General features: G+C 36.5%; 31 protein-coding genes across 31 annotated transcripts; 17 read left to right on the top strand and 14 right to left on the bottom strand.

Moving 5' to 3' along the window:
* Positions 1 to 29,567: 29,567 nt before the first annotated feature.
* On the bottom strand, positions 29,568 to 32,508 carry EAE98_012363 (uncharacterized protein; the record flags this gene model as incomplete). Its single annotated transcript, XM_038959988.1, has 6 exons — positions 29,568 to 29,587; positions 30,016 to 30,352; positions 30,536 to 30,636; positions 30,746 to 31,518; positions 31,567 to 31,873; positions 31,932 to 32,508. 6 exons carry the CDS (start codon positions 32,506 to 32,508, stop codon positions 29,568 to 29,570), a joined length of 2,115 nt encoding a protein of 704 aa, XP_038803683.1.
* Positions 32,509 to 33,630: 1,122 nt separating this feature from the next.
* EAE98_012362 (uncharacterized protein) lies at positions 33,631 to 35,370 on the top strand (the record flags this gene model as incomplete). Its single annotated transcript, XM_038959987.1, has 1 exon — positions 33,631 to 35,370. The coding sequence occupies one exon, from the start codon at positions 33,631 to 33,633 to the stop codon at positions 35,368 to 35,370; it is 1,740 nt and encodes a 579-aa protein (XP_038803682.1).
* A 2,179-nt stretch (positions 35,371 to 37,549) lies between these two features.
* EAE98_012361 (uncharacterized protein) lies at positions 37,550 to 38,146 on the top strand (the record flags this gene model as incomplete). Its single annotated transcript, XM_038959986.1, has 2 exons — positions 37,550 to 37,787; positions 37,839 to 38,146. The coding sequence occupies 2 exons, from the start codon at positions 37,550 to 37,552 to the stop codon at positions 38,144 to 38,146; spliced, it is 546 nt and encodes a 181-aa protein (XP_038803681.1).
* A 1,663-nt stretch (positions 38,147 to 39,809) lies between these two features.
* On the top strand, positions 39,810 to 41,455 carry EAE98_012360 (uncharacterized protein). The gene is made up of 3 exons (XM_038959985.1): positions 39,810 to 40,413; positions 40,537 to 40,627; positions 40,692 to 41,455. Exons 2-3 carry the CDS (start codon positions 40,580 to 40,582, stop codon positions 41,181 to 41,183), a joined length of 540 nt encoding a protein of 179 aa, XP_038803680.1. The 5' UTR covers positions 39,810 to 40,413; positions 40,537 to 40,579; the 3' UTR covers positions 41,184 to 41,455.
* A 1,055-nt stretch (positions 41,456 to 42,510) lies between these two features.
* EAE98_012359 (uncharacterized protein) lies at positions 42,511 to 43,407 on the top strand (the record flags this gene model as incomplete). The annotated part of the gene is made up of 3 exons (XM_038959984.1): positions 42,511 to 42,603; positions 42,697 to 42,931; positions 43,013 to 43,407. 3 exons carry the CDS (start codon positions 42,511 to 42,513, stop codon positions 43,405 to 43,407), a joined length of 723 nt encoding a protein of 240 aa, XP_038803679.1.
* Positions 43,408 to 48,816: 5,409 nt separating this feature from the next.
* On the bottom strand, positions 48,817 to 52,452 carry EAE98_012358 (uncharacterized protein). The gene is made up of 4 exons (XM_038959983.1): positions 52,024 to 52,452; positions 50,551 to 51,912; positions 50,034 to 50,478; positions 48,817 to 49,982 (listed from the first exon to the last, which is right to left on the bottom strand). Exons 2-4 carry the CDS (start codon positions 50,631 to 50,633, stop codon positions 49,485 to 49,487), a joined length of 1,026 nt encoding a protein of 341 aa, XP_038803678.1. The 5' UTR covers positions 50,634 to 51,912; positions 52,024 to 52,452; the 3' UTR covers positions 48,817 to 49,484.
* Positions 52,453 to 55,289: 2,837 nt separating this feature from the next.
* Positions 55,290 to 56,926, top strand: EAE98_012357 (uncharacterized protein; the record flags this gene model as incomplete). Its single annotated transcript, XM_038959982.1, has 3 exons — positions 55,290 to 55,351; positions 55,426 to 55,474; positions 55,544 to 56,926. The coding sequence occupies 3 exons, from the start codon at positions 55,290 to 55,292 to the stop codon at positions 56,924 to 56,926; spliced, it is 1,494 nt and encodes a 497-aa protein (XP_038803677.1).
* A 1,053-nt stretch (positions 56,927 to 57,979) lies between these two features.
* Positions 57,980 to 59,402, bottom strand: EAE98_012356 (uncharacterized protein; the record flags this gene model as incomplete). The annotated part of the gene is made up of 3 exons (XM_038959981.1): positions 57,980 to 58,948; positions 59,009 to 59,136; positions 59,282 to 59,402. The coding sequence occupies 3 exons, from the start codon at positions 59,400 to 59,402 to the stop codon at positions 57,980 to 57,982; spliced, it is 1,218 nt and encodes a 405-aa protein (XP_038803676.1).
* An 854-nt stretch (positions 59,403 to 60,256) lies between these two features.
* EAE98_012355 (uncharacterized protein) lies at positions 60,257 to 63,048 on the top strand (the record flags this gene model as incomplete). The annotated part of the gene is made up of 2 exons (XM_038959980.1): positions 60,257 to 60,463; positions 60,547 to 63,048. The coding sequence occupies 2 exons, from the start codon at positions 60,257 to 60,259 to the stop codon at positions 63,046 to 63,048; spliced, it is 2,709 nt and encodes a 902-aa protein (XP_038803675.1).
* A 358-nt stretch (positions 63,049 to 63,406) lies between these two features.
* On the bottom strand, positions 63,407 to 63,932 carry EAE98_012354 (uncharacterized protein; the record flags this gene model as incomplete). Its single annotated transcript, XM_038959979.1, has 2 exons — positions 63,407 to 63,608; positions 63,835 to 63,932. 2 exons carry the CDS (start codon positions 63,930 to 63,932, stop codon positions 63,407 to 63,409), a joined length of 300 nt encoding a protein of 99 aa, XP_038803674.1.
* A 524-nt stretch (positions 63,933 to 64,456) lies between these two features.
* Positions 64,457 to 66,317, top strand: EAE98_012353 (uncharacterized protein; the record flags this gene model as incomplete). Its single annotated transcript, XM_038959978.1, has 3 exons — positions 64,457 to 64,811; positions 64,863 to 65,045; positions 65,095 to 66,317. 3 exons carry the CDS (start codon positions 64,457 to 64,459, stop codon positions 66,315 to 66,317), a joined length of 1,761 nt encoding a protein of 586 aa, XP_038803673.1.
* Positions 66,318 to 66,488: 171 nt separating this feature from the next.
* Positions 66,489 to 67,873, bottom strand: EAE98_012352 (uncharacterized protein; the record flags this gene model as incomplete). The annotated part of the gene is made up of 4 exons (XM_038959977.1): positions 66,489 to 66,636; positions 66,792 to 67,296; positions 67,419 to 67,564; positions 67,686 to 67,873. 4 exons carry the CDS (start codon positions 67,871 to 67,873, stop codon positions 66,489 to 66,491), a joined length of 987 nt encoding a protein of 328 aa, XP_038803672.1.
* A 1,878-nt stretch (positions 67,874 to 69,751) lies between these two features.
* EAE98_012351 (uncharacterized protein) lies at positions 69,752 to 70,683 on the top strand (the record flags this gene model as incomplete). Its single annotated transcript, XM_038959976.1, has 3 exons — positions 69,752 to 69,825; positions 69,880 to 69,946; positions 69,991 to 70,683. The coding sequence occupies 3 exons, from the start codon at positions 69,752 to 69,754 to the stop codon at positions 70,681 to 70,683; spliced, it is 834 nt and encodes a 277-aa protein (XP_038803671.1).
* Positions 70,684 to 71,182: 499 nt separating this feature from the next.
* On the top strand, positions 71,183 to 73,647 carry EAE98_012350 (uncharacterized protein; the record flags this gene model as incomplete). The annotated part of the gene is made up of 4 exons (XM_038959975.1): positions 71,183 to 71,413; positions 71,474 to 71,735; positions 71,785 to 72,249; positions 72,305 to 73,647. The coding sequence occupies 4 exons, from the start codon at positions 71,183 to 71,185 to the stop codon at positions 73,645 to 73,647; spliced, it is 2,301 nt and encodes a 766-aa protein (XP_038803670.1).
* A 1,254-nt stretch (positions 73,648 to 74,901) lies between these two features.
* Positions 74,902 to 75,333, top strand: EAE98_012349 (uncharacterized protein; the record flags this gene model as incomplete). Its single annotated transcript, XM_038959974.1, has 1 exon — positions 74,902 to 75,333. One exon carries the CDS (start codon positions 74,902 to 74,904, stop codon positions 75,331 to 75,333), a length of 432 nt encoding a protein of 143 aa, XP_038803669.1.
* A 1,296-nt stretch (positions 75,334 to 76,629) lies between these two features.
* EAE98_012348 (uncharacterized protein) lies at positions 76,630 to 78,769 on the top strand. Its single transcript, XM_038959973.1, has 3 exons — positions 76,630 to 77,108; positions 77,165 to 77,715; positions 78,350 to 78,769. The coding sequence occupies exons 1-3, from the start codon at positions 76,732 to 76,734 to the stop codon at positions 78,517 to 78,519; spliced, it is 1,098 nt and encodes a 365-aa protein (XP_038803668.1). The 5' UTR covers positions 76,630 to 76,731; the 3' UTR covers positions 78,520 to 78,769.
* A 449-nt stretch (positions 78,770 to 79,218) lies between these two features.
* EAE98_012347 (uncharacterized protein) lies at positions 79,219 to 81,296 on the bottom strand (the record flags this gene model as incomplete). Its single annotated transcript, XM_038959972.1, has 5 exons — positions 79,219 to 80,120; positions 80,169 to 80,303; positions 80,364 to 80,959; positions 81,009 to 81,114; positions 81,173 to 81,296. The coding sequence occupies 5 exons, from the start codon at positions 81,294 to 81,296 to the stop codon at positions 79,219 to 79,221; spliced, it is 1,863 nt and encodes a 620-aa protein (XP_038803667.1).
* Positions 81,297 to 82,222: 926 nt separating this feature from the next.
* Positions 82,223 to 89,688, bottom strand: EAE98_012346 (uncharacterized protein; the record flags this gene model as incomplete). Its single annotated transcript, XM_038959971.1, has 10 exons — positions 82,223 to 82,661; positions 82,781 to 83,900; positions 84,016 to 86,711; positions 86,804 to 88,004; positions 88,062 to 88,589; positions 88,654 to 88,700; positions 88,751 to 88,775; positions 88,845 to 88,917; positions 88,976 to 89,076; positions 89,136 to 89,688. 10 exons carry the CDS (start codon positions 89,686 to 89,688, stop codon positions 82,223 to 82,225), a joined length of 6,783 nt encoding a protein of 2,260 aa, XP_038803666.1.
* A 515-nt stretch (positions 89,689 to 90,203) lies between these two features.
* Positions 90,204 to 90,533, top strand: EAE98_012345 (uncharacterized protein; the record flags this gene model as incomplete). The annotated part of the gene is made up of 1 exon (XM_038959970.1): positions 90,204 to 90,533. The coding sequence occupies one exon, from the start codon at positions 90,204 to 90,206 to the stop codon at positions 90,531 to 90,533; it is 330 nt and encodes a 109-aa protein (XP_038803665.1).
* A 1,003-nt stretch (positions 90,534 to 91,536) lies between these two features.
* Positions 91,537 to 93,477, bottom strand: EAE98_012344 (uncharacterized protein; the record flags this gene model as incomplete). The annotated part of the gene is made up of 3 exons (XM_038959969.1): positions 91,537 to 93,129; positions 93,186 to 93,288; positions 93,341 to 93,477. 3 exons carry the CDS (start codon positions 93,475 to 93,477, stop codon positions 91,537 to 91,539), a joined length of 1,833 nt encoding a protein of 610 aa, XP_038803664.1.
* A 346-nt stretch (positions 93,478 to 93,823) lies between these two features.
* Positions 93,824 to 95,802, bottom strand: EAE98_012343 (uncharacterized protein; the record flags this gene model as incomplete). Its single annotated transcript, XM_038959968.1, has 4 exons — positions 93,824 to 93,916; positions 93,973 to 94,148; positions 94,200 to 95,474; positions 95,538 to 95,802. 4 exons carry the CDS (start codon positions 95,800 to 95,802, stop codon positions 93,824 to 93,826), a joined length of 1,809 nt encoding a protein of 602 aa, XP_038803663.1.
* A 655-nt stretch (positions 95,803 to 96,457) lies between these two features.
* Positions 96,458 to 98,756, bottom strand: EAE98_012342 (uncharacterized protein; the record flags this gene model as incomplete). The annotated part of the gene is made up of 2 exons (XM_038959967.1): positions 96,458 to 98,453; positions 98,641 to 98,756. 2 exons carry the CDS (start codon positions 98,754 to 98,756, stop codon positions 96,458 to 96,460), a joined length of 2,112 nt encoding a protein of 703 aa, XP_038803662.1.
* Positions 98,757 to 99,113: 357 nt separating this feature from the next.
* Positions 99,114 to 101,507, top strand: EAE98_012341 (uncharacterized protein). The gene is made up of 2 exons (XM_038959966.1): positions 99,114 to 100,136; positions 100,187 to 101,507. The coding sequence occupies exons 1-2, from the start codon at positions 99,733 to 99,735 to the stop codon at positions 100,872 to 100,874; spliced, it is 1,092 nt and encodes a 363-aa protein (XP_038803661.1). The 5' UTR covers positions 99,114 to 99,732; the 3' UTR covers positions 100,875 to 101,507.
* A 126-nt stretch (positions 101,508 to 101,633) lies between these two features.
* EAE98_012340 (uncharacterized protein) lies at positions 101,634 to 103,873 on the bottom strand (the record flags this gene model as incomplete). The annotated part of the gene is made up of 4 exons (XM_038959965.1): positions 101,634 to 102,650; positions 102,708 to 102,833; positions 102,893 to 103,469; positions 103,527 to 103,873. The coding sequence occupies 4 exons, from the start codon at positions 103,871 to 103,873 to the stop codon at positions 101,634 to 101,636; spliced, it is 2,067 nt and encodes a 688-aa protein (XP_038803660.1).
* A 167-nt stretch (positions 103,874 to 104,040) lies between these two features.
* Positions 104,041 to 109,035, bottom strand: EAE98_012338 (uncharacterized protein). The gene is made up of 6 exons (XM_038959963.1): positions 108,685 to 109,035; positions 108,504 to 108,613; positions 107,349 to 108,444; positions 106,956 to 107,301; positions 105,451 to 106,907; positions 104,041 to 105,398 (listed from the first exon to the last, which is right to left on the bottom strand). The coding sequence occupies exons 1-5, from the start codon at positions 108,742 to 108,744 to the stop codon at positions 106,633 to 106,635; spliced, it is 1,887 nt and encodes a 628-aa protein (XP_038803658.1). The 5' UTR covers positions 108,745 to 109,035; the 3' UTR covers positions 104,041 to 105,398; positions 105,451 to 106,632.
* EAE98_012339 (uncharacterized protein) lies at positions 104,680 to 106,562 on the top strand (the record flags this gene model as incomplete). Its single annotated transcript, XM_038959964.1, has 6 exons — positions 104,680 to 104,924; positions 104,977 to 105,053; positions 105,116 to 105,394; positions 105,447 to 105,615; positions 105,667 to 105,815; positions 105,928 to 106,562. 6 exons carry the CDS (start codon positions 104,680 to 104,682, stop codon positions 106,560 to 106,562), a joined length of 1,554 nt encoding a protein of 517 aa, XP_038803659.1.
* A 2,239-nt stretch (positions 109,036 to 111,274) lies between the features above and the next one.
* EAE98_012337 (uncharacterized protein) lies at positions 111,275 to 113,938 on the top strand (the record flags this gene model as incomplete). Its single annotated transcript, XM_038959962.1, has 6 exons — positions 111,275 to 111,729; positions 111,782 to 112,209; positions 112,257 to 112,773; positions 112,830 to 113,154; positions 113,205 to 113,492; positions 113,783 to 113,938. 6 exons carry the CDS (start codon positions 111,275 to 111,277, stop codon positions 113,867 to 113,869), a joined length of 2,100 nt encoding a protein of 699 aa, XP_038803657.1. The 3' UTR covers positions 113,870 to 113,938.
* Positions 113,939 to 116,859: 2,921 nt separating this feature from the next.
* On the bottom strand, positions 116,860 to 118,425 carry EAE98_012336 (uncharacterized protein; the record flags this gene model as incomplete). The annotated part of the gene is made up of 4 exons (XM_038959961.1): positions 116,860 to 117,453; positions 117,511 to 117,563; positions 117,625 to 117,720; positions 117,837 to 118,425. 4 exons carry the CDS (start codon positions 118,423 to 118,425, stop codon positions 116,860 to 116,862), a joined length of 1,332 nt encoding a protein of 443 aa, XP_038803656.1.
* A 2,067-nt stretch (positions 118,426 to 120,492) lies between these two features.
* On the bottom strand, positions 120,493 to 122,372 carry EAE98_012335 (uncharacterized protein; the record flags this gene model as incomplete). Its single annotated transcript, XM_038959960.1, has 4 exons — positions 120,493 to 121,317; positions 121,456 to 121,695; positions 121,816 to 122,274; positions 122,331 to 122,372. The coding sequence occupies 4 exons, from the start codon at positions 122,370 to 122,372 to the stop codon at positions 120,493 to 120,495; spliced, it is 1,566 nt and encodes a 521-aa protein (XP_038803655.1).
* A 608-nt stretch (positions 122,373 to 122,980) lies between these two features.
* Positions 122,981 to 124,099, top strand: EAE98_012334 (uncharacterized protein; the record flags this gene model as incomplete). Its single annotated transcript, XM_038959959.1, has 1 exon — positions 122,981 to 124,099. One exon carries the CDS (start codon positions 122,981 to 122,983, stop codon positions 124,097 to 124,099), a length of 1,119 nt encoding a protein of 372 aa, XP_038803654.1.
* A 1,928-nt stretch (positions 124,100 to 126,027) lies between these two features.
* On the top strand, positions 126,028 to 126,996 carry EAE98_012333 (uncharacterized protein; the record flags this gene model as incomplete). Its single annotated transcript, XM_038959958.1, has 1 exon — positions 126,028 to 126,996. The coding sequence occupies one exon, from the start codon at positions 126,028 to 126,030 to the stop codon at positions 126,994 to 126,996; it is 969 nt and encodes a 322-aa protein (XP_038803653.1).
* Between the last annotated feature and the right edge of the window lie 4,627 nt (positions 126,997 to 131,623).

The following is a 131,623-nucleotide window of genomic DNA, read 5'->3' as shown; positions in this document are numbered from 1 at the left end:
TTTTATACATTAATAATAAAAAAACTAAATTTAATATTATAAGACTTTAAATAAAGAACATGTTTATTATTAAAAATAATATATTTATATAAATTGAAAATAAATAACTCAAATAGACTAATTTTATAATTAAAAATTGTAAGGAATTCATTTATAATTATTTATTGAAACTTAATAATATCATTTTATATTTAAAAATAATAATATTTATTTTGATTAAAAGAAATAATATAATAAATTATAACTTATATTTATAAAATCCATAAATATATATAATATATATAATAAAGTTTAGAAATGTATTTTTATATATAAATAACATATTATATAACAAATCTATAAAATATATATTACAATTATATATCAATTCAAAGTATCTTTTAATCTGTTTATAATACTATATGTAATTTAATTTGATAAAAATAATATTATAATATTAAATTAATATATTAAATAACAAAAAAAACTTTACCAAAAAATTCAAATATGTATTACTTGATTTAGATTTATTTAAGATTATTATCTTCACTAATACCTCTTTTACGAATATTAAGAATTATTTATTCTAAATAGATTCTATAATTATAATAATAAATAAATACAACAATACTAATATTATTTATTAATTATTCATTAAATATAAAAAAGGTATATACAATATTTTGATATTTCAATTATATAAATTAATTTAGAAATTCGATATCAATATAACAATTACTTCTACAATTAGCACTATCCTCAATAAAAAGATTTTATTAATTCTATATACTAATTTCAAATCATTTTATAATCTATTCACAAAATTAAAAATAATTAATAAAAAAGATTAATAATCAATATTATAGCATTATATCAATTTTATAAACAAAAAGAGATTATTGAAATAATTTAGATTAATAATCCAACTAATCTAACTAATATAATAATAAAAGAAAAACCATATCAAGCTCTTATTAATCTAATTAATATAAATAAATTAATATCAAAACAATAAAAAAAATAAAACAAAATTGAAAAAAATTAGTTCTATTAATAAAAGATTAAAAACTTTAATCAATAAATAAAGAATTTTTATAATTTTATAAATTTCTTTTCAACTATTATATTTAAAATTATAAAAAAGAGTTCTGAATATATAAATAAAAGAATTTTTTTAAAGAAATTTATTTCAAAAAAAATGATTTCAATATAATAATAATTATATCAAAAATATTTAAACAAAGATAAAAGAGATTAGTTCTTTTAATAGTGCCTATATAAGACCTACTATTTCCCTTATTAGCTAGCTTCTTAGATTAAATACAAATAGATATTTAGGGGCCTACTTATAATGAGAACCACATCTTCTATATCTCCCTCAAACCAACAATATTAGAATTACAATACTTCTATTGTTAAGTAATACTTATATTGTACTTCTACAATGGAAGTACTGTTTATATTCCTCGTTTGGACTATTAAGGTAATATAAAAATCATAAATATAAAATAAAATTTTAACATGTTATTTATAATTTGAATTGTTTTATAAATTTTATAAAGTTAAAGGATTTTTCAAGCAAATATATAATAGTAGCGAAATTATTTAGATATAATGTTCAATAAACAATAAATTAAGAAAGTTATTTGATTTTTTATAAAAAAAAAATTTTAGGTAATAAAAGGAAAATGAAATATAATCTAAAGAATTATGACATTATTATAGATAACATTATCATTGATTTGAAAAAATATCAAAAACTTAATATTTATATATTTTATAATTTTAAAATATCTATGTTATATTCTTTTCGTAAAATTAATTATATATAAGAAAAAAAAGACTTTATATAGATATTATAGAAAAACCTAATTTATTTAATATCATTTAAAACTCAATATAATGATTATTGAGTTAAGGTTTTTATATTTAGAATTTTGTTAGAATTCTTAATACATATTATAAAGAAAAAGAAATCTCAAATCCTTTGTTTATAACTTGAAATCCTTAATCCTTTATTAATAAAACCAATTTTCTTTCAATTCCTTCTCATTCAGTTTATATTTTTGATATCAACTTTCTTTATATTAGTTAAATTAGTAAATATTTGATAAAGTTTTATCATTATTATATTAATTAAATTCATCAATCTATCAATTCAAATAACTTTATTAGTCTTTTTTTTTGACAAAATTGATATAGAATTTTAATACTAATTATTGAAACTTTTTTATTAATCTTATTGAATTTGATAAATAAATCATATAATGGTTTTAAAAGAATATATTAAATTAATAAAATTTATTTGATAAACATAATAATACTTGTGAAAATAATTATCATATTAATATTAAATCATAAAACTGAATTACAAAACTTCAAAACTAATATTTAATAGAAAATTCTTACTCAATTTTGATTGAATAAAATAAATGAAAAAAAAATCTATTTTCTTTTAAATTTATTAAATAAAATCTTTGAATGATTTTTTTAATAATTCTTTTCAGTCTTTTGAGTTGTTTATAGAATTAAGTTATTCTATTCGAAAACATTTTGTTTATAAATTCCTTGATATATTTATAGAAATTTTGTACTTTTGATTCTTTATAATAATTCTTTTCTTTACTATTTTTTTTTAAATATCATAAAAATTATAATAAGTTGTGATATCATATTCCTTATAAAGGGTTATTTTCATTTTTTGATTTTCGAGTTTTCTGAAGCGTTATTATTTAATTATAATTTTTAATTTATTATTTATAAATCTCATGTTCATTTTTTTAAAAAAATATTAATAATGAATCATCTCTTCTTAATATTAATTATCTTTTAGTATCTTTTATTTTATCAATATTATTTTATTGATAAAAAAAATATAGTTTTATATTATACAGTAAAATGATTATATATTTCATTTCAATTTGTATTTGATTCAATATATCTGCATCTGAATGGAATTGAAATAACAAATGTAATAACATTAGAGTATTATTATTTTTAGTAATATATGTTTTGTATTAAAGGATTTTTTTGATTATAGTTGTTAATAGTATATTGTATATTATATCGGGTAATAATTATTAAGATTGATTTTTATAGTAATATTGTATATTCATATTGAAATATTATATATTTGAGTTGTATAAATTATAAATATTTCAAAAGATTTGGTTTTTCTTTTTATTTATATAAAATTATTATTAGTATATTAATATATTTCTTTTAAGATATTTTTTGAAAAGGTAGGGCCTTTCGAAGAGTTTTTATTTTTCATTTTTTGATATTTAGAAATCTTCTTTTTATAATTGAGATTTTTTATAAGATTTTTGAATATCAAAAGGTCTAAATTACTATGAAACTTTATTATTTAATTTTTTTTGTTTATTATATTTAATATATTAGATTTGTTATTGATAATATTGATAATATTGATATGAATAAATTTAATATAAATATACTTAATCCTTTTCTCTAATATTAATAAGATTATCTTTTCAGTCTAAATGAATAAGGATTTGGTAATCCCAAAAGGAAATTTAAAAAAAATTTCTGATTCAAATATAATAAAGATTAATCGGTTTTTTTAGGAAAAATTTCCTTTGTTTTTTGTTGTTTTTCTATATTATATAGTTCCTTTAACTTTCAATGATTAATTAATAATTGATTAACAAACATTGAATAAATAATGAATGAATGATAAATAAATCATAAATACATAACTGACAAATAAACAATCAAGGAATGATTAATGAATAAATAACATCATTGTATTTGATAATTATAGCAACTATAAAGTAGTAACTTTGAGTAGATCTAAATAAAATATTATATAGTTAAATTCGTTAATAGAATTTTCGTTTTATCATCTAATACATTCATTCAATATTATAACATTATCCTTAATAGATTTTATTATTTAGGTATATTATTATCAATGATTCAGAAATTATTTGAAATCAGTATATAATCATAATATACCTATATATTATGAGCTTGTTATATAGATAATATAGGTATTGATTATATATAGAAATATTCTTTTGAAATCTTGTTATATCTATTGTAAATATTTATAGATTTTGTTGAAATAAATAATGGATTATTATTATATTTTAACAGAATTAGAAGAAATATAATATAATGAAAATGCATTATTAATACTAATAATACAGTATTTTTATAATTCCCAAATTCTTAAACAATAGCAATACAATATTCAAACCTTTGAACAGCACTTAAACATTTTAATAATATCAATACTAATATAATAATACTTCTACAGTTCTTAAGACCCTGAATAATACTGATAACATACCTTAACGGAACAAGTCAGGAGATAATACAGTGGAAATACGGTACTAGTACAGTTCTAGTAGTATTTCTACGATTCCGAATCCCTAAACGATACTCGAACCACTGAATAGTACTCGAACCCCTGAACAGTACTCGAATAATGCTAATACCATATTCAAACCCCTATATAGTATTCGAACCCCTGAACAGTACTCGAATAGTATTAGTACTGTACTTGAACCCCTATATCGTATCCAATTAAAGACTTAGAGAAAAAAAGCTTTCAATCAAATTATATTAAAATTAATATTAAACTGATTATATAATATAATAATAATATTAAAACTATAATATAATAATAATATAATAAATTTTATAATATTAATAAAAAAATTAAAAAAAATCGTATTTTATTTAATACTAGTTTCATACCCCTGAAATCCGATTTATATTACTATTTCAGGGATTAATATATATAATTTAAATTATTAGAATTGAATAAATTATATGTTCATAAGACTATGTTTATATAATGATTCCGAATTCATAAAATTTATTATATTTAAAATAAAGCTCTAATATAAGAAATAATAATATAGTCTAAGAGCTGATTAGTAATGAATTAATATTATATTTTTTAAATATATTTTGTATACTTTTTCGAAAAATAGCTTTTTTTTGTCTAGACCTACTTTAGAAGATTACTAAGCATTTAATATTAAAAGCCTAATAAGAGTTTTTTTTTAGTGCTGTATTATAAGCCCTATAAGCGCTAGCTTTGAGGCCTACAGGGGTTAGCTACAAGGGCTAGCTACAAGGGTTTAAGCCTATAGTTTCAGGTTCTACAGAGGCTAGCTACAGGGGTTAGCGAGTAGTACTTTGACAGTACACGAACTATACAAACAGTACTTCCACCGTATCAGGGTAAAGTACAATACCCAATCAGAGTACAGCTCAGACACCGTATCCCGTGGGGGTACAGTGGGGGTACCGTTCCGTATTCCCACTTGGGCTATTAAGGTATTCAATCAGAGACTTAGAAAACGAAAAGCTTTCAATTTAACTCGTTTTTATATAATTATAGAATAAAATGATAATATTGGAACTCTGATATAATAATAGTATGCTAAATATCAAAATATCAAAAAAAACTAAATTTTATTTAATTGTAGGTAGTTTTATACCTCTGAAATTGAATTTATAATACAATTTCATGCATCGATGTATATAATTCAAAATATTCGGATTCTAGAAAGCATATATTCATAAGACTATATTTATATAACCATTTCGTTAATCGCTAGTTAGTTAGGTATATAATATAATATAAGATGTATAGGAGCTGATATTCAAACTTTCAATCCTTATTATAATGTATTCTAAATTTGTATACCTTAATGGAACAAGCTGAGAGATAATACAGTGGAAGTACGGTGCTAGTATTAATGGAGTAGTATTTCTATAGTTCCTGAATCTTTGAACTGTATTCGAAAAGCTGAATGGTGTTAATATTAATGGAGTAATACTCGAACTTCTAAATAGTATTCGAACAGTGCTAGTATTGTATCTGAATCTTTATATAATACTAGTACTGTATTCAATTAAAAATTTAGAGAAAAAAAGCTTTTAATGAAATTATATTAAAATTAATATTAAATTAATTATATAATATAATAATATTATTAAAACTCTTATAAAATAATAATATTATAATTCTTATAGTATTGAAAAAAAATTCATAAAATTATATTCAATTTTTTAATCACATTTTTTGTATTTTTTTGAATAACAGCTTTTTTTATCTAGATCCACATTAGATTACTAAGTATTCAATACTAAAAACCTAATAGGATTTTTTTTTGGATTTATATTATAAGCTCCATAAGAACTAGCTATAAAGGTTTGAGCCTATAGTTTCAGAGCCTACAGGGTCTAACTATAAGAGCTTGAGCTTATAGTTTCAGGGCCTATGGTGATTAGCTACAGAAATATACAAGTAATACTTTGACGCTGTACAAATCGTACTTCCATTATACCAGGATCACATACGATATACAATCAAAAGTACAGCTCAGACACCGTATCCCAATTGAGTACTGTATAGCGTGGGGGTACGGAGGGGGTACCGTTCCACATTCCCACTTGGGCCATTAAGGTATCAAAGTCTTACAATCTTGATTATCTTATTAAATTTATCAGATTTATTAAATTTATTAGATTCATTAGATTCATTAGATTTATTAGATTTATTAGAATTATTAGATTTGTGAGATTTATTGGAATCATTGAATTTATTGGAATTATTAGATCTATTAGATTTATTAGATTTATTAGATTTATTAGATTTATTAGATTTATTAGATTTATTAGATTTATTGGATTCATTTTCGAGTTTCAATTTTGAAATTTTATCAATTAACTTTTTCATTAGATTTTTTAGATTTATTAAATTTATTAGATTTATCAAATTCATTAGGTTTATTAGATTTATTAAATTTATTAGATTTATCAAATTCATTAGGTTTATTAGATTTATTGATAGGATTTGCTTAATAAAATAACGACTTTTTTATTATCTTTTTTAATATTCGAATCCAAACTTTTAATTCGTTTTTCATTAAGCTTTTCAAATACATCTTATCTTATATTTCAATTTGTACCTATTACAATTTTCGATCCTTTTAAATTATTCTATTTTTTTTATTTTATATAAATATCAATGAATCAATCAGAATATAAAAAGCTGAATAATTATATATTTTAATTGAAAAAGTATTATATATATATATAATAAATTCTAAAATTTTTATATACAAAAAAGTTTCTTTGTTTGATTTGAAATTTGATTTCAATAATATAATTAATCAAAATTTTCATACCTTAATGGCCCAAGTGGGAATACGGAACGATACCCCCACCGTACCCCCACGGATACAGTATCTGAGCTGTACTCCTAATTAGATACTATACTCTATTCTAATATAATAAAAGTATTATTTATATAATTCGTGTATTGTTAAAGTATTATTTATATATTCTTATAATTAGTTTTTATAAACCTTAAAGTCACCTAGTTTTATGAAGTTTATAATATAAGTTTAAAAAAAAGATCTTTAATATTCAATATTCAGTAATCTAAAATAGATTTAAAATAAAAAAAGCTATTATTTGAAAAAATATAAAAAATGTAATTCAAAAATCTAATATAGTTTGATTACTAATCAATTTTTATATAATATTATTATTTATTATATCAAAGCTTTATTATAAATATAATAAATTTTATAAATTCAAAATTATTTTAAAAATATAATTTTATAAATACAGAATTTATTGAATTCGAATAATTTAAATTACAAATATTAATTTCTGAAATAGTAGTCTAAATTGAATTTTAGGAATATAAAATTAGTATTAATTGAATATGATTTTTCTTACTTTTTTTATTAATATTATAAAATTTATTATATTATTATTATATCAAAGTTTTAATATTATTATTATATTATATAATTAATTTAATATTAATTGTAATATAATTTGATTGAAAGCTTTTTTTCTCTAAGTCCCTGATTGGGTACGGTACTAGTACCGTTCGAGTATTGTTCCGGGATTCGGGAACCGTAGAAGTACCACTCCATTAGTACTAGCACCACCAGAACCATAGAAATACCACTCTATTAGTACTAGTACCGTACTTTCACCGTATTATTTCCTGACTTGTTCCGTTAAGGTATTATATCATTATTATATCATTATTATATCATATGATTAAATAAGAATAAAATTTCATATAATTTGATCAAACGATTTTTAATCAAAGTTTCTGATTGAGAAAAGTATTAGTACTGTCTAGAGGTTTGAGTATTATATAAATATTAGTTTATCAAAATCAGAATTATTAAAGTCGGTATTATTAGAATTGTGAAAGTATTATAATTCTATTGTATTATGTTCTAATCAATTTTATTAAAAGATCTAACAAATCCAATTACTCTAATAAATCTAATAAATTTAATAAATCAATCAATTGTAACAATTCCAATAGATCTAATATAATCTAAAATTTCTATCAATCTAAAAAAAATCTTATAAATTCAAAAAATCTAAAAATTCGATTAAATTCGAAGAATCTCAAGAATCTCAAGAATTTTCAGAATTGAAGAAATCTGAAAATTTTAATTCTCTTAATAATTCTGATAGAATCCAAAAGATTTAAAGAAATCTAATTCAATTTAATATGTCTAATAAACTTTAATTAATTCAAAGAATTTAAAAAAAAAAAATAAATCTAATACATTTGAAAAACTATTTAATTCATGATATCTAATAGACTTAATTAATATAATAAAAAATTTAATAAAAGAGTTCAACTTCAAATATCAAAAATAGAAAGTTTAGAATATCCTCAATTATTGAAGTTATGCTCTTAGTATATAATATTTAATATTCGTATATTATTCTTATTATCAAGATTTTAATTAGAAATCTAATTTATATAATACATTAGTATTAATTCTCGAAAAAAAGAGAAATTAAAGCTTGAGAATCTAGAGGATTTCAACATTTTCATAATAATTAAAAAAAATCGAAAAAAATCGACGAATTCATAGTCCGAGAATTCTTCTTCTTTAACGACTAGTTTCTTAACTGTATATGATCTATTGATATTGATCAAGAATTATAAATTCAATAAATTTATAAATTCAAAGTTTCATAAATCAATATAATAATTTGAATTCTTTGACTTGTTTTTCAATAACATGTTTATAAAACCAGTTATTGAATTTAAATAAAAAGGGTTAAAGAGAAGCAGAGGGTTATTCTAATGAAAACAAAATAAAAAATATAAAGATATCCTGATTTTTGAAATACTATTTTACCTTAACGATACAAGCTGGGAGATAACACGATGGAAGTACGATATTAGTACTAATGGAGTAGTATTTCCATCATATTAGTAATATTTCTATGATTCCTGAGCCCTAAATGGTATTCAAATCTTTGAATAATATTCAAATAATACTAGTATCAATAAAGTAGTACTCGAATCCCTGAATAGTACTCGGACAATATTAGTACCGTACTCGAAACCCTGTACTATACCTGAGCCCCTGAATGGTTCCAGTACCCCCAGTACAGTACTAATACCATACTCAATCAAAGACTTCAAGAAAAAAAGCTTTCAATTAAATTATATTTAATTTATTATTAAAGTAATTATATGATACAAAAATAATATTTAAATTCTAATAAAATAACATTATAATATATTTAATAATATTAATTTTAAAAAAAAATCTTATTTTATTTAATACTAGTTCCATACCCTTGAAATTCAATTAATGATATCATTTCAGAAATTCATATATATAATTAAAATCATTCGAATTTAATAAATTATATATTTATAAAACTATATTTATATAATTATTTCGAATTTATAAAATTTGTTATATTAATAATAAAGCTTTAATATAACAAATAATAAGATTATATAAAAACTAATCAATAACCAAACTATATTAGTTTTTTTAATTATATTTTTCGTTTTTTTTGAAATAATAGTTTTTTTTGAAACAATAGTTTTTTTTTACCTAAACCCACTTTAAAAGATTACTAAGCATTTAATACTAAAAACCTAAAAGAAAATATTCTTTTAAACCTATATTATAGACCCTATAAAAACTAACTTTTGGGCTTACAAAAATTAACTATAAGAGTTTGAGCCTACAGTTTTAGGACTTATAAAAACTGATTACAAAAATATATAAATAATACTTTAATAATATATAAACTATACAAACAATATTTTTATTATAACAAAATTGCACACAGTACTCAATCAGAGTATAGTTCAGATACCGTATCCTGTGGGGGTATTATAGGGATACCGTTCCGTATTCCCACTTGGGCCATTAAGGTAATCTATATCTGTTTATAGATGTATTATTGAATTTATCTTCATTTATATATACTTCAATCTAACTAATTGATTCTATTGATTTTAGAGAGCTTATTCTATAATCAATTATATAATTTCAAAGGTAAGGTTAGATTGATTTATCTTAACCACTTTTCTCTAATAATCTTTTCGATTCTTTTAAGATTATACTTTAAATTAAAATAGTTTTATACCTAGGCTTCTATAGATTTTTCCATTTTCTATTGAAACAAAGTAATTTGTTTTAGTATTAATAATAACTTACTCTTATATTATAAAGATGATATAATTATAGATTATTATTATTAATAAAATGTAATATAAATCGATTTTCGTTGATCCTCTAAATCTATTAACAGATCAATATAACATCCCAAAATCAAGGTATCTTTATATTTTCAACTTTATTATATACAATTAACTTTTATATTCCCTATAAACCCTTTTATTTAATATAATAATTACTTTCATGATAATATTATTAAATAATAGATTTATAACTATGTGAACAAGGGAATTTCTTTTATTAACTAATTCTTTAAATTGAATATAAATAGATATTTAGAAATCTATTATTTTTTTATTTAAATTAATACTAATTAATGATATTATGAATTATTTATTTATTCAAAATATTCTTTTATTTTTATTTCTTTTATTTTCCATTATTAATATTATGATATTTTGGATAAATATTAGTATTAGCTTTAAACAAATTGATAAGAAATCTGATATTAATAAGAAATTGATTTTATTTAATTAATTTATTGATATAATAATTGATGATATTAATTCTTTATAAGTGGATTTTCAGGTTTTTTTAATAAAGATATAATTAGTATTTCTGTTCATTTTTTTATTACTTTTAATCTTTATACTTTTAATAAAGTAATAATTGAAAAAAAATTCAGAAAATTATTAAGGATTTGAAATTTAAAAGAAAATTTAAGGATTATTTCTTTTATAAGATCTTAATAAAAACTAAATAGTTTTATAAAAAATATATATTAAAATAGAAATTAAATATTAGATTAATAAATATTTTTTTTTAAAGGTTATATATTTAAGAATGGAAATTATTAATATAATTCTTTAAAAACAATTATATTTAATTTCGAATTTTATTAAAGAGTTTTATTCAAAAATATTAATAAATTAATATTATACAATTTTTATAAGATTTTGTAATATTATAGAGTTTATATCAATATAAATAAAAATTTCTTAATATATTTTAATAGAAATATTCCTCTATTTCATTATTATAATTAGATTATAAATCAGTTTTTGAAATATCAATTTAATAAAATACTATAATTATTTGTATTTACAAAATAAATCTATTCTTTGCGTAAACTCAATTGAGATTATATATCAAATCTTTTAAATCATTAATTATTCTTTTGACATAAAAAAAGGATTAGTTTTATTTCAATTTGAAATATATGAATCTTTTATATGTTAATTTTATTTCAATTTGGGGATATATGAAATATATCTTTATTAGATTTTAGGATTCTATTAGTTAATGTTTTTGTAGAATTGTTTAAAAATAATAATAATTTAAATAATAATAATAATTTAAATAATAATAGTAATTTAAATAATAATAATAATTTAAATAATAATAATAATTTAAATAATAATAATAATTAGGGTGATGATTGAAATAATAATAGTAATAAAGATAATAAAAATAATAATAAAGGTAACGGCACGAATGATAGGAATAGAAATCATTTCGATTATTTTGATTGTTGAAATAATAATTAATATAATTAGGATTATTGTTTTATTAATTTTTTAAAGATTTATAAAAATAATAATAAATATAAGAATATTAATAATTCTTTTCAATTAAAGATTTTTATATTTAGGGAATATTGTTATAGGGTATTTATATTAATTAAAATGATTATAATAATTTTTTTTGATTATATTTTTAAATACAATTAAAGACTTTTATTAGATATATTTTAAAGATCTTTTTGATATGTATAAAGGTTTGTATAATATAATAATCAATAATTTCGAAGGATTTGAATATTAATAAAATATGTTTTTTAAATAAAATGAAATCATTTGAGGCATGATATTAAAAAAAATCTAATTATAAAATTTCAGGAAATGTTTAACATAATAATTATAAATTTGTGTTTTCTTTAGTATATCATTTTTTAGAATATATATAATTATTAATTATATTATATTTGGATTTTGTTTATACCTTAATGGCCTAAGTGGGAATACAGAACGGTACCCCCACTGTACCCCTATAGGATACGGTGTCTGAACTATACTTTGATTAGATATTGTACGCTATCTTGATACAATGGAAATACTGTTTGTATAATTCGTGCACTATTAAAGCACTATTCGCTAGGTCCTGTAGCACCCCTGTAGCTAATCCCTATAAGCCCTGAAACTATAGGCTGAAACCCCTGTAGCTAGCCCCTATAGGCCCCAAAGCCAGCTCTATAGGGCTTATAATATAAGCCTAAAAAAATTCCTATTAGGCTTCTAGTATTAAATGCTTAGTAATCTTTTAAAGTGAGTCTAGACTAAAAGAGCTATCATTCGAAAAAATACGAAAATTAGAATTAAAAAATCTAATATAACTTGATTACTAATCAAGTTTTATCTAATCTTATTATTTATTATATTAGGGCTTTATTATAAATATAATAAATTTCATTAATTCGAAATTATTATATGAATACAGTCTTATAAATATATAATTTATTAAATTTAAATAATTTAAATTATATATATCAATCCCTAAAATAATAATATAAATCGGATTTCAGGAGTATGAAACTAATATTAAATAAAATACGATTTTTCTTACTTTTTTTATTAATATTATAAAATTGATTATATCATTATTATATTAGAGTGTCAATAATATTATTATATTATATAATTAATTTAATATCAATTTTAATATTATTAATACAATTTAATTGAAAGCTTTTTTTCTTTAAATTCCTGATTGAATATGATACTAGCACTGTTCAAGTACTGTTTAGGGATTCGAATATGGTGAAAGTATTACTTCATTAGTACTAGCACTGTTCAGGGGTTCAGGAACTATAGAAGTACCACTTCATTAATACTAGTATTGCAAGTACTGTTCAAGAGTTCGGGAACTGTAGAAGTATTACTAATACAGTAGAAATACCACTCCATTAGTACTAGAACTGTACTTCCACCGTATTATCTCCTGGCTTGTTCCGTTAAGGTATATAATAATATTTTGAAATATTATTTTGTAATATATAATCCTTGTTTGATTGTTTTAAAGTTTATTAATTAGATTAAATAAATTATTTATTTTTATTAAAAAACATTTTTAGAATAAAATATATTAATTAAAATATTTTTTATAAATCAATATTTTTATAATAATGGATTTTTAGGCTCTTTTTTTGTAAATTTTATAATGAACATATTGATTAATAATCTTTTTTAATATTAATTAATAAGAATAAGAATAATTTTTTTTTGGTTATAAAAAGAAGGGTTATAAATATTACAAATATATATAAAAAAAGAAAAATTGATTTAAAATAGATTATTGTATTAAATATAGTAATCTTAATAATAAAAGCTTTATAAAATAACATAATTAGTTTGTTATTAATATTAAATAAAAAGATAATTAAAATAATAATAATAATAATAATAATAATAATAATAATTATTATTATTTTATGAATTGATATTTTATTAATATAAGTGATTCTAAAGGAGTTTTTAAAATATTTTTCATTTTTATAGATATTTGTAACAATTTTTTAATAATAATTGATTTTAAGAATATTATGAGTGTCTATAAATTAATAATTGAAATATTTATTATAAATAATAAGTGATATAATATTAATATATTTTTTGATATAATAATCAATATAAATATAATTAAAAAATTATTTATTAAATATGAGTAATATTTGATGTAAAAAAACTTAAGAATGTCAAATATAATAAAGTTATTACTAAAAAAATAATAATCTAATATAATATTAAAATAATAATTTTCATTAGTTTATTTTATATTAAATTTTTATTTAAAAAAAATGAAATATAATAAAAACCAATTTTCTATTTTTATTTTCTTGAATTAATATCAATAGATTTAGATTTAAGTATAATAATCTTAATAATATTATTATTATATTTAAAAATATTTATTTTATATATTAATAATTTGGCTATACATTTTTGTTATAGAATATTAATATTAAAGAATTGATTAATTATTTTATTAAAACCGAATTATCATGACTTCATTATTAATTTGATTATTTATTTATATATAAGTTTTATAAAATACTTAAACATTTTTGGTATAACAAAAACTTTGAGGTAATTAAATAGTTTATTAAGTTTTATGATTATTATTAAATCTATGGTAAATTGTTTGATAGATTGAAATTCTTTTTATTCAATAAGAATTTTGAGTTTAATTATATTATATTTGTTAATATATTTTATATTAATAATAATTTTATTTTGTATATTATTAATGAAATTATATACTTTTAAGTTATTTAATAATTTGATAATATATTTATTAAATATATATAGAATAAACTTTGTGAATATTAGATTAATATATATATTGATTTATTAAAATATATTATTTATAATATTAATATTAATTTTATTAAAAAAGAATTTCAATAATATATTATATTAATATTCATTTAAATAAAAATAATTTTTGTGAAAATATTTTATTCAATTGGTATTATTGAAAGATTTTATATATTGTTATGTAAATCTTATAAAATTATTTATAAAAAAGTTTATAAGTTTAGTATTTGTAAAGTAGTTATATTTCAGATGGTTGTAAAAGTAATTAATAATATTATGAGATTTAATAATTCAATGTTTATTTTATTTATTTTTAATATATTTCTTTGTATAATTAATATTAATTTTTCAATATCTATTATTTAATAATGTATTATTATAATCTTTAAAGTTATAATAAAGATTTATAGATTATATAATTTTGTATAAATATAAGAAGCTTTGAATATACATAAAAAATCTTTTATAATTGTATTTTATAATTTATTATTAAATAATAAGGTTTTGATTTAAAGAAAGGATAATAGAATAATTATTAATAAGTAGAAAGAATTTTTTTTTATTAATATAAAAGAGGAAATATGTATTTTTAATTTATTTTATAAATCTATAAGATTTAGATTTATATAAATAAAGTTATATTATAAATAATCAAAAATTAAATATATTAAAAAGATCAAAGAAATTGATTATAAAATTAATATAGCAATCATTTCTATAATTAATATTATTTTTGACAAGATTCTATTAGTTTTATATATTGATTTCAAGGTATTATATAATTTATTTATCAAGCTAAAAATGATTAATGAAAAGAGATTAATAATCGATATTATAATATTATATTAATTCTACAAGTAGAAAAAAATTGTTGAGATAATTTGAATTAATAATTCGATTAATTTGGTTGATATAATAACGAAAGGAAAGCTATATCAAGCTTTTGTTAATTTAATTAGTACAAATAAGATTGATATCAAAATAATAAAGTGAATAAAATAAAATTAAAGGAAGGAATTGGTTTTGTTAATAAAAGATTAGGGATTTTAATCAGTAAATAAAGGATTTAATGATTTTATGAATTTCTTTTCAGTTATTATATTTGAAGCTATAAAAGAGAATTCTAAGTATATAAATAAGAGACTTCATTTCAAAGGAATGATTTCAATATAATAACTATTGTATTAAAAGTATTTAAACAAATATAAAAGAGATTAGCTTTTTCAGTAATGCTTATAAAAGGTCTATTATTTCTTTTATTAGCTAGCTTTTTAGATTGAATATAAATAGACATTTAGGGGTCTATTTATAGTAAAAACCACGTCTTCCGTATCTCTCTCAAACCAACAATAACTTCGGATTATTTCTTATTACCATTAAACTCTAGATTTATATATTTATTAAATTTATAATCTTTGATTAATTTAATCAATTTCATACAATTAAGAAAAGAAAGCAAAATAAATGTTTAGATGTTTTCCTTTTTTAATATTTATCATTATAATTAAAATCTTATTTCGAATATATTAAATATTATTAAAAAATAATTTAATAAGAGCGGTTTTAATATTCAATATTATATGTTTAAATTAAGCATATAATTTAAATATAAAAACTCGGATTTAATATATTAATTTAATTATAGTAATATAAACTTTATAAATATTCCCAGTGAATCTATATATAGAGCTAATTATATTATTAATCTTATTTTCTTGAAAAAAAATTTAATTGATATTATTATTAGAGAAAATATATATAATAATTCGAATTATAAAATCTAAATCATTATTATTTCAGAATAAAATATAATCTTATTAAAATAATATTCTTATAAAATTCCAAAAAAATCAAACAAACTCTTTAACTTAATATATATTGATATAGCCTGTTCTTTTAATCTCCTTCTTTTTATAAATAAGACAATATTTGAAATATATATAATCGATTTTATTATAATAATGAATATTATTATTTGTACAATTAATAAGCCTAAGAGAAAAAATAATAAAGTTATATTATAATGAATTCCTAAATATAAAGAGATATATTAAAATTATTTTTATAAATATCATATTTCGGATAAAAACATTTTTTAAATAATTTGAATCTTTTATAATATAATTTAATAAACAAAATATAAATATTAAAAGACGATTATAAATAGAATTAAAAATAATAAGAAGCTTTATAAGATTATTAATTAATATAAATTAAAGTTTAATTTGAAGTTATTTCTATTATATATTAATAACAATCTTATTGAAAATATTATAAAGAAGATTAAGATTTTGTATAAAAAGATCCTTGATTATTTTAATATTTTTGATAATCTTAAATATAATTCTTTTGAAAACTAAAATAAATCAGATAATTTATAATAATTCTAATTTATTTTGATAAAAAAGATTGTATATAATATTATAAGGATTTTGAATATCTTATTAGATATAGATTATATTATAATATAAATAGTCAAGATCTATTAATTATTCATTAATTATATTTTTTATAAACTCTATAATCAATATCTAATATTTGATTTCTTTTTATCGATTCAAAAGTTTATTGTAATAGTTATATTATCTAAAATTAATAAAAAGAATAGATTCTCTATTTGCTTCTAATAATCAATTATATTTATCTTTTATATTTCAACAGATTTGAAAAGAATTATAACTCATTATATAATATATATTAGATTAATTAATAACATTCTCAATCTATAATACAAAAAAGCTCTTTTTAAAAGAATTATTATAAATTCAATAACCTATTTTATTTATAATATAAAAACTATTTTTTTCCAAAAACTGAAAGTTGTTATCCCCTAGACTGCGGGTTACGGCCGGCATATGTGGCTCGTGCGCAAGCAAAAACATCAATAACTTTACAAATTATATCAAATATAAAAACCTTTTAATTGAAATTTAAGATTAGAATTTATTGAATTAATAATAATCAAAAGATTGATTATAGATTTATATATTATATTTTTTAAAAAAAATTATATAAAGTTTTTTAATCCTATTATATTTCATTCTCAAGATAATGTAATTTACGATTTCAAAAGCTCTTAGATTATAATACTTTGATTGGCCAATAAGGCATTATAAGTGGAACCCGGCCGTAACCCGTAGTCTAGGGGATAATTATTATAAATATTTAAAGTGTTTTCAATACATCCCTAAAATAAAAATTATCAAAAAGAATAATTAAATAAAACCGGTTTCTAGTTTTTTTTTAAATTAATTGAATCCTTTTTTATTAATCAATTTATTTGAATGCATCTAAAAAACTCAATTATATTTAATTATAAAATTGAATATAGAATACTCTAAAACACCCTTTTTTTCTAATTTTATTTATATCATATTTGATTAAATTTATATTATTAGAAAATATAAAATTACATTTTGAATACATTAATAACCTTTATTTATATTAAATCTTTCAATCCCTAAACTTCAATATTTTTATTTTAACATATAATATAAAAAAGATTCTTGAATAAAATAATAATAATAAAATTGTTTTTATTTTCAAAAAACTTGGAATAATTTGTTTCATTTAAAAGAATGGGTTATATTATTCTTTATATTATTAATAAGAAGTTTATTATTATATTAATTACAAGCTTTTTCTCAGCCCTTTATAATCAAAAATAACAACAGCTTTGTTAGCACTCTTTGTAATTATTTTTAATATTACTTAGAACCTACATCTACACTTATACTATACAGCTTTTAGAATCCTAAAATTAATTAAGATTTATATTCCTATATTTCATTAAAATATGAATTTTGAAGCTTTAAAGCTATTCAAAGATTATAAGCTGTTTGGAATAATAGTCCATGTACAGGCTTAAGTGGGGTATATCCAACGATGAATAATAATAATAATAATAATAATAAATAAATTGCGCTAGCCTCTCGCTCCTAGCTCGCATAAGGGCGCCGAGGCGTCTTTAAGCCAAAATCTAATAAATCTAGTAAATCTAATAAATCTAGTAAATCTAATGAATCTAGTAAATCTAATAAATCTAGTAAATCTAGTAAATCTAATAAATCTAGTAAATCTAATAAATCCAATAAATCTAATAAATCTAATAAATCTAAAAACTCTAATAAATCTAGTAAATCTAATGAATCTAGTAAATCTAATAAATCTAGTAAATCTAATAAATCTAATAAATCTAGTAAATCTAATAAATCTAATAAATCTAAAAACTCTAATAAATCTAGTAAATCTAATAAATCCAATAAATCTAATAAATCTAATAAATCTAAAAACTCTAATAAATCTAGTAAATCTAATGAATCTAGTAAATCTAATAAATCTAGTAAATCTAATAAATCTAATAAATCTAGTAAATCTAATAAATCTAATAAATCTAAAAACTCTAATAAATCTAGTAAATCTAATAAATCCAATAAATCTAATAAATCTAATAAATCTAAAAACTCTAATAAATCTAGTAAATCTAATGAATCTAGTAAATCTAATAAATCTAGTAAATCTAATAAATCTAATAAATCTAGTAAATCTAATAAATCCAATAAATCTAATAAATCTAATAAATCTAAAAACTCTAATAAATCTAGTAAATCTAATAACTCTAATAAATCTAGTAGATTTAATAAATCTAATCCCTCTACCTCTTGTTACAGTCAATCCGCATACGGACTAGTAAGGGCACGTGAATAGTCCCTGCAGGACTACTTCGGGCCAACGCCAACCTATACACAATTATAAATTGTAGAATTTTCATAATTTAGGAGAATTAATGAAAAGTCTTTGTGTTACCTTACATCTAGTTGATTCATTGCTATTATCTACTCTAATACCTTTTCTTTTCCTTCTCCCTCTCCTCTTCTCTTTCCCTCTCCTCTTCCCTCTTCTTTTTTCTAATTCCCTTCCCCTCCCTCTTTCTAATCCCCTCCCCTTTTCAATCCCCACAACTTCCAAATTTCCAAACTAATCAGAAATATTTATTCAATTCTTTAATTCCTTAATCTTTTCAATTTACTTTACTCTCTAATCAATTATTTCTTTTATTAATCATAATTTATTAATATAAAAATTATATTATTAGAAAATTTTCGATTTATAAAATCCTAAAATACCTTTTAATTTCATTTTATAAATCTTTTACTTTTAATTTGTTAATTCTTAAATTCAAATATTTTGATATTCGTATATAAAACATCTATACTTTTTTTCAATTAATCAGCTTCCAATTATGAATTGTATTTTAAATCCTGATTATAATCAAAAATAAAATATAATCTATTTGTAAATAATTCGGAATTTAATTTAACAAAAAATTCTTTTTCAAAAGATATAGTATTATGAAAATTATTAAAACTCAAATAATAATATATTATATCTATAGTTTTGTAAAAATGATTAATAATCTTTTAATTTTAGTTTTATATAAAATCATTATTACCTATATTGTTCCTTTTTTATATATAAAATTGATATATAATTGAATAATAAAACAAAATCATTTTATATTCAATATATTATCCACAATTTTACTATTTTTTTCTAGATAAATTGATATATTAACTTATTTCAATAATTATTCATTTTAATATTTAAAAATACATTTTCTATTTGAAAAACTTTCCTAATAATTTTTTTCAAAAAAACATAAATGTTCTATTTGCTAATATTATATTAAATAAAACTATATTCTATTTTATTATATATATTTAATTAGTGAATATTCTTTATTTTATAATTTATTAGATTACATCTTTATTTATTATAAGAAATGAAGATATTGATTAATAATAAAAATCTAAAATCAGCATCCAGTATTTAGAAATCATTTTTTCTAATATTATATATTTTATATTACAATATTTATATTTTTTTTTAAAATATTAAATAAATCTAATAAAAGATATTAATAAGAAAACAGTAATTATTAATTTCAAGAAATAATAATTTTATTTTTCTTTCAATAAGGTTTTAATTTTGTTAGATAGTTCTAAATAAATTATTCATAAAGAGAGATTTTTGGAATTTATTATATAATCTATTAGAATAGAAAGTAAACTATTATTAATTTAAATTTGATTAATATTACTTTATATATTTCAATTTAAAGACAATTGGAATTTATATAAATCTTAAATATATTTTAAAGATTCTTTTATTTAATAAATAATATCTATAGTTTGATATTGATAATATATTAATGATATTTTAAAATATAGTTTATAACTAAAAGCTGATTGGTTTAGAAAATATATAAAGTTTATACAAAAATATTATAATGAAGTATTGGATTAATATTCAATAAAAAAAGATAAACAAATTTATAAAATGAAATTAAAAAGGATTTTGAAATTTTATAAATTAAGAGTTTTTAATAATATAAACTTTATATTAATAAATTATAATTAATAGAAGAAATGATTGATCAGAAAGTGGATTGAAGAGAGTGGAGATTTAAAGATTTTGAAAAGTTGAATAAATGTTTTCGATTGGTTTGGTTTGTGATAAGGGAGATAAGGAATTAGATAAAGGAGGGGGAGGGGGAGAGGGGATTAGAAAGGGAAGGGGGAGGTTAAAAAGAGAGAGGGGAGGGGGAGGGATTAGAAAGAGGAGGGGGAGGGGGAAGGTATTAAAAGCGAGGGGGAGGGCGGATTAGAAAGAGGAGGGGGGATTGGGGGGATTAAAAGATTTCGATTATTAGATTCATTAGATTATTATTCATTAGATTTATTAGATATTAGATTCATTAGATTCATAGATTCATTAGATTCATTAGATTCATTAGATTCATTAGATTCATTAGATTCATTAAATTCATTAAATTTATTACATTCATTATATTCATTACATTCATTACATTCATTACATTCATTATATTCATTATATTCATTACATTCATTATATTCATTACATTCATTACATTCATTACATTCATTACATTCATTACATTCATTACATTCATTACATTCATTACATTCATTACATTCATTACATTCATTATATTCATTATATTTATTACATTTATTACATTTATTACATTTATTAGATTTATTAGATTTATTAGATTTATTAGATTTATTAGATTTACTATACCCCAGTTAACCAGATCGACACAACATTCCAAAATCGAGGTATCTTCATATTTTCGATTTTGTTATATAAAATTAATTCTCTATATCCTTTATAAACCCTTTTATTCAATATAACAATTATTCTTGTAATAATATTATTGAATAATGGATTTATAATATTGGATTATCCTTTATAATTATTAAACCCTAGATTTATATATTTATTAGATTTATAATTTCTAATCAATTTCAATTAATCTTATATAATTAAAAGAAAAAGAAACAAAATAAATATTTAAATACTTTTCTTTCTCAAAACCGATTATTATAATTAAAATATTATTTCGAACATATTAAATACTATTAAAAAGTAATTTAATATTTTTAAATATAATACAAAAAGCAAATATATAATCATTACAAAGCTTATAATCTTATTCAATATTTTTATAATATTCTATATAAATATATCTAACATAATCTTTACAAAGAAATTTACTAACTTTATAATTAATTTTATAATTACTATTATCTTTATTAATATCATAATTCCTTTTATACTTCTCAATACCCATATCCAATCCTTTACTTATATTACATTCACTACTAGCCTTAAAATCTTTATAAAAACAATTAAGTCCAATAATATTAATAATATTAAAAATAGTATATCCTCTAAACCCAGAAATATACAATCCAAAAAAATCTCTTACAATTCTATATTAAGAAAAAGTTCTATCTCAAATTATATTTAATACCAGAATTAGAGATTGCTTACTAAATACAAATTCCCCACTTTATTTAATTAATCCTTTATTTTCATCTTTCAACAACAATTTATAAAAATCATCAAAGATCTTTTTTTAACTAATATTCCAATAATTTTATTTATAGCTATAAACTAAATTATTATCCCTATATTTAATAATATTTATAATCTATTTTATAATAAATATAATCAATAAAAAATATTATAAATATTAAATATTATATCCCTGATTATTTTAGAAATCTAATATAATTATATAATTACAAAAATCCCTATTTCTTTTATAAATTTGAATAATAGAATAATTGTAATAGATAAGGTTTTTATTTTTAATAAAATCTTTATACAAATAAAAAAGTGCTTAATCATTATTAAATTCTTTAATTATAAAATCAGTAAATATTTTAATAGAATTATCTGAATTATTTTATTTATTAAAATAGTTTGTTTTTTTATATTTTTTAATATTTATAGTATTTTTAAACTTATTAAAAAGAAGTATATTATGGTTTGATATAATTTAAACTATCAAGAATATTGCTTTTCTATTAGATATATCTGACTCCCCCTTTGCATTTATTGTAATTATTGAATAGATATATATAAAGAATTAGTAAATATTAATTATATAGTATTATTTAAATATATCAATTACTATAATTTATTTAAAACTGGTTATAATAAATACCCTATTATCTTTTAATATAAAAACAATATTATAATATTTTTTATTAAAAATAAATTTAAGATTATTTGAAAAATAAAAGAAATTTAATATAAAATAGTTAATATATTTATTAAAATTTCTAAAACAAAAATATTTGATATTTTTATAATTATAGAATTCTTTAATAAATATAAATATAATAAAACTATTACTTTATATAAATAGACTGAATCCTTTTTTATTACTAGTTTGATTTTAATTTGAAATTAGATATAAGTTTTTACAGTTTTAATTTAAATATCTATTCTTTTTTAAAATAAGAATTCTAAATTATATATAAAATCAAATAAAGGAAAGAATAAGAATATTTCTTGTTATATACAAAGTTTTGATAAATTTAATATATTTGATTTTGAAAAGAAATTTTATTAATATTAATATAATATTACAAGCCTTACAATAAAATCCGTAATTAATAAATTTGATAATATAATCTTTAGATTTGTTGAGCTAATATTAATAGAAGTATTTTTATATATATAATAATTCTTATAATTTCAGATATTCAATAAATTAATATTATTACATCTAGAAATCTTAAACAGTTATTAATATACAAATACAAAACTATTTGAATTATAATTATTATATTTCAATAAATTTTTAGAATCTTATAAATCCTAAAGAATCAAATTATCCTCAAATTATAATATATATATACAAAAACACTAATCTACATATACAACAATATCATTTTATATATAATAAAACCTTTTTAAATTGATATAAATAGAAATATTATATTTAATTTATATTATTAATTAAATAATAATAAGATAATAAATTATATATTCTATCTTATTCTATTATTTTAATATTTAATAAAGAATAACTTCAATATTCAATATTATATATTTAAATTAGAAATGTAATTCAGATATAGGGATTTAAATTTAATATATTAGTTTAATAATAATAATATAGATTTTATTAATATCTCTAGTAAATTTATATATAAAATAGATTACATTATTAATCTTATCTTCTCAAACATCCCCTTTATTAATATTACTATTAGAAAAGATATATATAATAACTTGAATTATAAAATATAAATTATTATTATTCTAGAATAAGGCATAACCCCACTAGAATAATACTATTATAGAATTCTAGAGATAAAACTAGATAAACTCTTTAATCTAATATATATTAATATAGTCTATTTTTCTAAAAAAAATTTCTTTATAAATGAAATAGTAATTAAAATATATATAATTAATTTTATTATAATAATAAATATTGTTATTTATATAATTAATAAGTCTAATAGGAAAAATAATAAAACTATATTATAATAAATCTTTAAATATAAAAAGGTATATCAGAATTATTTTTGCAAATATAATATTTAAAAAAGAATATTTTCTAAATAATTCAAATCTTTTATAATATAGTTTAATAAGCAAAATATAATTATTAAAAAATATTATAAATAGAATTAAAAATAATAAAAAACTTTATAGAATTATTAATTAATATAAATTAAAGTTTAATTTAAAATTATTTTTATTATATATTAATAAAAACCTTATTAAAGATATTATAAAAAAATTGAGATTTTATATAAAAAGATTTTCAATTATTTCAATACTTTTAATAATCTCGAATATAATCTTTTTAAAAACTAAAATAGATTGGATATTCTAGAGTAATTTCAATTTATTTTAATAGAAAAGGTTGAATATAATATTATTAGAATTTCTAATATCTTTTCAGATATAAATTGTATTATAATATAAATATTCAAGATCTATTAATTAATAATTAATAATACTTTATATAAACTTTATAATTAATATCTAATATTCAATTTCTTTTTATAAGTCTGGAAATTTATTAAAATAACTATATTATTTAAAATCAATAAAAAGAATAAATTCTTTATTTATTTTAAGTAATTAATTATATTTATTTCTTATATTTTAAAAAATCTGAAGAAAATTATAATTTATTATTTAATATAGATTATACTAACTAATAGTATTTTTAACCTATAATATAAAAAAGCCCTCCCTAAAAAAGTTATTATAAATCTAATAATCTATTTTATATATAATATAAAAACTGTTTTTTCTTAAAAATTGAAAGTTATTATAATTATTATAAATATTTAAGGTATCTTTAATATATTTCTAAAATAAAGATTATTAAAAAGAATAATTAGATAAAATTAATTTCTAGTTTTTTTAAGGTTAATCGAATTCTTTTTTATTAATTAATTTATTCAAGTTTGTTTAGAGAATTTAATTATATCTAATTACAAGATTAAATATAAAATACCTTAGAGTTTCTCTTTCTTTTTAGTTTTATATATATTATATTTAATTAAACTTATATTATAAAATACAAAACTATATTTTGAATATACTAATAATCTTTACCTATATTAGACTTTTCAGTTTCTAAATTCTAATATTCTTACCCTAACAAATAATATAAGAAAGATTTTTGAATAGAATAATAATAATAAAATTATTTTTATTCTTAAAAAACTCAAAATAATTTATTTTATTAAAAAAAAAGAAGATTATATTTTTTCCTATATTATTAATAAAAAGTTTATTATTATATTAATTATTATAATTAAAAATGAAATATAATTTACTTTAAAATAACTTAAAATCTAATTTAATAAAAAACTCTTTTTAAGAGATATATTATTATAAAGATTATTAAAACTTAAATAGTAGTATATTATATTTATAGTTTTATAAAAATAATTAATAGCTCTTTAGTTTTAGCTTTATATAAAACTATTATTATTTATATTATTTCTTTTTTATATATAAAATCAAAATATAATTTGATAATAGAATAAAATTATTTTATATTTAATATATTATTTATAATCTTACTATCTCTTCCTAAGTAGATTAGTATATTGATCTGTTAGAATAAATATTCGTTTTAATATTTAAAAATATATTTTCTATATAAAAAACTATTTTAATAATTATTCTTTTTAAGATATAAATATTCTATTTATTAATATAATATTAAACAAAATTATATTTTGTTTTATTATATATATCTAATTATTAAATATCTTTTATTTTATAATCTATCAAATTATATCTCTATTTATTACTAAGAATAAGGATACTGGCTAATAATAGAAATCTAAAATCAAAATTCAATATTTAGGAATAATTCTTTTTAGTATTATATATTTCATATTATAATCTCTATATTTTTCTTTAAAATATTGAATAAATCTAATAAAGAATATTAATAAGAAAATAATAGCTATTAGTTTTAAAAAATAATAATCTTATTTTCTTTCTGATAAGATTTTAATCTTCTCAAATAGTTTTAAATAAATTATTAATAGAAAAAGGCTTATTAGGTATAAATATATAATATATCAAAATAAAAAGTAAATAATTATTAGCTTAAATTTAATTAATAATCCTTTGTATATTTTCAATTTAAAAGTAATTAGAATTTATATAAACTTTAAATATATTTTAAGAATTCCTTTATTTAATAAATAATATTTATAACTTTATATTAATAATATATTAATTATTTGATATCTATATAATAATATATTCAACTTTTTCTAATAAGCTTTCTATATTTATCAAAATATTATATAGATTTTCAATATTAGGGTTTATTAATCCCCTGAATATATAGATATTAAAGAAAACAAAACTATTAATAAGCTTATTAATCTCAAAGCTTACAAATCTATCTAGAATCTAGAACTTATTTTAATATCTATTATTAATAGAATAGGAATTATTATTAAAGGACTTTATAATTAAATAGAATAATTTTAATAGAATAAACAACAATCCACTTTTTCAAGTATATATAACAAATAGAATCTTGCCTATATAATTAAGCTTTCTCTAGAATTAGATTTGCCAAGAAAAATATTATACTATATCCTAACTATATATACAGAATACAGAGATTTCGTATAATACCATAGAAAATTCCAGTATTAAAATATTAACTTGAAATACTTCTATAGCTATTAGAAAACTCCTAAGTATCTAATACTATACTATAAATCGCTAGCTTAATTTAGGAAATAGCCTAAATAACTACTTTTATTTTTATTCTTATTAATAGCAAAAGACTTTAGCTACCTTTCATTTCTAATATTATAATTATTAGTATTAGCCAAATTCTTCGAAATCACCTGATTCTATATTAATATCTATCCTTACTAAGAATATTCATTTTCCTCTCTCTTTTTTCTTTTTTTTTCTTCTTCTAAGATAGATTCTATTTTTCTTTTATTTAATTAAATAATAATTAGGGATACAGTAAGGGCTTCTCTCAATATTATTAGTATTTTATATAAATACATACCTATATAACATTATATTTATTTATTCCTAAAGAACTATATCTAGCTCTTTAAAATCTTGAAATACTACTAACCCTATCTCAATTAACAAAAAAGAAGTTATTCAAATAAGCCCTAACCCCTATATATATAAATTGCTTTCTAAAATATTAAATAAATCCATAGCTTAATATATCCCTATACCCCTTAGAAGATTCCCAGGGTTAGCCTTAAGCCAGCTTGATGAATATTAATAAATACTACTACTACTACTACTACCCCAGTTAAGCCTGTACAAGGACCACTACTTCAAAAAGCTTATAATCTCTGAATAACTTCAAAATTCACATTTTGATAGAATATAAGAATATGAATCTTATTTATTTTTAGAGTTCTAAAGGCTATATAATATAAATATAAATATAGGTTTTAAATAATATTAAAAATAACTATAGAGAATAGTAATAAAACTATTGTTATTTTTAACCATAAAGGGCCGAGAAAAAGCTCGTATATTAATAATTTAATATTTATATATTAATATATCCAATTTCTTTTAATAATCTTTTCATATTTATTAAGATACTATATAGATTTTCAATATTAAAGTTTACTAATCCCCTAAGTATATAGATATTAAAGGAAATGAGATTATTAATAAGCTTATTAATCTTATGATTTATAAATCTATTTGAAATCTAGAGTTTGTTTTAATATCTATTATTAATAGAATAAGAATTATAATTAAAGAGTTTTATAATTAAATAAAGTTGTTTTAATAAAAGAAATAATAACCTATTCTTTTAAATATATATAATAAATAGAACCTTATTTATATAATTAAGCTTTCTTTAAAGTTAAATCTATCAAAAAAGATCTTATATTACATTCTAATAATATATATAGAATATAGGGATTTTATATAATACTATAGAAAGTCCCAATATTAAAATATTAATTTAGAGTATTTCTATAATTTTTAAAAAACTTCTGAATATCTGATACTATATTATAAATCTCTAGTTCAATTTGAGAAATAATCTAAATAATTATTTTTATTTTTATTCTTATTAATAAAAAAAGACTTTAGCTATTTCTTGTTTTTAAAATTATAATTATTAGTATTAAATGAATTTTTTAGAATTATTTGGTTTTATATTGATATTTATTTTTATTAAAGGATATTCATTCTTCTTTTTTTTTCTTTTTCTTTTTTTAATTAAACTCTACTTTTCTCTTATTTGATTAAACAGTAATTGGGGACATAATAGAAGTCTTTCTTAATATTAATATATTTTATAGATATATACCCTTATAACATTGTATTTGTTTATTCCTAGGAATTATATCTAGTTTTTTAAAATTTTGAATATTATTAATCTCATTTCAATTAATAAAGAAGGAGTTATTTAAATAAACTTTAATTTATATATATATATATATATATAAATTGCTTTCTAAGGTATTTTATAAGTTTATAGTTTAATATGTTTCTATACCTCTCGAAAGGTTCCTAGAGTCGATCTTAAGTCGGCTTGATAAACATTAATAAATACTACTACTATTGCTACTACTACTAAATCTATTAATATCCTAATCTAGAAGATATTATTATAGAATTTTAAATACGAATCATATAACTAAGAAATATATGCTTTGAATATTAAATCTAATTTAAATAATGTCTTTATATTTGCTTAGTTACTTTAATATTTGTACTATCAATGGATTTGATTCAAAGACGATGATAAAGACATTTAAAGATCAGATATTAATATTTCAAGAGTAGAAAATTCCAATTAGTATACAGTGAGTAATACACTTCTTATTCCGATATGAAGTATGACATGTATAGTTTACGCTTTTATTTAACCAAATCGCTCTTGTCCTGAGGTGAAATACGAGATGTATGATATGCATTGAATGTATTAAAGAGTGTTTTCATACGTAGCTATCTTAACAAAATTACGAAGCCTGAAATAATAGAAGGCTAGAGAGGAAAACAAGGATTGTATAAGGAAGCGAGGTTAGGAAGATAACAATATAAGAGTAGTTCATATCCCAAAGCCAAAACCATCATGACATCATAAGCGCGTGTCGTCTCATTTCGAATCATCGCCGAGTAGCAAAATGGTGTTCAACACCCCCCACCGCCACCGCCACAACCACCACCCCCTCCACCGCAACCCCCGCCTCCTCCGCCACTTCCGCCACCTCCACATCCGCCACTACCTCCTACTGAACCACCTGCACCACCACCTCCACCACCTCCACCACATCCACCAGCGCCGCCACATCCACCAGCTGCAACAGTACCTCCACAAGATCCTGCTGCACAAGCTCCGGCCATACCCACACCAACAGGCATCACGCACGGATCCCCTGCATAGTAAATCGGAGCACCGGCGTACATCGGACTCATGTACGGTCCATACATCATATATGGATAACCCCAAGCCGTGTAATAATAATCATCTCTAGGAGGGATAGTTCTTCCCTTCTGTTCAGCTCTTTGACGAGCTTTGTCGTAGGCGCGATTCATTTCCGATTTATTTCTTTGGCTAAGTCTATCGAAGACTGAAGCACGGGTCTCGGACTCTTCGACTCGAACAGCGGAGTGCGCGCTGATGTGTGCGCTATTGTTGGGGTCACACTGTAAGACTTGGGATCAGTATTGCCATCAAGAATAAAATTCGAAAGAAGACGAGGCATCAATGTTACACGTGGAAATAAAAGGAGTACATGGGGTGGGTACTATTTAGTGGAATGTATAATCGAAGAATAAAAGCAGGCAGTGAAAACAAAGAAACTAGTGAGTTCCTAATAGTTTACTTACTTTTCTTGCTGCTCCAGATGTATAGAAAGCGTCCAGAACCTTTTCGTGCTTGGAGGTTCCGAATACACGGCTTGACGAATCAATATGCTTGGAGCGAATGGCTGAAAAATATTAGCATGGACTGGGTGGAGAGAGGACAGACATTACCCTCGCAGTACCAACAAGTGCATTCAGAATACACTTGCCTATAGAGTCTCTCATAGGTCTTACTTGTCCATTCGAAGGCAGTAGAGAGAGCATCTTCTTCCATCTTATCATCATGGTCGATGAATTTTTGGCATTTTGAGAACGTATACTCGTAGTATTGTTTTGGCGATAATTGATGAGTATGCCATGCCAAATCAACATCCAAGGTTGGAACACAAACCTCTTTTGGATGGAGACGCATGATTTCAATGAATCTTTCATACTTTGTAAGTAATCGACCCATCGTCTCTCGAGCAGCTGGGGAACGAAGCCAGTCAAGACTTGCCATTCTATCGACAAACACACTCTGACGAATTACAGCACCTCCAAGTTCAAGCGCGAATATTGAAGAATTTTGCCAATATCTCGACATCATCTTTCGAACTGAAAGACACTCTGTTCGTAGCAAAGTGCTCCTCCCATTGTTGATTTTCTTTAGGGCTGATTTATTTCTGAATACTCCCTCGATAAGATCCCTAACATCAGTCATAGCGGGCTTTTTGTTAGGCTTTTTGTCAATTAGTTCTAGTATTTTTACCTTCAGCTCAATAGTAATCATACGATTGGGAAATGCATTTTGGTGCAAGGAACCAGATTTTGGATCTGGGGCATCCGGAATTCCAGTACTCGGAGATAGAATTGTTCCCCCTAGAGGAGAGTCTCTCATGATCAGATTTTCGACCTCTCTCTTAAACTTGGCAACTCGCAATAGATCGTGATTGATCTGACCACCACATTTGTGGCAAATGTGTGAAAAATCTCGATCTCCATAACCTGTACCATTCATGTCCATAATTCTATTGATATTAGCAACAATTTCCAACAGACTAGAACGAGTTTCATACTCTTGCAGTGATGGCTTTTCATTTGCAGCGCATGTAGTCCATGGAATTTCCAACACCTGGGAACATCGCGGGCAAATTAGTGTCTTTGCTGCATGATCATTGGCATTGCTCCAATGATGCCCTGTGGCATTCGTGAATCTTTCTTTGGCTGCTTCTGTTACTTGATAATTGAAGCTAGTATCAATAGCTGCATCAACAGCATGCCAGGGCATGCCTGTTGCCCATAAATCTTTCAAACCAAAGCGCATACAATCTTCCAGGTAGTTTCGAGGGTTGAGCATCAATGAATGCCATACCATGAGAACATCTTGTTTCAATATTAGGACATACTTTGCATGAGTGTAAATTTTGAAAGTAGAACACACCTATGGGGGGCAACATTGACGTGCTCCAAACCTTAGCTACACCATTCTTCGGAAAATCAATGAAGCCCGTGTGAGCCTTCATGTAGCTTCGCCGCAACCTAGTGGCATTCTCTTGCTCACACAATACCTTCAACCACCAATCCTCAAATCTCTCTACCGCTCTCGCAATATACAGAGACCATCTCTTTTCTCGCATCGCTACTAATGCTTTGTCACGGTTCTTGACGACCGGAAGTTCGCAACTTGCATCCCATAGACCAAATAATCCATCGGTATAGCCGACATCTTGTTTGAGACTATGAAAAGTCTTTAATAACTTGAGGTGTGCAAGACATAGATCTTCATTTGGAAAAGCAGGAATACTTGATTCCGAGACATTGAGATTGGAAAAGGCAGCTGTCAGATCTGATTCGGCGGGACTATCGGTAGCTGTGTAACCTGGCGGTGCTTCGTTTATTATGGCAGAGGAACTAGGAGACAGTGGTGAAGGTGGGTGCTCGACATGAGCGGAAGGGACGTCTTCCTCGGGAGACTTTTCTTGGCCTCCCTTATTGAGTAATTTATCGAGAAGAGGCATAGTGTGATGAATGGTTCTCTACTCCATCCAGAGGAAGTAAGGAAGATTGTGTCTTAGGTGGGGAAATCTAGTATAAATCGTACGAGTTGCAACTTTATGATTCGTTATGGTAATTGTGAAAAATAAAGTTGGTAAAGAAAAGATGGATATAAGGAGTGGACAAGGAGATTCACCTACCATATATATGATGGATTAGTTGATCGCATTCATGAGGTGGAAACGTTCTGTGCATGCGTAGGTAGTCAGTATGCAACGGAATGCAACGATATTACATCTTAGTAGTGAGGCTGAGATGTACTGTGCAGAATGACAGGAAGAGAAGATCGCCCTGACTATGACGCTAGAAGCTTTCTAGAAGGAAGGCGGAGGTGTAACTCACGCCTTAACATTGATGTAGTCAAAGTCTGTCGTAAAATCAATTCCGATGACTGTCAGATGATACTTAACGAATGCTTGGAAAATGCTTAATAAAGCTTCTCCTCCAATCGACCATCAACTCTATTCGCTGTTATTCTGTTGCCTTCAACAGCTTTTCAAATGTAGCGGGGGCAGTAAAGTCAAAGTAGCCAAGACACGTTAGAGATATTAAGGCTTAGCATGAATTCCCAATCAAAGTTCCCTTCCCGAACATGTGGAAAGCCGGAAGGATGACTTCAGCCGGCGTGCTAACATCGGGTAGAGGATCACCGTGGAGGCTTAGCGTTGATCATTCGGTCATTCTCCTCCATGTTCCATTCTTTTGCGGGGCAGAATTCAAGAGTGCCTTGAGAATGCCTCGAGAGTGCCCATTCTTGCCATTCTCGAGACATCCGTGACATCTTACCGTGCTTACTACTACTATCACGTGATATGAGAGATCTCTCAGAGCTCGGACCCTTCTTAGCCCGCCAGCCCTTGTTTGGGTTCTGGCCAGTAATTTGTTCAACTGCCAAATCTGCGTGGGTTTGATGAAATTCATCGGACGGAAGAAGAAGAAGGAGAGATATTTGAAAAATATACTCCTATTCTCCTTGTCTCCTTTTCTCTTTTTCTATACCACCATCACTTTGCATATCTCTCCCATACTATTTCAGTCTCTACTGCCAGATTAATTGTGTGCTGTGCTCAAATGCTACCTTCTTTATGTTTTTAATATCGGTGCTTCGTTATGCACTCTTTCTTCTTGTGCCTCTCTCTTTGACTTTCACCTCTTATCTTTATTTGTACCCTGCATTCCATGGTTGCGCTTTTCCTTCTCCTGAATACGATGCTTCAGAAGCATACGTGAATACACTTCGTCAACACACGCGTCCAAATTTGTATGATCCCAGCAAGGTAGCACCGTTCAGGCTCCTCGCTTTGGGGGATCCTCAACTCGAGGGTGAATCATCCATACGAGACATCGATTCTGTCAATTTGCCAAATTTGAAGAAATTCTTTCAAGATTCAGGAATCGTCAGCGGCACGAAACATAGCCTTCTACAGCGTGCGCGACACAGCCTCCATGATATAGTAGATTTCTGGCTCGACGACCTTCCTAAGGCTTTCGAAGTCTATCGCAAACGATTTGACCACATTGGTAATGATTATTACTTGGGACATATCTACCGCGCAACGCACTGGTGGTTGGACCCTACACATGTTACTGTACTTGGAGATCTTGTGGGGAGTCAATGGATAGATGATGAAGAATTCGAGGAACGTGGGCGAAGGTATTGGAATCGGGTATTCAAACATGGAGAACGGATTCCGGATGAGATTATGTCGCCGCCCGCTTTCGACTTTCAGAATACAATAATGCTGGGGGATGATGCTGCGGCATGGAAGAAGAGGATTATGAACGTGGCAGGTAATCATGATGTTGGGTATGCTGGAGATATCTCAAAGGATCGACTAGCTCGATTTGAGCGCGTTTTTGGGAAAGCGAATTACGAACTTCGATTTCAGCTACCTTCCAACCATAACGCTTCTTCAATTTCTACGACAGGCATCCAGACGGATGGGAGGGATATTCCCGAAATTAGGATTATGATCCTTAATGACATGAATCTCGATACGCCCGTGTCGGACAAAGACCTTCAAGACGAGTCATATCAATTTCTTAATGATTTGATAAGTACTTCTCACGCCGTTGAGCGATCCGCACTTTTTACATTAGTCCTCACTCATATCCCATTATATAAAGACGAAGGGATCTGTGTAGATGGACCGTTCTTTGATTTCTTCGATGGAGAATTCGAGAATGGAGTTAAGGAACAAAACCACCTCTCCCGCGATGCCTCTAAAGGTATGCTAGAAGGTGTATTTGGCATGAGCGGTAGTGCGCATGTGGACGGGCAAGGCATGGGAAGACATGGTATTATTCTAACCGGCCACGATCACGAAGGTTGTGATATCTATCACTACATCAACCAAAGCTTACCTGAAGAGGACAGAGAGTGGAGGTGCGATAGATACCCAGAAGCCAAACATCTAGTGAATCAATCAGGTATACCCGGACTGCGTGAAGTAACTGTACGGAGCATGATGGGGGATTTTGCTGGAAATGCGGGATTACTGAGTTTATGGTTCGACGAAGAAAGTTGGGAATGGCAATTTGAATTTGTAAATTGTGGATTGGGTACTCAGCATATTTGGTGGTTTGTGCATATTTTGGATTTCATCACGGCGATTGTAAGCATAGTTTATGGTGTTTGGCTCGCGGTCTTTAAGGCTCGCTCAATTTTGGGGCTGTGCGAGAATGGGAAGAAGAATGGGAAAAAGGATAAGAAAGTAACCTTCGAGATGACACCAGATACTGGTACTGAGCTTGAGAAGTCGAGGAGCGGAACTGACAATGGTAATAGAGAAGTTAAAGGGGGTGTCAACAGGAGTCGCAAATGAGAAGTGGAGTCGAATCAGGATTTCTTTTTAATAATACCCCGGGAAGATAGATTAAACTGGATAGATTGTATTATCATAGTTCAAATCCAAGGCGGAAGTACGCTCTACATGAGTTCAGTTTTTTTTTTTTGAAAGGTTTCTGCATTAGAACCTCGTTGCCAGCATTTTATTGTCGAAACACATATCGACATATAGATCAACTCGCTCTTCGAGACAAATATTCCCTCGCTTGGCAAATGAAATCTATAATGGTACGAGTCTATCAATTATTTGGAGCTTTAATTCAGTGAAGACTTGTACCGTTTTTATTCACGTCGAATACAATCGTCAATAGAAAGGCTTAGAGATAGGACCTGTATGGAACGACGAATCTCTGAACTATGTTTGTAAGGCCAAACAAGTGAATTGGTCGTTGGTATTCACCTAATACCTCGGATAGCTGGAGACGAACCATCCTTTCAGGGGGGTTTATCCCCATTTATGCTGGTATAAGTTTTGTCCTCAGCTGGCAACTTTCTAAAACAATATGAGGTAAACGTATGTCAAGTCTTGTAGACCACATCTGCGGCTCAAACGTTTTGTCTTTTATTTGATCGCTCTTTCGATATACTGTCAAGATATAACAGTTGAAAAGCAACGGTTCCAAAAAAAGGACCAGTGATGTATATACTTGCACCGACGAGCAACTTTTGAATATCTATGTGTCAACCTCGAGGTGGGAATTTAGGTGGGAATTTGGGTAAAGGTATGTCAGTATTCCTCTTCAGAAAGGCGCAGAATGGTAGAACATCGGAGGTTTCAATCTATTATGTAGGTGTTCAAGAAGCACGGCCCCAAAACAGATCTTGGTGGTTATTGAAAAACGGTCAGTTCACTTGTAGCTGTATAGACTCCCTGATAAAAGACTACGTTGAGAAGGAGATGGAAATTGCTTCAATTTCAAGTGTGGACATTGCAATGACCAAGCAAAAGGGGAAGGACCTAAAAATATTTGAGCTGATTCAAAAAGCAACTCAAAGCTTCCAAATGCCATCTTATTATTGATCAACTTATTAAACCGAGACTTGGCGAAGAAACGACACAGAAACTTTCACAAATTCTGCCAATAACATCATACCCAGGTAAGATCCAAGAGCCTGCATGCATTCACACAGCTCAATAGAGAGGATGCCCTGCCGAGAAGGATGCTGCCATTCAAACTTCCGAGTTCAGAGTCATGAGTGAATCGTCACGGCTCAACAGAACATGAATTATCGATACCTCTACCGATTCTTCCAACGACTTTCCAGCATCCAGAGTCGCGAACGGATCGCCTTATCCACCAAAAACCCATCGAAAGTAGGATCCATACTTCTACAGTTCTATCTCACGCATGATATGCGCCAAGTCTGAGCATATTGGAACATCAATCTATAGAATTGATATTGGCTTGCTTGATACCTTCCCTGTTTCATGACTTATGCCTGACTAGACGGGCGCCCGTGTTTGGAGAATCAGTGGTAGTTTGCTTTCTTTTGATTCATGTTATCTCGAAAAGGTTACAACACTGTCAACTTCCCGACCTTACGAAACTCATATGAACGTAGGGAAGATGGGAAGCTATATGAATAAAAATTAGATTGGTGGATACATAGAAGACAAAGGTAAACACGAACAAATGAAAGAGGGGATGAGGATAACTGGAAGGTATTTTGATTTACGACGCTGGTGGACCATTTGCAGCTGGAAGCAGGATGAAATGGAGAGATTATTAAGGCCACCCAATTTATTAGTATCAGTAGGTCATTTGATATAGGAAATATGGCGAGATACTTTGCCTTACTTACTATGTATGTTTTGACGAGGTGTGTAGTTCTGATTCTGAGCGAAGACAAGATACCTATCTCTAGAATAGATTCAAAGCTTTGAATCGCAAAGCCATCGATTGATATGATAGAACAATACAGCACTAGATACATACAGCACAATTGAACATAAGAGCTGTACTTCATCTTGAATTCATCCAGTGAATGGCAATCATCCTCAGCTTCCTCACTTTTGAAAATTCCACGTTCATTTATCTGCCACTTGACTGCTTCTTTTCCTCAAATACACACACACCACACAACTTGAAGTTCCACGTCAAAATACTGTTGCTTGTCACAGCTCGGATTCTCTATATTTTGAGCATATTTTCATAATGCAAAGTAACCAAGGAATGATGAGACTATCATACGAAAGCATTTACGATGAGATTCTGGCCAAAGCAACAAGCTCACAACACGGCTACACAGATGAAGAAGTCAACAACGTCTTGAAAGAGATGCAGGAAAGATACCAGGAAAGATATCCTGGGGAAGGTTATGATCTATATTTTTGTGATATCGCATGCCCCGATCAACCCTGGTTGGTCGAAAGTTGGGCTTGGATACATTTATGTATGTGGAGTCTTGGGTTCATCATTCACTTTGATGCTGATCAAGCTACAGTTCCCGGAGAACCTCGACCTTGGCGCTCATCAAACCACACAGAAGAAGAGTCAGAATACTATACGGCGTTAAATAGACATGCGATATACTTATTCCGAGCCACGAGCAAAAGAGCACAAGTTACCGGCCGCGTAGGAGATTCCGTTTCTGTGGCGGCCCAGCAGTGGGATACCGAGCCGGTTGTCAAAGATGAATCTGAAATGGATGCCGAGCCGACGCTAGCTGCAAATGACGATATTCCAAGAAAACGATCCATGCCAGCTAATGAGGAAGCACGAAAAAAGATTAAAACGATGAAGGATACGTAGATTGTAGCCAGCGCGTTGAGTTTGAAGGCGTGGTGGAATAATGATACGATCAGTCGTTTGCAACTCTTGCAAGAATATTAGAGCAATGAAGCACTCCGGTTATAGCAGGATATGTCTATTTCACAAAATTGCAAGATGATAATGTTGCTGAATCTGGAGGAAGTCGGCACCACGGCGGTGACCATAAGAGAACAGAGCTTTCCGAAATCGCTAATTGAGACCTGTAGTGTCAGTCACATCAGACGTGGCAATGCATTGGTTGAATCATTCGGTCTCGGCGGTATGATGTGATTGAGAGTCCGATACGTAAGAGACTGTGGAAAAGAGGTGTTCAGAGAGTTCAACTTGTCTCTTTGTTAGGAAAAGCGAGTGCTATGTATCGATGCAAAGACACAAGCTCTTTTTCCAACGCAGAGCTGGCCCAGCCGAGTCTTTAACTCTCTTCTAACAATTTTAGCTTTTCTATACAAAGATATATGTACCCGGAAGAGCTATATGATTCGACGTCGAATATTTCATTAGAGGCTAAGGAGAATGTCTAAAGCCGGTGACCTGATTCATTCTAGATCTAATCAACGTAGAAAAAGTCGTAATATTGGTTACTAAATATACAAGAACTCCCTAGTGATGCATGTGTGTAGTCATTCCTGCAGTCTAGACTCAAGTCATCTATCTTCCTCCCATAGTGTACGATAAGCACAGCTTCACATGTCAAAACTTGAGAGCGTAGTTGGTCCAAGTTAAGTTTCGCCATGCGTAAGACGGATCCTTCCATCCAGCGATACGAAGCTCGGCTTCAATTGGGATAGGATGCACAATATTGAAACAAAATACAAAGGGGTGGTGTATCATCATGTATATCCAGCCACATCTAGTTGGCACTGATGTATATCGTATGATACAAATAGGCAGGAGATCAAGGGTTCAATGTACATGATACTTACTACAGAGTAGAAATCATACATAATCCTTGGGTCTTAAAGATGATCCGCGTAGGGTTTAGATTTCATGTTGGTCCTAACACATCAAAGGTCTCGCAGATGCACCTGGTGTCCTCCAGGAGAGAGATGGAAGTTTGATAAAGAAGAAGCACCATCTAGGTCGAATCTCATGAGCGTATCTTGCAAGAGTTTCTGATATATGACATATGGTAATTGATATACGATATATGATATATGTAAGGCAAAGCGGGTTTCGTCATTGGTATCTGGTATTCATAAGAACGGAAGAGATCTCGAGGAGATTCACACACTTAAGATCATCCTACATGTGTGCCGTATCGGTGAAAGGAAAAGATAGGCTGGATGGGAAACTTTTAGCGGGCGATAAGAGAGATAAGACATTTGAGAATGACTTCTTCTTCACATGGCTGTCTCTCAGGTAAAGTTGACCGTGTTCAAGCAAAATACACAACATCAAGCCATTAGTACCTAGGTCGGTCATGAAGAAGACCTCTCTCGTAGCCTCCTTCCCCTTTATAATATCAAATTGAGGAATGTTGCACTACGAGTAGGTAGGTCAGAGATTACATAACTTTTGATCTTGATCGACCCGTACGTACTGATGGAATTACCTACACTTTCACATGCTTCTTGGCATTGGATTAAACAAGTTTAATTCACACGGGCCACCCGGGCCACACCATTCATCATTCCACTATCGCTTTCTGACTTTCTATCAATCAATCCAATCCCATTCAGTCCAATCCAATCCAATCCAATCCAAGCCAACCCAGTCCAATCCAGTTCAATCCACTTGACAACATCTTCTGCACCGTCATCCACCCTCCCCTAAAAGAGAAAGAGAAACAAAGAAAGGAACGGAAGGAAAAGACAAGAAAAGAAAAGAAAAGAAAACAAAACAAAACAAACCAAACCAAACCAAAAAAACTCTATCATATGCCAATCCCAATAGCTTATTTAGCCCCTGGGCTGAATATATCCAATCAATCCTCAAATGGACCGGCTTAAAACCCGTTTGCAATCGGATCAGGGAATGCGTTGAGCACATGCAAATTCACATATCTCATCTTATTATTATTGTACTCCGTATCAACTTCTCTTGGAAAAAATCCAGACTGGTGGCGCATTAAACTTTACCCATAGTTCTTGCTCTTCCATCACTTATTAACCTTAGACACCACACATCTTTCATTGACCAACAACTTACTTTCAATCTTCTGACCACCATCTCGCACCCATCTCACGCAAAGCTTCATACTAGTCATATTTCCATCCAGGAACGAATTGTCAGATACCAAGCAACTAGTATGTATACTCCTGCTTGCCATTGCCGCCTTCTGCAAGGCACGACCATAAAGCTCTGATCTAGAACAAGCGATATCATGGTGGCATAGAATCCAGGACCCAGCTAACATCGTACCCATCAAGAGTCACATATAATACCACGTTTGTCCTATACGTCTGAGAAAGAATGGCACCTCAAGTAAACGGCGAGACTCCCTCATCCGTCTTCCTCGATGTGAGTCATCCCACCAAATCATGAGTTCGTTTCAAGCCATGATACTGACGTTTATGAAATTTAGCATCTCACATCTTACCCTCTCATCCACGACTCCATCTCTACCTTCAAGTCTAACCCCTATGGCCAAAGATCCATCGACCTGACCGCAACCTCTTACGAGAAGTTTGGCAAACCAATCATTCCATACCTCCAAAAACCCTACCAATATGTATCTCCTTACGTCGCGAAAGCCGATGAGCTTGGCGACTCTACCTTGTCCACCATTGAATCGAAATTCCCTGCCGTCAAGAAACCTACAGGCGAACTCTATAGTGATGGAAAATACTTTGTGTTCTATCCAATAACAAAAAGTAACGAGGGAAAGGAGTATGTGTTGGGAAAATACAACAGCGAGGTCAAGAAGACGGAAGATCAGGGTTATTTCGGCTACGGAAAGGCAGTCGTCAGCACAGGATTGATCGTATCAAGTGAGGCCTTTCAATGGTTGAGCCAATTTCTATCAGCCAAGAAGGCAGAGGCCAAGGAAGTAACCAACGAGAAGATAAACAACTAGGAAACATAGCGGGATGGGAATAGGAAGTAATGAGACGCGATTGTCGGTGGAATGGTAAATAAGGCGATGGCATTTCTCTCAAATGGATCGGAATGTGGAAAATGAATGATGGAATGAAGGGAAATGAAGCTACATAACCGTCGTACATTAATAAGGTTACATTCTGGATTCTCCACCTACAAATCAAAAATGCTCTTTCGGGGTTTATTTAAATGAGAATATGGATATACTTCGTACATAATTCTCTCTAGGGAATAGCGAGAGCGATGATTACATTTTGTGCTCCTAGGTGAAATGCTTACACCACATACAGATTCAACCCATTACACTTTACTCGCTGGGAGACAGACCACAGCGTGCAAAATTCGACATCGTGATACGTTTATCTGCCGGGTAAGGGGACGTTATAGTCCATGACGTTCGGGGTTATCTGCGTGGCATGGTAGTTTGAATGACAGCATAGATCTGCCGAGAATAGACGATCCCAAGATATATGTGTGGTATGGATTAGATACTGGGTGCATTCTATTTCGAGACAGAATTGCAGAATTGTCGGAAGCATCCAGAAGCTCCCTCGGAAAGATGACATATGGTAAGATCTTACTTTACCAATCCCACTTTCTCGTTCATTCGAATTATCGAATTATCGAATCCTCGAATTCTCAATGTCTCACAAGTCCCAAGCAGAGGTATTATCACCGCTCTGCCATCCAGCATTCGGAGTTTAAATGGATAAGTAAGCACGCAAGCAATACTACGAGGTAATTGGCTACTTCTCAGACTTGCATGTCGGATTTTAAGGTTCGAGCTGCTTAGATTGATATGATAAATCATGTGGGTCTAGCGTCAACTCCGGAGTCCAGGAGATGATTTGATTGGCTCTCACTGATGCCAATGAGGGGGTAATTGAGCCTATTTGATATATTTGATAGAGCTTCTAACCAGATTATCGGATGTGGGTGCCAAGAAGGGATAAGAGTTTCACGTCATTTCCAACAGTTTGGTTGATTGACCTTTGCGATGTGCCTTTTGGGATGCAATTGCGTGCAGCTTGATCTATTGAATCAGGAGCCCAACCTGTTGGTTTTGCTGTAGGTACTGCGCGTGGCCTTTATCGCCGAAACTTTGGCACGTCATGTCACACAAGTTGGTACAAGTGAATCAAATGAATTCGTGAGGGGAAGTTGTATAAAGAGGAGTGAATCTCTTCGAAATGGAGAAATCCTCATACTCAAATAACATCATCTTCATTGCAATCATATCTTGACTCTTCTCACACAAGAACAAACAACTTGCCAACCAACTTCAATCTACCATACACAGCAAAATGTCTTCTCAAACCCAACAACCAAAGGTTCTCTTCGTCCTTACCTCCCATGATAAGATGGGCAACACTGGAAAGCCTACTGGCTGGTATCTTGTTCGTCTCCCTTCACCTTGCACATAATATCATCTACCCCATATCTTTTCTTCTCTCTACAACCATATAGCTAACATTTCTCCTCTTTTCCAGCCCGAGTTTGCTCACCCATATGACATTCTCTCTCCTCATGCTCAAATCACTGTCGCCTCTGTCAGTGGTGGTGCTGCGCCTTTAGACCCCGCATCTGTTGAAGCTTCCAAGGATGATGTCTCTGTCAATTTCTTGAAGAACGAAGAATCTCTATGGAAGAATACTGCACCCCTTTCGGACTTCGTAGGCAAAGCTTCGGAGTTTGATGCTATTTTCTATGCTGGTGGTCATGGTCGTAAGTACTCCCCCGGTTTCGCTCTGCCATTTATGGAGTGACGTCACAAACTATGCACACAACTTACTAAAACATATATAGCAATGTGGGATCTTGCACACAACGAAACATCTCACAAAATCATTTCTGAATTCCACACCAAGGATCGCATTATCGCAGCTGTCTGTCACGGCCCTGCAGCCCTTGCATATGCCAAACTTCCTTCCGGCAAATTTTTGCTTGAAAACGCCCCGGTGACTGGATTCTCAAATACCGAGGAGGAAGCATACATAGGTCTTTCAAACATGCCTTTTGAGCTAGAAACGGCTTTAGGTGAAGCTAGCAATGGCAAATTCGAAAAGGCGTCAGATGACTGGGCGCCACACATTGCACTGGCAAATGGAGGAAAGATTATCACAGGACAGAATCCTGCAAGTGCTAGCGGAGTAGGAGAGGCCATTTTGGCGCAGTTGAGAAAGGAGGGCAAGAGTGCTTAGATTTATCATTGTAGGGAAAGATTGATGGGCGAAATGGAATCTGGGGTTTGACGCGAGCGAATGGGAACGGACTGTAAAATAGTTTAGACAAATGCGAGGCTTTCACACATATACTTACGTGCTATTCTATCAATGTGAAAAAATCACATATATTTGTTCTTTGTGAATATGACATGTCTCTTTAAATAGTCTCGGGTCATTGCCCTCCTTTCTCCACATCGACAACTTAAACTCAAGCGATAAGAAATAGGTTATATCTCCAAACAATCATTACTGTATAAACCTGAACACACGGCGAACAAAGTTATTTAACCCATTGTCATAGGTGTCTGTCTTTTCAGAGAAAGAAGAATCAGCGATTTGTGGCTTTTGCCATGTGGATTGGTCTACTGAACGAATTCAAATCACAAAGTAGGTGATGCGAGCATTATATTAATTTGTCACTCTCCTCGAACTGCTGAAATCCATTCAAGATCACTGCACATCAGCATATAGAAGAATGATAGCAACCTGAAATCTATTTGTTGCGGGTCATCATCACATACACTGCTTTATTGATGAATTTTATATTCCTCAAAAATCCTGAGGTACAAGGAATACCCATGACGTGCTCGGTAATTATAATTCTTTGGCTGGTTTTCGGGTCTCGAGGGGACTTGTTTCAAGCCTGTCTACCTATAAATTATAGATGATCTCATATTCGTTCATTATTGGTCATCTACTGCTGAGTGTAGTTTCAATGGGTTACTTCGCCATTGAAGCTAGAGTGGACGGATTTGTTAACATTAGTCCTGCTAGAAGCGTCTGATCAATTTGGTATACATGCATATAAGCTGAGAATCATACCTTTTCGGTTTTCTCACGAGGAACGTATCACAAGACCCAGATAGAGTACCATTTTCATGTCGAACAGAACGCGAAAGCTTACACATTGACGAAAGTCACACTTTTGAATAAGGTAATTGGGGCTCCCGTGGGAGATATAGTCGTATAATTCTAATGGAGTATAGTGATACACAGGTTTCTAAAACACCGAGCCAAACAAGATTAGCAGAACAGATGCTGAAAAGCGAACATTAATATCAGCTAGATGTTCCGTCGCAAGAGCGCTGCGGACGAACTTATACCTTGGCTCTCCTTGACATAATTCAATCAACATAGGGTATCTGTTGGAGAAGAATTTTGCAGAAGAAGCCTCTCTCATAAAGATCTTTAGTTCATACAAGCTTCAGAGACATTGTTCCAAAATACCCTGCCGCGTTGCGTCTGCTATGCAGGAAACTGAAGCTTCTTGATACGATTTTATGTTATAGTGAAAGCTTGAAAAAGTGGAAAGAGGTGATTTGGAATGAAACGGGTGTATTGATTGTCAGAGTGTTGTATTGAGTAAGATAAGATAGGAATAGAGATAGATGGCAACAATAATTGGTATACAACACTCCATGGAGCAGGGTGTAGTGACAACAGTTACATGATAATGAAAAGGGAACATCCAATCAACAAATGATGATCTCCTGACAATAGAATACCTCGATCAAGTGAACCTTTGACTGTTGATGTTCAGCTGGACTTCTTAAGACTTAAGAATTCCGACTCACCTCTCGTTTGCTGGTGACTAGCTTGACTCTACATTACTCACATATATGCATTACTCTGCAGTGGCAAATGACGCACTCTGGCCCGAAGCTTATACAATTGCTTCTTAGTTTTACAGGTATTGGGGCGAAAGAACTGAATATCATATCTCACACACTTGACGCCCATTGAAATTCAACGCTCTGAGCACAACACAAGATTACCTATTTACTAAAACTTCTCTTTAGACATTCCTACCTCTTTTACTAATTAATGCAATAGCATCTATTCATCGTAAAACTGTCCCCTATTTCTACGAAGCTCAAGTTCAATATGATATCCATTGGTCTAGGTCTTCATATTGAACCCGAGACCAAGTCGATACCGTCATAGTGGGATGTTTTCAATAGGAGCGATTCGTGTTAGAATTGCTAATTTTAGACCGTAGTTGGGCGAATGCTTTATTAGTATTATATAACTGTATCTAAGGACATACTCTTAACAGAAGATGCTGAGGTTTGAGAGAAATAACAAACGTCGAACGAAACAAACATTGACAAGTTTTTGCTGCAGCTCAAAAACATCAAATCTAAAACTCAAAGCTCTGAACATCTGATTCTTTCCGTACAGCGAAACTTTGTCGCCGTTTGTTTCAAAAGAGGTATTCGTGGATGTGAATGTCGAAACTACGTTTGCGAGATAAGTAGTCAAATCAAATTCAGTTCGCCTCGACGCCGATATCAAGCACTTAATCGTTTTTCAAAACTAGATTTGAGAAATCTTGTGAGTGAATTCGAAGAGTTTATAGACCAATGCATCTGTTCACTGACTCTCGCGAGACCTCTCGACCTCTCGACCTCTTTTGCGCCGCTAAAAAAATAATGCCAGCCAATATAAATACATCTCTCAACTTCCAAGTTGTTACCAAAAACTACTATTTCCGAGCAGAATCCCATATGGCGCTTAGGCGGAATCGATCATCCTTTTGAAACTCTGAACTTTTCGATAGTCCAAATACTTTTGCATTGAAATCTGTGCCACACGTGTATATGAAAAATGGTAATTGTTGTAGTAAATCTCCTTTTCAGTAAAGAGGAGAATGTGCAAGCAAAGATGACACCAGGAACCGTATAATCATAGTGACAGTGACACTTCCCGACGAAAACATCCAAAAAAACGAACAAGTGAAACAATCAATAAGCACATCGCCGTTTTTCTACTCTGTGTTTCTCCCCGCAGCTTCCCTTAGACTAATTCGAGATCAATATATGGCTAATTTTCCTGTTCCATCTCATACATCAAGTGTTTGTACTCTTGGAATTGTGGGCACAAACCGTCTTCTATGTCCAATCATGGTCATTGGAGGTCTCCTAAACACGCTTCTGCGTGCCATCATGACACTAGAGGCTCGAGTGATTAGAAACTCCCTCCTTGCTTAAGTATTTAAGTTGGCAGTATCATATTTTGTAAGGCAATTTGTATGTTTGTACACCCACAGAAGAGAAGTAGACGTAGCAATATGGAAATGCTGAGTGACGGTCCAGTCATTGCCGACAAAATCTCTCTGATCTCAACTCCATTACAAGAGACAGACTAAATTAGAAACAATGCCGCGGACCAGTCCCTGCCATCCTGACTCACTATTCCAATACGGTGCCCAATAGAATGCTGATATATTACTATTAGTATAGATAGCATGCTCCATGTCCATCTACTTTGCAATTTTCCGCACTATCCGTCTGCTCTTAGACTCATCTTAGCGATAACAAGAATCATAAGCGAGGGGGTAACAGTGATTTCAGATCGTGACGAAAGAGATAAATTGACGACAGCAAAAATGATTCAGGCCAGGAGCAAACTGTATTTTTCAATGTTCGATTTGGAAATTTAAGTCCTAGAAATGTTTCCGCCGATCCTGCGTACTATACCCCGAGCTCTTCGATGGTAGAAGTTATCAATTGTATTGATGAATCAAGGAGCAGTTGATGTTTGTATTTGTATATCTGATCCTGAAGACTCGACCGCTTAAAGTTAACCTTCTCTACTGCAAAGTCTCTCTTGATTCAGGAAAGCAACATTCCTGAACCATGTGCCACGAGGATAATTCGAAGTTCTTAGTATGATTGACGCATCGGACTTGGATACATTTGCGCCGAGAATAGTTTGAGGAAGAGAAGTAAATATGGTTTATTATTCTTGTACCATGCAAAATCCTACCTACGCCGGAATGCAGAGGGGGGTCAGATGCCAACTTAAACGTTTCTTCACAACACCAAAAGTAAACGCTACATACTCACATATCTACTCACTAACCTCCACAACTTCTTTTTAAAAACTTCTCATCATTATAAGGAACCTCTATCAATCACAGATACCCAGCAAACAACTCATGCGCAGAAAGTCATATCATGAAATGCGTCTGTTTCCGCTAGCCAAATAATGGAGCATAGATATGTTGACTTGAGATGCATGGTATTTTGTACAAGCCCTTGTATAAAAGCTTGAAATACTTACAAATAATTTAATTCTTGAACATAGAAGAGATGATCAAAGTCATTGACAATGACCATTTTCATCTTTGACGACAGTCAAAACATAAAAATGTATCAATCTCTATTGGGCTATTGTCATTACATTAAATTTCGTTTTAATTGCATTTAGTCTGTATAGAGAATCGACGACAGATTCTAAGATTTTCAAGCCAAGGCATTTTTGGTAACACTCAAAAAATCCCAATCGCCCTGATTGACTGCAGTGCGTGATAGTCTCTTTCTCTGGTACGAAATAGAGGATAATCCTAGATCTTTTATACCTCACAATTGCTCCGCTATCAAGGAGTGAATCGAGTGCAGATCCCTGAGAACTTCCTTGCAAGGTGAAAAATAAGGGGAAGGTGATGGCAAGCACACGAAGCGAGGAGATCAAAGAGAAGCAAAACACAACTAGACGACTCTTCATCACCTCATTGTCGATCCCAATCCATGCACTACTACAGATGAATACCATTAGCAAGGCATTGAATTACCCACCCACTAAATCTCAGCCAACTGAAAAGCATCCTCGAAAATTCGTTACAGGCGAATGTAGCACACGCACACAGGCACCCTTCCAAAACCACAATCAAAAACTATAACACCTAGAAGGGTGACACTCGCACAATAGTTCAACTTAGAAATGGAGTCAACACGCTCACACTGTACTGACTGCCCATCCAACCCTAAGTTCCCCACGAAGTCTCATATCTCGCACGACAGAATCAGAAGAAAATAATGACAAAGATGCGACCACGAGTACCTACCATACCATTCCATCTCGACAACAGCACAGCACACCTCTGAACACCCAATAGCGACAACAAAAAACTTTACCATAACCAATTTTATCTCATCTCATTTTACCCCCCAGAAGCACCCAGCAAACTCCCCAAACCCAAGTCCAAATCTGAATCCAAATTCACTCCATAAATCTCCCATCAGATCGCCCCCTCCTTCCCTAACGACCAACATTCACACTACCAAGAACCATCCTCATCACCCGTTCACCCAAACTCACAATCCCCACTTCCAAAAAATCTTTCTCCTAATCAAAGTAAGTGTTTAGCAAGGATTTTGCCTAGTGAGTAAGGAACCATGGATCGGAGTGCCGAATAGTACACCTACTTGATTAACACACCCAACGCGGTATAGAGGATCATCTCATTCTTGATCAACGTGGATCCACCTCCCCCCTCCTTTTGTCATCGGGGGACAAGTAGAAAAAAGGCAAAATACGATATTACTCCATCCTCTATCAATTGCAGGCTATTTTTCTAAAACCGGGACAGCAATCACATAGAGTAAAAAGCACAAAAGATCGTCAGACGTATATTGAAGACCATAATTTTCATTCACTTCCCCATTTCCTCCTTCCCCCGTTACATCCATAAAAGATTCCCTTCGCTTTGCTAGCGCTTTCATATGCAAACATCACATTGCAAGCTACTGAATGCTGTGCTACTGTGCTCTCTGCCTCTTTCTATCTCCGTCAAAAATAGATTTTCCTGCTCAGCAAGTCGATCCAATTCAGAATAATAGTCCTAAAGACCAATCATCCAACCATCACACGATTCGATCTGAATCTTGCTTTGCAAACACTTGCGCCATTCCTAACACAAAAATTCACATAGTACGCCCCTTCAAACGCCAACCAACCAATATCCATCGATTCCGGGTATGAAGTGAGGTTTCGTTTCCTCGAATGCCTTTACCTGCATGCCAGCCGTATTGACCAAGGCAAGGCAAGCTTAAATATCTTCGCTCAAAAATGACTATCTCAATAAAAGTCGCATAGAAAAAAAGAAAAAAGGGAACAAAGAAAAAGTGACAAGAAAGAAAAAGAAAACCCAATGTCATAGTCGTCCCAGTATACAGTCCGTCCAAAACAACCTTGATCCAATTCCGAAATATGTAATCAGATGTCTTGAAGTTATATGCCGCTTTTTTATCCACAAGTTTTTTGTTGGTTTAATCTATTGTCATTCGATTCGTTTGTTTGTGAGAATTATTGAGATCCGGTAATTCGGTCATGTGATCAATCTTCTCCTCTTCACCACCAAGCTTTCGCTTTCTCAAATGCGGCTTTAGACCTTTGTTGAAGTTTGCCGTACATAACGAAGCGTTTACGATTGTTAGGATAATGAGAATGATTGTGATGACGGCGAAACTGGTCAAATTTTTCCGAACTGGCAAATAGTCTTTTGCTTTGGCCGGTTGGTACATTCGAGCAAGTTTGAAGATGAAGTAGGCCAGACCACAATGAAAGATGAAGATGGCTGAGAGCATTCCTGGTTTATTTTCACGTCGAGTCCAGAAGGCGGCCATGAATAAAATGAAGATGGTAACGGGAATGGCGGCTATTGTCAAACCGAATTCGAAATCTTGTACACCAGTAACGATAACTAGAAATTGAACGGTGAATCCCAAGAAGAAGAAGAAATCGAATTTCAACAAGGCAATGTAAATCTGAATTTGTTAGTATTTGTGGAATCGAAGTAGCAACATCGTTTGACTTACTTGGTAGGTCAAGAATCTGCGCTTCATCCGCAAATCAGCGCTAATGTGTTTGTAAATCGTCCAGGCAAATTCGTCGTAAAGCTTCCAGGCTATGAATGACATCAATATGGAGAAGAAAGCGATAATACATGGAACTGCGACCAAAAGCCCTTGCACATCCGGCCAGACATTTGCGTCCTCATCCACATAACCAAGGTCGCCCAAAGATTCAATGGCTGTTTGAATTTGATCGTATTGAATGGAGGCATAGATTAGCATTCCGCCATTGTACATGCAAAGACCGATAACCTGAATTGTATTTTTGAGTCGTAGAGAATCGTACACTAGAACAACTTGATAAAGGAAACCGAAAATGAATAGAGTAAGGTAGGTTGGAATTGTTCGATCGAGAGCTATTTGTTCTTTGCCTTTGACCAGACTGGTTTGGAATTTTGCGAACACATATCTAGGGATACATATTAGTAAATGAAACCGAAGAGCGACGACGGGATTCTTTCCCAGTTGTTGGAAGACTTACGATTCAATTGCTAAGACTGCAGCGGCTTGTACGGTTGCGGCAATCATGAACGCCCATGTCCATGGGGTATTTGGGACATACATCTTCTCTTTTCTTGCGGATGATATCGCGTTGGGTCCTGATGCGAGTCCTTCACGATGAAAATACCCTCCAGCGTCCTGTTCATATGGTCCCTGACCAAGAGAAAGCAGGGACTTTCGAGAGTCTTTGCTGAAAGCCACTTCGGCGGTGTTTAAGGCTCCTTAACAGGAGCCAAGGAGCGAATGACTTGAATCTGTCGTGGAAAGAAAAGAAAGGACGGATCGTTTGCGAAAAGGTTGAATCAATTCATGCACTGAGAGCGGGGGTCTCAGCAGAAGAGAATATTGGATGTTCGATGTTCGATGGAGACTGGGGATATGCTAGTCTATCAAATGGAAGGATAGGGCCAAAAATGAATCAATGGCCGTCTGTTGTGTTTTGGTTCGTTATGTGTATGAATAAGGTGTGACCCAATGGTGAAACGTTAAGAGTGTGGCGTTGAGATCTTTTAGAGGTTCAGGTGGGTTTGGAAGTCAGTAGGGGTTCTAGAAACGATCGCGGGTGATGAAAAAAAAGTGAAGGTCGTATAAGGAAGCCGATCAATCGAAGGACGGGCGCGCGAGTGAACGAGTGTGAATTGTAGGAGGTTATTGGTTGAGGGTTCGATAGGAGGTCGAATAGCGAAGGATTCCCTTTTTCTTCTTCTTCTCGTGAATGTGAATTTAGGTTTTGCGGAAGGTCGGATGGATTTGTTGGAGGGTGGAGAGATGGATGTGGATGCGGATGTGGATGGGAGGGATGAGGAAGAGCGTATAAATTGATGGAGGGATTCGTAGAGGGAGAGAGAGAGAGAGAGAGAGAGGGAGAGAGGGAGAAAGATTTCGGTAGATAGAGAGAGAGAGAGAGAGAGATAGATAGGACGTGATAGGATAGGATGCGTCGTATAGAAGGGAGGAGGTGTGAATGAATGGGCGTGATTTCCCCCCCCTCGAGTATTGTTGTGTTTAGAGATGAAGGGATGAGAGGACTAGCTGGGTAGGAGGCGGGAGGTAAAAGGTTGGAGGTAGGGAAGGGAAGGGTAGAGTAGAGTAGAGTAGAGTAGAATAGTACCGGTAGAGTAGTACGGCTCGAGTATGGAGAGTATCGTATCCGTATGGACTTCCTTAAACGGTTGAATTGGCTTACTTCTGATTTCCGACTTCCGATTCCTGATTCCTGATTCCTTATTATTTCCTATTTCTTATTTCTTATTTCTTCTTATTTGTTGATTAACTTTGGGGTTCCAGCACGTCCAGGAGAGGAGAGATCGAAAATGAACAATGCCAATTTATTTATTACATCCTAAACTGGGTATCAGCTGCGGCATTTACAGTATAAAATGGGCTTAGAATGGGCTTGGAATGGGCTTAGAATGGGCTTAACCTGGGCCTAACCGGGCCTGGGGTCACCTACTAACCACGAAGAACGCTGAAACTTTCAGGGACTTGGCGCTATATTCTTTCCAACCTAGTTACCCAAAACGGTGCATCCTCTGTACAAACCCACAATCCCCCCGTACTCAGGTTAATATTATCAATACGGAGGAAAAAGTGGTAAAGCTTTCATATAAGGCTGGGCAACGTTGAACCCTGAATGAATGATGATTTCGTATTAATCTTGGGTTGCGTTTGTTATTGGTGTCTGCTGTATCATGTATGCTGTGTGCGTGTCGTGTCGTGTCGTGTTGTGTCGTACCTAGTCATTGTAAAATCATTCTCAGGGAAATTACTTTATTTACATCTATATATCGTAACTGATTTCAGATTGCTATCCATCCATTCATCCATTCATCCATCCATCTACCTAGTATTCTTCACCAGCCCCAAAACATTCACCAATGAAGTCATCAACATCATCAACATCATCAACATCATCAACATCATCAACATCATCAACATCATCAACATCATCAACATCATCATCATCATCAATTCATACATCATTGCTTCTATAGAATGGCTGGTGTATCCATTGTTCAATCCTGGAGAACTGGGCGCAGTCGTGGGATGGAGTGAGGCTCAGCGATATGCGATCGATGAAAAATATGGCTGGCAACCCTCGGAAACTGCGGCATAATTAATGAATGAATACATGTACCTAGGTATGTATGTAAGAAAATGGTGGCATAGCATACCGGGTATTAGCATAGCATACTCCTAGTACCTTACCCAGCTAGACCTCAAGAGTGGATTGATTAACGTGATCATTACAGTATTCTTGTGGGTGTTCATGTCGTTTGCTATTTTCATCCCCATCTCTGCGAATCGTTGTTTACATCTGATCTATGTTTCGCAGCATGATGCATATGAGAAGGATTGGATGTCTCGAGGATGTGCATGACAGCGAAGCCAACACGAACGTGAAGACTGCACATCTACTTTTATTCTTGTTGTGACAAACTTTATTATATGGATCTCGTTTTATTACTCAAGAGATGAACTTTACAATTAATCTGATACATCAATCACAAATGTCGGACTGATGATACTCCCAGACTGAGTTTGGATGGGAATGGCTGGAAGAACTCAGGTGACAGGATACCATCTAATCATTCTCGTTCTTGAGTGAAACCATTGTTCATCTTGGCACTGGTGTACATTGGCTTCAAGACATCACACTTCCACAACACGGAGACAGTCGATGCATTATCATCACACATCATCAAATTCATTGGTCGAGGTTAGTCGTTGGTTGAATCAGATCTTCTGTTGACCTCTCTAAAACATGATCACAACACTCACTACCTACTCCTCAAAACTCTTTTTCTTTCTCTTCTTCTTCTTCTTCTTCAAGTCCCAGCATCAAGCCAAGATCTCAATGAAAACAAAGTATCCACGAAGGTTTGTGCAATCAAAAATTCCGCCGATCAGGTACCCGAAGGTAACTGAACGATTCTCGTCGCCCCGATGTGCAATGGAGGACTCGTATCGCAACGCCGTTATGCTTGATCAACGGCCATTTCAACAAGGTAAGTATAGAGAGAAAAAGAAGAAGAAGAGCGTAAGGGATTTGAGGGAGGTTGGCCTTATATATTCGTTGAACGAGGATTGTTGGAGCTAGGCGAAAATCCAGGCATACGTGTATCGTTCCACCAACCAATATATCTTAAAGTGGACATGTACGTATTAGGTATAGTACTTGAGAATCTTTTGGTTCCGTTCATGGAAATCCTATTACGAATGTGATTCAAATGAGCTGGATAAAGGTAAGTGAGTAAGTGTATTCCGCGTTACCAAGATTGCCATGCAACCGTGGATTCTAGACCTTTTGGCTAACTTGACCAACGATACCTTATAAGGTTAATTTCTAGGTGGGCACGTGGTCGGATCAGTGAGGCAGTGTTCTAAGGCTGATTGATAGCAACGGTCGATCAAGATGGAGAGGCCTGGTGGGCTCGAGAGAGGTTGATAACCAAGGTTCTGATGTTGTCTAATGCATGCATATGCTATTTATGCCCTCGTTCTCCACATGAAAGAATCCTGCCTTCTCACCTGGGTTTGCTCCATGCATAGTTTCGACACTGATTTGGAAAGTTGTGCTAGAGCAGGCTCAAGGCATACTTGAATGATACTTCAATCTTTGAAGAAAGCTGAAAGAGCCCCACTCACCACTTCAATGCCACCGTTTCTGATATGTCGAATGAATTTCACAAGGCCGTTTGAAGGTTCGTCATTCCTTAGTAAGGCGACCCTCAGTTTCATGGCCACTCGGGCTATAGGGAGGTTCATCGTTTCACAATCCTACGTTACTGCGATCACCTCCTAGACCCCGCGATGGACGATAATATTTACACCCAACTTGATACCAAAGCCATTTAATAATCAAATCTGCACTATAAATTTGAGGACTGTTGCTACATTGAATTCTAATAAGGGGTTGAATCATGATTCATTTACCACAGTTAGAACTTGAAGGACCATTTGATCATTGAATTTGAGCCAGGCGAGATGACTTTGATGGGTCACCGTTTTGACAGATCAAAGGGATACTGTACTAATCTTTCGCATATTGGGCAACGGCTCTCAGAGCTCTCCTCGATGTCCCATTCAACTTCTGTTGTATAGTCTCTTGTACAGTTCAAACCGAAGCATTGAATTTAATAGCATCTTGCCATGAATCCTAATATACCACATAAAACATTCAAGGCGAATTTGAATATTGGAGTCTCAAATCGAAGAAGCAAAATGAGAACAGGCTGGCGACGCCCGTTAGAACACCATCGGCTCGCAAAAGGGGGAGAAGGGGAGAGAAGTTAGTGGTTCTTTCTCTCAAAGCGTTCGAAACTGTTTGTTTGTAGGGAAGGTGACAGAGGTTTGGAGGAGTTGATAGCAGAGAAACATCTATCATTTCATTCCTCTTTTTGTATATGAAAAAAAGTCAACATCATACAAATCTCGTCATGTCATAACCAATTTGATTGTTGACATGTTACTTTGCCCTTTCAATTCCAATTCCAATTCAACCTGATCAGCTTTCACTCTATCCCCCATCTCCCCTCCATTCTACCCACGGCCCAAGCTCCTTCCCACCAAAATTTCTCGACTTTATCACTCCCAATCGTAATCGCGTCACCTCAACGCTAACCGACCACTTATCACTATCAAACGCGCCTACTAATCTCAGTGTCTAACAAATCAAATCAACCTACATAACATTCAATTTTGTCGCAAACACTTAAAATGGATATTGATAATGATGATGAGATATTGAGGACACTCGCACATGGCCAATCCATTGATTAGTATGTTTTGCGCATACTTACGATCGCCAGGAATGCGAAGTATCATGGATGCTATACTGACATTTGGGTTATAGCTCGACATGGCCGAGTTTACTTGAGAGGTTGATGACCAGATTGGAAAAGGTATGCTCTGATTTGAATTTCTCTTTAGCAACTCTATATTGTGCGCCGATGGCTAATTCATGATTTCAGATTGTCATCACCGATTTCCAAATTCCCAAACCTCCAACACACCCTCGCCCCTCCTCGCCTTCACTCTCCCCCAAACGCGATACCAATACTGAAGACCCTTTTACTACCTCCCAACCGTCGTTAGAATCTCTTCCACCAATCTGCTACAAGCAACTTCTCGATGTCCAAAATACATTGAACAAGCAATTCCCAACTCACCCACCTCACACAATTCAACGCCTATCCGAACTCCTACTAAATCCCACTCAACACCACCGCTCTCTTCCCTCTTACCTCCACGCACTTGATCGCGTCGTCCATGTCACATCGCCCATCACCTCATTCCCTCTCCCACCTGCCGTTCCAGACCCAAGAGTTTCTTCCTCTGTCCTCAGTAATGGAACGCCTCCCTCCGTTGACCCTCTTAGCATTACCTGGAGTAATCCGACAACTGGAACCGCTCCGGTGAATGGAGGACTAGGTAGTGACGAAGCACTAGGAGGTGCATTATTGACTCCCATTAGTTGGTTGAATAAGCGGGAATCAAGCCTCTCACACACAGGTTCAAATGGCACGAATTCCGGAGGAGGCTCACCTCGTGGGGAGGTACGAACAGAGAGTACCGAAACGATTGATGGACCGAATGGACCGGGTGGTGTTGAGACAGTTTCTGTATCCGTAAATGGTATTTCATCAGTTGGATCTCATGCAATGATGTCGCTACTTTCTTCATCGCCATCTGGTTCTGGAGAACAAGGTTTGAGAGCAGAAGGTGGAGTTACACAAGGAGAATTATTACGCCAGGAACAGAAAGCTGGGGTGGTTCCAGCATCGCAATTAAGAATACAGAGGGAACCCGAGAGAGAAGAACGGACGGGGAAAGGAGATGAAAGTGGAATGGGAGAAGACGATGAGATGCCACATGCGCGGGGTCCAGAGGAGATTGGAATGGAAGACATGGGACCTCAAGAACCGGGAAAAGTGCCAATGACTGGGGGCGGGATTGATGTTGAGGCTGCTGTGGGAAGGAGGCCGGATTTCACGGAGGAAAAGGAAGAGGAGAAAGGGAAGGAAGGAGAAGATGGGGAATCGAGGGGAAAGGAGGGTGAAGATGCAGACGGAGATGCGAACATGAAAATTGAGGCTAAGGATGACGATGAACAATCGACTACATCGAAAAGAGCAGCAGAAGACGATATTGGAAGTGAAGCTGGGGAAAAGAGGGTTAAAGAGGAGATGGATATCGAACCACAAGCAGACCCTGAGATCAAACCGGATGATGCCAAGGAAAATGTAGTGCAAGGAGAAGAAGATACCAAGATGGAAACCGACTCAGAAACAGAAGCGAAGACGGATCATGTAGACGAAAATGCAAAGGCAGAACCTGCCAAGGAGGAAACTTAAGAGACGTGTTGATGAGTTTATAACCAACCCAAAGGATACCAGAGAGTGAAGAGAGTGGACAGATTTGAACAAAGTAGTGTAAACTTCCAAATTGATGATACTCTAGCTAGCTATCACGATGAGAAGGGTGAACATAATGAGTTGAGTATGAAATGGCATATTAGAAAATGCAGGAATGAAATGTAAATGTATTGGTTGGTATTAGTGATGAATCTGATCTCCCTCCTTGTCATTTCTCGCTAATCGCCTCAAATCGAACTTAGACCTCACTTCACATTATTTCCAAACTTCTCTCTCGGTCTTCTCGTTACTCTTCCTACTTACTTTTGTCTCACCTCACCTCAAAAATCACACCTCACACCTCACACCTCAGATCCCACTCTCTCCCCTCAAGACACCTTCATCTTCATCTCCATCTCCATCTCCACCGCTTCAAGAAAGACAGGAAAGACAACCAACCTACTTTTGTTGCACATCTGAACAATCAATTACCGTGATTTCTTCTAAATCATTCGATTGATTTTGCGACTTTCTCTACTGCTGTTTTGGTGACAACATGTTTTACTTTTCGCTGGGTATATATTGTACTTTGTTAAGTTTTGCCATTCATGATTGTCTAGATATGATATTTCAGACCCTTTTCCCCTTCCTGACACGATTGAGGTTGTGACTCAACTCTTCATTTCAGATCAAGGATATCGATAGTGATATCGTTCATTCATTCTTCTATTCCAAAGTAGAGTAGATAGTTTATGCTAATGTGTGGAGATCCCTCTCCGCGGCTCATCGCTATTCCATTGCTTGCACAATCTGAAAAATACACTTCAACAATCGCAATATGTATCTGTGTGTCCCGTAGCCCATATCCCATAAACGCCCTGTTACGCCCCATCCCATCCCGTTCTTTAATGCCATATCCTAACATATGCCAACCCACCTAACCTTTCAGCCGTCCATATATAACCCAGAACCAACGCCATCCTTAGACATAAATATTACTTCTCTTCATCAGAATCCCGTCCCCGTCCCGATTCCCACTTCCACCCAACCACCCTACAAGTAGATCTGCCTTGCCTCCTTCATCTGACTCTCAACTGGACAATATGGACACTTGAATCTCCCACCCTTGCTCAATTTCTGCAAACTCTCCTTCGCAACCACATGACCACAAGGTAACATCATTGGCGGATTAGATTCATTCGTTTGCTCCTTGCTCACCGGACATACGAAAATTGGATGGAATATCATGCTTCTCGGTAACGGTATCTCTACCGCAAGTTCTGTATCCGTTGTCCAATTCGTACGTTTTGTTTTTTGGATTGTAGCAAGTTTTATGAGGGTAGGGAGAGCGATGGCTCCGGCTGTTGCAGCGAGATAAAGCGGAGATTCGGCTGAGAGGCCAAGAAGCGAACAGAATTCGCGGGTGAAGGAGGTGCAGACGTCAGACCAGGAGCTGGAGGTGTCGAAAGTTTGTCGATAAGGGGATTCTTGAAGGTTAGATTCGAAGACCATGGCTGTGATAAGTTGCTGAATTTCTCTGAGAAACCGGCTTTGAAATCGAGGAAAGTAATCACGAGCATATTGAAGTGCACCTGGTAGACCATTATTTCCATCATCTGGGAGACCGTTTGCCTCAGGACCCAGAAACAACCAAACAAATTGGAGTTTGCTGAGTTCGAATTCAAGATTACTACCTCGAGTTTCGAGTTCTCTGCTGTTCTTTTGTGCCCATTCTATTGCTGGGTGGAGGTTCCGCTCTTTGAGCTGGTGTAATATATTATACATGGTTTCGAATTCGCCTTGGAGTCCTTCCTCCACAGTCTCGTCCTCTGGCGCAAGCAAGTTTGGATCTGCTCCTGGACCCGAACCATTCTTTTTCATATTTTGTAACTCTTCGTAGAATGTTGATGCTACTCCGAATTGTCCTTCGCGTAAAAGGTGCATGGTGATAGCTCGATTTACGAGTTCGGTATGATTTGCAAGAGCATCGATTTCGTTAAGTAATGTTTGTTTTGGGAGATTCTAGGGAAATAATGGTCAGCTCAAGGTTTTTATGTAAGACCATAAGCAAGCATCACTCACCGAGTTCACTGCTTTGCCGTAGGTACCATGTGCTTTATGGATCTTTTTTATATCATCATTAACTTTCTCAAAACCATTCTTCAATGGGTGCTGGAGTTTGGTTAAAGTTATGGAAGCGAATTGAGGTTCTAGATGAAGGAAACTGTTCAGTGATCATACATGGTAGTCAAGAAGCAAATGGGAGTGGAAATAGGGACATGCAATGTTTCCAGGTCCTCATGTCCCTAAGTTCCGCCGCCGACTTGCTTCTTCGGGGATTCTGGATATATGTACCTGATTCAATAGCATCTCTTGCTTTTTCCAGTTGCTGTATGATCTTGTCCACATCCTCAATACTTTGATCAAAGCTGGAATCCCTCTGCAGCTTAATGATCTCCTTCTCAAGAACATCCATAGCTATTCACCCCGCCTTGGCCTTTTCAATATAGGTATGTAATAATTTTGTCGGTGTCGCTTGAAATGCTAGATGGAAGTCGAGTGTGAAAAGTCCGTAGTGTATTGTGTATGATAGTGGGAGAGGAATATGTAGACTCAGTGGTGTCAGTGTCGTGATATGGTAAATGTTATTGATTTGGATACGGTTCGTCGTCTGTAGGACATGTACGATATGATTGTCAGTTAACTTTGGCGGGTCTTCATCGGATTTGATACCTTTTCTAGTTACAGTGAACCCTGGAGAATGATGATTTGTTAGAGTAGGAGGGTAGCTACAGGTGAATTTTACCCACTTAAAGGTGTTCACTGTTCAGGGATGATGAACGCTCAGAGACCTACCAGGTAGGATGATGGATGGATGACCTTAATTACAATCATTAATGATCTTGTTTCGCTTTCTCCCTTGTCCCGCTGAATCACAAATCATAAAATCACAAATCACATGCGCACGTCTTTGAATGAACCGGGAATGAATGGCAAAAGCACAAAAATCCCGATTGCTTTGGATGATTAATGCATCCCAAAGTTATGTGACTTCAGAACAAAAAAACAAAAAAAAGATGGACATCTATTCTTGATCATATGAAACATGCTAGGTAGGTAGGCATATTGAGAGAAATTCCTTTTATATCCATCATTTACCGTCCGTCTGCTGGGGAGAAAGATAAATGCAATGAAGGTTTTCCCTTCCACCATCGACGTCACATCAAAGGACCCCAGTAACGGTTACCGCAGCACAGCGCAGAGCCTACTAGTTAGTGAATTGAGGGACCTAAAGGACAGAAGGGTGACAAAGGCATAAAGGGGAATAACATGTCTTTTCGTTTCTCTGTTCCTCATGCATATGATCCAAATATGAATAGAGAGGATCTTTTGACCCTTTCCAGAACGACTTCTCATTCTTATAAAAGTGGTTCAACCTCTCAAGCAAAACAGAATGGTAATGCCAATGGCGCAACGAACACATCAAATGGCAACAAACCAGAACATGCGAAGCAGCCTTATGTATTCGCTGACCCGGTTGCTTTCAGGCATGAGAAAATCTCACCATTAATTACGGGATTAGTTACTAATGCATGAATTCTAACAGATATCTCGAAGAGGACAGCGCAACGGGAGTGATAGAACGTCACGGAGAACTCAGAGGCTACGAAATCTATCTTGTTGAGCAATGGGCATGTTCGAGAGTCCATCCTACTTTCGTTATTACGACCTATACAGGAGACGACAGACATAGGATTCAAGTAGGCGTGCTGGGGATACCTGCAGATAAGGAGACATGGAATCCGAGACTTCGAGTTTATTTCAACGCCATTTCCCAACACCACGCCAGGCCTAAGGACACGCCTTTGGGAACATTGATGGTGACAAATTTGAGCAGTTTTCCTTCTGGCCTAAATGTTATTCCTGTGCCGAATGGAGATGTAAGGAAGCATAGGGAAGATTTCATCGTCAACGAGAATTTGAAGAGGTTAGGATGTTCTGGACGATCCGGCATGAGTCTTCAAGCCCCGGCCGCTGCCACACAAGCCAAATTCTTCCAATTATACAGGACGAGCGATCGAATACCTCTCTATGGCGCTGTCATCGAATTAGTGAAACTTTGTCAAGTCGCCCTAATGATATTTGGAAAATTAGAACAGGAATATGCGGACGGCTGTCTCTGCGACGTTACGGAGAGAGCGATAAATGATTGGTGGACCGAAATTGGATCCGAATACTATAATATTGAACCCTCCGATGGAATCTTGGGTCCGACTACTGTGGCCGCACTCCTAGGGTTACTCATGGGTGCTAGAAATCGACTCAACTACTATGGAGCCCCGGTGGCGAAGGACGCATTCGATGTTGTTAGTCTCAAGCGTGGTATTGCTTATTTTCAAAAGTCCCAGAAGATGGAGCGTACTAGGAGATTAGATAGGCACACTTTGCAGAGATTGCATCAAAGTACTGCGAAAGGTGCTGCGGGAGAAGGTTGGGCAGTTCCAAAAGCAGTCAAATCGACCCTTGCAGAAGTCAGTGGGAAGAGTGGTGAAATGGTTATGGGAATGGTTGGTCGTGATAAATCTGGTATTGCTGACATTGAAACCTGGGATTTAGAGCGCTTCATAAGTTTGATACACGGAGCAAGATCCAAATGGCTATGGTATGGAAAATCAAGACGGACGGGTGCCGATGATCACGGAAAATCAGAACCCGCTGCGGCTCACATGTCATTTACAAAGGATGACCACGGCGGGTACATGTGGTCTCACAGCAGAGCTGATTCAATGCCACCAGAGGATGATGTAGATATCCGCAAGAAAGAAGTCTCCGATGAAATATACTCCGCACAGCCGCCAGGATCGGCCACGAGCATGCTGGAAACACCAAACGATCGAGAAATCCAACTCCATAAAGCTGTTTTCAAGAAAGCTACAGGCAAAATGAGTGAGGCTAAGCAAGGGTTTGGACGAATCAAGGATGCTGTTGGCCTACGCGGCCATAACAGTAAACAATCGAAAGACGAAATTCGTGAATTCGATGAGAACGGTGGTTATTTTAGCCCGGGACATTTGACTGCAACACCTCATGGAATGGGCACACCATCTAGCCCGACAATCAATAAAGCATTTAGTTGGAAAACCAAACCAGGAGAATATGAAAATGGGTTTCCAAAAACTAAAGACTTCGTAAATGGATTAGCGCAAGCTGGGCTACGCGAAAGTGATAGCGAATCACCCCCTGGCAATTCCAAGACAAGCTTACCAGGTGTCACCCAAATTTTAACTGCTACACAATTGGAGGAAAGGAAAGCCGTGGAAGCCGAAGAACAATGGCAGGCACAGGCGCAAGAAATTCGTCGTGAACTTGTCGCAAAGGAGCCTTCTATTTCAGGGTCCATTTGTGGCGAGGGTGACCTAGAAGGCCCAGTTCTAGAAGCAGAACGTAGTGATAATCATAATTTTGTGGCGATACTTCATCGTCGGCATAGTGTTTCCGATGCATCCCATTCTAGGAGACATCGTTGCGAAGATCAATTACAGCGTCATGTGTCTTTCAGTGATGCCGAAGACGCTGTTCTAACCTGGGAACCTGTTGGTATTACTGATAAGTTTGACGAATCAGATGACTGGCTCGCTTTACAAAATCACAAATTACTCAACGAGGATTATAAACGAATATACGAGAAGATATTGGACCTTCAAAATAATCTATGCCCATGGGTACAGAGGAAAATCGACGGGATCAACCATTTAGACGATCAAGCAGCTCTTGACCAGGAAAGGTTTCAGGAGTTACACATGCAGTTGAGCGAAGAATACCAAGATTTAAGGGATAATACACAGGATTTCCTCGGTGAAGAACGATCACATGTTACAGAAACTCTCAAGGATATTGAAGTCCTTGGAGCCAAACTCGAGTACGAGCTCAATTCTCTTGTGTCAAAAGTACAGGATGTAGAGGATGGAGTATCTCAATTTGAAAGACAGGTAGATGATCTTGAGGCAAGAGCAGATGAACTGGAAAACATTTTTAGAAAGGAAAGTTGGGCTCATTGGCTTGTTCGCTCTATTACGGGAATTGGTACTGGACCAAATATCGTGGCACCAAGAAATCCTTGAATTTTATATCAACCTTGTTGATCCGAGGAGATTCATTTAGCAGGCGTTTTGGGAATACCCATCAAGCATTTATATTTATCTGAGCATGGTAGTATGGATTGGAGTTTTAGAGATGGGGGCAGTGGACTTAAAAAGCCACCTTATGTGATCCTTATACCACATTCTATTGTACAATATTAACATCAATGAGCTTATCATCACCCATAAATATTCTTCATAGCCTCGACGTATTCTGGTGGAGTCCTTTTCGTGCCTGCCTTTTCATCATCATGTCATCTTTGCATCATTTGTTTACCCAAATGGACCGGCTCAATAATACACAACTTCCTCCAGCCTCTCTTCATAGATATCTTTAACTTTACATTCCAAATCCACCACCCCCGAATCCACCACCACCAGCTCCCTTGGCTGCGGCCTCAGCTTGTAATAACTCGGAAATCTTCATTTGGACGTCGAAAAATTTGGATGCGCAGCGGTCGATACAGACGCCTTCGCCTTTGTTGAGTTCTCCCTCGCGGTAATCTTTGGGAATGCACTTTTTGATGCAGGATTGACTGAGTCTAGAAGCGAAATTATTAGCATAGGTTAAAATCATGCAGGTATTCCAAGTAAAAACGTAGCCATCCCCAGCTTCTAGGGCAATGTCGCTCCGCTACCCCTCCATGAGCCACTGCCTTGAAGGTAGATTGTTTGAGTATGGAATATAGCTATAAAGAGCCGAGTGCAACGAGCCGTGGGATTTTGGGGGCCTGCCCCCAATGACAAATGAATTCATTGACAACGTACTTGTTGAACATATCGGTAATCAAATCCATCTCTTGCTCAGCAGCAGCGATTTTCTCCTGCGAGGATGGTTGAGGACGACCCATTCCGAACATCGACATGATTGCGGTATTTTATGTGTGTGAAGTTGGGAGATATTTGATTCGTATATGAGAGAGATGTATTAATATCGAATAGATTTGGGCTTCTTTGGTTTGATATCTTCGATTCAATCCTAGGTGGATGAACTTTGAAGGGAAAGCTCAACTAGCGTCGGTAAATCATTGTTCCGGAGATACACATTTTTTGGAAAATAAAACTCGAAGCTGAGCTTCGAATAATTCCATCAATTCCTTCATCAACAATAACACTCTCTTATTATTTACCAACAATTGGTCTGAGAGAGTGTAATAATTAATTGGTATGTATAATATTTCTTCTTTGCTCTATTGCTCAATCTCACTATGAGTTTATATGATGATTTCCATATAACATTAGAACCGTTGCGACTGACACCCTTCTTCGGGAGAGTGGTTGATCTCACATCGATCCGTTGTCTGAAAAAACTCAATATTTATATCTTCATATGATTTCACATTGTTTTCGGTTGAATTTAAGCTAATTGAGTCGCTTTAAAGAATATAGAATGAGTTCTCTTACTGGTCTTCGGTTTCTTAGACCCTACCTCTATCATGATATTCTTCCGGTAAAACCAGCTGCATATGCACGACTCTTTTCCACACATTACTCTTTACGCAGTGAGAGGTCGAAGAGGCCCTACTGCGAGACAGAAGAGAGCATTAAGATTCCTAGGGTAAAGTTGAAGGAAGGTTTAGATCCCACCGAAACTAGGATAAAAAAACTTCAGTCAGCTGGCGCTCTTCATTATCCTAGAATTAAAAAGGTTGGTAAAATCGCATCGGTGAAAAGTTGTCTTGAAAAATGTGCGGAAATGTTACCAGGTGTGGATAGTGATGAAGCCATTGCTCTTACGTTGCATGGTAAGGAACCATCTTCGAAGCAGAAAATGAATAGGAGTTGATTTTTTGTAGGTAGAATTGGAAGTATACGAAAGCTTGGTTCTAAGCTTGTCTTTATGAATATAATAGAAGATGGTTATTCAATTCAATTAGAAGCTGAATCTGGGATGATTCTCAAAAATCAAGATGTCAATGTGCAATCACCGATTTCCTTCGAAAACTTAACCTACCTGATGCAACGTGGAGATATGATTTGTGAGTGAAGATTTTATGTGTTCATGTTTGTGAATCTAACACATAACAGCTGCAACTGGTTACCCGATTCGAAAAGAAAACGGGTTTTCCACTCTCAGATTGATCGAAATACCTAGAGTATTGACTCCAAGTCTGGCACCAGTACCTCAAAAGTTGGAGGATCCAGAAAGTCGTATTCGAAATCGACATCTTGATCTTCTTGTCAACAATGATGTTGCTGCTACTTTACGACTTCGATCCAAAATCACACAACATATCCGTGATTTCCTAGTCCAAGATAATTTTCTCGAATTTCAAACACCAATTCTTGCCGACAAGGCTTCAGGTGCCATGGCTCAACCATTCAAAACGAATGCAACGGAGTTCCCCGAAAAACAGTTGGCTCTGAGAATAGCTCCTGAGTTATGGTTGAAACGTTTGGTTATTGGTGGTTTAGATCGAGTTTTCGAGATTGGTCCTGCATTCAGAAATGAAGGTCTTGATGCGATACACAACCCGGAATTCACAACTTGTGAATTTTACAAAGCATATGCCGACCTCGAGGATCTTATTTCCATGACTGAGAAGTTAATTTCAGGCCTTGTAAGGCTTGTCAATGGGTTGCGTGATGATCCTCAACAAGTCAAATACATGCCTTTCGCAAATCTTCCACCCTTCGAAGAGGATCTATACACAAAACCCTTTAAACGAATCGAATTCATACCCGCAGTCGAAGCTGCACTTGGGGAAAAGCTACCAGATCTCCAGAAAAATGACGCCAGAGACGACCTTCTCGAACTCTTTACAAAGCATAGTCTCGAAGTCCTTGAAAACCCAACCCTTCCTCGTCTCCTAGATAAACTTGCATCCCTCTACATCGAGCCCCATTGCTCGGAACCAACATTTATCATGCACCATCCTTCCTCCATGGCACCCCTTTCCAAATCATTCCTCGATCCCAAAACCAACCAGCTTGTCTCCGCGCGCGTGGAACTATTCATTCAGCATCAAGAGATAGCGAATATGTACGAGGAGGAAAATTCACCATTCGAACAAAGATATAAGTTCAGAGAGCAGTTGAAGTTTAAAGATATAGAGAATCCGATGGATAAAGTGGATGAAGGATATGTCCAAGCGTTGGAGGTCGGATTACCACCTACTGGTGGATGGGGATGCGGAGTAGATAGATTGGTTATGTGGTTGAGTGGTTCGAAGAGAATCAGTGATGTTTTGCCGTTTGGCAATTTGAGGAATGTGGTTAATTTGGGAGCAGTGGGCAAGAGGGAGGTATAGATACAGACTCATGGGGGAAATGGATCAAAGCGTATCTTGGGTAAAAGTTCATCGACTAGGATGAATTGGGAACAGATCTGAAGAAAATCCAACTACAATTACCACTCTGTCCCTCTTTCCACCTCTCGTTATCTTCAACCAATTCATTTTCTCACTCTCATGACTTCATACCTAAAAGATAGCAACAGCATTTGGTGGACTCGCTACCCCACCAGGAAAGTTCAACGGCGCACTAGTGAAGAAGAAAGAGTATCGATTTTGCTCCGCGCATACTTTTGCCAATTCTTCGAGATTCCAGAGTTCGCCTATTGGACAACCGCTTGGCAGGGAAGTCAGTTTGATGTTGACGTGGGTGGAGGGATGGAAAGATAGTAAACAGTCTGATGTTTGCTCGGTCGGGACTAGGGTGGAGAGCGGGTTGATTTGAGAAGGAAGAGAAGGGGAAAAAGAGAGAAGTAAATAACACAAACTCACAACAAAGCCAACAACCAATCATGCAAAACCAACCCCGTATTTGCCTCTGGTGGCCAACTCTCAAACCCAACCGTATCACCCGCTACGGCAGAAAAATGTTGATTCCATATCCATTCCACTGTTTCTTCACATGCCTTCACGCCTACGAATTCATGGGCGTTTTTCGCACCTCGAATGCGCTCTTCGGTACTCGCCTCCTCATACCATTTCACAAACCCACTCCTCACAATCAAGATGTCCGCTTCTTTGAATACGACTCCTTGTTCCTTTGCAATTTCCTCGATTGTCTCAACACTAATTTCGTGTCTCGTGACCGGGGAATAGGAGATATTGTGGCGCTGAGCGTAGGCTACATAGTCGATTAGGACGGCGCGTCCGACGATGCCGCCGCGGGTGGTCCAGGCGTCGATTCCGTTTTTGCATGGGGTTCCTGGGACGGGAGAGCTGATTTCGGAGTGGGGCAGGTTGTTGTAGTAGAGGGATGTGGCTTGGTGGGCCCAGTGACCTTTACGAGTCTTGTTAACTTGAGTTGGGAGGATTGTGGAGTGGAGTGGAGGTGGAGGTGGAGAGGAGGTCATGCAGTGTATGTGATATGTTGAATGGAAAAAGGCAATGGGGAAGACGAACGAAATCCATCCCATTGAGAACCGCTTTGCGTATTGATGTATATCACATCATCATACGCTTTGATACCAAATTCAGCCAGATCTCGAATTGTATGGTTCGGACTATCGCGATTGAATCCAGGTTCGTGAATGCGGTCTTGAGACCAACTTTTTGAGAGCAAGCAGGTTTTAGTATACGTGCATTATTATTTTCTTCTCCTGGTGATCATCGGATGGAAAAGAGAGTTACGGGATAGATAGGAAGGGGAAGAATGAGAATAAGACACACTTCAATGCAACACTTTTGCCAGACTTAATCTCTTTGCTTGCTTCGAGTGTATTCTCGGGCGTGAGCAAATTTAGAGTACCACAATCATCTCGCTCGCCGTTTTTGTCAAAGAGACCCCATGCCGTTCCATGAGGCATTCCCGCGACTGGGGGCATATCTTTGAAGGAGGGGAGATCTTTGACATGCATTTTGGAAGCTGCTTTGAGTGAGTGGTTTGGGGATGAGATAGATGGAGCTGGAGTTGAGCTTTTGGAGCAGGCATTGTTCAATATATACTTTTACAGAATATATTACAATGGAATATATTAGCTGTGTGATAATCGTCGTCCTTCCGAGACTAATGCAGGTGACGAAAAGCGACACATGTATTGTGTTTATTAATCTTTCTATGATATCGACTTAAATACTCGTAGCTCTAGAATTGTATACTTTCTGGTTGTAGTAATACTGTGTTTATTAATCTTTCTGTTATATAATCTAAATACTCGTGCGGCTACGATAGAAAGTAAGAGTTGAGGCCCCGGCTTATCGCACACTACCCTTTTTCGTGACAAAATCCCTGCAAAAAAGTCGTTTTCCTATATAAACTTATTTCTTTTATAATTCAATAAATAATCCAAAATTTAATTTGAAAATCTCTTATATAAGAAATTATTATATTTGAAATCTTAAAAAATGAATGGATTATTTTTAGCATTTTTTTTGATATAGTTATAGGTTTTCAAAGTTGAAATTTTTCGAAATTTATTACATGTAACACTTTTCCCATACAAAAAAGTCGATTTTTTTGGATTTTTTGGAAATTCTAACTTTGAAAACTTACAACTATATTAAAAAAAATGCTAAAAATAATCTATTCATTTTTTTAAATAATTTCAATAATCAATTATAATATATATCAATTTCAATAATACAATTCTTATATTTATTGAAATAATATATAGTTTAAAAGTTGAAGAAATGAAGGTTTTTGGTATGTTTTCGGCTAGTGTGCGATAAGCCGGGGCCTCAACTCTTACATAATACTCCATCTAAATATGGGTCACCAATCATCTTGTATTTTACCACCTTCTGATAAATGCATCTAGCTTTGGAGTTGTATACTTTCTGATTGTACGAGTGTTATGTTTATTATTAATCTTTCTGTTGTATCGATGCAAAATTGTTGCAAATACAGCTAGGAAGTGGATAATGCTTCATCTAGATATGGGTTACTGATCACTTCATATTTTATTACTTTTTCATACATATACATTTAGCTTCGGAGTTGTATATTTTCTGACTGTGTTTATTAATCTTTTTATTGTATTGATCTAAATACTTATATGGCTAAGAAGTATATAACTCTGGAACTGAGAAAACCAGGTTAGTTATCTTGTAGTTTGTCATCTTGTAATATGCATCTAGCTTCAGAGTTGTACACTTTCTGGCTGCACGATAGTAATCACGATTGGCTTCTCGGTGAACAGAAGAAATGTGGATGGTAGCGCTATCTTAAAACCTGACGAAGTATAAGACTGAGCTCCTTATCGATCTTGAACATCAACGTCTGTTTGTATAGCTCGAGACGCATCGAACTCATCCCCCCACAAACTCGAAGTCATGTCATCTTCTTCTTGTCTGTAATGAATCAAGCCGGAATTGGATTTTGCCTTTCCTTTCACCGCTTTTACTTACACCCCACATGCTCCAGTCCTCAATTCTCTCGTATCATTGTAAATAGTTGTGATGGAACAAAGTCAATACCAAATACCTAGATAGTTCCATCCATCAGCTATTCAACTAAGTCATAGAAGACTATTCAACTAATTCATAGAAGGAGTAGTGACGCATGGAATCTGGGCAACGACTAATGACTTAATCATGACGTCGTTCAGTTTCCCACTTATGCTTCTGCTGGAAGTTTGCCCCCCCAAATCCGGCCCTAATACCAATCCTGATGTATATATGCATAGCTGGCTGGCATACTTGGTGAGTATCATCGTTGGGATTATTCTCATGTAAGAAATCTAGACGAAACACTCTATAATCAGCCAGCTACACCTCTTCCTTCAACTGCAACAATCATGCCCAGAGTCTTTTTCATCACTGGTACTTCTACCGGGTTCGGAAACCATCTCGTCCAAGAGGTTCTCGATAAGTAAGCTCTCTTTGAAAAATGCTGTAAAATAAAGCTTAACTGATCTCAACCTAGAGGAGATATTGCCGTCGCAACTGCTCGTAAGCCTGAGACTTTAAAGTTCGAGGGGACAAGTGAAAAGGTACTATCTCTGCCCCATAAGATGGAGCTCTCTAATAGCAACAGAACTTTCTAGCCCTCAAACTTGATGTAACTAGTCAATCTGACATTGAAAACTCTTTCAAATCCGCAACCGATAAATTTGGCCGCGTCGATGTAGTCGTCAACAATGCAGGATACGGCCTTGCCGGTGTCTTTGAAGAAGTCAGTGAGCAACAAGCTCGCACTCAGATGGAGGTAAACTTCTTCGGCCTTCTTGCCGTGACCAAAAAGGCAATGGATGTAATGCGAAACCAAAAGCCATGTGGCGGCCTCATTCAACAAGTCACTAGTATTGGAGGTCAAAGAGGCGTGCCTTTTTTCAGCATTTACTGTGCAAGTAAATGGGCAGTCGAGGGCTTCACTGAAAGTATTAGTCAAGAAGTGAAGCCGGAATGGAACATCAAGTTCACTTGTGTTGAGCCAGGTGGATTCCGAACTGATTGGGCTGGAAGATCTATGCAATTTCCCGAGAAACGAAACCCTGCGTATGATCATCTGAATGCCAAGGAAGCAATGGAAAAGAGGAACGGCACTCAAGCTGGAGATCCAGAGAAAGGTGCGAAGGCAATGTACAAACTTGCTACACTATCGAATCCACCTTTGCGAGTAGTGATTGGCAGCGATGCTTATAAGGCAATCATGGCGAAGATCGAGGCTTACGGGGAGAATTATAAGAAGTACGAGGAGATCTCTAATAGTTGCGACGTTGACGAATGAGCAATAACATAGTCGAATTGCCTGACATACTATCAATTTGTAAAGATAATATGTATCATACCAACGTTTCCAAGTGAATCAAGAGCATGGTGGTGAATCATCATGGATGTGATTGGAATCCTATTGAGCCTCCTCTTATGCAGCCATCCGCCTTGGCAAAAATCATGTGTCAATCAAGAAACTCACGAATACCTACCTTCCTAAACAACAAACGAAAAAGGCTCTCATCGTACCTTCCTTCGAGCATGATTCTTCTTATCCGAAAGACATCACTTCGGAGGTTCGGACATGGACCAGCCGATGGGACAATTTAATACCGTTAAGTAAACAAAGTGAAAGGCTTGAAAAACTTCATCATTTGAAATCAACTTCTTTCTTTTGCGGCAGTCAACTGTGAAAATACTGGTACGACTTTGTTGCCGCATCTCTTTTATACTTGCTTTGTGCTTTACAAATTATACTACCAGAACTTCATTTTTGTACTTGATTGTTTTCTACCATGGCATCGAGTGAAGAGCTTAGCGGACTCAATACAAATTATGATGAACCAAAGAAAGGCTCTCCCTGCTTGACTATCTATGAGCTCTATCAAGTCGAACAGTATGAAGCACAGGAGTTATTCGAATTTGAACAATATATCAAAATCATTCGATTTGCTGAAGCTGTGTGCTCTGGTACTCATCCTCGATTTGGCGTTTTCCCTCAATCTGAAACTGGAGCGCACATGACGGTAAATACCGGCCACATAAAAACATACAATCTGTATGCTAACATTGGTTGTTGATTCCAGGGCGCGGAAGCTTCTATGGAGGTGGATGTTGAGTTTAAAAATAGTCGCTTTGAAGAGCTCAAAGCCCCGACAGGATTGAACTTCATGCCAAAAGCAGACAAAAAGACGAGAGAAAAAGGATACGCTGAACAGAGTATAATCAACGCAGAGGATTTGCACGGAGCTCGGTATATTCATGATCCAGTCATGGACTATTATGAGATGTTATCGTTGGATTCATCTGCCTCGATTGAGGACATAAAGAAGGCATACTCTGAATTGAGTATGTCAATATGGTTGATATTTATTCAAACTCTGCTGACAACTTCAAGGACGGATCCATGATTCAGAGTCCGACGAAGGAAAAACGAAATGGCGCGGAAAAGAACCGACAATATCACAAGATATGAAACAAAATTGGAACAACATCGAGCGTGCATTCATGATACTATCGGATCACGAAAGGAAGTGGAGCTACGATATTGATAGAGAGCTGCGCCTGAAGGGCTTTGAGCGAAAAAATAAAAAGCCGGACGAGTCGCTAGCACAAATCCAGTTCGCTGCCTTTCGCGAGGAAGTAGTTCGTTCAATAGGAGCGCCTCATTCTGACGACCCCCCCGAGCCATATAACGAAGATTTCTTCAAAAGTGTTACCAAAGGCATTGTCGTCGAGGAGAAAGACATAAACTATGATATAAACTATTATCATGATCTGGGCGCTAATGACACAAAGAAGAGCTCATCGTGGAATGGAGTCATCAGTAGACATCATTTGGGGAGCCTTTTGCGAAGTATGGGTGAGAAGATAGTGATCACTCTTTTACAGACGATAGGGTACTAAGCGGGTTTTAGGTCATGACTACATCCGTAATCTCAGACAGGCCAAAAATCAGAAGGCTATGGACAAGGTGCGCTCCGAATGGAACCAGAAGCTAATCTCTTACATGATACTGAAGGATGAGAAACTTCGTCGGAAATACAATGAGCACAATCACAGCTATAAGTTCTACGAACATTTGCAAAAAGAACATGACTCCAAGGAGCTTGAAAGAGTGCACAACTCACTAGTTCTAGTATCAGAGAAGATAGAGCTTCGTGGCAAGAGTTTTAGCTTTCAGCAAGCGACTACAGGTTATTCCTTCCGAAAACTATCCACAGAGACGAATGATGTTTTTATGAAGGGTGTTTCGGATGATGGAGCTAGTGCTTCTGATACGCTGACCAGAGTGGAACAAAATACAGAGATAGATTACTCAGTGGCTATTACATCTTCTGAAAAGCTCGGCGATCGTGTTCAAGTAAATCCCCATACTATCACTGACCGTCTTCCCAAATTAATGTCTCAAGCCTTTTCCATTAGTAAAGTCCCGCTTCAAAATAAACTTATTAATCAAAACGCCGAATTATTGACTGGCTCACTCAAATCTTCTACACTGCAACGTAAATTGTTACAGACTCGGGAAATTCAAGCACAACGTGTAGTTCAAGAAAAGAAAGCTCCATCGAAACTTTCAGTTCAAGCAACGGAGCGAAGTGCCAAATTTTCGAAGGAAGCTCGAACCCAACATCCAGCTGTTCAAGATCAAGTGCCCAAAATTCTACCTGATCAACAGGCTTTCGTCCAAAAGCAACTTAATGCGCAACGAGCCGCTGTACAAAGTGCGGCTTTGCATCGTGCAGAAATTCAAAGATCCTTGGGTTTAGACAGAGCTCCTCCAACCGGTCCTCGAATTCCGTTAGGTATGGCTCCCCGCTTGATGATAAGTTCATTTGCACACAGCTTGAACTCCACTTCGCCGTCGAAGTCATGCACACAACTTGGGTTGAAGATAATTCCTCCTCCCATGATCAATAAATTTGCTGAGATCACGGGGTCTACATTACAGCTGTCGAAAGGCAGCAAGCAGGGCCCAGCGAAAAAGAAGCGAAGGGTCCGGGATAAAGAGTCTGATGGAAAGAAAGAGATAAGAAACGTGGGTAATCGAGATGGCAGTGGAAGCGGTGTTGATGTAACATTGCAGGATAGAGGGAGGGTGAAAGAAGACCGAGGGGAGAAGAGTAGTTTGAAGGAGGACGGGGAGATATTAGAGGATGAGAGAGGGGGCGAAACCGGTCGGAGACAAAGCGGAAATAATGGAGTTGGGAGAGATAGTAGTGGAAAAAAGCGCAAGAGAGAGCACAGGAAAGATTCATGACGCCCTGCTAAATATAGGGTGCAGTGGAGAGATATGTGATAAAGCCACAACGGGGCCTCTTTTCTATAGGCGACATTACATACACAGATATGAAGGAGACTTGATGGGCATGGTTGGGTGCAGAATTGAAGAGATTGTGGTTCAATTTGGGATCATTGAAATTTGAACTTTACACGGATTGGCATAAAGTTGATCTAGGCTATGTGAAAGATGAAGTTACCACGGTCTATTTCATTCGGCACGATGAATTACAATTAATCCTAAATACCGTTTCAGAAATATTGATTTGACATTTTGGTATCCACTTGTCATTTTAGGTAGACCAAGCCAAATTGTTGGAACACGTGTATATAGATTAGCAAACGCCCCCTTGATACGAAGAGGGCAGACAACAATATACAATCCCACTTTACCCATATCATTTATGTGTATACACTACCTTACCAAGTGAACCCAACACAAATTCTGAAATCGGCGTTTTCACAAGCTTATAATCATAATGCATGATTCTAAATCAATCATTCTGGTATGAAGAAACATGTTTCCCATATGACTACGATTTCGTCATACAAAATATTTCAACCCAAAAGTAAAGATAGTAACTTCATGAGTGGTTCCAAGGGCATTTGACTCGAGCACGTACATTGAAACATCAATTTTTATCTCAGCTTAGTCAAAGTCATAATAGTCCTTGTGGCATGATTCTCAAGATTCACTAACATCGTTCGACACACGGGAAGTCAAAAGTTTTCCCACCTAACTACGGGAATAATTGTTATATATCCTTTTAATCTGCGTGGGAATACCTTTGATTAACCATTAAGTCGGTCATACTCGATATACAGATTCAGAACACGGAAACTCTGGGATAGGTTCAGCTAATCTGTCTTGATAATAATACTGTACGTATCACGCCATCGAGGATAGCAAAGGACTAATGGCATTAGTGCACTGGTTGCTAGACCATCGAGAAGACGATACTTGCGAGCCAACATCATCCATATCCAACGAAACAAGATGTGTATCTTGAGGCTTTTCTATTGTAGCGTTTGTCCTGAATTCCATAAACTTGCGTATTCGGCGCGATTCTGTTCATCTAATGAGATCCCTCTTATCGAACTCCCTGCCACACACAAGTTCCTTCGCATCGAAATATTACATCGAGCTGCCAGATGTTACAAATTCACAGATCCAGTGCTGGATAAATTGCATATATACTGCACGTGTCCTGGCGGGGTTGAGGGGGAGGCAAAGATGTTACTTAAGCAAATGGCTGATGAAAGTGTCAATATTCTTAAAGCTTTTGACAAGGCCTTCGAATATGATCATGATAATTGTTGGATTAAGGAAAAGGTATGGAAGCGTGGAATGAGCTTTGCAGAATTCATCCACCAGGTAAAGATGACCTTGACTGGAAAGAAAATCAAAAGGAGATTCAAGGTAGATGAACGAGTCGGATGGACGAAACCTTGGATAAATGAAACCTCTCTTGCGGAACAGGAACAAAATATCCCCAACTATGACATCGTTCAGGAAGTTTATGAACAGAAGCATTTAGCAGTTCTTGATCAAGAGGTCATCGAAAGCTTGTGCGAAATTTTAAAAGATTTGGCGGAGAAAGGCTTTAGAGTAGATCATTCACTCATTTCTTATGGAGACTCGACCGAAAAGGACGATAGGGAGTGAGCAACTTCCTGATAGAAAAATGGCGCTATCATCTGGTATGAATGGGCCAAAACTTGTGTTTTAACAATGCGTTGCTTTTCACTGGAAGATCACAGGAATGATCGAGCTAGTTTATCAGTTGCCGTACTGAATTTGAGATACCAGTATTTAGTATCTATTCGCATGAATTTTCTGAAGAGGAAAAATTGATTGGCTGCTTTGGTGTGGATAGTCTGAAGTATCTCGCTGTAAAAGAAACTTCAAGGTGATATTCTCAGTAGACATTGTGACTTGATTTCTTTCTCATCCTCTTGAAACCAGTGCGATGATCGTTTCCAGTAACATGCATCCCATCTAACGAATCAGTCTCAGAGTACTTTACATCTGATAAAATCCAACGAAATAATTGACAGCCACTATTCCAGACAGTGTTGAGATATCCAGCAAGCAGTTGCTCTGTCATAATCCAGTGTACTGAAGAAATCCACACCAGGCCAAATCCGAAGTAATCACTAGATCGTGAGAACAACTCGGTATAGAGCATGAAAGACTACACTAGAGGCTCCTTAAATCCTTCCTGTCATCTGTTGGAATGCACTGAAGGGCAAATTGCTTTTCCTTCGATCGTACCGAAGTGCATATGTGCTGGCAGTTGTTTCGTCATGACCGACAATAAAGAATTGCAGCTTTTAGGGTACTAAACTGGGATTGTAGAGATCTAGATGGTAGATAATGGTATCGAGCTACTTTAGGGTCAAGAATGCCAGTGATTTGGGATTGCAGTGAGTACTATGACTATGAAACGATTGATCGAGGGCAACCAACGATGGAGGCCAGCTGTACTTGAGCAAATCAATTGATCGCAGTTTGCACTAAGCTCTGGTGGGTGATATTCCTCCTTGTAGAGATCAAAAGATCAACCCCAAACGAAGGAGAAATGTAAAGTTGTCGTGATGAACTAGAATTCCTAGAAAATAAAAATTCACGTCATTTTGTTGTTTGCTCACCTCGGCAATTTTGCTAGCGAGGCGCTCTCCTGAGCCTACAGGATAGCTCGAGGGTAGCTTGGCTCGAGCTTGGTTTAAAACACCGAGGATCTGATGGATCTATCATCAATATTACAAAAGTAGAATAAGGTTGTGATTGCAAATGCTGATTGGGGGAATTGAAATGCTGAGCAATCGAGACTGACCAATGGCATATATTCCCGAGGTCATTACAAATAGCCGCAGCCACATTTTAAAAAACTTTATCCTCTACGCATTGGTCAGCCCTAAATCAGCAACTCATAAGCAATGCGATAAGCAATCGGATAAGCATTTCATCATCAATATTTCAATACTCGAGTAGAGTCCAATATCGTTCAAATCCACATCTCATCCGTTCTCAAATATCCTATAAAACTCTCATGCCATTCAGATGAAGTTGCTTCTTCTTCTTTTTTCAATCATCATTGCAGTATTCTCAATTGTATTCAGAGATCCAATTATCGAGCATATCGAAACCATAAGTTACTTGTTTACAAATAGTACAGCCACAACTCCTTCACAACCACAACTTTATAACTTTCCATCCGCTTCATATTTTAGCACATCAAAAGCAGTCAACATGACAACACCAAGAAGGATCCTGAAAGCCTTTTTGGCACGCGAGCAAGCGGAGGGTGCGGGAGCGCGAGTTCGTCGTTCAATCGGCTCACCTCAACTAAGGAACTTCTCACCATTCCTTATGCTTGACCATTTCAACTCTAAGTCCGGAGCTGGATTTCCAGATCATCCACACAGAGGACAGGAAACGTAAGTTAACCTTTTCATTTCTCCGTGTCAAACTGCCACTGACTCAACCTCATCAGGATAAGCTACATCCTCCAAGGTGCTGTCGACCATGAAGATTTCACAGGAAATTCAGGGACCATCGAAACAGGAGATCTTCAATTCATGACTGCCGGAAGAGGAATAATGCACTCAGAAATGCCACGACAACATGCTGATGGCAGCGCAAATATTGGATTACAGCTCTGGGTAGACTTACCCGAGAAACTCAAGAAATGCGAGCCACGATATCGTGATTTACGAGCCAAGGAAATTCCACGCATCGACATCGACGATGGAAAAGTACATGTGAAGATCATCTCAGGCCGAAGTCATGGCGTTGATAGTGTAAAAGACTTAGCTTATACACCCGTTTGGATTTTCGACATAGAAATCAAACCGGGTGGAAAGATTGTGCAATCATTACCGGCTGGGTGGAACGCTTTTGCCTATATTTTGAGTGGGGAGGCGGTCTTTGGAAGTGGAGATGAGAAGACTAAGGTTGCACAATTCCACAATGTGGTATTCCGTCAGGAGGGAGATTTGGTGAATGCAGAAGTCGAAGAGTCTGCTAAAGAAAATGCACATTTTAGTAAGTTCTTCATTCGTTTGATTGGTTTTCGCTTTATTTTGAATTACAACCTCCCAAACCCCGCGTCCAAAATTTGCAGAAGCAAAAGAGGGGTTAAACTCGTCAAATCTCCTTCACCAGAACCATCAACCACAAAAATCCATAACAAAACAACCATCTATGAGATTGAAGTCAATCAAAAAAGCAAAACAGTGATGCGTTCGCCGGGAATCGAACCCGGGGCCCATCGAGGTTGTTTCGTACTCTTCTGATGAAGGAAGAGTTTGATGGCAACGATGGATTTTACCACTAAACCACAAACGCTGGTTGTTTCTTAGTTGTTGAAATCGCTTCTCTTGTTTGCAAATAATACAGAGTGAAAAAACCACCATCCAGACTGCCGTGCTGCAGGGTTGGCTGCAGAGTTTGCAAGAGCGGGTCAATACATGCAAGAAGGGGCCGAATGTTACCCGAGTGGGGTCAGATTGCAGCCGAGATAGACAGGGGCATTTGTTGGTGGGGTAAATTCCAAAGCAAGTTGCTTCGCTACACTACTCATTCAAGTCACACTTCTACAGTCTTTCATTTATCTCTCCAATGATTAATTTTTATCTCTCATGTCATAAGAGAAAATATATACTAACGACTTCTTTAGTTCTAGTAGCAGGCCAACCCCTCGACCAAAAGATAGTCCAATACGGCCCCTTTGTCGTCAATTCAGAAGAGGAGATATATCAAGCGATGGAGGACTTCCAGACCCATTCTAATGGGTTTGAAAGGGCGAAGGGATGGAAAAGTAAGCTTGGCAAGTCGATGGTTCATTAGAATATTTCGAGGGGTAACAACTTGGGGAGTTCTTGGTTGGAGGCAGTGATTATTGTCAGGCGAATAAAAGGAGGAGTTGGGTGTTTTGATCTCTATAGCTTGGGAGTGCTTCTTCTGGTTGAACTAATACAATTGGCATTTTTATTTTAAACTCATGGTTGCTATTTGTTAGTTTTTTTTGTGGTGTTAGTACGATGTAATTCCTCGTTATTCTCTATGATAGATTGCAATTCACTCCAATATAAAATCCTAGTTCAAATATGCCATATGATCGTAAATTGCAAAATTAATATGTGAACTTAGGAATACTAACTCCTGAATATTGTTTTCACACTTCAATTTAATACATACTTCTGCTATTGAGTTCTCAGATGTGGGAGCAGAACCGAGGGGAGGATGAAGAAAAGTAAAATGGAATGAGACGAGTGCCTATCACTTGGAGCAGATGATAATTGAAGTCTATCATTAGGCTCAGGATCTTATGTGTAAATGACAACCTCACCAATTCATTTGTATTCTCAAAAGCACTCATGAAATGCTAATCCTAACCATTGTATCTAAAATTGGCAGTTTGAGATACTCGGACTTCGATAGCTCAAGTGCTTACCCATCCCTGTGCAAATGGCAGAGACTAGAAAGTTAATCTCCGTACCTCTTCATCCCCAACCTAGATACCTCCATTAAGACAGCTAGTCCATTTCAAACAAAGCAATCCTTAAATCTCTCCTTTCCTCTCTTGACAAACCTCAAAGGAACAGGCTCTCCAGACATCTTTAGCGTGATAACAGTCTCACTCTCCTTTATGAGTCGTCTCGCTCTCTCCATTGCTTTCTCGTAAACCACTCTCCTATCTCCAACATTCATCTTCTCAACCTCCTCATCACTCGCCCATTTTCTGACATCCAACTCAACGCTCCAGACTTTGAATATCACAGCCAATGCAGCCATCATCTCAACTTGCGAGAATCTTTTCCCCATACAGGCGTGGGCGCCTTCTGACCAGGGTATAAATGCTCCTCTACGTGGTACAAAGAGTAGATTGTCATTCGAAGCGTCAGGGGAGGCCTTGTCCTTTGAGTTTTTCTCATAGCCGGGTAGCCATCTCTCAGGTACAAAGTCATCTAAATCGTGAGATTTATCACTAATCCGGCTTTTTTGACATGGCCAATAACGCGGATTTCGATGCACACCCATGACATCGAAATGCAGAAACGTGTTTGCCGGGACCGTGATAATTTTTCCGTCAAAATTCATTTGTCTCAATTCCAAGCTGACCTTCGGAATGGCAATAACAGGGGACATGACTCTTAAAGATTCGTTCATGACGGCTCCAACAAAACTGTCGTGTAAAGCTGGGAAATCTGTTTCATAATTCCAGGACTCTGATGATCTGTCTGTAAGAACTGTATCAAGCGTCGATTGAAGTTGATCTTGTGCCGTGAGAAAAACAGACAGGAAGAGGATTATGAAGTGTATGGCGTTAGATGTGGTTTCGTGGCCTGCGAAGAGGAATATAAAGGAATCGGCTATCGCTTCTTGCTTGGTGAGCATTTTCTTCGAATCATCCGAGGATTCGAGTCGAGTAGCTTCTACCAAAGAACCTGATGTTTGATTAGTATTTGTTTCAGGAATTCAAGAAGTTTAAATACCTATAATGCCCATTGCTGCAGAATCTTTATTCTGGCCACTTTCAATAACCTTCAAATTGTGATCAAACAGCTCATTGAAATAGTCACCACATTCGACAAATGACTGATACCACTTCTTATGGAAAGGTGAGATACCTAAGCTCGTGTTAGATCTCACCTGTAGTCCAGACTCACCAAGAAAGAAATTCCACTTACTGTATACCCACATCGGAGCAAGCGCTGCCCAAATGATATCATGAACCAATGTACCCAGAGCTTCCTTAAACATCAATCGATGATTACCCTCAAGCTTAGTGGTATTGAAACCGGGAACAATATTGTTACCCAACTCCTCATCGTCTCCTTCCCAGCTCTGGCTAATGCCATACGCCGCTCCAGAAATAACATGTAGACCTAAAACCGCAGTATCCGGTGCAGTATCTTTAACTTCCAGATTCTCTTCATTCGAATCTTTCGCTCCTGACCAATGTCTTAGCATTCCATACGCCTGGTTCATAGTCTCCTTCCACACTACAGCATAACTCCTCTCCGAGAATGCAGGCGCGACAACTTTCTTATGACGTTTCCATTCATCCTTCTCCGTGGTGAGAATGTTCTTTCCGTACAAATCGACAATTCCGTATACTTCAATGGGTTTCTGAAAGTGATTTCGCCGAATAGACATTTGGTATATAGTATCTGCATTGGCCATGCTAAGATATATCTGACCAGGACTAATGATGAGAAATGCTTCTCCATGTAGTTCACGGAGTTCCTGGCTATAGTGCCATCCTCGATGGGGGTCAAGATAGCTGCTATGAGTCAGTTGATTGGATGTATGCTAATGCGATGCGACCTTACATAATCATTGGATATAACCAATTTTGAGAATATGGGAGACATTTCAGAATACTGAAAACAATATCATGGATACCGGCCCAGAGAAATCCAGCTATACCGTTGATTGCTACACCAAAGGTTAGAAATAAGTTCACGACGGCACGAAGGTTTCACGGTTAACCCACGAGATATGATGTAGGGAAGTCCAGTGGTCTTTGCGATCGCGATATTTCGATTCAGCGAAAGGTACGCATTGGAGACCCAAAGTACCAGAATGGATACAAAGATCCAGATAAGAGAGAAAGCCATGCTGTCGAAGTTGTAAATCACGAAAGGGAAAGTTTCGCAAAGTGCAACAACCTGGCAAAACGAATTTTCGAGTTTTGAGATCGAGGAGGAAGAACTTTTAAGAAAAAAGAAATGAACCAAAGCTAGCTATTATTCACTATCCCATTAAAACTTTTAAATAACGTTATCAGATTCACTGCTATCGAGAAGAACGAAACTCCAACCCAAGGAGAGGGGTTTCATTGCCGGTTCATATAATAAGACACACGGAATTACAGACAACCACCAGTAGGTACTTATCCACTCCATACTATATGTGTGAAGCCAGAAACGGAAGGTATGATGCTGATTGGACACGATTATGCACGATTTGATGGTGGCGTTTTGAAATTATATTGTGGCGTCTCCTTTTCTCAGCTGTACACAACTGCCCGCGTGTCACCAACCCAAATATCAAATGAGGAATTTGCGAAGTTTAGACCCATGAGAGATTTGATCATGAATCATTGAGTGTTTTGTGTAACATTTAGTAGGACTTACTGAATCAAGGATACAGCACTAGATTTGTATTTTGAATCTTGATGGGCGAAATGAGATCACCATCTTGAGTGGTAGCTTGTTTACGGATATGTAGCCGTATTAGCAACAGCATCAGCATTCGGATCTTCTTTTCACAACCTTCACTGAGTGACATTCCAGGGTTTGAAGAACATGGTGCCGATACAGATTCCTATGATTGAATTAATAAGGAACTTCAAGATACTTATTAAGCATAGGATAGTAGGCCGTTATTCCATTGGCAACCCGAAAACATTGACTCCTTGTCTCTTTCAAAGACATCACTCTGTTGCGTCTCATCTCCATCACTTTTTTTCGCGCCCTTCCTCCTCACTTTCCTCCGTCTCCCCTTCTTCGTTTCTCTTTTCCCCCTTCTCCTGGTCTTCTTCTTATTCCTCCTCTTTCGAAATCCTATTCATGCACTCCTCAACCCTCACCATATTGGCAAGTAGAGCTGGCCTGGGCTCATTCAATGCCTCAACACCTTTGTCTTCAAACTTCTTTAGCAAGGCCACTATGTCAGGATGGTGTCTAGCTTCTTCAACTGCAGTCATTTGTGTCCCATCGCGTTTGTTGCATGTGGTTCTTGCTCCTTTTCTGAGAAGCAGCGCAACCATGTCATAATAACCGTAGTAACACGCACCCATCAGAGGTGTGCCGTGCGACGGTTTAATGATTTCAAGCTCAGCCCCATGGTCTATGAGCAGCTCTGCTATTTTTAAATTTTGCTCTCGAGATATTTCTGCTGTACGGTATAGAGCTGTACCATATAAACTGATGTAATTAACATACTGGTATAATCTATCTTTAGGCATTATTCTCAGTAATCTATGTCAAGTCAGCGTTCTGGTAGTATTTCGAGAGATAATGGCGACAACTATCAGTCGAATACCACAGCCTTATAAAGTTGTGTCATAGTTGCAAAAGCAATGAGAAGATTAACTCACTCTCTGACTACCAAAAGAAGGGATTCCCAGCAAAGAATCGTAAGTAAACTACTTTCCGTCTTATGGGTTTGGTAAAGATTATCAACATTTGCTAGTAACTTCATTTGGAATTCTTCAGTCAAAGTCTGGCTAAGCATAGCTGAAAAAAATGCCGGCCACTCATAATTGTCGGTTGAATTAATGTTCATCCCAGCGGCAATCAGTATTTCTATTGTCTCTGCATTGCCATTACGGCAAGCATAAGCCAGTAGATTACTTCCATCGTCCAAAAAAATATCGAAGCTGACCAATTCTTTTATCATAACCTGCACTATTCGCTGATGCTCTCCCGATATCGCATCGTGAATTGGGCAGAAGTTATAAAAATCTCGAGATAACACACTGGCTCCAGCAGAGATCAGGACTTGGCATGCTTGGTATTGACCGTCCTCTGCGGCAATATGTAGAGGTGTTTCTCCCCACCTGTTTCGAGCATTAGGATCTGCTCCTGCTTTCAAGAGTTCCTTCATAGTATTCAAGTGGCCTTGAAAAGAAGCATAATGTAAAGCTGTCCCGCCGATATCCTTGGCAACATGATCATCATTGCTCACAATTTGCGCTTCCTCGAAGCATCGAGGACTAGCAACGTCGCTTTTCATGTCAATTCCACATTTATTCTCGAGTTCATAATTCAAGAGCAGCCTAACACAAGCAGAATGCCCGTTATATGCTGCAACATGTAAAGGGTGGACCTTTTGTTGAGGAGTCGGCTTTCCTAGTGTGAGAATCTTTTCCACAATTTGTTCGTCTCCCAACATTGCGGCGTAGTGAAGAGGTGTAAATCCAGAAGTAGGTAGTTGTTCTGTACACGTCACTACTCCAGTTAACGAAGCTCCATTATCTAATAGATAATGAATAATTTCTCTGGAAGAGCTTCTCACAAAAGCTTTAAGTAATGGACTGCACCCGCAGAAACAAGTCCCTTCAATGCTGTCGCCATTTTGAACTAGATATTTCAGAGTAGAAAGGTCCTGACGGATAATAGCATCTTCAATTGCAACAGATACATATGTATTACCGTCTACTATATCTGTCTCTGCAGCTGATATATTGTTATTTGGACAAATGGGCGCAGATATTACTACATATCAAATATATCAGTAATCGGAATGATCTTGAAACTTTCGTTATTGTTTGGAAATATTTTCAGCTAGGAAAGACAGTAAAGGCTCGGAAAAGGTATACGTCAGACTTACAAAGCTTGGCTAAAGTTTCATTCAAAATTTCAGCTATACTTTCATACTTAAGATCCCAAGCAAGCGTAGCCGGAGTGAGCCCTGCACCATCACGAGCTTGAACATCCGCTCCATATTGAAGAAGAGTCTCAACAATCAGCTCATTGCCTCCTGCAACAGCAAGATGTAGCGGTGTCAATTTCCGGGGACCGTAGATAACATTAGTTGCGGCACCTTCTGATAGAAGCAATTCAGTGATGTCAGGCTTTTTGCCATAGATCGCAAAGAACAATGGAGTGATACCAAAACTTGCAGTAACATCGACATCCATATCAATTCCAAATTCCAGAGCATACTGTATAGTCTCTTTGGTGCCATATATTGATGCCTGATGCAAGGGTGTCACACTATCTATCTCGAGAAGCCATTCCTTTTCCGTCATAGTGCTGCCATTTATTGTTTGTGTTGTGCTTAATCCAGGTACGAATTGCCCCTGGAAATACCCACTGGTTCTGCAATGCCAATCATTGAATCCCTTTTCGTCAAGAAGTTTACACATTCCTGAGTTTGGAGCTAGAGACATGTACAGAGAGAACCGCGATAGGTGTGTTTGGTATATATTAAGAATGACGGCTCCATATCTTAATAGGGATTCAACGGCTTTTGTATCTCCAGATTGAATAGCTGCTGCGATCGGCGGCAATCCCCGTCGATTCAGAGCTTCTGCGTTCCACCCAACTCGAAGCAATTCCTTTAAGACTTCTGGTTGAAAATGAAGACATGCCAGATCAAGCATAGTGTAGCCACCAAAATTCAAATAGTTTCTGTCCAGGTGGCTTGCAATAATCCTTTCAATGAGAGATTTGTTTTGCGACCCGTGTATACAGAGTAGTTCAAGTGCTGTTCGTGGAGGCATTCCTTTATCGGGATGCAAAGTATCTACCCCAAGATCAAGAAGCATTTTGCTAAGCTGGTCTTGCCCATGATGAAGAGCAATATTAAGAAGGGTGCGACCATTAACGAAGGTGCTGTTCAGCTGGTCTACGGAAGCTGCAGACACTAACATGAGCGCAATTTTGCTTGCAAATGGTTGGTGGCAAATATTTTCAAATTGCGCGAAGAATATGTGTAGAGCAGTACGATTTGATCGGTTGGGTAGTTCCAACAATTTGCAATAGTTGTTCCTCAGGTGGAACCTTGTGTGTTCTGTTTTTGTCATGAAATCATTATCGTCATCATCTTCGCCAGCCCTCTTGTTGTTGTTCCAATAGTCACCATCTGCACCGTAATCACCCCTATCTTTGCCATCGTTTCGGCCATAACTATCGTCTGCACTCATACATTTAGGGATGTATATGCTATCATTTTTGAGCGTGTCAGCAAGTCTCCAGCGTTCCGCCGCTAATGAAATAGAAATGCATCGATACTCAAGATTTGTGAACCCCCGGCTTTTACAAAGATAATGAAGTGCTGTATTTCCTTCCCGGTCTTGTTGAGTGATCAAAGCTCCATGTTGCAATAATAATTTCAGGGAATTAGTCAAAAACCCGTCGGTATGTTTATCTCTTTCATAATATTGGAGTACCAAATTGCAAAGTATTAATAATGCTGATCTTCCTTCGTTGTCCTTAAGTTCCAGATTCACCTTCCGGCTAGATGAAAGTAGTAGCCTAAGCTTTGTTATTGCATTTTCGGCAGAAGTGTATCCCATGTCCATCAACATATATAAAACGGATGATCCAGAATTAGAGACGACATTTATTATGTCTTGTGTGTCGTTGAGAACATCCCACCGAGAATCTGAGCCCTGTAAGTAAGTGTTCTTTGTCATGATTCTGAGAGAAGTAGGACCTTGAGATCCCCATAAAGATAATTGCAGAGCATATTTGAGGACCTTTTCGAATGTGTAAGAGTCAGTTTTAGCTGCAAAATGCAAAGGCGTGAATCCATCCTTTGTTGGTGTGTATAAATCTACACATAATTCTCCAAGAATTGCAATTTTCAATGCCGGTTCAGTAGTAGATCGTACCGCTTCATGAAGACAATTGACACCAGCTTTGTCCTGACATTGTACGATAGATATATCTGAGTTCTGCAAAACAAATCTGAACACGTCACTTGACCCAAACCTTGCTGCTGCCATCAGTATGGTCCATCCCTTACTGGTTTTGGTGAAAAATGAATGGCGTTGTCCAGGACACTGAAGTAGATATTCCACCATGTTGAGGTCATGGCGAGTGGCAGAATGAATTGGTGTAACGCCCGATATGTTAGGCTTATTGATATCTGCTCCCTGGCGTTGTAAAAACTTGGCAACCTCTAACTTTCCATTCTCAACGGCCAAATGAAAAGAGGTTAGAGATTTCAAACTGTAATAACCGGACCTCATATCATAAACCTCATAAGCAGTCTTTATTTCAGAAGTTGAAGTGAGAAGATCCAATGAAGCACCGTGTTCGAGAAGGATCTTGACAATTTCTAGATGGCCGCCTTTCGAAGCACGGTGTAGTGCGCTCAGTCCATCTATATTTGAACACGAATTTATGCTCGGGTTCCTTTTCTTCAGAACTTGTAGTACGTTATACGTCTGACCAAATGTGATTGCTGCGTGTAATGCGGCAATCGCTTCAGTGGAGTCAATCTCAACACTAGAGTCAAAGAATGAATCTACCAGAGGTTTATCAACGCCTTTGAGTTTTCCCGCAAATTGTATAAATCTAATCACAATCATTGAATAGTGTTAGTGTGCAAAGTGAACTCAAATTTGGAGCAAACAGATGAACGTAAATGAGGCGGTGATAAAACTGACCTTGAATTGATATCAGCAGGGACATTTTTGGGGTTTGTACTTTGTACAAAACTAGTGATAAAGTCATAGCTATCCTCAAAGTCCTCTTCCAGAGCCTTGATACATGAATCGGTTATCAGAGCTCCATGCTGAAGTAGTATATCCCACCCAAAATGGGCTTTAATGGCGAGCTCCAACAAATTTGTACATGGAGAATCTCCCCATTCACCTGTGGTGAGGGAAAGCGGATCAATTATTGTGCCGGACTGAAATAAAGACTCCAATGTTTTCTTTTTTCGATTAGGGTGAGGATGTCGTCTACATTTTGTGTCCTCTACAACCTGGTACAGAACCATTTCGGGAGCTACTGCACAGGCTAACAAGGTACCAACATCGCCATTCTTGGTTAGATACGAGTAGGTATCGGTATCTGAGATCAACCATTCCACTACGTGGGGAATTGATAACAGGATCGCGAAGTGCAAAGTGCTAGTATTGCAAATGATCTTTTGGCGACTGTTCCAGTCACGATAGTGAATCAGCAGTTCCTGGACCCAAAAGACGAAGCTATTCGTTTTTATAGGATCAAAAAGCAGTTTAAGTAATTCCAAGATATTATCGTCATCGGCATCACTGCATGCATGACTGACAAAATTCCACGAGGCGTAGCGATAAAATGCGTATTTCTTATCCGTGGCAGATTTTTCAGTGGGTGTAGTGTGAGGAGTGACGTCTTGGAAGTCTTCGAACAATAGATAGGTCAGACAGACCTTAGCCATATAAGCATTCCGAAAATCCTGTGACATGCGGTACATGGAATATCGGTCATCCTGAACTTCAAGTAGTAAAAATTCCTTGACGCTGAAATGCGCTAATTCAATTCGAATGCCCCACGGTCCCTCAGTCTTCCTAACAAGGCTACTACATCTCTTCAGGATACTCTGCTCATTCGGAATTCCTTCTCGGTCTAAATGCTTATCAGACAGGTCTATGGATACGGCTTCGAGTAATTGGGCCAACGAGAGTGGTTCAACGGCACAGACAGTCCATATCAAGACTCGACGAACAAGCTCTTTGGTCTCACCACTGCTGAGATTGATACGGTCTAGTATTCTCTCATAGGTTTCGAATAATGTCGGCGGGAGTGAATGCAAAGCTCGCCTGACACCTCTGATGGTATCGATGTCATACAGCCGATCTAGTTGGCATGTTACCCAGCGGACTAAAAGTCAGCACTTGGTATTAGATAACTAGTTAGATTGATATAACTTACACATACCCTGTGCCTCATCCACCAGCCGTTGTGCGATTTCTTCTCTCAACTCTTGGTTCCAGGGGATTTTTTTGGTTTCACGAAGACACTCCATTTTTGAATGTACATAGAGTTCCAAGTCGTTTCTGTGCGCTTCAATTGAGAGTTTTGTAAAATCTACCAAGTGGCTCTCGATGTCTGGCTCGGGCCGCGAGGCCAAGATTATTTTGATATTGCTGTCCTTGGTAGCGTTGAGCTCAGTCAGAAGACGTACAATATCCAAACGACCATCTCCGCATTCATCTAGAGCATCAACAACAAGATGAACATTATCGAAGTAACGTGATATATTCCGAAGTGATTCACAGAGATGCTCTGCCGATATTGGGTTCGAAATTCCAATATCCTCATCTGGGCAACAATTGACCCAACATGCTTCTAGCTCCGCAAATCCGCGGCGGTCGGCTAACACAAGTTGCTTAACCAGAGAACCCAAGATGTTTAGAGGGTCCTGTGTCTTTGTATCCTTGTAATCGCAATAAAAGAATGCTAAACCTAGAAAGCAAGAAGTTTCTCATTAGTTTTAAGTCAAGTTCAGTCAGAGTTGGAAATCGCGTACAATCACCATCTTCAAGCTGGTCAAAGATACAGCTGATGGTAGAACTGCTATTTCGAGTAAGCAGACTAGCCCAGAAATTGATTACTTGATGACATACATTAATATAGTTTTTCCAGCTCCAGCTAAGACAAACATCAGAACAGATTCCTGGACTGGGGTAAGTTTATCGAGAGAACAGAACGAATGCTTACGAATACCATACAACCACAACTTCGATGCCTTTTCATTAAGCCAGGACTTGAAAGGATCTCCCTTAGTGAACCACTGTAATTTTTCTTAGCTAGATCTTCCAGAACATCATGCAGGAATGGCCTCTCCTTACCTGACCAGTACCTGGCTGTCGAAGTTTCGTCGCAATTTCTTGATGCCTCTGACTGGGATCATATGGAGCTATCCATTTAATAATCTTCTTCTGCTTCTGGTCTGAAAAATTAACACGTTAGTTTGAACGCAAAGAAATACAATTGTGATGAAGCACCTACTCAACATAGATATCGCTTTCTCATTCCTTAGGCCAAGCACATTTGCCTGTATTGCTTCTATATTTAGTCCTTGTGTCTTCCGGTCACTGAGTGCATCAAATAGCGCATTCATTCCATCCACTTGAAGCGCAAACATCAAAGTAGACTTCTGTGTCGTCACATCATCGATGAGTGCTCTGGTTTCACCGACGCTGAAAGGCCAGATAAGAGCTCGCCCTAAATTTGAAATTTTCCGGCCAATCGCCGACTTTTGACCACCGATATTGTCGCGGTCAGCTTTATCTAATCTTTCTTTAATCCTGTCAAGTAGTGTTCGGCAAGTATCTATGTGCTGGAATTGAATGGTGGAAGAGATTGACTCGTCGTCAAAACGTGAGACGACTAGGCGTAACTGGTTGAGAATGCCGTATAGATCGGTCATTTCTTTGACAAGTTTTTTGACTTCCTGGGTCGATCCCCTGACTTCTTTGACATATTTGTAACTCTTCCCAGCTATGATGTCGAGAATGGATATCAATCCAGAGATGCTGGCGCTCACTGATAGCGGGTCCATCTTGTGATTAGAATCCAAATCCAAATCTTGAATTTCTGGCTCAGTGTGCAATATTCTGTTTTGTGATAGGTATTGAGATGGTGGGGGAATGTTTGATGATAAGGCTCAACATAGATGGTCATTCTGAACGGACTAAATGGCCACTAGATGCTACGATAGAGAGCGAAGCAAAGAAAACTGTACGCGAGGCATACACAACATAGCTAAGCCTCAGAAAGCCTGATTCGGCGTTCTTTGCGCGAATTTCATCCACTGGAATGATCTCTGAATGTCTTGATGCCACACAAGCCTTACAATGCGTTCGTACAAGAGTAATAACAAAGGTACAGCATATACTGCCACACCGCCAGACGTATGCCTTCAGCACTTGCCATGACAGATGATTCTCAATATACATAATCCAAGGCTCGGTATCAGGCAGAAAATCGAAATCTGCTGGCACGAAATCATGTTTGATCTGCCGGTTGAACAAGAGGTTGATGAACCATCCTAAGAATTTTGAATTGCTTGCTCAAATGACACGCGCAGCTTCGATAGGGAATGATAAATCTCACTGTACTTGTCCAGAGATGCCATTTGAAGTTGTTGGTTGTCCTTTCATTTGGCACCGGTATATTAATTCCACGAGGTTCACGGCTTCTGAGATCCCAGAAACATCTGAGAACTTTCTCAAATGCAGTAACGCGCAATTTGGCAAGTTCAAAAAGGAAAGAAAGAACGATTGGGTGGCCCAAAAAACCACCGAAGCGGAGAAATTAGCGTCGAAAGCTGCAGCTTCCCGAATGCAACTTCCCAATCCAAACACCACCTTACTTACCAATCAAATCTCATCGAAGCCAAATTGACCAAATAAGAAAATCAGTACTCGACGTTTTGCTGACCAACCAGCCCATTTTCGATTGATTAGTGAACATCTTCACTTCAGTGTATGAGATTAGTATTCGAGTGAAATCGAGCCGCAAAGTTACAACTAAAAGGAATGTAACTTTTCCTTAGTTCTTGGTATTTTTTCCATTTTGGCATTCGAGATTACAAAAATGATTGACAAATTGTTCAACTTTCTGATTTTTGTACACAAAAATCTTGTTGGAGCTGCATCGACCAATCATCATGCAAGATCATCCACAAATCAACAGCACCGAACTACGCAGGTAAAATACAAGAAGCGAATGACCCAAACGCAATGATAGATCCAAGCACAAAACTTATCAGACTAAAATCACTGCAAATAGCCGATACATAAAGATTCTCTCTACTACCACGACATCCACAAGCGACTGTTCTTGAGTTATGGATTGAGATCGTACTCAATAGGCCGATTCTTAAACACATCAGTCAGATGCTTATATCAAGAGGATAGCGACGGATGTATTGCGAGGACAATATTGGCTATAGTAAGTAGAACTTCGATAGCTGTTGGGAAGTTGCAATAGAACATCAACTATCTGGAACGTGCATAGACATAGTGCGTTTAACACCGTGCTGTGGCAGCATACTCGAAACTGCCTGGTATTATAATCAGCCGAATTAACCTGAAGCGATGCAATTCTGACTACATTGTGTATCTTGCCTAGGAAAAGACTCAAACTCCACCAAACTTCACTTGAAACGGATACGGATATGAGTGGTAACATAGAGAAGGTCAATACTCTAGATAGAGAAAGATTTCAGCCAATTGCTGGGTTCGATATGACATGCTTTTGATGATCGGGTATATATGCTCTGGTGCTTGGATGAACGTTGAACACCAGCATTCGGTCTAAAAAACGAAGCAATAGCTAAATCCGAACCTAATCTTTAGACAGGGAAGCTTTGCATAATTAGATCCACGCTTCTAGCCCCCGCTCATCAATTTCCCTCAACCACTTTTCCATCCACCTTCTCCTTTGCCGCCTTCACAACATCCACCCAGCCCCTCGGCAATTTCCTTCCACCCCCTTCATTTTCCCTTCCCAGCCAAGCTTCAGCCTCCTTCCCAAATTCGATCAAGACTTCTTCTCCTCCCCACTCCGAACTCCCCATTATCCCCACTGGAATTTTACCCTCTCCCTTCTTCGGATCCACATACCCAACTGGACAATTAATGCCCGGAATACCCGTGAAATTGGCCAACCATACGTATTCCATATTCCTAAGACTTTTATTTGGATCGAATGCTCCGTGTTGCAAGTCTCCCTCGTGTTCTATTTCCCATCCTGGAATTGGCGTAGTAGGAGTAACGATGATGAGACCGGGGTATTTCTTGAAAAGGAAAGACAGATGCTGCATGAGCAGGTTGCGAAGTTGTTGGGCGAGGAGGTAATCCCGAGCTGGAGTATATGCACCCATTGTGAGAAGTATCTTGTTTGAGGGAGTGGCATCCTTGAGCCAATCTGAGGCCGAGAATGGATATTTCTTTGCACGTAAGGCCATATTCGTGAGAATAGTCATAGCGTGGGCAAGCTGACCCTCAGGACAGTACGGGATTGTGATTGGGACAACTGTATAACCAAGTGACTTTTCACAGTGATCCACAAATCTGGTACATAGATCATGAACAGATGGTTCGGCTCGATCGAACCAATCTTTATAAATTCCGATGACTTTTGGACGTGCAGTTCGAAGAGGTTCTGGAGGACTAAATAGCGCAGCAACCGGATCAGATGGATTAGGCTTTGCCATAATTCGATATGCCACTTCGAGATCGGCCATAGTTGATGCAAGAGGACCATTGACAGTAACTGTGCTTCCAGTGTTCTCAACTCGTGAATGCGACGGCTTCAATCCATAAAGACCACAGAATGATGATGGAATGCGAATACTTCCGCCACCATCTGAACCAAGAGCAAAAGGAATTAGCCCAGAAGAAACTGCATAAGCAGGACCCCCGGAAGAACCGCCGGGGTAATAATGGTAATTATGCGGATTCTTTGGAGTGCCCCAATTTGGGTTGTTATTAGTAGTATCGGAACCAAGCTCATGCATATTTAGTTTTCCCATGATAAGAGCACCGGAATTTTGCCATTGTTGAACGATCCAAGTAGACTCCTTCGCAGCAGTGAACAATGAATCATTCTTTTTTCTTCCTCCGTGACTTCTATATCCTGCAACATCACTGTCATCTTTGACACCAGTGGGAACGCCATCGAGAATACTCAAAGGATTGCCTTGCTGGTATCGCAGAGTCGATGCTTTGGCAGCTTCGAGGATTTCTTCAACATTACTCTCAGTAAAAGCAACGGAATAAGCTCCTGGCGGATTAATATCTCTCCTGATCAGGGGGAGAAGTGATTCCGCGACGGCTAGTGGTGTTAATTTTCCGGTACGATAAAGGGTGTGGTATTCAGCCACCGAACGATATCGTTCAGCCGAGTCTTCTGGGACGACAGGAACGGACTTAATATCGGAACCATCCAATGCTGCATTAGATGGTGAATCAATCGCGAGTGGAATTACTGTAGGCTGTTTGTGCATTGTTAATCTTCATCAACCGTATCGGATATAACACTTCGACCTACATCCCATCTTTCAAAGTACTCATCCAAACCCTTGATATCTCTCAACGCATTCATTTTGGCATTGTTCCATAAGGGACCTTGAATGAACCCAATTTTGGAAACACTTTGGGACGTTAGTGGGATACAGCTCTGACTGGGCTGGGAAGAATACATACAGCCATCCAACTACCACCAAAAGCCACCCTCGGAATGCAGGATTCTTGTCATCCGTTCTTATAAATGGTATATTAGGGCCTTCTTTTGGAGAAGGATAACCAACCCATTTGCGGGGCTCTTGATTTGTTTCAACCATTGCAAATGGTTTGTCGTGGTGGAAGGAAAGGTAAACCAAAATGAGGGGAAAGTGGAGGATGAGGAGGAGCATGGGTACAATGTCACGTGAATATATCCAATTCTGGATAACATTAGATTCCTCAAGTGGGTAACCATTGGACTGGGTTGGAATGTATGGTTGAGGTTCTGTGTTTGCGGATTGTTATTCAATGTCTTACAATTACAATATTCATCTTATCTAGTTGATTCAACTATTAAATTTCTATAGATATTACATATCTTCATAAGATGATTCCTTTACCATAACTGTGGCATCCAGGTTTGTACATTCTTCAAACTATTTTATTGGTATCTTCTATTTTAAACTACCATTCTGAAACTTCTCCTGGCTTAGGCTTCTCGACCCTCACAACCTTATCTGGATTCAATAAACACAAGGGATCGAATGCAAATTTTAGCTACAATGTGTTAGTAAATGTAATACAGCTGAATGACAAGATAGTTTGGTACGTACCCTTCTCATAGCATCAACTGTGCTCTCGCCCAATTCATGGTTCAGATAATCTCTCTTGATCAATCCAACTCCATGCTCACCAGTCACAGTACCCTCCATTTCCACGGCTCTCTTAACCATTCGATGCATTACTTCTTCTGCGATTTGTCTTTGGGTATCATTGTAAAGGACAATAGCTGTAAATGTTAGCGTATTTTGTGACAAGCTGGAATCCTAAAAATACTCACTGTGAAAGTTACCATCTCCAACGTGTCCCACAATGGAAGCAAACAATCCACTCTTGGCCAAATCCGCTTTCGTCTCTTCAATGATTTCCGGCAATCGACTCATTGGTACAGCAACATCCGAAGTCCAAACATGATCACCATCTTTTTCCCGCATCGCCATGACAGACCATAAAGCTTCTTTTCTTGCACTCCATAGCTCAACTTGTTCCTCTGCATTCTTCGCAAATTCAAAAGTTTTGCTTCCCGTTGCCTTTGCTAACCTCTGAACAATACTGATTTGCTCTTTGACAGCATTAGGCGTCCCTGCAAATTTGAAGAAAAGTGTGGGTGCTTCGAGCCATGCTTTAGTTGTCATACCTGATTTGTTAATGCTTAGCATTTGATTGTCATCCAAGATTTCGATGGCGGCAATCGGTACGCCTTCGGTGACAACCTTCCCAACACAATCCGCTGCTTGTTTTATACTTTCAAAACTGCATACTGCCACGCTGGTAGTATTCGGCTTTGTAGTGACCTTCAACGTAGCCTCAGTAACTAATCCTAGGGTTCCTTCGCTTCCAATAAACATCTTAGTCAAATCATATCCAGCGCTACTTTTTCTAGGTCTCTGTCTTGTTTTGATGATTGTTCCGTCAGCTAAGACAACAGTCAAATTCATGACCCATTCCCTCATGGTACCGTATCTATATGCATTTGTCCCACTGCATCCAGTTCCTACCATTCCTCCTATCATGGCGCCTGGACCTGGATCTGGAGGGAAGAACAGATTATCCTTCGCTAGCTCTTCGTTGAGGAGCTCCCAGCCAACAGCTGGTTGAACAATCACATCCATATCGTCTTTATGTAGTTTTAGAATCTTGTTCATCCTTCCAAAATCTATGCAAATGCCACCTCGTGTAGGAGCATAATGGCCTTCCAAGCTTGTGCCTCCACTGTATGCAGTAACGGGTATTTTCCTTCGATGGCAAATCTTCATAATCTCGCTAACTTGTTCTGTTGATGAAGGGGAAACCACCATAAATGGTACTTCACTAGGCTTTCTCAAATGAGATGACCATTCACTGCCCGAATGGCTCTCCAGATCTGAATCAATGGTAGAAACATTTTCCTTGCCCACTATCTCGACAAAATCCGCCCACGCGGATTCGAGATTTGAGCGGCCTGTATTATGTCGAAGAGCTTTTGTGGTTGAAAGAGGGGTAGTGGAAGACGTAGGTGCACCGGGATTCCTGTAGGAGCCGAAATAATATCCTCCTATAGCCACCGATATGATAACTGTATAGTCGATTCATCAGCAGTGTCCAATATGCTATCAAAACCTAAAAAATATCTGCGCACCGAATGTCAAAGCCGAATTCTTTCCTCCAGCACTTTCATTTCGATTCTTAGAGTACTGTTGCCTTTCCGCACGTTCTTTGATCAACCGCGCCTGGGTGCTTTCGTAAAGTTGTCCTTTGAATGATCGACCTTCTCCTAAGTTTTGCTCTGTGGATGCATATCTTAATTTGCTTGCGGGGGATCGGAGACAAAATTGGGATCGAGATGAGGATGTGCGCAAGCTTGACAGCAGGGCCGATGAAGGGACCCTTCGAGGGAACGACATAAATCAAATATCGACTGAAGTCGAGGGACTTAGCATTGAATTCGCAGATCAGTAGAAACAGGTCTTGTTTTGGGGTTTTGGGTTTGCGCGGTGGTGGTAGTATAAATACTTCTTATCTCGCAAGGCTCGGAAATAATTTATCTATCTGAGGATCCAAAAGCCATCCAAGCTTTAACGGAAGGCTTCGCTTCCCCACACATTTTCAGCACGTAATCCATTGCATCAATTGCTCAGTCTGTCAGTCCAGTCATGGTGCTTAATTACTTGTTGATTAGATACTGACGGGGAATAGTGCGTTTTGATCATTATCTTGAGAAAGTTTCTGAATTATGATTTGTAATAATTATCTGTATTAAAACGATTGGTTTGATTGAGAATATTAACAGTTGAAGGGAAACGGTACAGTATCAACTATGGAGCAAAGAGTGCATGCCTAGGTCTAGGTCATCAGTCTATCGTCCCTCCACCCGCTGTTCTTCATTTAAGAAACTGAAACCAAAGGGTTGCATACAATATAGCACGCTTTCATCACCAGTTTGAAACGCTCCGGCCCTCTTCCTATAGGAGAGTAAGCAGGTCACCGTAAACTCCACCATTCCCATCCTGCCGTAACACCGTTGTGATCCCAATCAATAAACTACCCCTCACCATTTGTCTAGGCATTCTTCCATCCAGTTAACAACTCAACAATAAAGTGTGGCTTCACACAAGTGCCCAAATAAGCCTCCATTTCACTGTCATTGTCAATGGGTATGGTCACTTCTTGTTCAGATGATCCTCCCATAGATCCGGCGACACGACCCACCAATGTATTTGGGAATTTGCTTGTAGCTACCCGATGTAGTTCTTCCAGAGAGGTACCGCTCAGCATCGCAATCCATAACGGATTAGGGGCGGTTATTTCTGATTCTGGGTGCAATCGAATGTAAACTGGTAGAGATGGAGGAGTTACAGATGGGAATGCTTGTGCAGCTTGATTGACAAATTGTTGGTCTGTATATTGGGGGTCCGCAAATTGGGTTTGCATCCCACGAACCATTAAATTTGGATCATTGGAGGCTGCGTTAAGTAAAGATGGATCGATCTGAGATGGATCAATATGCATATCAGGGTGATTCTGCATATTACCATGGCTGACCATAACAGGCGTATGAGCTTGAGGTTGAGATTGGGCGTGAGCCTGGACTTGTTGATGAACCTGGGCTTGAGCATGAGCCTGAGCCTGAGCTTGTTGGTGAGCTTGGGCTTGGGCTTGAGCTTGGGCTTGAGCATGAGCTTGAGCATGGGCTTGAGCTTGAGCGTGGGCCTGACGAGCTTGTGTATGCATGTGAGATTCTGGTATTTGCATATGTGACTGAACTTGGTTCTGCGAGTGGGCATGAGCATGCGCTGCTGTTTGAATGAGAGCTTCCTGTGGGTCTTGTTGAAAGTCTGGAGTTTCCTCTTGGCTGTGGTGGAATTGGTCCATAGCTTGATCAGGCTGGAAAGTATTCTCGAACTTTCTCTTCTTCCTAGTTGGATCACGTTTAGTCTGGTCATCCCGAAGACGCTTCATGACATCTCGACATAAGACCTCCATTGCCTTAACTCTTTGCGCGTGCTGAGGATCAGCGTCCCCCCCAGCAAGTAGATTTAGTAATAGCTCTGAGCCATTGATCCAGGATGTCTTGAGCTCCTGCCAGTGTTCTTCTCCAGCTTCAAGCTTACTGGTGAAATGATCAGCTTTCAATATCTGATAGAAAGAATTACGAAGTTCCCTGGACTGTTCTGGATTTACCCCCAACGCATTCTTGGCTTCAGCAATGGTCATACGACGCTCCAATGTTCGCATTCGTTTCGTCACGTCGCCGCAAACAACATCGAGAGCCAGCTTTCTTGCATCCAAATTTTCTTGCGTATTCCAGAAGACTGATTGTAGATGTTCACTCTCTTGTATGAGGCTATCCTTTGCAGCTTCCCAACGCTCGGGTCCAGCGAGTGTCTTCTTTATGATACCTGCTTCTTCACATATGCGTTGAAATCTAGCCCTTATATCACGATACAAAAGATTATCAAGTCTCAAGAAATTTTTGCTTTCATCGATGGTGGTTTCGGAAGGGAATCGGGGAGGTCCTGGAGGATCTGCTGGGAGACCAGCCCAGCCACGAGTTCGACGACGACGCTTGCGAGTATTCCATTTTTCATCGGATTCGGCCGCTAACTTGGATAGACGCTCTTTTCTCTTTTGCATGACTTCAGGGCTAAGTGGCGGGGATTCGGCTCGGGAATCTTCCTTGGACATGGATGAAGCTGGTGGTAACCCTTCCATATGCCCTTCCATCGACCCTTCCATCTGTTGTTCTCCCTCTAGCATTGCTCCATTATTGTAAAATGCCTGTTGTAGTTGACTTTCCACATCCTGATCCGTTTGTTTCTTTGATTTATTCCCATTAGGTACTCGTAGAAGCCAGCGATTCTTATTTCTGACGCGCATGAGTTCACGTTCCTTGATATCCCAACCCTCTCGTTCGAGAATGGTAACCATATCGCGCTGTGATGTATTGATGTCCCATAGTTCTTTGATGCGTTGAACGAGTGGCTCGTTCTTGTGTGCAGGATTTTGTTTCGAAGGAAAACCCCATTTTTTGAATTGGGTTTGAAATGCGCGTTTACTTATAAAATGTCAGTGACGGTCAATCGCGATGATTGTCAAAGCGAGTGGTACGGGTGGGTATATCGATATATGATGCATGATGATATGGATGTCATAATTTACTACTGCTATGATTATAGCTCGTAGCGCAGTGCCATGTGAAGAAGCTTGATAAGATATAAAGATATAAAAAGATATAAACTTACGAGGGATTAAATGACATATTTTCTTTCAAGTATTCCATAATCTCCTCCAATGACTTTTTCTCTTCAATATACATACTATAGCATATATCCTGTTTGTTATCCCAATCGTATACCATTTTGGCTGTTGTTCCCCAGACCGTCACCTATATAAAAATAGATGACAAGGTGACAAGGTTTGATACTCGAGGGGTTTATCTGTGCTTTTTTTGATTGTGCAGCAGTTGTTGATTGCGTTGATGATGTTTGATGGTTGCCGTTCTTCGGGACAAAAAAAAGGTGGAAAACTATGAAGATGATGGGTGGGTTTTGTGTGCAAGGCTAGTGTGGAACTATTAGTCATCACCGCTCGTCTACATGATGTAGTCACATGATACCACTTTAGTCATCCATTCACATTTTGGTTTCCCTAACATTTCCAATATTGTACGGTATACTGTATGTATCTGTTCAGGACATATTTAAACAAACCCCCCTTTCCTTGTCTACTCACTCAACAGCCAAGACGTTCAAATTAATCTTCGAGAGCGAAGCGAAAAAGCCTCCACGGCAGTGGCCAAGCGGAGCGTCATTAAACAAATTCATTACTAGACCTATGTTCTAGATATCTCTTTGGACCTGCTGAACATCTTCAAAGAAACCCTCTCCAAACCTTCCTTCTTCCTTCTGCCTTCACTTCATTTATTTCCCTCTCACCACATCAAGTCGCAAAACCAATCACTATGAAGGACTTAACAAATGACCATGGCATGAATCTTTACCTCGTGGTTTCGTCTACACATCAACATCTCTTCTCTAACTTGTGCCATGGCACAATCAGACCAAACTTCGGTAACTCATAAGGCGCCACCATTACGGGGCTGAGTCTAATATCTTTCCTATCTCTTACATTTTAAAGACATCCAATTCATGAAAGTCGGCTGTTACATACGTCATTGGGCATTTTCATGTTAAATGCTGGATTTCACTACCCCACAGTTCTGAGATTACACTCTCTGTATTTTCTTCCCATATGCCATATACAAGCTTCACTAACTCGTCAACACGAAACTTCTGCTACACGTCTACTGTTGCTTTATCTTCATACATACTATCATGCCTCAAACTCTAGATATTCAACTACAAAATCGTTACCCTTCGGATGAAGTTTATGCTTATATCACGGGGCTGGCATTAAACAATAACAACCGTGTCTTTCTACTGAGAGCTGATGGAAAGACACCATATTACCCTGACTCCCCACCCCACACTGTGCACCCACTTTCAGCAGATTGTGCTATTAAATTGGGGAAACAAGGTAGTACCACTATTGCCACAATCCCTCTTCTTGCTGGAGGAAGGATCTGGTTCTCAATAGGCAAGAAATTGGAGTTTTTTGTCAACCCAGGACCGGCATTGGTTGAGCCATCTGTCACCAATCCTTCTGATCACAATATTAACACCAACTGGGCATTTTGCGAGTTTACGTTCAATCAAACTCAAATTTATGCCAATATAAGGTAGTTCTGCCCATCGCCCAGTACTCTGCAAGATTGCTAATTTGCAATAGTTATGTCGACTTTGTCAGCTTGCCAATTTCTATGAAACTTATACCTGAAAACGGTAGACCACAAGAAATTCATGGTCTGAAAGCAGATGGTCTAGAGACTATCTGTGAAGGCCTAAAAGCACAAAGTCAGATTGACGGCGCAGGGTGGGACAAATTGGTTGTAGAGAGTGGTGGTCGAAAACTTCGAGTATTAAGCCCCAATCATGAACCGGGTTTTGATGGCTATTATGAATCTTACGTCAACGAAGTGTGGGATAAATATACACACACACCATTGATTATCGACACCCAAGCTGAATGGGGAAAGGTAGAGGGTCGTGTAGGTAACGGGCAATTAACATTTCCTGGCCTAGCGACTTTCTCGAAGCCATCTACTGCAGATATCTTTAGTTGTAGTTCTGGCCCATTTTCCAACAATGATGGGCCGACAGGACCTCTTACAGCTCGTATTAGTGCGGCTTTCAATCGATCGACACTGTTAAGCAACAATCATCAGCCACACAAGGAAAGAGTATCAGAGTTTTATCGACACAAGGTCTCCAATCACTATGCTCGACTTGTTCATGAAGCAAATCACCATGGCCGGGGATATGCTTTTCCATATGATGATGTTTCATCCGGTATGGAGACTGATCAGTCTGGTTTTGTTAGTGGATGGCCAAAGTCATTCACTGTTTCTATCGGTTGAGCATGAGTTGACGATGTCTTTTGATACACATCCGTGTGGTTTTCCCAGACGTCGAAGCATTCTGGTCCCTTGTTTTCACCAAGAAAGCCATAGAAAATATCTGCGTATCAACATGAAGCCAATTCTCCATTTAATTCACCCACAACGCTGTTGGCAAAGTTCGCAGGCTTTACTTTTGACTTGGCTGAGAATAATGGATTGGCTACCAATAGCGAGACCGTAACTCCACATCACGAATAGCGCCAGAGGTCAGCTGTGATGAAAGATAGAAAGAGTTCGCCTTCATAACATCGCAAATTATAGAATTAAGACTTACGTCTATCATACTCCCGCTTTCTGATTATCTAGTGAATTGCTTTGCTCCTGCAAGTGGAGTGCGATTGTTTTCCGCGCTCAAAATGCTTCAAGCTTCGAAGATGGTCTCACATCCTTGTTACGTCTCGTCTCCGCTTTCCAGACTTTAGGCAACTGTTAAAGTGTGCTATATGTTGCATTGTATTATAGACTTTCGGAAAAGCCAGTGTCTTGTGAGGCTTTAGGTACCTAGTGTAGATAACTTTTTGGTCATTATCGTGCGCTTATATCAGTATCTCATTCTCCGAGGATGCACGAGGTGACAACAAACGTCCATGTATTGATTCCCTGTACACGTTTGAATATATCATATTCTTAGAGATTACGAGATGAGAAGATTCTAATTCGCAATGCTGTTTGTACAAATGCTATCTATTTTTTCACTTATTTCAAGCTTCCTCCCAGTCACGACTTGACTCCATTAGCTTTACAACAACTCTCTTGATCTTTCTTCGTCCTTCCTTCTCCCACCAGTTTGGACGACATGTTTCTCGAGCTAGGAACATCAATCGATGGGTTCGCCTCAAAGAAATCTGCCGGTTTGATCTTCAACTCATGGATCTCCACCGGCATGACCGGCCAATCCTCCACTCTTGGGTTATGTGTTAACCCAAAACAATTCCAAACAACCACATCTTCACCATCCTTTCCTAGAGTCTCTCCTCTCGCAACTGCATCGCCAACTCCATCAATTTCCTTGCGACTCTGAAGCGTGTATCTACCACCAGCATACAATTCGCCATCCTTGTATTTCGTAACCCACACGTGATGTTGAGCAAATCTCGCCCGCTGAGCTTGTATACTCTCATCCTGCGCAAGCAACAACTGCGTCGCCTCTGGCATAAATTTGTATCCTACATTCTTTCCACTGATTGGATTTTGCTTTCCTGGGTTGACCATCTTCACAACCATGTTGTTCATTGGCTTAGCATCTAGCCACGATGCTTTTTCTACTTGTTTGGTAACAACTTCATAGAAATTGCCGTATGGATTCCTCTTCTTATCAGCCACAGCATGGGATTCTTCAATCACGACTGAATTGGCCGGTCCATCGATAGCAGGATCAATACGCACACAGAAGATGTGTTGATGGTTCTGTGCCAAAACACCAGGAGCCACAACATTTCCGTATTCACTCTTTGTCTTACCGGCATCAATCGAGACGACGGATACAATACCCGTAGCACGTGTCTCAACAGTGATGCCACCGGCAAGATCAAACTTGTATGCAAAGACGTATTCGTAGTTGGCGAGGGTGATGATGAATTGAACGACTAGTTCGCGGTGACGGGTAACGACTGCACGGTTAGTACGCCAGTTTGTGTGTTTCCAGCCGATGCCGGCATCTTGTTCGTGGAGACAGATGACGTTGGGGCTTGTGGAGACGGTGCCGTTGCTTTCGGTTTTGGTGCCGTCGAAGTACTGAGATTGTTAGAGATTGTGAATTAATTAAGATGATGGATTGAAGGAAATACGAACCTTGATGACACCTAGACAATCGCATCCTAACTCGAGGTTGTTGGCACAGTTTCCTGCGCCGCCGTCTCCGAAATCAAAGGCTTGCTTGCGGTAGTATGGAGATCGAGCATCTGCGTATGGTACAGTCTTTTCATAGAACCATTAGCACCATATCCGAACACAATTCAAGAAATAAGCAAACTCACCATCTCAGAAACACTCAATCGATACAAAACACTTCTACCATCATAATGCACATCGTGAATGGTAGCTCCCTCTCTGTGATTGAACCCCACTCTGAATCTCCACTTCTGCCACTCCACCAAACTATCATCTTCTCCAACCGTGAAACTTGCTCCTTCGGGTTGCACCACATTAATAGGTTTCATATCCTTTCTCGTTCCATTCTCCAACAACTCCGGTACATATTCCGACGGCTTGCAATGTTTCAAGATCTCCTTGTCATGCGTGCCCACTTCAAACCCATCTTCAATACCCCCCGTAGCGAGTTTATCAATTCTGACAATCTCCTTTGTGGAATAATCCATGACTGGAATCAAAGGGAGAGGATATCCATAGAAATTCGAATCTGGGTTTTTGTTCCGAGTGTCTTGGGCAAAACAGAGACCTTGGAAGCATCGAGGATTTTCCTCCGTCATACTTCCTCCATATGGCCACGGCTCGACGACAACTTCGAAGCCTTCTGGGATACTCAGCTTCGCAACTTCTTCTTTGAAGATGGGAGATGCCCAGGCAGCTTTGACTAGCTCGTCGAATTCGCCTCTTGGAGAATGTATTAGCTGTGTTGTAGGAAAAATGGAAATGAGGAATATGACTTACAAAGTCAACATAGCATGATGCATTTCACTAACCACCTCTCTGTCCACCTCGACGCTCTCCTCGACATCCACAAGACTCTCGTGATATTTGGGTATTTTACTACTTCCAATAACATCATAAGTTACTCTTGCGAGTCTCTTGGGATAAGGAGTTGAAGCGTCTAAAGCGCCGGCATGTTCTATTTCTAGAAATTTTTGGAGCTCGGCTTTGAGAGGTTCTTCGAGCGCGATGGTGCGGAAGGATATGAGGGCTGGTTTGTGGGCAGCCAAGATGGTATCACGGGCTATGTTGGATTCGGGAAGGGAGAGTTGGGTGAGGGGGTGAGGTCTGGAGGTTGGAGGGGCCATGGTGCGGGGTTATTTGTGTGGTTCGTGCTATGGTGGTAATGATATTGAATTCTGGTTGACAAAAAATCAATCCAATGAATAGACTGACGAATGCAACTTTACTGTGCAACCTGAATAAAGAATATGAAGAAAGATGTGAAATGTAAAGCAGCTGAGAGGGAAAACAAACTAATATAGTTACAAAGCGTGGTACGAAGTCATTGGTAAACTTTCAGACTATCGGTTATGTGCCAACATTGCCATCACTTACCCGGCTTGGAAAGGATACACATTACATAAAATACAGCTATTCCGATTGCACGCTCACACATGATTGGTAGATACAAACATCCATCCGTTTATCTCGGTTATCTCGGCTGTCATTGAAGCACGGGTACGGGTATCTCTCGAATACCCGGTATCGCTAGCTAATACCTATCGCCAATCCCATGACCGATTGTCCCAAATAATAGAATCCACTAGCGCTGCTAGGCTGTTATGCTGTGAGGATTGTACATGGCAGACGTTTCATTCTCGTCTCAACGTCAGCATTCAATCTTATTAAGCTTTTTCGGACTAGTTCAACATGACTGTTCAAAATTACAGTCCTTGTATGGACTTGATAACGGAAAGGATCCGCTTTCTGTTGCTGGAGGTTTGATATGAGATAGAGATAGGCCTGGAGTGTCCTACACCTGCTCGTTTTCTCGTCTACCTTGATTTGAAATGTTTATGTTAATTACTTGACAAATTTTTCATTCTGGCATCGTACGAACAACCTCAACAGTATTGATTCGGGGACATATATTGTTAAGTATTCTTTCAACATGGATTTCGAAACCGAGTACAAAAAAGAGGACATGACGAAAGCGTCCCGGCCGTCATTCATTGGAACAGAAGAAGAAAAGGGGGAGGTTCTAGTAGCAGGGCATGTAGAGGAATTACGCAAAGACTTCTCGGTCTGGTCACTTGGCTCATTATGTCTTTGCTTGATGGCAACTTGGGAAGCATTATCCAGCGTTGTAGCAGCAGCGTTGGCAAATGGCGGAGCTCCATGTCTTTTCTATAACTAGTAAGTCATATCAGACACGCGAAAGAGACTAATCTTATTGACATTTGTATAGCTGTATTTCGTTGATCGGGAGTTTGGCGATATCATCATCGCTAGCCGAAATTGCGTCCATCTGGCCGACAGCTGGCGGTAAGTAATAACCAAACAAACAAACTCATTCAAGAATGTTGTCTAATGCTGACACGACATAGGACAATATCATTTCGTCGCTGCTCTGGCCCCAAAAAGCCAGATGAAGATTGCATCCTGGTTCACAGGCTGGATCTCCATCGGTGGGCAAATTGTTCTTACAGCATCAGCAGCATTTTCCGCAGGACTGCAATTCCAAGGACTCGTAACACTCAATAATCCAGACAGCTATGTGCCAACAAGATGGCAGGGTATGCTATTCTACTGGATGGTCCTTCTATACTCTGCTGCTGTGAATATATGGGGATCGAAGATACTTCCACACACAAACTTAGCGTCAGGTAGCTTTCTCCAAAACACAGTAAGATATTCTAACAGAACTGATAGTCTTAGGCATTCTACATTTAGCCGGTCTCGTAGCAATCATGGCAGTACTTGGAGCAATGGCACCCAAGCACGATGCTCATTTTGTTTTTACCGAAGTAACGAATACCAGTGGCTGGGAAAGTGACGGGGTATCATGGCTTGTGGGTCTCTTGAGTGCTGTATATCCATTCCTTGGGTAAGTTGTATCCTAGCCCTCTTATTGCGTTATGCTAATTATTCCACAAAGTTATGATGCGGCTTGTCATTTAGCAGAAGAGATGCCACGCCCCGCACGAGATGTTCCAATTGCTATGGTCGGAAGTGTTGCTGTGAATGGAATCTTGGGACTTGGGTATTGCATCATACTGTTGTATTCCCTTGGCGATTTGAACGAATGTAAGCAATTCTTTTTCTCATGCTTTCCACTTGTGAACGCCCTGATGAAGCAAAATTCGACCTTCGGAAAGTCTAGTATGAGAAATATCACTGATAGTTGTTGTAATTCTAGTACTTGCATCTCCGACTGGCTTCCCGTTCATGCAGCTGTATCAAAACGTAACGAATAATACCGCTGGAGCAACTGTCATGGTCCTAGTCGTCTGTTTTATTGCAGTAGCCGCCAACGCGGCCGGCTGTACCTCAACCTCAAGAACATATTGGGCGTTTGCTCGTGATTCCGCAACTCCATACTCGAAGTATTTCGCTCACATCAGCCCGACCACACAAGTACCTGTTCGTGCTATTGTAGCCTTGACTGTGGTAGAAATGTTGCTTGGTCTGATATACCTCGGAAATAGTACTGCCTTCAATGCCATCGTATCGATGTCCGTTCTGGGAATGTATGCTTCCTATCTTGTGCCAATTATCTACATGATAATCTATGGCAGAAAGAATATCAGGAGAAGCCAATATGGACCATTCAGGTTGGGTGACACATTGGGATTGATAGTCAATGTTATTGCTGTTGTTTGGCTTCTCGTGGCGATAGTATTCTGCACATTTCCGAGTGTGCAACCTGTCACCGCACAGAACATGAATTACAGCGTGGTTGTCATGGGTGGATGGTTGTTTTTCGGTGCGATATTCTATTTCTGCTTTGGAAGACGGGAATATAATGGACCTATCGGAATTATTGAAATGTAGAGGTGGTAGAATTATAGAACCGAGGCTGATAAGCGTAATGATATCGTTTTGACGAATTGAGCTATGTGACTTAGAGATTCCACTGCTGATCACTCTCAAGTAAAACTCGAAGTTCTTCATCTAGAATATAAAATTCATCAGATGAATCTCCAAATCCTCTCAAGAATTCCCAGTCCTCTGCTGCTCCAGGTTTCGCTGTGCCAGGAGTATTGTCTGTTGTCGAGTGTCGGGTATACATTGATTCCTGCTCAGATAGAAGCTGCGAGGATGTTGACTCCTGGGCATCGACAGCAGCGGCTGCATTAACCAGGGTTGTCATATTAACATCTCGTGGCATTGCTGATACTTCAAAAATTAGCCACAAATTTGTGAATTGCAGAATCAACGACTTACAATCTACCAAAATCTGTTGACGAGCTCCAGCACTATTCCAACTTCTCCCAAGAACAGAAAGCCAGTGAATACACAACTTAAGACGACGTTGTGATTCTGCATTATCACCTCCGTCTGGTTGCTTTGATTGATATAAAAGCGTGCTTGCAGCTGTGAAAATACTAAATACCATGTCACATGGCAGGCCATAGAAAACATCAAAGTACTTCTCTAAGATAGTGCAAATTGCATTCGCACTATTTAGGCAAATCTTGAGTGGGTGCGCTGAAGCATTGGCATTTGCAGGGTTTGATATCCATCGAGCAATGAAAGGGCGATGTAAAAGAATCACCCCTGAGTGCATAATCTAGATTCGGTGAGCAAAGACCGGACATCAACAGATTGCACACTTACAACATAGTTAGTGACGATACCAGGGACTGATGTCAAATGACTGCTCAAATCTAAGCGCAAGGGAGAAGCTTCAGTATCACTCTCCCACTTTTGAAAAGAAGACCATAATTCCATGCGTTTTCCTTCACCAAAACTCCGGTCATCCCGGATTGCTCTCCGGCTTATCAATCCATACACCTCTCTCGAAAGTCTTTCCATTACGACCGAAAGTTGAATAGTCGTCACAAGGACTGACAGTGTATGCATCTTGCCAACACTATGTATATTAGTCGTATTCTGTCCCTTCATTCTACTAGGAAGTAGTTCAAATTCATCCGCCTCGGATGTAGAGGGATATGGAGTGTCAGTTTCCTCGACTCTAAGCATCACTGGTCTCCCCATTTCACAAGAAATCATCTTCTCGAGGATGTATAGATTCCACCAGAGACGATGGCGAATTTCACGCTGTGGGCCATGCGCTTCGTGAGGTCTATGCAATCGTAACTCGATAGCCATTGATGACGCAAGTCCACAGAAAATCGCCGCTCTGGAATATTCAGCTACTCCATGTTGCTGCAGTGAAAGGATTGTCAATGTTTGGCAATTTACGATTGAGGGAGTAAAAGCGTTCTTCAAAGATTTATCGCTGGTATCATTGCCTCTTTGTAGCAAGTTCAAGGACTCGTCGAAATAAAAGCGAGGCTCTTCAGATCCCATAACGTGCGGGTCATCGAATGGCTGCGGAGAAGGTTGAAGCTTTTCTACACAAGCCGCCATAGCGAACATTGCACATGCTAAGACATTTGGGATACTTGGTGAAGGGTACGTATAATCGAATGAAGTGTACATTGGTTTGTACAGAATCGGCCACATTGGATGAATACAATCGAAGTAAGTTTGAAACAAACGCTTCGTTACCTCAGCATTGAAGGGATACTTCTTTGGTCCGGCATCTTTCTTTTGCGACGATGAGCTATGGCTATAACCTAAAGATGGCCTAACAGAGCCTGGGAGAGTGAGTGGTGTATCAGAGCACGTAATAGGGAGGCGGCTACCACCTAATGGTTGTTGAACAGGCGATGGGTTAGATGAGTTTTCACGACCGGCAGTGTTTGGGCTGATATATTTCAATAAGTATCAAGGGATTACATGTAGATCGTTCACTTAATTACGCACCTTCCATCATCATTGAATTTCCGGGGGAAATGCCCACGTTTTGATATACCATAAGAACATTCTCCGTTTCTCTTCAGGCAAGGACCGCACACGGGAGCCCCGCCATCACACTGTGAATTGGCTGGTCAATGGCTAGATTCATTCTCGCGTGTACACTGTACTGTAGACAGTAGGATTTTACCTTTATTTTCTTAATGCCACATGGTTTACAAGCTTGCGATATTCTCTTTCGGCTTGACATGTCGAGTAAAGGATTGTTGTCGCCAATTTGATCGTGTTATGTTATTTTTGTCGGAAGTGAAGGTGGAGAAGACACTAAGAATTCTACGGGAGACAACAAATACCGAAACGCGAATGTCCACCGGTCCTTGTTGAGATGAGAGGGGCCGCGGGGCGGAAAAGATCGATGGGGGTGGAATGGATGGATCGTGGATGGATAGATGGATGGATGAGTTCAAAACTATAAATTCTAACTATCCGATAAGATAGGTAATGATCAACCCGAGCGAGTTATTTGTTCACTCTATCAGTAAAAGGGGGTCGTGTCAATACGCAGACACACAAACACACCTCGAATTGTTTTCAATAACTTTTCTTTAACAGGTGATTTGATTTGATTTGATTTGATTTGATCTGAATAGAGAAAGGCAGACCGGTAAAATATGTTCCAACCGGTTCAGCCGGAAAATGTCTAGATTATCACCCGGTGTCTCGGGTATTGAGGGATAGCCAACAAGATTCCAATCCATGCGGAGGGGGAAGGGGAAAAGGAAACAAGAAGGAGGGTGCAATCTTCCAAGGAAACGTGTTCCGCAGTTTTGTATTGCCGACTAAATAGCTATCATCGAATGAATAGAACGTATTTGAAGTAGCTGCACATTATATATTGCCGTCAATTTTGAATTTATAGAATCTATTGCTGTTGTGGCACTCACTCAGCCCCTGCTCTGTGATACGTTCCCATGCAATATCCCGAGAAGGCCGGATATCGCATTGCATGTTCAGCCGTCTTCTCAGTGCTTACCGGTCGGTCTCGCCATCTCGATGCATCATGCAGTCGAGAACGGCAAGAGAGCATGAACGTTGGTGCGGGGCCGACGTGGGTTTGAATGCTCAAGCATCGGGATTATGTATGTACCTCCTGGCGATATTCACCGCGCAGCTGTGTAGCCGCACCAGTAGCCAGTAATAGACTTGGAATTTATGTATCGAGTTTGAAGGCGGATGCTCTCACTTCAATTGTAAATGTTGGAAAGTTGATGGATGTCAACTTCGAAACTCCAGTAACTTGGGCAAAGCCGGTATCAATACCAAAATACTAAGACAACTAGTCGCGTGTTCTTTTCTGTCTATTGTTTGTCAGAGGGACTTTCTAACTCTGGTTAATTCAATCAGTGTACAAATCTCCCACAGCGAATTATTATCCGTATGGACATATTTGCATCTTACGCAGCCAACAGCTCCGTTGATAGAAAAGTTCATCTGCGAGAGAGATCGTTCGCTGGATGTCGTCTGTAATTCCTAGATGCTTAAATGCAGTGAGCCATTTGATATTGAAAGAGGATCGTCGTTCCTTTTAGGGGTGAAGCCGAGAATAATATTTTGGTAGGTTGCTTGATGCTCTGCAAATCCCTTCGCACATTGGCTGATGGAGATCTAACGAATTTACTGTTACCTGGTGGTTTGGCAGCTATATATATTCATTTACGTCGGCCTTGAAATTATGTAATCAAGCAGGCGTCGTGACGGAGTGGTTAACGTGATTGACTAGAAATCAATTCCTTTCGGGGGCGCATGTTCGAATCATGCCGACGTCGATTCATTTTTGCCTTTTGTTCTTGCAGGCTTTTATGGTAGGGCTTGCAGATATTCTAAATCTGCTTATGGAGGCGAAACCAAAAAGACGCCATACTGCTACTGGTACATCGATTTTTCATTTTAACAATTTTGCATTCATTCAAGCAACTTCAAGTGGAGAAAGTTTTCGCACAAGCGTGGATAGATGGATGGTACTTTGAATGCGGAGCTATGAGGATCGGTGCCCACTATAAAAATAAAGTGCGAGTTTTTGTAACACCCGGTGAGCATCTATCACACGAAATTGACTAACCTGGGCCAACTGTTCACACGGATGCACGTGATTGTAATGTGACCTTGGCCAACATTTTGAATTTTGTTGCATATCGCATTCGCTGTACGGTCTTTCGCTATTAGGGGGATCCTTCAGTCATTCTAGTGTCAATATGGCCTAGCGCGCCTTCACCCCGTCTCATTAGGATGTTTCTCTCCTCTCTTTACCAAACATCAATAAAACTTGTCTACATAATATTTTATCTAAAGTTTAACGTCAAATGATGATACCATTTACACTCTCATTATAGTATTATAATCTATCACCAACGATCAGCAATCATCTCAGACTGTCTGGTATTAATTAATCACTGATTATTCGCTCTCGAGAAAGATGACAAGGCCTTCAAGTCGGAGGCGGCCTAACACCTCCCTCCGTGATTTTATGTCAATCAACTCAACAAAGGAATGAGGTGCAAGGAAAAGCCTCGGCTTGTCACCAAAGCCATGAGGACATCAGTCACATTCCCGTTGATTGAAGGGGTTTGGGTGGCTTAAAATTGGTTGAGATCTTGGAATGTAATACTATTGAATATCAAACTGTTCCCTTCATCAGTGCTATCTCCCTGTTCTAAGTTCTTTCTTTTAATCCAAATCCTCTACTGTTAAACGTTGATTTCTATATGCTACCAAATCTCACTATGTCTTCCCAAACCGAGATGAAGACTAAATCTACGAGTTTCTCCCCCCGAATGTCGAGAAAACCTCCCTTCACAGCAGAAGCACAAGGGATCCCACAGGTTCCGGGTGAAACTATCCCTCGTCGTAACGTCCGATATCCAGACCTTCTTTCCCAACCAGAATCGGGCATCGAGACTGTGTTCGATATCATACAACAGAGCTCTCGTCGTTTTGGCGATGCACGAGCGCTGGGGTCTAGAAAACTTATCAAGAAACATGAGGAGACGAAAAAGATAAAGAAGATCATCAATGGACACACACAGGAGGTAGATAAAGTACGGACTTATTTTGAGATGAGTGGGTATGAATATCTAAGTTTCAAGGAGTATGAAGCTACGGTACTGAGTGTGGGAGCGGGTTTGAGGAAACTTGGATTGGTTAAGGATGATCGGGTTCATCTCTTTGCCACAACAAGGTAATCATTCATATTATAGAGTATCAAATATCCAAGCTTATATTGAACCTAGTTCCCACTGGCTGTCAATTGCTCATGGTTCCATGTCTCAATCCATGCCTATCGTCACTGCATACGATACTCTTGGTGTCGAAGGACTCCGGCATTCTCTCATACAAACGAAAGCTAAGGCTATATTCTTAGAACCACAACTTCTGAGAACTCTACTTGATTCTCTTGAAGACTTGAAGCACATCGAATACGTGATATATAACACAGACGGTGATACAGAACTCTCATTGTCAAGTATCAAAGAATTGAAGAAGAGCCACAGTCACCTGACGCTTTTGAGCTATGATGAGCTCATAGATTTGGGCCATTTACATCCCGTCGAAGCTGTGCCGCCCAAACCTGAAGATCTATGTTGCATTATGTACACATCTGGATCAAGTGGTACACCAAAAGGGGTCTCGCTGAAGCATAAAAACGTTGTGGCTGCCAGTTAGTATTCTAGTTTTCTGTCGCCCTCTAAACTGACATCTTTATAGTTGCTGGAGCAAATAGTATTGTTGGCGACTATCTAGGTCCCTCAGATACACTGTTAGCATACCTTCCCCTCGCTCATATCTTCGAATTCGTATTTGAAAACGCATGTCTCTACTGGGGTGCCCTAATGGGTTATGGCCATCCCCGAACTCTTTCCGAAACCTCCATGAAGAATTGCAAAGGTGATATCCTCGAATTGAAACCCACACTTCTAGTGGGCGTACCATCCGTTTGGGAGACTGTCAAAAAAGGTGTAATTGCCAATGTGAACAAAGGTGGTCCAGTTGTCCGTAGCTTGTTCTGGAGTGCTTTCTACTCGAAACGTTTGCTATCCTCAAGCGGCCTACCCGGATCTAGTATTTTGGATACTGTTGTATTTAACAAAGTCAAACAAGCGACTGGTGGACGGTTGAGATTCTGCATGAATGGTGCTGGTCCCATATCTCAACAAACCCAAGAATTCATCTCTCACACCATCACACCCATGATATCTGGGTATGGATCCACAGAGACTGCCGCGTTGGTAACTCCCGTCCAATTATATGCTAAAACCGAGTATACTAACAACTCATCAGCATGGGCGCAATATGCGACCCCCTTTCCTTTACCCTCCAAGCTGGTGATATCCCTGCCTGTATCGAGATAAAACTCGTCGACTTTCCCGACGCGGGATACTTCGCTACTAACACTCCTCCACAAGGAGAAATCTGGATTCGAGGGCCTAGCGTCATGTCCGAATACTATGATAATGTTGTCGAGACAGCCGAAGCGCTTACCTCAGATGGATGGTTCAAAACTGGGGATATCGGGGAGTGGGATAAAAACGGACACTTGAAGATCATTGACCGCAAAAAGAACCTAGTAAAAACGATGAACGGAGAGTACATTGCTTTGGAGAAGGTATATATAGTGCAAAATCTTTCCGCATATGTATGCTAATTCTGCAACAGCTAGAATCAGTCTATCGATCCGCAACTATAGTAGCGAATATATGCATTTACGCCTCGATCTCCGAGACTCATCCTATCGCGATTGTCGTTCCAGCCGAGCCGGCCCTCAAAAAGCTCGCTGAGTCAATCGGTGTAGAAGGTCATGGCATCGGTGATTTAGTGCACAATGAATCTATTAATCGAGAAGTATTGAAGCAAATGCAGACTGTAGGAAAGAGAGCAGGGCTAGCTGGTATGGAGATCATTAAGGGTGTTGTTTTGGCTGATGAAGAGTGGACAACGGTCAATGTGAGTTTGATTTCATTTCTCTGTGATCTGGGGCAGGAGCAAAAAAGCAAAAGAAACATACAACAGTGGGGATTCGCTGGTGGTCACCCACCCAACTACTAATCCACCGATCTGAAGCTTGTGTATGGCAGAGCGGACGGGATGCCCAATTCTCTTCAGTCTATGGTCGTATGTGGCAGAGGAGCATAGTTCAGAACTTATATTCAAGATATGATGAGGTGGCATGGCTGCTTGGGGAGAAGGGAGGAGAGAGTATGTCAAACAATGCTAACTATGAACAACAAAAACAGAAACTAGTAACAGCGACCATGAAACTCAATCGAAAAGCAATTTTCGAGAGATACGAGAAAGATATCAATGTAGCGTATGGGAAATGAACGCTCTCGACTAAGGCGATTAGAGGTGAAGATGGAATTTGGCATGCCAAGAGATGGGACGAAACACGAGAACGAGGAGTTGTATTTTGTAATTTTTAGTATGATTCTTAAGCAATTCAGTGTGTTTTCCATCTGAACTTATCTAATGAGTTTTCATCTGTTTCCTTGGGTCTAGAATGCGAGCTGTCAACTTTGGGTAACAACAACTCCAGCTCGCTACCAATATTCAGGTAGATCATCGCCCATTTTTCCTAGCTAGACTGTTACACATAACTCTATCCCAACATTCAGCTAAGGCTAATAACAACGACTGCATCAATCCAGCTGTTTATCTGCATAGAAGATTTAGAAGGTCGATAAACTAGTCATCTCCAGGGTGTGGCTGAGAGTGTCACAAGGGTCTAGAACCTAGATGTTGGAGGGTGCTATTCCCAATCGAGGAAGGCTGTACTAAAATGAGAAGCTTTTAACGAAGAGAATCGAGAAAGCTTCCCCGCAAATCAAGATAAGGTTGATCAGATAAACTTTATATGAGTGACACGGCACGTAGACCCACGACGCTATTCCTGTGTTGGCAGAATCAACATTTCAGACGAAAAGAAATCCAATTTGAATCCTCATACAGTTTTTTTTTGGTTTATATAACGATATTAATGTTTTGTTCGTTAGTAACGAATAGCTCGATTGATTACTAACGAACAAAATTAATACCTTTTGCGACTCATGTATTATTGAATTCAATGGAAAAACAGAAAATGTTAGCCCTGAGGGGCCTTGAAACTTACGGAATCATGGAATTAGAGTTGGGATTCAAAATGAACGGAGGGGTGTGAGCGTAGGAGCTGAAGAGGGGTCGAAGAGAAGAGTCGTGTAGTGGTTTGTCTTGAAAGAATTATATATTTACCACGCGATTTCTCTCCATCGAACCATCAAAATTCACGATACCCCATCACAGCCATTATGCCGGACATCTACATTCACAATCGAACATGTCTGCCACTCTCCTTGGCCTTGACTCAAGTTGGATCCCTTTACTACGAGAACAACGTCCTTCCCGGCCACTCTATGAAATGACACGTCGGCTCTGTTCATTTCACAATTCAAGCAAAAGTCTTCAACGGAACAACCGAGAGCAAATTCGATGAAAAAGATAATATCTTACCTATTCTAGGACTTACAATCGGAGCCTTGACACTCGGTGCTGGGGGCGCACTTGTAGCTGCGACGGGTGCTACAGTACTTGCGAGCGTTGCGGGTATAGGAGCGGGACTCGGTTCAAGTGTTGCAGTGCCGGCATGGACAGCGACGGCTATTGCAGTAAGTTTTATCTTACGAAAACCATTCAATTTCCGTGGTTCGATAAGTCATTTGGATGATGAGAATGAAGGAGATGAGTACAAACGAGGGGGTTTTGCTGATGATTTTATTGCTAGATTGGCAGCCCAATTGTGCAAGCTGGCACTATGGTAGGTGTCGGTACAACGGCTGGAATGGTCATGTCGAATATGAAGGACGGAAAAAAAGTAGTTGACTCGATGGGTTGGTACATGGGATTTAGCGAACGACATTTCTATATTGGAGGTGGACCAAAAGCAGATAAAGCTGGTGAATACTGGATTTTTGACCCCGGGACCATGACTGATTTCTATGTCATTGACAAGGAACTCTGCCCCCGGAAATATGAGTGAGGTCTTTAGTCGGTAGAATGCGTCAGAAATGTGAGGGCCCCCTTATGCGAATTATCGGAGATCCTCTGCCGCACTGCAAGACTAATATAGTTTGGTTAGCTTATGGTACTTTGGTATTATTCTATGATCTACTCTATGTATAGTTCAGAAGAATCAAGATCGATGAAGGGTAACGGTACAGAGCTATAAGTAGTTGATAGTTATAGTTGATAGTATAATCAATTAAAGATAAATATACCCGCTGACGTGCGAGTACGAATACATCCGGAGAAATATATTATATAATCTTCTTATATTTGTCGTCTAAACTTAAAGCTATTCTTAATAATCAGATGACATAACGTGGTTTACAACGGTTAAATGATAACATCGAAAGGGAGGTACTTTATATTTTATAATCTATGTGATATCACTTAATATCATTAAAACTAGTTAAGCGGGAGACCTTTTAAGGTTGTCGTTATTACTTAAAATGAATTTTTTATAGCAGTCTAATATTCTAGATATCTATATTCATACATGTGAGTCAATTTATACTCTTAGGAAATTTAATGAGTTGATATTTCATAAATGTATATTCTAAGCTGTCTTAGGTTTACTCCACTCGTTCTTTAGCTTTATATTCTAATCTTAAATTAAAGTTACTCTTAGTTTTAAGAAGAAAAACTATCAAAAAGAAAGAAAGAAAGTATAGAATAGCTAAATCAATTTTACGAGTAATGTAACTTAAATAAGAGATTAGGATAATCTTCGAAATCATTCTAATCGCTTGATATAGTTATAAACTATTCTACATATTATAGAACTAATTGTAAAGTGATGAATGTATAATCTGAGTTCTAATAGATAAATCTTTCCAAGGAGACTATTTAATTTTTAGTTGAGAGACGCCCAGTCGATGGGTAACCCCCGGGGTCCCGTTGCGTATCTCATTAGGACTAAATCCTCGTTTATTTGCCCAATATGTATATTGTTACTCTTAATAGAGAATCTTCTTCTTCTTCCTCTTCTTCTTTGCTTGGCTGAGAATACTAAAGAAACAGTATTCTATAAGTATCTCCTAATGTGTGTATTATTTTTCGCCTGAGATCAATGCGAAGCACTAAGCGTTCAATTCCCAGCGAGGACAAAGAACACTATGAGAGGAAGGCCCTGGGCTTCTAACTGGCTTATCTGGATTTACTAGTGTCATACCGTCTATGCGATTCAACAGCTTGCTGTTACTCGGGTGGATAGGTATGTCAACTGTCCTCGCAATAGAGATATGCCCCCCAGCCCGGGATCCCCTTCCATCGAAAGCCCTCAGATAGCCTTCCCAATCGAACCCTTCTTCCTCGCTCCACCCAGCCCTAGCACCCCACCTTTCTTTTCCCCATCCCCAAAATTGCCCAGTTCTTCTCCATCATCAAATTTTGGAGGCTGATCCGGAAAATCCGTATCATAAACCAATGTCCTCTTCGCACCCCCAAGACTCGGTCTCGAAGTCGATTCCGAAGTTGATTGTTCCGGTTCTCCTGCAAAAGCCAGCGGAACATCCATTGACCTCTCATCCAAATTCTTCAATGTCTTCGACGTTCGCATTGACCAGAATTTATCCCGACTGAAAGGGCCTCCTTCCGGGAATCGGGCATCAGGAGGAGGAGTCGGTATTATGTATGATATTCTTATGGGTTTACGTTCTGAGACTGGAAGAGCCAATGGTTCTTTGTAATTCTTAACAGGAAAATCGTTGTTTTCTATTTCGTTCTGTTTGCGTTTTCTATATCTAGATAGGAGGAAATACAAGAGGATGGATAAAAGCGAGGAGCCGATTATGGAGCCCACAATTGCGATTGCAGCCTGTGTTGCTGTGATGGCTTGGACTTGTGATGATCGTACTGATGCTGAAGCTTGTGACTAATTTTATTGTTAATTATATGTAGTGCATGTGTTACTGTGATGTATTATTCATACATTAGTTAATGAGATTGTAGCTTGGGCCTGTGCAATCGCAAATGTGGCAGTAGCTAAGTTAAGATATCAGTCATGCTTTGGTACGAGATTTAGGATGGAAATTCAGCGACATACCCCTGGCGGCACTAGCAGAAGCATCCGCTGAAGAAATTGCCACGGATACAGAAGAACTGGCTGATAAAAGAGCCGAAGATACAACTGCAGAAGCGCCTATGAATAGTTAACACGCGCTCTTTACAAGCAAACGTTCTTCTAATCGTCGAAGATCACAATCATAGTAGGCCTGATATTACTCAGACATGTATAGCCAGTGGAAGTTCACTCACTCATAGCGGCACTAGAAGCGCTTGCTGATGCCGCAGCCACTGCTGATGATGCTGATATTTTAATTGAAGATAAAGAAGAATTGGCTAAATCGGCAGCGGCTTGAGCCGACGATCGTGCAGCCTGTGCTGAAGATTGTGCGATTTGAGCAGAGGTTTGGGCAGCGAGAGCTTGACTAACAGATTGCGAAGCTTTCTGTGATATCTGCGAAACCTGTTGCGAAAACTGTTGTGTTGCTTGGGATAGCTGTTGAGAATTCTGCTGTGAAGCTTGAGATTTGAACTGATCGATCTGTGAATTGCAGTCAAACCCGGCCTGGGGTTCTGCGAGAGCTGCCCGGTTGAACAGTGAAGGGGGCGCTGTTATCAATGAGCCGGTCGAAGTTTGCGTGGTTGTCGAGGGGACCGATGTGATTACAGTGAGTTCCATGATTTTATGCCCTGCTTTCCGTTTAATTGATGAGACTTCCGCTGACTCGTCATGATCATGCCTGATCTCAATCTCATTTCTTGGCCCTGATGTGGGAGCTGATCGCACCGATACCTTTCCGTCTGTAAAGCTCGCATTATAAGTGTCATTCAAAAACTCCATCAAATCAATAAATCCCAACCCGTAGCTGCGATGAAGTAAAGTAAGTATTCGTTAAAAAGCGTTGATGTATTAATTATTAAAAAGGCATGAGTGTAAGTGTCGTGGTAATATGTGCTGTAAGTTCCAGCGTATAGATCCACAAACAAGAAAAGACAATACAAGATTGATATCGATATCTAACACGACCGGCGGTGATATCAAAAAGATGCGAGAGAACTTTCAAAGATTTCACGACAAGGAGTTTTCACGACAAGGAGTTCTGGATGTTCCCATATTATGACTTGGCAAATTCGGCTCAATCAGGGGCCACTGTCGAAGGACCTTGAAAAAAGCTACGAACCATGGTATCTATTGTACAATAACCAAAGATTGCATAAATCCCCTATACTATACTGCGCCTAATCTATATCACCGAGCACAGACATCTTGTTCACTCGCGTCTCGACCCCGAAAGCGGTGTTCTGTGGAGCAATATGAAACACATCCAGTATTTTTGCATTGATAGACCCCACGTCTGAAGTAATTCTCTGTCTCAACTTTGATATCGAAACTCCAGATTTCTCACAACCTCGTAGCTTTTGTAAGATGCATGAAAAGTTTGCCTGCTCTGTCCCCTAGAATATTTCCCAGTCCAAGATATTTTTTCACTTGCCCGCCCAACGCAAAGTGGTACATTTGGACTCGGTATTTTTTTACACTCAGGATGACTCAACTGCTGGGTACCTAGCTAAAGGTAAAAGAACTTCATCCAACTTAATACAATTGAGTGAGAATTAAGTTCCTCGTCTTAAAAGAATGTTCCATTGACAAGACTTTGGATGATAGTACGATATGATCAGATGTGGAGAGAGCATGATGAAAGATCAGATCAAACGAAAATTGGAACAAACAATGCAGAGAACAAAGTATTTGTACTGCAATGACCCACCCTGATATCAATTTAAGTCCGATGACATCTCTCAGTGATGCCAAAAATTCGTAAACCCCGAAATGACGATACATGAGCCCATATATATTTCCGTTCCTTCCTTGATTTATGAAGTCGAACATTCCATCACTGGTAAATTCTAACGGCAGAGGGTGATTGCGGAAAGAAGTTTAGAGCTCCATTAGCTCCATGCCCCATAATGTTAATTCCATCTCTTCATACTCTTGATGTTAAGCCTTGAGATTGTGTCTCATGCCTTTCTGTCGACATGGAGAGCTCACATCCTTCCATGAATCGACAAAGTACATCTCGCCGTCTCATTCAGCCTCTGTGTTATTCAGATCGCGATGGTGCGGGAGGGTAATTAATGTGGTTGAACAATGAAGCTGGACAAAGTAATAAGTGGGAACCATACTTGAGATTTCATTGGCCTTTCGCAGACTCGTCTTCTTATCGGAATCTATTATAAGCGACGCCAATATAGGTATATAGCTCTCTGTTATCATCTCAATGCATGAGAGTTGAAGTTTGTAACAATTCTCTTCGGAATCCCGTTGGCCGTTGTTGTTAGTGAAGATGAGGTTAGAGAATACCCGAAACTACCTAGGAACATGGGGGTAAAGTTAGTTGATCCGAGCGCCCCAGACTTTGACTCTTCACTGCCCTCGCCTCGAGACTTCAAGCAAAAGACATCAGACGACTTCGATTGATTTACAAGATATTGAATTTTCAGTATCTTGCATACAATAAGCTGGCACCTAGTATGTATCAGTCGAATAACCCCTAAGTACCTCGTCAATAAAATAAACACGATCGATATTCAATCTCATGCAATAGTGGTTTGTTGTATTCAGTCGAACACATTCATCGTCACCATCCGATAATAGCAGCGATTTTAATGCCATTCCATCATTGGAACTCATCAGCCATTGTGCTGCATGAGTCATTCTTCAATCTCAGAACTTCAGACCTTGCAAGCGTTTGTCAAAAGGGACAATAATTCATGATTAAATCCATCTCATAGTTTCGCTACCTTGCTGAAAGAAAGACAGATCCAGATCAAAAACCTTAGATGATCGAAAAATTTATATACTACCAAGCAACTTGCAGGATATATCAACGTTATGCAACAAGTAAATTCATGAAAATTCCACGTTCCATAACACATGGTATCGTGAAATTGAGCCACACCAATCAGGCGCTTTTGTGCCCACATGCTTATCGTTAACTTTCCATGTGTTCCCCACGATTAAATGTGCCTTGATATCGCTACCCTTCAGAGTTGTGACCTCCGCAGCAACAACGCCGTCACAGTTCAGAAATGGCATCCCTAGACCACCACTATCGGCCCATCCCTCAAATGGGCGAACAGCTGGCTCACTCAGAGGCACAGGAGCTCTGCCGATAGCTGTGCCGATAGCGTCTCCAATCGATAGCTTGCGCATTGAACTCAGAGAAATTACATTCTCTTCTATGGCAGCTGTTCCAAGTTTATGTATGGCGACCTCGAGTTTTTTGAGAACGTCCTCTCGTTTATTAGAATGGTTGTGGACGACGAGGTATGTAAATGTGACTGTCTCTTCATCACCAATTGAACAATTCTGGAACGTTAAGCCGGGATATACGAAACCAACTGAGTGCTCGCCAAGGGGAAGAGCAATAGATTGCACCCCTCCAGATACTGTAGCGATGGAAGCTGTAATATAAAGAGTGTCTACACGCGCAGAGCGAAGCTCGTCGATCAAAATGTCGGTAATGTTGATGTTATAATTTGTTTCTTTTCCAGCAAACTCTCGGGTGCCAATGGAGGGATGCCACCATATTGAACCACCAGAGAAGTCGTTATAACGAGTATCGTATTTGCCGACAATCTCATCGGTGATGGGTGAGCCCAAATACCCACTTCCTCCGCCAAGCGCCATCCATCTTTTGTAAATATTCCCAGCTACCTTAACCGCACCACGCTGGAAGTTGGGATTAGTAATCGCTCGCCAGATAACAAAGATGAGGGGTTTAAATCACGTTGATCAACAAGTAGGACATAATTAAATTTTGAAAGTCGGAACTGGGAAGTGCAAAGCCAAAGTATCAAACTTGCTTACTTCTGGGGTTGAGAATATCGCGCCACCGCCAGAGAATCTGTTGAAACGACACACTCCGTCGGGCGCCAATTCCTCGTCTGATACAGGATAGCCCAGACCCCCCAACTCGCCACCTGTAGCCATCCACTTCTTGTAGATGTCTCCATAAATCCAGAATGCCCCGCGAGTTACAGTGTAATAGATAGCTCCACCGTGTGAGAACATATTGAATCGAGTCACTCCGCCGGGCGTCAATGTTTCCTTCACATATGAAAATTAGTGCCTATTCAGCATCGAAGAGTGAAAGAAAAGCGACAAATTGTATATAATATTATAAGTTGTCGTCGAAACGCGTCAAGACAGGGCATCTCTAATACTCACGTCAGAAACTGGATACCCCATTACCCCTTCAGCCCCATCCATAGTCATCCACTTCTTATAAATCTCATCTTTCACTACGCAAGTACCAATCTTAGAATTGCAATAAATAGCACCTGAAGTGAAGTTATTGAAACGGCAACCACGGTCCGAAGTCCATAACTCGTCTGTGACTGGACTTCCCAGCTTACTTCGATCCCCACCCAAGGCGATATACTTCTTGAGAATATCTCCATGCACCTCATAAGCAACGGTAGCTTTCCCAAATGCATCTGCTTGGGCAAAAATTGTGGCATTTGAATAGGGGCGAGAATATCCATTCTCATTAATGACGAAGCCCCCCTTTGGTGGCCCAATCCATAGCAAAGACGCGGCCTTTTTAGCTATGAGATCTACAGCAGCATCTTGGTTATGCAAAAGCTGTTGGAACGTGGGGTATTCCGAATCATCACACTCCGGATACTAAAGTATCTATCGTAAGCCTTGCTATTATACATATTGTATTGATGTATACTAACATGAACTGATATTCTGAACGAAGCAGAGCGATGTGACGACATAGCTCATGTTTTGACGAGCACAGAAATTTCTGATGGGAGTGACAGTTTATGTATATAAGCAAAATGTATAATAGTAAAAGACATTGCGTCCACAGAAAAGTCTCTTTCAGCGGAAGTTGCCCGGCAATAAAGCAATTTACCTCCCAGAATCAGCAATCTCATTGGTCAATCGAATCCATAGATAGGTCATTGTCAACAAAGGTACCAGAGCTTGTGAGCTCATGGATTTGAGTGGTCAAAGGATGTTATCTATCTCCTTTGACGCAAAAATGTTCGGAACGTACCGATTTCGAATTCCCCACGAAAGAGGAATCTTGCGAATGAATTGCGGGTCTTTTAAACAATAGTAACCTGCAGCTATGAGGAAATTAAACTGCCGGCTCATTTTGAATGTTTTGATAATTTTTGTCGAGGCGTTGAAGTTGTGGAAGGCGTGGCCGCGCTTACTAGGCGCGCTGGAGACGCACAGCTAGGCATTCGTATGACTTCATATTTAATTGCACAGCCCATTTCAACACAGCCATGATTTGAATCATGAATCAACATTTTCATGCTTATAATCACTATTTGGTTCTTCAATTACAACAACCTCCATAAACCTTTTGAATATGTGTTTCGGAAGCAAATTGAAGGGCGACGCACCAACGGGATTTGACAACGAGAACCTCAATTCACGACCAGTCAACACGATACCTCAAAGTAAAGGTTCAATGAAAATGCCGCAGAGTGAATCTTATTCTCCCCCAGCGGGACCACCTCCTTCACAACAACATGCGCCCTATAATGATCAATATGCACCCCCACCTGGTCCCCCACCTTCGCACGAATATACCCCTCCTTCGGGCCCACCACCGTCGCAAGCTCAAGCACCATATCATGACTGGCAGACCGCAGTTCCCGACACATCTCTTCTACCCCCTCCCCCATCTATGGGCTATCAGCGAAGCGATGCAAACAACGCCACCGAAGAAGAAGCATTACAAGGGAAAGCATGGTGTGAACAGAATCCTTTGACACCACCTGTAGAGTTCCCACAAGCAGCTCTAGAAGCACTTGATGCTGCAAACATTGGTGTCATTAAGCCAAGATCTTACAATGGTGATATTTCGCGTCTACGACAGGGTGTTTGGGCGGGAAAGACAAAGTCCAACAGCAAGGATTCATGCATTATTTCTACACTTCCGCTATACTCCGTATTCGCGCATTCACCTTTACGAACTGAAATAGGCAAGACAATATACTTTGAGGTCAAAATATCTAATAGATATCGCGGAGAGATTACTTTGGGATTAGGATTTGTTGCGCAACCATACCCAACCTTCAGATTGCCTGGATGGCATCGAGGAGCACTAGGCGTTCACGGGGACGATGGTCATAAATATATCAATGATCTCTGGGGTGGTAAGGACTTTACAAATAAATTCCAAGCCGGTCAGACACTCGGGATCGGAATGGCTTTCACTCCACGGAATGTTAACAATCCTCCTGCTTACGATTCTGGACCAGCGCAGACCACGGCCCAAACTCCTATTAATGTTGAGATTTTCTTTACCAGAGATGGTAGAAAAGATGGCGGATGGAATCTTCATGAAGAGGGTGATTCTGTAGAAGATCTCCCCGTCACAGGATTGGAAGGTATGCACGATTTATATGCCGCTGTAGGAACATTCGATAATGTCGAATTTGAAATCGTATTTAATGAAAGGGAATGGATGTATCACCCTTGATGGTCATCAGAAACATTTGGGATTCAGTTTCTAGGAAAGGACATACTAACACGGGAGAGTCCGATTGCATAGAGTCACTCGGATGATGTAATCTCAAATTTAAAGAGATACATAGGATTATTTCTGTCTAATTAATCTAATTCCCTTCTACCTAATACAAATAACTCTACACAAGTATCCTTTATAGCATGGCGGTTCTCTAAGTTTGGTGCCTCACCATGACTTTCAGATCCCAAATGATCTTGGCTAGCTTACCAAGCTTCATGCTCTTCAAATGCTCTTCTTTTCTTCGTTCTAAAGATTTTCCCATCAAACTACACGATTCTAAGGCTGAAATCAGAGAAAGAACAAAACTGCATTCATTTTCGGGGGAAACGGGCCCCAAAGTGTATTCCGATTGCTTCAGTCATGATTTTTGCGGTGAACTTAGAAATTCAAGTTAGATTTCCGAGAGCAAGTCCTAGAACATAAGTTCAAGAATAGATTACACAATATAGCTTCAATACTCGAAGTGATTTCTCCTTCCAGGTTCATGATCAAACGCAACGTATTTGGCTCTGTATAGATTTCCATTTCGTGAATAACTTATGATATACAGGCATGATTATGTTCTTCTCCGGATGCTCAGTAGTGCAGATTGAACTTTCCTGGTGGTTGGAGGATCGGTCTACTGCAATCTCGATCGCCGCATGGTTTGACATTCATGAAAAGTGCTTTCTTACCACGTGGAGGCTTTTATGTTGGATGAAAAGTCGAAAGTCGAAGCCACTCGTGGCGTTCTGGACCAGAAGCCATACCTAGGTACCTATGACTCATAATTGGGCAGGCTAAAGTTTTACACTAGAGCCACAGATCGCTAAATTAGGAGAAAAAGCTTTTCTGTACCTATCTTCATAGGCACTTCTAGCCCAAACCTGACGTATTTGCTAATCAAGTAGCAGGACGATAACAAAGTCCCCATTACCAACAGCTTGGTACTTATACAGTTCTATTTCTTCAAGAACCTACGGAAAATCATGTTTCTAGGATTATTCTCTAGTCGTGAGAAATCAAGCCACATACACTAGACAGAAGAAGCTGTCCAGCCGGAAAATAGTGGATCATCTCAACAATATTCAATCGTGTAGTATTGATAAAGCCAAGCGGTTGAATAACAAGCTGTCAAAGTTGGGGCTGATTCAAGGGGCAAGCTAGTAATTCTAGTTTCGCTCCATATGGCGCTTGTAACGGTTTTTACTGTGGTTCAAATTTGACGCACAAAAATTGCACATAAATTGAAAAAGTGAATCTTTGGATGTAACTCAATGCTATGCATTGAATTTTTTTCTGAACAGTGATTGTGATATTTTAATTGACTCAACGATTAATCAATTGCATTCAGAGGCACAAGTTGGAGCGAGTTGTATATAATGATAGCCGTAACATTCTAATACAGTACCTTCGATACGAATGAACCTCCAAACGCCAAACATCATACCTCATATGTACCCCATACCCCACACTACTCAGGAACTACCAAGACTAGTCCGTATCATTTTGATCTAGTACCAATATTCAACCTATGAGCTCGCCTTCGATAGATCTTGGTTCGTTCTAGCGTCTGTTTAGCACGGCTGCTTGTGATTTACGGCGTCATACAGCAGAAAAGTCTTCATTGTCGCTTAGCCTTACACACCGTACGCTGGCCCAAATTCTAATTCTCAATCTTATAAAAGAGTCCGTCTTTCCCAAGTTTCCCCTTCTTTTTTTCTTTCTCCAGCTTAACAGTCAATCTTCGAATATCTCCAACATTTACAACATCTACCACCTTCGACCAAACTCATTTATTCGTATCCAGTATCTTCTGATTGCCCTGATCTTCTAGCTAAAGATCACACCTCTTATATCTAAACTTTTTAGAACCTTACTTTACCACATCTACCAGAAAGATGGGTGCCGGTCAACGTCGTCGTCGTGCCGCAGAAGCTGCTACTGCAGCCCTCGCCTCCGCCTCAGTACTCTCCTCTTCCTCCCCTACCGAGTCCATGTTTGACTCCTCTACCGCTAGCTTCACTTCTGTCACCTCCTCTCCTACCACGACTCCTTCGTCGGCCCCGGAGACTCCATCCATTATTGTCGATGAACTATCGAAGAACCTTGCATCCACCTCTATCAATGAGGTAAGTGACATGGTACCGGCCAAACCATATGTCTTCATTGCAATTGACCTCGAGGCAAATACGCATGACTACACATGCTTTGCCAACAACAAGACCTATACCCGAGGTACGCCAACCCAAATTGGCATTTCCATTCTCCGAGCCAATGGCAACAATGCGGCTCTCTTTGCAAGCGATCCCAACTCCCCGGCTGGCACCACCTACCGCCACCTCAAATTCAAGGAGTTCGCCAAGTACAGAACCAGAATCGGAAAGCTCAAGGCGGGCGAAAAGGTCGAATTCCTGTATGGAAAAACTGAGATTGTTCCTCTCGCTAGAGCTAATAGCCTCCTCACAAAGCTCATTGAAGATGAGCGTCGACACGGTGAGGTAGTTTTGGTTGGTCATGCCATCCAAAATGATCTCAAGATCTTGGGAATGGGAGGAATTACCGCCTTCGACGCCCTTTTTCCGGAGGCTGTGGACACCCAGGCCATACACCTTCCACCAGGAAGCAAGCAAGGCAGAAGCTTGATAAATCTGGTGCTGGGTTACGACAGTTCCATTGAAACCGGCTGGCAGCACAATGCCGGTAACGATGCCGCCTGGACCCTTTGGGTCATGGCTAAGAAGCTCCCTAGCATTCTCACAGTCTCGGAATCTGGAAAGGAGATGGTGCTGGACAACTCGAAGACTCTTAGGTTTGCGCCAAGAGCCCAATTCAACGACTACGACTACGACGATATGTATGATCTTTAATAATCATCCATTCTGAATCTAGTAGTTTGGTTCGGCGGGAAATCTTGTCTATGACTGCACGGAGTCATAGGACAGAGCTTTGGGGGGGGGGGGGGGGTTAGGAGGAGTTTTTAGAAAGGAATTTTTTAGGGAGGAGTTTTTTGGGGAGGAGTTCTGGTTTGCCTGAGCGAGGCTTGTTTCTTTTGTGGATATATCACAATGTACAACACCATAACTTAGCGAGATTATGATATTTGTACATTTCATATCCATTGAACTAATACACTAATATACATACAAACTACCATGTTCATAAGTGAAATCTATTTCCGTGAAGTTTTCAGTTAAAGTGAGAAAAAAGCACCTAGGTATTATTAGTATCGTCAAATTACGGTCTGTTGTCTTTTAAAGTCTTTGAAATCCGATGATTGTCCCGTTTCATCTCGTTGTTCTTATTTATATCATTTTTTCGATTCATATTATTACTCTACTTTATATTATTATTCTACTTCATATCATTATTCTACTTCATATTATTATTCTACTTCATATCATTATTCTACTTTATATTATTATTCTGATTTATACTATTATTCCACTTTCAGTTACTTTTCTACTTCATACTATATAATCTCTTCCATGTCTTCACATTATTATATAATTCTTCTATACAATTATATAATTAATATTTCAATCTAACGTAGAAAAAGCATACCCCTAACGCGTTATTCTAACATTTTCGTAAAACCCTCTGTATTATAATCTTTTCGCTAGGGTCTAGGATATATACCCGATTTTATAACGTGTGTCCAAAACCTAATTTTTTAATGCTTTTTATAAAATACTTCAAAAAGTTGTAATATGTATTTATAGTCTATTTATTTTATTAAAAATTCTATAATTAAATATTCAATTATTATAGTAAATATATTAAATTAAAGCTAGAGTTTAATTCTATTATTTAATTGTATGCGAAGTTTCTATAATGCCTTTTTAGCTTAATTTCTTCAATTCAGAAGTAATTGATTATGTATTAATGTATTGGGAAAGATCTATTACTTCTAATTATTATAAAATAATTATTTCAATTTATAAAACATTTATACGAATAGTTAAAAGGTATTTGAATTGTATTAGAAAGGGGGAGTCTAAAAAACAATTATTAGAAGATTCTATTAATATTATTATATTTGAAATAGATAATGTTATAAGGGAGGTTTATAATAAACTATTATGATTATATTAAAATAAAATTGCAGATTTTCTTTAAAAGATCTTTGGTATAAAGATTAGTTGGTTAATAATCTTTAAAATATTCAAACGAATAAACTTTATTAGGAAGTAATTAGTTGTAGAGATTGTTTAGAGAAATATTAAATTAAGAGATAATTGGATAAATAAAATATAATATTTTTAATAAAATCAATTAATTTGTTTGAACAAATCTGGTAATGATAAGTATATTAATGATTGCAAATATAGATATAATCAAAAAGAAACTAAAATCAAAGTATAAAAGTGGTTGGTAAATTATATTAGAATTTTTCTATTGCTGGTATATATTATTGATGGATATATTAAGTTGATTATCTTTTTAGGTATCCTTGATGTAGAACTCTTCTCTAATTTTGTTATTTATAATGTTATTTCTATGTGTAATTCTTATTTTATTGTAAAATCTGTAATTCTAATAAATGATGTATTAATTTATTATATATTTATGAGTAATATTGAAGTGGTAGTTAGAGAGAAAGAAGTTTTAATTTGATATCTTTTATTATATTTATTTAATTTATATTTTATCAAATCAAGCTTTGGTGATTTGAAGAGTTTTATATATTGGTATTATTGTATAGAATAATTGAAATATGATATATATTAAAGCTTTTTAGAATAGGCTATAAAAGAGTGTTATATAGGTATAGAGGTAACTAAAAGAGTAAAGGTATATTTTTTGAATTGTAGAATATATTTATAGTATTATTAGTTAGTTTAAAATGTGATAAATACTTTTTCTATGTGGCTGTTAAATTATTAAAAAGATTATAAAATTATGATATATATGAATAACCATTCTCTTTTAAGTCTTTTATTTTGTATCATTTAAATTTAAGAATATATTGCTTGTATTTTCTTTTTGTTAATTCTTTTAAAATGTTTTAAAAGTATTTATATTCTTTTTAATGTTTATAAAAATATTATTGGATATTCTAGGAAGAAGTGTAGAATCTATAGCTTTCAATTGTTTTAGGGTAAGGAATTTATTATAAGCTGATTCCATGGTATCCTTGATTACTTTTTATTGAGCTAGATTTATAATCTTATTAGTTAACTATATTTTATATTCTTGTAGTATATATGAATCTTCTTTAGTATAGAGTAATGAAGAAGTAGGTGTAGAAGTGGGAGCTAGCTTTTGAGAGCTTTGAGAAGGTGGTGTAGCAGATTGATTATTTGTATAAGGTGGGAATTGTGGTGGGAATTGTGGTGGGAATTATAATAGAAACTGTAGTGGGTATTGAGGTTGATAACATTATGGTGGTAAAACTGGTGGTAAGGCTGGTAGTGGAGTATGGTCTTGAGAAGAAGGATTGTGGATATTGATGATAGGAGTGGAAGTGTTAGTAGGGGTAAAAGTGGATTTATTCTTTTTCTTTTTTTTATTGTTATATATTTTTATAATAGTTAGATTCCTTTTAACAAATTATTTTACTATTTATTTATATAAAGATCTATTTAGGCTAATATGTTTCCTTTTGTGTGTAATATAATTAGTCTATTCAAGCTGTTCGTTTATTATTACTATATAATATATTTTCTTATTAGAAATCTAACAGCAATAATCGAAATTAGAATATTTATACTCTTTATATCTCTACCATTTTGAAACTATTTGATATAATTATTTTATTTTAAAACTACTCTTTTTCTAGATATCCATTCTTTGTAATACTTGTTTTGTAATAATATTCTGTTTACTTTTTTAATCTCTTTTCTCTTTTTCTTTCTCTTTTTCTTTTTCGATATTTATATCTTTCTCATTACATTCAGAACTTGAATCAAGCTTTATTTGTCGAATTTGTTTATTACTTTTTTCGAATCTCTTTTAAGAATAGAATTAATTATATACTTTTTAAATAGATTGAAGTAAACTTTTATTTTTGTAAAATTAAAGTGTTTTTTATTGTTATATTTTTGTAAATATAAATTACAAAGTATTTATTTCTATTATATTTAATTCTATATTACAAACTTCGTCTCATTGTTTTTTATAGAACCTATATAGACTATTTACTTCCTTAAAATAAGTCTATCTTTTATTAATATATTTCTTATATTTACTTAATCATTTATTTCTTTTTATGAAGTTTCTAAAAAATTGATATAATCAAATTATATTGTATTATTGATATTAATAGTAAAATAAATTATAAAATAAAGTTTTTTATTAATATATTAGTTAAAAAAGAATTTAATATAAATATTATATATAGTATTTGTTAGAGTAGATAATAGCAATAAATCAATTAGGTATAATATAGCACAAAGACTTTTCATTAATTCTTTTAAACTATGAAAATTCTACAATTTATAATTATATACGGGTTAGCGTCAGTCTGAAGTAGCTTTGTAGGGGCTACTTATATGCTCTTATCAGTTTTTATACAAATTGATTATAATAGAATCCTTTATATTATATATTGTGTTTTGAGATGTATATATTTATTTCCTGAATTCAGTTAGTATAATATAAGAGAATAAGATGCTGAGTGATTGTATTCGAACTATATCCTAAAAGAAAACAAGAATATTATAAAGTTATAAATAATCAATAAATAATATTTTAATATATTTATTATTTTTACTGGTAGATTATTAAGGACTCTATAAATTTCTTTTAATTTCTCAAATTCTCTTTTTTTTTAGTAAATCATTTTTTATTATTTTTTTATTTATTTTTATTTTATTATAACTATTCTTTAATCTATCAATCTCTAGATAATTATAATTTGGTTTATAATAAATTCTATTAAATTGATTATCTTTATATATCTTTATTATTTTAAATATATTATATTCTTTATTCAAAAAGATTTCTATTATTATAATAAGGGTTCTTATACTAAGTATAATTATTATTATATTTAGAAAAGATTTATTAATTAATATTTTTTTAATATATTTCTAATATTAATTTACTATATCAAATTCAAGCTTTTTGGTAGATTATTTTTATTAATAATCAAAATAAAGAGAATGCTGAAATTATAATAATATATTGAAATAAGTGTTATGTTAGGAGTATAAAGACCTTTTTATAAAAAAAGAATAAGTAGAATAATATTAAAAAGCTAAAATTATTTAAAATATTATTTCTATTTATTATAAAGAAATTAAATTAAATAAATAATTTTATAAAATATTTTATAAATTCTTATTAAATTATTATTAATTATCCTTTATCTTTTTATAATAATATTTAGCTAATTTTTTAGATTCTAAAGTAATTTGCTTGTATTAAATATTATTATTTTGGGCTTTATTATAAGATTAATAGTTATAGTAAATTCAAATAATAAGAATAATTTTATGATTCTGATTGTTTATTTTCGTATTGTTAATACTCCTACCCCACCCTTTGCTTTTT

The sequence above is a fragment of the Botrytis deweyae genome (genome assembly GCF_014898535.1).
Source record: "Botrytis deweyae strain B1 chromosome Unknown BDEW_064, whole genome shotgun sequence".
Classification (NCBI taxonomy): Eukaryota; Fungi; Ascomycota; class Leotiomycetes; order Helotiales; family Sclerotiniaceae; genus Botrytis; species Botrytis deweyae.
Note: the sequence above shows the minus strand (reverse complement) of the source record. Positions and strands in the feature narration are given on the sequence as shown.

Excerpts from the sequence above, each read along its gene's own strand:
- EAE98_012341 (XM_038959966.1), top strand. The coding sequence starts at position 99,733 with ATGCCTCAAACTCTAGATATTCAACTACAAAATCGTTACCCTTCGGAT. Across the intron at positions 100,137-100,186 it reads CAAATTTATGCCAATATAAG|TTATGTCGACTTTGTCAGCT; the intron begins GTAGTTCTGCCC and ends AATTTGCAATAG.
- EAE98_012358 (XM_038959983.1), bottom strand. The coding sequence starts at position 50,633 with ATGTATGTCCCAAATACCCCATGGACATGGGCGTTCATGATTGCCGCA. Across the intron at positions 50,479-50,550 it reads GCAGTCTTAGCAATTGAATC|ATATGTGTTCGCAAAATTCC; the intron begins GTAAGTCTTCCA and ends ATGTATCCCTAG. Across the intron at positions 49,983-50,033 it reads GCAGATTCTTGACCTACCAA|ATTTACATTGCCTTGTTGAA; the intron begins GTAAGTCAAACG and ends TAACAAATTCAG.
- EAE98_012360 (XM_038959985.1), top strand. The coding sequence starts at position 40,580 with ATGGCACCTCAAGTAAACGGCGAGACTCCCTCATCCGTCTTCCTCGAT. Across the intron at positions 40,628-40,691 it reads CCTCATCCGTCTTCCTCGAT|CATCTCACATCTTACCCTCT; the intron begins GTGAGTCATCCC and ends TATGAAATTTAG.
- EAE98_012338 (XM_038959963.1), bottom strand. The coding sequence starts at position 108,744 with ATGTCAAGCCGAAAGAGAATATCGCAAGCTTGTAAACCATGTGGCATT. Across the intron at positions 108,614-108,684 it reads GTGGCATTAAGAAAATAAAG|TGTGATGGCGGGGCTCCCGT; the intron begins GTAAAATCCTAC and ends GCCAATTCACAG. Across the intron at positions 107,302-107,348 it reads GTATCGTCACTAACTATGTT|ATTATGCACTCAGGGGTGAT; the intron begins GTAAGTGTGCAA and ends CACCGAATCTAG.
- EAE98_012348 (XM_038959973.1), top strand. The coding sequence starts at position 76,732 with ATGAAGTTGCTTCTTCTTCTTTTTTCAATCATCATTGCAGTATTCTCA. Across the intron at positions 77,109-77,164 it reads CCACACAGAGGACAGGAAAC|GATAAGCTACATCCTCCAAG; the intron begins GTAAGTTAACCT and ends CAACCTCATCAG. Across the intron at positions 77,716-78,349 it reads TAAAGAAAATGCACATTTTA|TTCTAGTAGCAGGCCAACCC; the intron begins GTAAGTTCTTCA and ends CGACTTCTTTAG.